The sequence below is a fragment of the Castor canadensis genome, chromosome X, assembly GCF_047511655.1.
Source record: "Castor canadensis chromosome X, mCasCan1.hap1v2, whole genome shotgun sequence".
Classification (NCBI taxonomy): Eukaryota; Metazoa; Chordata; class Mammalia; order Rodentia; family Castoridae; genus Castor; species Castor canadensis.
The window spans coordinates 124,703,609-124,847,787 of record NC_133405.1 but is presented as its reverse complement, the minus strand read 5'-3'; the positions used below and the strand labels follow the sequence as shown (position 1 = coordinate 124,847,787).

The following is a 144,179-nucleotide window of genomic DNA, read 5'->3' as shown; positions in this document are numbered from 1 at the left end:
GATAACCTGAAAGCAATCTGGTCGCCTATGGATCTGATAGCATACACTCCAGCTTTTCTAAAATGACAAATCGCCTCACGTTACTCAAGAAATCACAAAAGATTCCCACCCACCTCTTCCTCCCCCGGGCTTTGTCCTTCTGCAAGTGATTTGCAATCCCAGACAAGTATTATATAACGATGAAGCAGAAGCCTTGATGTTTGGCTTTTTATTTCTTTAGGAGAAAAGGCATTTAAAAAACTGTTATTATAGCACCATCCTAAATGCCTGTGAGAAAAACATTTCTGGCAATTGTTAGAATCGTGGGGCAATGGAATGGAAATTTGCATCAATGCTTGGGATAGTGACCATCTGCAATGGTCCCAGGAGGTAGTTTGAATGAAAAGACACAACTGGTGGGTGAATGGCAGAGCTACCCACCTGAAGCAGGGATTAGACGCTGCTGCTAACCAGCTAGCTGAGTATTCTTGAGTTGGTTACTTCTCTGGCCTCATTCTGCAAGCTGGGGATTGGATGGTCTCCAAATTGCTTCCATTCTAACAACTTATCTTTCTCTCAAGAATAAATGGACATGGCATTATTAAGTTGATTTCTTGCCCTGAATACAGCAGCATCCAACAACAAAGCCACCATTTTGCAGGACCGTGTAGTATTTCAAACAGCTCTGAAGGACTCCATAGTTCATGAAAATAGCCCCATAAAATATTTAGCCATAATTTATTTAATGCTTTTTATGGCAATTAGCCCTAGAGAAATCCTCTTCAGGGAATGCTAGATAGGTACTATGGAATGGTAAAAAACCCAAACCAAAGTAACAACAACCACAAAACCAGGCTTAGGTTGGTACTCTTTAGTACTATTGTACTCTTTAGTACTATTTGTTAAAGTTTGTCATTACTGCTAAAACAGTCAGTCTGTACAATTGATTAAGGAACAACCTCAAACAGCTATGCAATATTTAATCTCTCTTGGTTACATGTTTACTAATTTAGGACCTTCAGAATTGCAAAATCTTGAATAAATGTAAGGTTTCTCAGAGACACTATCCTGTTTTGGGAAACAATCTCATTTTGGTCCTTAAAACATGACATTTGGGAGCTGTTGGAGTATTTGAAACGCACAGGGACAGCATGAGAAACCTTTCATTGTCTGATGGTAATGGTAACAACAGTGACAAAATGAAACAGTAACAATAATAGAACAGGCTTAGGTTTGGATCCTGGATTTCCCTTTTGTTTGATGTATGACCTTGGACATATTACTTCCTCTGTCATTCCTGTGTCTCCTTCAAAGTTCGTATTGCTCAGCTGGAGAAAGAAAAGAGAGCGTTACTGAAAAAAAGATGGTGAAAGTCAATAGCAATACCATGCCTGTTTGTTAAGCTGAGCCCACAGGGTGGTGTGTAGGCAGCCTGACTGAACATGTGTGCTCAAGGGCTGGGAATGTCCTTTTCTTAGTTCTCCTGCATATGCACGTGTAAAGATGGGCTTCGTGCTCCACTTGCAGCCCTCAGTACTCACCTCACCTCACTGCAGGCTGCTTTCTGTGAATATCTGTGACTCTCTGCCTGAGGTCTTTTTCTGACTGAGGCGCATGCTCAGTCCACACTAGGAGCAAGCTATGTGTGCCACATTTAATGCCCTCCCTTGCCACAAAGCAGTTCTCAAGAACAGACTGGCATGGGAGTGGGTGGAGACATATCTTAGTTTCTTCTGTACCAGTTGGATGACTGTCTCCTAGAGTTTCTCAGAGGATGTGTTCCCTTTATTGTCTTCCTTTCATTCCCTGGACCACTTCTCTCCTCTCCTGGTATATTCACAGAACTGCCATTCTAATCCTTGTTTCTGGGTCTTCTGGGAGAAGCTGGTGTAAGATACGAGGATTATGTTTCTATTTCAAAATCAACATGTGATGTTCTGCGTACAGAACATGATTTATGGTGCCATGCAGCTCTTGGTGTGAAATTAGGCACTGCCACTTACCAGCTTTATAAATTTGGGTCAAGTTCTTTAACCTTTCCAAGTCTCAATTTGTGTATCCCCAAAGTGAGGTCTGTATTTACACCTAGTCATTGCAGTAATGTGATAACTGAATGTGGTTTATGTGTAAAGTGCCTGGCACAGTGTCTGACTTACAGTGTCAGCTTTTGAGTAAATATTGGCAATCACTGATTATTCTTGTTCTTTTCTTGTCCTCCCAAATGCACATACCAGAACTCTTTTATTGACCCTTAAAGATGTCTCCTGGGGTTATTATGGAAATCAGAAGAGAAAAATGATCAACTTTTGTCTTTTCATACCTGCAGAAGAACAGAATTTCTTCAGGAACATGAAGCTTCAGTTTTTTAAAAAAATGCTATATGAGCAGGACGAAATGGAGACACAGAAAAGAAATGCCAGTGAAAGTGATCTGTCCCGGTTGGGCTGTGAACATGATAGGTGTGCAGGTGGGATGGGAACAGTGAACAAAGCCAGCATCTGAGGTGTTATTTTTAGAAGCTGGAGAAATTGGCTGCATTTATGTAACACATTTCCAAGTAGCTCTGAAAGGAAGTTTTCTATTTAATGGGGTTAGCAATTGGGATTGAAAGCCTAAAATAGAAGCAAGAACACTTAGCCATCTTGGGAGCATTTTGTTGGGTGTCTGTAGAATATTAGGTTTGGAGAAGCTGTATGCAGGGATAGGTAATGTACATGGAAATGAACATAGCCCTGTTATTAAATTCATGTTTGATCTTGTCTCAAGATTTACTAGTGACTTTTCTCCATCCTATTGACTGAGCCACATCTCTCCCTACATGACCCTAGCCTTCTGTTATCATTACCTTAGCTCTTCCTTCTTTTTCCTTAATATAATTGTGTTTTCAATTTCAGTGCTTTTGCTCCTATTGTTTCCTGACATGGGCAGCCTTTCTGCTTACTCTCTTGGCTCAGAAGTTCTACCCTTCCAATTTCTTCTATGACTTACAGCCTCAGAGGCTTTACTTTGACTTCTGGGACTAGAAAGGGGAAATTAGTTTCCTGTTGCAAAGGGTTTTGGGTGCTGGTGTCTTCAGCCTGTAGAAATTGAAGCCACTGGAAGTACTTCAGGAGGACAGTGGGGACATGTTACCCACTATATGTGTTTGGAGGATGTAGAACTAAGTCCAGTAGCAGTGCAAGTGACAGCTTTGAAGAGGAAGATATTGGTGTTGGGTCAGGACGTATTGTGGGGGCTCTGGGGTGAGGAGGTCAGGACACAAACTAGATAAGAACAGAGCAGAAGGGATGACTTTGAGAGATCTCTGGAGTACTAATTTGGAAGAATTTTATGACCAATTGGGTGGAAGGGATGGGTGGAAGAGAGGAAAGGGTAACTGGGGGAGTAAAATTTGAGTGGTCATTCATTCACAGCTATCTGTTTGCAAATGTGGGTGTGAGACTGAACCCCAGACAAGGTCAGAGGAAGTGAGGTAGATTTGGTAGTCTTCTCCCAAAACTTCATAATGAAATTTGGGAAAGAAAGTGAGCAAGAAAAGAAGAGGTCACCGAGAAAAGCCACAGGAAAATCTGATATTTGAAAAGCTGATGAGAGAAAGGAGCAAGTGAGAAGGAAGCGTCTGGGAGGTGGAAGGAGATTCAGAGTCTGTAGCCCTCGATATTGGGAGAGGGGTTTCGAAGGCAAAGGGCAGCTGAGCAGCAAGGAAACACCGGAACAATCGGGTGAGGTGATAAGTGAGGGAAGCCTATTTGGTTTGACATATTGGTGACGCCAGCCGTTTGTGGATAGCAGGAGGTATGGAAACAGGGTTGCAGGAGGCCAAGGAGGTTATGAGATGGGAGAAGGGGAGGAAGTGGGGCTAAAAGACTTACCACAGGCCTTTGACAGTGAAGGGTCACAGCTCAAGGAAAGATAGACAGCATGAACCGGGACCATTTGTCTGTCTAGAACCGGCTTCTTTGTTGACCCCTGATGGAGGCAATTTGGGCGCTATTGTCTTAATCTGTCAAGATCAAGAGAAAGTTTAGTGTGGCAAAACAGATCAAGAACTCCCAGGGCAATGAGTCCTGTGAGACACTGTTACAATAAATTGTTTCCAAAGCAGACCAGGACTATCTAAGGTGTCTCCTATGCTATGTGAGCCAAATTTCTTTTTTCCTTCTTCACAGAGAGGAATAAAGTAGAATCACGCTCTAACTGCTCAGTTGGGTAAGCAGGGACGTAATTTGCATATACTGTCTAGGTAATGCCAATTGGAAAGTTGTACCTGAAAACTTAATGAGGAAATTGAAGCAGATGTGATGGAAGTATTAAAACTAATGTTAGCTTTTGCAGCCATCCAACTGCAGGCATGGCAATTTCTTCTTTTATGAATGTGAGGAGAATTTGATGACTAAATTAAAAAGAGTCAGGGTAGTGATGAAGCCCTTGACATTGTAAGAGCTAATGATGAAGAATAGAAAAGTACATACTTTTTTGGGTAAATTACATTTTAGAGAAAATGCTAGTTTTCTAATATAATTTGACCAACAGTCTTGGAGTGCCGGTGTCATAGGCACCATGCTTTCAGCAAGGGGACATAAAGAAGCATGAGGTATAATCGCTTTCCTAAAGTGGCTAGATCCCTGTCCTAGATGTCCAGTTTCCAATCAAGTAAAAGCTAGTTTTCCAAAAAATATTCAGCTGAACCATAGTAAAATTTTGTATTAAAATTTGAATGTAGACAATGACTGCCAATGGCTACCATCTTAAAAAGAGGCAAGCATGTATTATTTGCCTCCTAACAGAAGTACAAAACATGATCTATGAAGTTGTCAAAAAGCAAACCAGACTTGGATCAATCCTGCAGACAGGGGAATGTGTTAAACAATATTATAGGGATGAAATTAGCAAAATTCAGACTATTGAAAGTCTAAAGACAGCATCAATAAAATTGAACTGAAGAGAGGGAGGGAGGAAAGGAGGCAGGGAGAGAAAGAGAGAGAGAGAGATTAAAAGCTGAAGATTATAGGGTATGAACCCTATTTTGATTCTAAGTCAAACACATTACAGAACTATCAGGTTAGGGACTGACAGCATGGCTCCAGTGGTAGAGCATTTGCCTAGAAATACCAGATTAGGAGATTTGAAATGGTGACTAAATAATTAATGATATTAAGGAATAATTGCTATTTTTAGTAGGGATAATGATGTTATGTTTTAGCAAAAGACTCATTGTTAGAGTTGCATGGTGAAATACTTATGTATAAAATGACATGATGTCTGGGATTTGTTTAAAATAATCTAGAAGGAAGGGGAAATAGGTAAGAGTGTATAAGAAACACATTTGGTTGAGTAGATAGCTTTTAAAACTGGGTGATGGGTATATGGGAATCCTTTTTATTTTTTTGTTTCAAATTTTCCATAATAAACATTTTTAAAGCTGGCTAAAATAGGTCTAGCATATTTCAACATGATTAAATATTAAATTGAGACAGTCTCCCATCAGCATGCTGGTTGCAGTAGTGCTATGTGGCAGGTATGAGGCACTTGTGTTCACAAGGGATGGGAAGGATAACAAATTTAGCTACATTTCCCATGGCTTGAATTGAGACATCACTGGCATCCTTTTATCTGTTTTTCCTTTCATCTTGAAGATGTTATTTCAGATGTTGATGTGAATTTTGGCATTGAGTGGGCTGAGCACAGTGTTACTGTGTGGCAAAACAAACTCAGAAACAAGGAGTCTGGGGAAAAGAGGGGCATACTGGGCTCTCACATTGCCTACGCATTTCCCCCTCATTTTCCTGGGAGACCGTCAGATTCTTTCACTTCCATGGGGAGCAACCACTCCAGTCACTTAATCTTGGGCTGAAGAGGCTTATAACATAGAATGAAATAGTCATAATAACAATAAAATAAAAACGATTATCCATTTATTAAGTGATTCCCATATGCTAGCATGTACTAAATATTTTACAGGAATAGTCTAGTGTATTCTTTATGACAACCTTATGAATTAGAAATTATTATGGTTGTTATTATTATTCCTATCTTGCAGATTTGAAGAACTATCCCGTTCAATGCCATTGTCATGGTATACCCCAAAGCCTGTGCTATTTACTGCAACACCAAGTGTCTCTTAACCTTTTTTTTCTATATCTTGGGAATTCTGATGAGGACAACTGAACAGATTTAGAGGATCACTACTGCTCTAATTTTTCACTTTTGCATTATTGATAAATTCTCCAGGGACCCTGGCTTTTTGAACAGAACCCCCCCAGAAACTCTGGGTGCTTCTCAGTCATTTTGGACACATGGCTTCCATTTTGGATATTAAGCTATGCATTTTTTTAAACGTATCTTTGGCCCAGCATGAGACTCACTGTTGAGAAAACGGTTAGTTGTAGTGTGCTCAGGTATCTGGGCCTTAGAAATCTGGCTGTATCTAATTGGTGTCAGAATTACCAAGGCACTGAGGACTTCCTTTGTGGAAAATTATCCCCCATCACTTGCATTTGAATCTGTGATATGTTTTGCACACTTATATAATTAATCTAATATGTTATCATTAGAGTTTTACAGTCTAAGAGTGTGACAGAAGGACATGATATGGTACAGAATGTGAGCTTTGGAATCCAACAGGTCGGGTTAATACATACAGCTTAATAGCTCCATGGCCTTGGGTGAATTATTTAACTTCTCTGAGCTTTAATCTTTTTTATATGCAAGATGAATGTAATAACCTAGTGCATAGTTGTTGTGAGGACCAGCGGGCAGGGCCTGGTGCCTAACACAAAGTTCGAACTCAAGTGGTGGCTGCCCTGAGTGATTGTAGTATTACTCTTTACTATTATGTTTGTTATTTCCTCGACTTACAGCCAATGACTTTAAAACTGAGAATGTGCTCTACACAAAGAGCCAGACACTCAGGTGGCAGGTCTGGGGATGGAAGAAGGTTGGGGTAAGTGGAGGGGGGAGGATGAAGACGAATTTCAGTATGGGTCCATAAACATTGTGAATTCTGCTTTAGCCAGGGAGAGCAAATTCAGGGCACACCAAGAAAGCATCAAGGAAAGTTCCTTCCCTCCCTCCGTAATTATTCTTTAGGAAAGGATGAATTGCTGTCCTCCATTTGAGTTTTTATAAAGTTGGAACTACTTTAGTTTGAATGATAAAAGCACTATTTGAGGAAGTACATTATAAAAACTAAATCAATATTCATTTGAACATTTATACAGGTCTCTTGACAGATTAGATAAAATGAAAGCAAAGAAATATAACACAAATTTAGTAATTATAACTGGGATCATGACTCTGTAACAATTATTTAATATTGTAGTAAACAAATCTTTTAGCCATTGCTTTATAGAGCAATATATTAAGATGCTTCATTGAAGAAGTGATTATAAATACAGGCAGGATAAATCAATTTTTAAAAGGTGTGCAAAGGGACACTTTTAATTTGGGATAAACTCCCAACGATCTCATTATATATATGAAATCAAAAGATGCTATGGATCAATTAGCTCAGAATGAATTGATGACCATCTTGTCAAAAATAACTATAGTGACAATGTAGACACTGATGCTTAGTTATATAAACCTGTTCAAGATGAATAAATTATTTCTAGACCTCTGAGTTTGGAAAAAAGCCATATTTAACCACATTACATAACTTGTGTATTATACATGTATATGAGATTTTAAAAGTAAAATATTATAAATAACATTTGCTTACCTAGTCTACGGCTCTAAAAGTTAATATATTTAAGTTGGCTCCAATTTAGGGGGATTTTTTTCTTTGGATAACTAGGAAGTTGCTTTGGATTTGGCCTATGAAGCAAACAGACTTCTTGGTATATCAAAGGAAAAATAAATAGAAACCCAATAGATTGGTTGAGATGGGCAGTTTTTCAGGGCCTGAATATCCCAGAAAAATAAAGACAGCTTCATGTGAGGTAAGAACATGGATTATGGAGCCAGCTGGCCTGGCTTGGAATTCCTGCCTTTGTTACTTACCAGCTCTGTGCCTCAGTTTCTTCACCTGTAAAATTAGGATGATAATAATAATTCTTATCTCATATGTTGTTATAAGAATTAAGTGAGTAAATATTTGTAAGGGCTTTAGAACAGGGGTTGGCACATAGTAAGAATCTATGTGTTTCTTAGATAGATAGGTAGATAGATAGATAGACAGACAGACAAACCCTGTGTCTTTCCTTACCCAGGAAGAGTTCATGTGTCTGCTACTTGGTCTCTTCTTATGTCAAAGGTATATACTCATTTGTTGGCTTATTTATTTGACTGCTTTAGGAGATCTGAAGTGACTCTTTTTTTTTGCCAGTGAGATTTCATATGTGTGTGTGTGTGGCTGGTCTGATGACTTAATGAAAGATAAGATGGGGGCTGTGCATCTGGGGTCAGGCTGGAGATCCTACAGTCCCTGTTAGCCTCTGTTCAGTGCTATGCTCTTTTTCATCACTGTGTTATCAAAATATCTGTGGAAAATTCTGAATACTTGACAGGGATGTGGGGTAGCAAGAATGCTCATATAGGGCTGGTGGCAGGGTCAAGTAGCACAATCACTTTGGAAATCAGTTTGGCAGTTATCTGTTAAACCTGAGCTTATGTCTACCTATGACCCAGTAATCCTACCTGTGGGGTTGTTCCCAAGAGAGATGTACACACATGTTCATCACGAATCATGAACCTGAATGTTCACGGCCATGCTACTCACCACACCCAGGTGCCCATCAATCCTGAAATGGAGAAATGCATTTTGTGACATTACACACAGTTGTGAGAATTGGAACTACAGCTCTGCCCAACAATGGAGAAATCTCTCAAATAGAACATTGAGCCAAAGAAACCAGACACAAGAAAAACACATACTGCACAATTCCACTTCCTAAGAGTACAAAAACAGGCACGATGAATCTATGATGATAGAAGTCTGGAGAAGGGATGCCCTCGAACAGACTAGTGACTGGAAGGGCTAAAAGGGGGGTGCTATGGGATGCTGTTGATGCTCTTTCTTTTGCTCTGGATGTTGGTTACCTGGGTGCATTCAGTTTGTTGAGCTGTACCCTTAGGATATGCACAATTTTCAGTGTGTATATAAGACTTCAAAAATGTTTTTTTAAGGGAACGCAGGTAACTTCCCCACATTCTGCAAACTGGGCATTGAACATATTGGAGTTATTAATGCTGCTGCAATCTAAAGCTTGCATTCTAATTTTGTAAATGGTTTTGTTGTTATGTGTTTGTCTTTTTCTCTAATTAAATTTGAAGCTCTTCAACGGGGATGACTGTGTCTTGTTTTTCTTTGTATTCCCGCAGCGGAAGAACAGTGTGCACGTTTATTAAATATTTGTTCATTAATCAGGAGGAAGAGCAGCCTTGCCTCGCTGCTGCATGGAAGCGTATATAGTTTTCATGTCCAATTGGAGCAGAATCTTTTAATGATCATGTTTCTTAATTTAAGACAGTCTTGGAATAGGGTGGCTATTTTGAGATCTTAACCTTGTGTTTTAGACACTCTGATGTGCCAACTGCTCTGACTAAATTCTCCTGAGGGAAAGTGCCAGCTTTAGAATAGATTTCTTGAGAAGCCAACTTTGAGTGTCGGTAGAATGGAGTGGCCGGCTGCCAACTGGGGGCAGGGAAACTTTGCTTGACTGCCTAGTTAACTTACTGTTCTATGGATGAATTCGCTCTTGATCTCTAGGGCTTGGGGGGTGGGAGGAGGGAAGAGGGAGAGAGAGAGAGAGAGAGAGAGAGAGAGATGAGAATGACAATGGGCAGTTTATTTGAGCAACAACTCCAGGGCCTAAGCCACAGTGGGAAATGGTGTTGGTTTAAGGCACTGTTGGTTGGTGGAATGAGTCAGCATGTCAGCTCAGCCACAGGACAGTCTTCACAAGTTAGCTATAATGGAGAAAAAAATCGACATTAAATTGAGAGCAAGCACTCACCCTCCTTGTTTAAAGTCAAAACAGGACTTGGTGGAAAAATTTTATGCCATAAATAATGCACAGGAAGTTATACTTATAGACCAGGGGATCTGTAGGTAGGATTTAAAATTTTTTTTTTCCTTTTTCCTTTTTTTGAGACTTTGCCCTGGAAATAAAATGGTTAATCCTTTTCAAAGTGACATATAAAAGAACCTTTCCAGAACCTAGTTTACACATATTTATGCTGAAGAAAATTGTAAACAAATACATATATTTTCTACAACCTATAATTCTTTTAACTTATTCCAATTTGAGATGATATTATAAATCTCATTATGCTCTTTCACTTGGAACCTTGGAGCTAAGTCTGCCTCCTTTTACATTCAGCTTATAGGAGCAGCAGAGGGAAGAATAGGTTCTGAGTGATTCTGTACTGATTTCCCACTTTTATGGCCGTCACTTCTGTGCATTGAGCCTCTCACAATTTATTATTCCTTTTCCCTTTCTTGAACACACACACACACACACACACACACACACACACACACACACACATACACACCTTGAAAGCAAAAATTCAAAGTTGGACTTCTGGTACCTGTGGTCTGGGGGAATTTAGAGTACCAAAATCTAGAACAAACCTCTGGGAATCTGGAAAACTTTGGAAGCTATTAGAGAGCTCAGAAGAGCCCTGCAAGGGTGGTGAGAGTTCACTTTAAGTGTGCACGGTAATTGACACTGTGTTCCCTCCCGTTCTGTTCTTCCACACCTAGATGTAAATGGAAGGCAACTGCTCCTGCATTCAGATAAAGGGAAGCTTTAGCTGATTAGGAAACACTTATGAACTCATCTTGACTTATTCTTTTTAGGTAAAGTAAGACAGATTTTAATGGATTTTTTTTTTTTTTGGTGCTACTGGGGTTTGAACTCAGGGCCTTGTGGTTGCCAGGCAAATGCTCTACTCACTTAAGCTATGCTCTCAGCCCTTTTTGCTTAGATATTTTTCCAATAGGGCCTTATATTTATACCCAGCTGGTCTGGACCATGATCCTCCTATTTATGCTTCCTCATGTAGCTAGGATGATGGGCTTGTACCACCGTACCCAACCTTATTGGTTGAGGTTGGGGTCTCGTGAACTTATTTTTGCTCTGGCTGGCCTCCAACACTGATCCTTCTGATCTCTAATTCCCTGGTAGCTAGGGTTATAGGCACAGGCCATTGTATCTGGTACATTTTAATTGATTCTTGAACATCTATTTTCTGAAACTTCTAAATCTTCCCAGACTTGTTCCCTAACACATAGCTTTTGGTTTTGTTGTTATCCACAACCATGTGTTTAAGGAGATATAATTTTGAAAACCATCTTTCAGTATAGTCTATTGTCACCTCTGTGCTTCCAAATGTTAATGAATGGGGTAGTTGTGTGTTTTGATGTATATTTGGAAAGCATTGTATAAATAAAGCAAAAATACTACAAATTCACCAAATTACCAATTTAGGCAGCATGAATGTTTAATAATTAGCAAAGAACTTTAGGGTTCGTGGATTTTATAGTAGATGAAAAACAGAGATGAAAGGATAAATTTCAATGTGGGAGTAGTAGCAGGTTTTCGTTTTTGTTCAGGAATATTTCATATAGAGAATGGGGAGGGAGCCATTCCTATACTGATTTATTGGGATAGGGAACTTGGAGCAAGATATCTGATGTACTTTGCATGGAAGGATGGAACAGTTCAGAGTATTTATTGGTGCCAAGTTTGCTTTAAACTCCCCAGCCCCACCTCAGTTCCCTCATTCTCTCTCTCTCTCTTAGTTTCCTACATACAACCTCCTCTCTTGTTTCTCCTCATTTTCATCCCTCCTCAAAGTTACCTACTGTATTAGTCCATTTTTCATTACTATAATGAAATACCAGAGGCAGGCTACTTTATGAAGAAAAGAGTTTAGCTCAAAGTTCAGGAAGTTTGAGGGCATGTGGCTGGCATCAGCTCAGCTCTGGTGAGGGCCTCATTGCTGATGGCATCACAATGATGGGAGCGCATGTGTGCATGAGAGAAATCATATGATGAGGCAGGAAGCCAGAGAGTGATTCAGTGGTCAGGTTTAGGCTTTTAGAACAACTTGATCTTCCAAGAACTAACCCAGAGTCCAAGGAATACTGTTTTAATTTTTTCTGAGGGCAGGACCCCCAATGACTATGGACCTCCCACTAGACTTTGCCTCTTAAAAGTCCTGCACCTCTCACATAGCCACACTGAGGACCAAGCCTTGAACATATGAAACCTGGGAGAACAAGCTATATCAAAACCATAGTGCCTCCCTCACCTGCATTATCCTAACAGAATATTCAACATGAAGAGGCTCCAGAGGTATTTACATAGCTTCACGATCTAGTTTCTTTGGTTATGGAGTGAAACACCACAGAAACGTTTCCTAAATTAACTGTTGATGAAGGTGGATGAGATTTTCATGCTTCTTCAAGATGAGATTTACACTGTGCCTTCTGGATATCCAGGGTAGGTGACTGTAATGGCCCTATGGGTTTCAGGATTGCTATGGACCAAGGAATGCCACAAATTTTCCATTCTTCCTCTTTCCAAATGGGAATGTTGATTATGGTTCTCTTGTCTCCTTCCATCCATCTATGGTGCTGATTCCTGGGTATATTAAAGTACTTCTTTTATAAAAGGCAAGGTAGTATTTTAGGCTTGGTGGGTTATATTATCTCTGTCAAAACCACTCAATTTGCCATTGTAGAATGAAAGTAGCCTGGGCAACAAATGATGGTGTGACTGTATTTTAATAAAATTTTATTCACAGAACCAGGTGGGAAGCTGGATTTGTCCTGCAGGCTACAGTTGTCTTCTTTATGGCCGAATAATACTCCAGTCTATATATGTACCACATTTTCTTTATCCAATCACTAGTTCCATACCTTGGCTCTTGTGAATTGTGCTACAATACATCCGAGTGTGTGGGTGCCTGTTTTGTATGTTGTTTTGCATTCCTCACATGTATGTCCAAGCATTATACCTATTTTTTTTAAATCAAGTTCTTATTGCAAGGTTGTTTTGTGCTATTCTGACATGGGCCCTCTAGACTGTTGCCAGATTTTCTGTGTGGGGGTGGTGAGAGTATAGAGAGCATGTGGGGAAGGGTAAGAGAGGACTGAAAGTGTCTCACCCAATCTATCAAATCCCTGCTGTGTTTCCCTGTCCACTGTCCTTTGCTGCCACCATTCCCAGATGTATAAATTCATTACTGCCTCTGGCCTCCCAAGGCAGTTTGCAGAGTTTTTTGTTAATTCCTTTGTTCCATCTTTTCCTCTCACTTTGTGAGATTTCTCCAGTGTTAGTTCTCCACCTTGTCAAGAGCCAAAAGCTCTCTGAAGCTATTTTATATTTACTTCAAGACATCTCTTCGGGCTTGACATGGTGGCACCTACCTGTAATCCCAGCTATCCAGGAGGTGGAGCTAGGAGGATCATGGTCCAAGCCCAAACTACTCAAAAGTGTGAGACCCTATCTGAAAACCAAACTAAAAGCGAAAAGACTGGAGGTGTGGCTCAAATGGTAGAGTGCCTGCCTAGCAAGTGCAAGGCCCTGAGTTCAATCCCAAGTACCACCACACACACACACACACAAAGACCTATCTTGGCCAAGTAATTAATTAACTGATGTGAAATCACTATATCAGCCTCTCTTCCAAAAGAAACCTGAATTATCATAGGTAAGCAGGGAAGAAAAAAACAGGAAAGATAGATCATATGAAACATGATAGCAGGAGTAACTGCAATAATTGTAAGTGTTCTAAATTCACTATCAAAATGAAAATGAAGTAAAAATATGACAAAAATTTAATTAAAATTGCATTACAATTAAATAAAACATAAGGGTAAAGAAACAAAAAAACAAAAAGGATGAAAAGATATATGAAGTATATATGAACCAACAGAATTTGGGACAGTGATTTTAATATCTGACAAACTAGCATTAAAGCAAAATGTAGCGTAAGGGCTAAAAATGATTTTGTATACAAGCAAAAGTTAACAATAGAAGAAAATAGCAATCATGAATATGTATGTATCTAACAATATAGCCTCATAATGTATAAAGCATCTACTCACAGCATTGTGGGGGAAAATAAATTACCGAATAACAATTAATTTAATCAATCTATTTTATTGTTTATTTATGTATTTTTATTTAATTTTAATGCATTTAACTTTACTAATCATTCAACAATAATTTATGTGCACTTAAGCACTCCTTTCTAAAAGTGACAAATCAAGCATTAAAAATCATATTATTAATAAATGAATTAATTAATAATCTCCAGCTATTGGATAACAATTAAACACAACACATTCCTTCTGAGCATATTTTCAAAAATTGACAATGTAACAGGCTACAAAGGAAGCCTCAATAAATTCCAAAGAATCAATATTGAGCACCTATATTGTCCTACCATAATGTTATAAAACTAAAACATAAAATAAAAAGAATTGCTACAATTTCCTGTGGGACTGGAAATTGAATAACAACAATACTAAATACTAAAAATCTCTTTGGGGCACAGAGCAATTTCCTCACTTGTAAGTTCATAGCTGTTAGTGCTATCAAGAAACATGAATTGTTGAAATGCAATGTATTGCACTTTAAAAACGTTTAAAACTGCATATAAAATAGAGACTAAAATGATAAAAGAACATAATGAAAAACTCAAAAAAGCTGGTGTCAAAGTTTGGGCTCTTTTTGGGGGGCAGTACTGGGATTTGAACTCAGGGCTTCACACTTGCTAGGCAGGCACTGTACTACTTGAGCCATGCCTCAGGGTATTTTGGACATAGGGTCTCACTTTATGCCTAAGCCAACTTGGACTGTGATCCTCTTATTGACACTTCTCACTATAACTGGGATGACAGGCATACACTACCACACCCAGCTTTTTTCCATTGAGATGGGGTCTCTCAAACTTTTTTGCCTGGGTTGGCCTGGAACCACTATCCTCCTGATCTCAGCCTCCCATGTAAATTGGGATGATAGGCACACATCACTGCTCCCAGCTATTGGTTGAAATAGGGGTCTCCCTAACTTTTTGCCCAGGCTAGCCTCAAACCACAATCCTCCTAGTCTCAGCCTCCCAAGTAGCCAGAATTAAAAGCATGAGCCACTAGCACCCAGCCAAAATTTTGATTAACATCTCCCCATTTCTATTGCTTTCAGCTCCTTGCAATCAATATCTTATTCTCTGTTTCTATGAGTTCAACTTTCTAAGATTCCACACATAAATGAGCTCATACACTATTTGTATTTCTGTGCCCGGCTTATTTCACTTAGTATCATGTCCTCAGGGTTCATTCACATTGTTGCCAATGCCACAAAATTTTTAATGCAGGGTGAATGAATTCTGGAACTCTAATATATAGCATGGTGACTATATTTAAAATACTGTGTTGTGTACTTGAAATTTGCTGAGATTGTATGATCGGTGTTCTCACTAATAATGAAGTAAATATATGAGGTTATGGATAGTTTAGTTTGATGGGGAATCATTTCACAACATACAGGTATATCAAAGAATGATGTTGTACACTTTGAACACGTACAATGTTTGTCAGTTTTACCTCAATAAAAAAGAAGTTGGTTAAAAAGAACAGGAGGCATTAAAATTTATAGCAATTAAAAACTCCTTTTCCTTTTCTAGTACTATATATTTTTATAGGTACTTTTCATCAAACCTCGAAGTAATAGTTAATTTGTATCTTAGAGGAGTTATTCTGGAAGGTACACCATATGTCCATTTCATATTATGAGACTAGTGAACTCTGGTTTCCAAAATGACATGGGCAATACAGAAAAAGAAAAATTATTCACAGGTCTATCTTATTTATTTATGTAGACGCTAAATTCCTAATGGAGGAAAAGAATATTTTCTCTCAGTTGGTGCAGAAGACAAATTTAATAATTCAAAAGCTCTTATATGTTGTAAATCTTCACAAACTGAGGATAAAAAGAATTTTCCTTACTGTGGGAAAGGTTTTATAACATATCCCTGCAGCAAACATCATATTTAATTGCACAACCTTGGAGAAACTTTGAAGACCAGGCAGGAGGCAAGATGCCCTCATCACAGCTACTGTTGAACATGGTATGGGGACTTCCAGATGAAGTCAGAAGAAAGACAAAAACCTAAGACGATAGAAACAATGTAAATGATGACGTTATCATTATACATAGATAGTATTAATATCGCTCTGGAAAAACCAACAAAATCAAAACACAAGATTATCGAACACAAGATAAACTTATGAAATCAATAGCATTCATTTCTTTACACTAGCAACAACAACCTGCAAATTATTATCTTTTAATTTTTATGTTTATTTTATTTTAGTTAAACAATTATATGTATTATTATTATTATTTTTGTGCTGGGGGTAAATTGTGACATTTATAAAAGTTCTTACAATATATCATAGTTGAAATCACCTCCTGTATTATTCTCCTTTATCCCCCTTCCCCATTCCTGGAATAGTTTCAACAGGTATCATTTTTCCATTTACATACATGTGTACACAGTATTTGTACCATATTCACCCTCCCATACCCTTTTTCCCACTTCCTCCCCCCTCCCACTGACAGGACCTGTTCTGCCCTCCTGTTCTCCACTTTGTAAAAGAAAAAAAATGACATTTTTGTTTGTTTAAGATAGCCATATGGGGAGTTTCCCTGTGACATTTCCATGTATATATGTATTATAACCCAAATTGGTCCATCTCCTCTATTTTTCTCCTTTCTACCTTACTCCCTTTCTTATGGTGATTTCAGCAGGTTTAAAAATTCTATATTCATTCTTGTATAGGAAATGCATCAACCATATTCACCTTCTTAACTTCCTTCTTTTACCCTCCTTCTCTCATATGTGACCTTCCCTTAGCATGACCTGTTTTTCATAACATTGCTGTATTTGTATTAGGTCTATATTCCACATATGAGAGAAAGCGTGCAGCCTTTGGCTTTCTAAGCTTAACTTTACTTAAAATGATGTTCTCCAGTTCCATTCATTTACTTGCGAATGATAAGATTTGGGGAGAGGTTTTTTTTTTGTCTTTTCTTTTTTGGTGCTGGGATCCAACCCAGGGCCTCACGCATGCTAGGCAAGTGCTGTACCACCGAGCTACATCCCAGCCCTCGAATGGTAAGATTTCATTCCTCTTCATGACTGAGTAAAACTCCATTGTGTATAAATACCACATTTTCTTAATCCATTCATCAGTAGTGGGACATCTTGGCTGTTTCCATAACTTGGCTATTGTGAATAGTGCTGCAATAAACATGGGTGTGCAGGTGTCTTTATTATATACTGACTTACATTTCTTTGGGTATATCCCCAGGAGTGGAAATGCTGGATCATATGGCAGTTCTAGTTTTAGTTTTTTGAGGCATCTCCATACTGTTTTCCTTAGTGGTTGTACTAGCTTGCATTCTCACCAGCAGTGTATGAGGTTCCTTTTTTCCCACACCCTTGCCAACATTTGTTGTTGTTTGTGTTCTTGATGATAGCCATTCTAACAGGAGTGAAGTAGAATCTTAATGTGGTTTTGATCTGCATTTCCTTTATGGTCAGGGATCAGAATTTTTTTTAAAAGATACCAGTTATAATAGAAAAACCAAAAACTAAAAGTAAAAAATCAAGAAAATACAACCAACCAACAATCAAACCAAAAAAATCCCTGTAAAGCTGAGATTGACAAATTATAGCCTGTAAATGAAATCTAGCCAACCATCTGCTTTTGTAAATAAGGCTATTTGGGAGCACAGACATACTGGTTATATATTGTCTATGGTTGCTTTCATGCAACAATGGCAGAACTGAGTAGTTTTAGCAGAAACTGTATGGCCCATAAAGCCTGAAATATTTGCTTATCTGGTCATTTGCAGAAAAAGTTTGCTGATCTGCTCTAATATACAATGAACAATACCTCTATGGAAAATTTAAAGCTTTATTAAAGAACAGAAAAGACGATCCAAATAAGTGGGTAGACATTCCTTCCTCTTAAAATTTTTTCTTACCTATTATCTATGACTGCTTTTGTGGACCATGTTGGAGTTGAGTAGTTTTAATGGAAACTTTATGGTTTCTATATGATATGAAATAATTGTCTATATTTATTATTCACAAAACCTAAGAAAGCCCCAAATAAATCTGTAATTTTTGGGGACACTCAATAACTTTGCTTAAAATTAATATGGAACTGGGTGCAGTGGTGTGTGCCTGTATTTCCAAGTATTAAGGAGCCCGAGGCAGGAGGATTGCTTGGGTCCAGGCATTAGAGCAAGACCATCTCTTTAAAAATAAATGAAAATAAAACAAATTAATGTGGAAGAATAAAATTCTGAAAACAGCTAAATCAATTTTGAAAAGGAAGAACAAAGGGGAGGGTTACCCATTCAGATATTAAGGCTTACTACAAAGCCACAGTGAGAAAAATGTGCTACTTGTCCAGGAAGAAACAGACCAATGGAATGGAGCAGAGAACTCAGGGATAGACCTTGTATAACATGGGAATTTAATTTGATGAACATGGCACCAGAAGTCAATGGGGGCAAAGGCTGGACTGTGTAGCAGATAATATTGGGAACACTAGTTCACTATACAAAGAAAAATGAAACTGGAACCCTTCTTAATATCATGTTCAAATGTGGACTTTAGATGAACAAAAGAGGTAAATGTAAAGGGTAAAGCTATACAGTTAATAGAAGACAATGCCACGTGCCAAGGGTTTCTTTGCAACCAAAGAGGATCAGACATACTAAATAAAGCTCCAAAACAAAGAAATCCAAATTTGATTATGTAAAAATTAATGATTTTAGTTCAATGAAGAAAATACAAAATACACAGATGATAGAACTGGGAGAAAATAGCACTTCCTGCAAATAAATAAGAAAAAGGACACCCTGGTGCAAATACAGGCAAAAGAAAATGAAGTAACAATTCATGGTAGAGGAAAGAAAATGACTGTATCAGGTATATGAAGACATGCTTTAAATCATAAATAATCGAGCAATTCAAATTAAACCAAGGAACCATTTTTTCACCTATTATGTTTGCAAACATTAGAAAAGTGAGTAACACCAAACCCATGGGGGAAGAGGAACCATTAAATCACTGGAGAAAGTATAGGGTGTAGACTATTGTGGCCATTCTAGTGAACTATATGGCTGGTTTTAGCTAAATTGACAATCTGTATACAATATGACCCAACAATTCCACTTCTGGTGAGGTAGTTTTGAGAAATTCTCCAAGAGGTCTATAAGGTGGCCATGCTAAAAAATGCTCAGTACACTATTATTTGTGGCAGTGGGAGTAGGTGGAATCCAGGTGTGAAGCACTGGAGATGGGGTACAGAAAGGTAACAACTCTAGTATACTGTTCAGTGATTATAAGCCACACCACTATCTTGAAAACATAGTATTGAGTGGGGAAAATTGAGGAAGGGGTGAGAATGGAAGCAGGTAATGAGACTAAAGGAATAAATAAAATAAAATACTGTAAGAACTGAGCCTTGCATAGACCAACAATGACCATATACCATGTAGAGAGGAATATAATTCACTCAATCCCTACCCCCAATGTCCTTAATTGAATGTTCACTGACAGATCATGTCAGCCCCAGTGCTGCAGACTTTGTGACTATCTTGAGCTTCTACTGGGGAAAATCTCAAATGTCCTTTACTTTTGCTGGTATTGGAAAGGGTTAGGATTTCCTAGGCTGCTCAATTGTTCTGGGTGTTACTGTCAGCCTGATCTGATTGAATTTATAGCTACCAGATATTCTTTCTTTTTGAGTCTATTGATGACACCCATCACATCCTCTCAGCAGACTGTGGAATGATTGTCTTGCTATTTCTTCTTCAATAGTGTTTGTAAGAAAGAGAGGTAAATGTCTGTGTTCACTCAATTATCTTCAGTCAGAAATCTGAAAGATTTATTATTTACTTTTTAATTTTGTGCTTGAACGCTCCTCATCTAAATTTCAAACTTATGGTTGGCGATATACTTTTCTTAAATACTTTATGCTTGGCTTCTGAAAAAATGCTTTAAACTCAGAACTCTAACAAGTTTAGACAGATCTACTACTTCTGGGTTTTTAATATGCCTTTACGCTTAACAGCCTGGGTGCAAATTAGGGAACGCCAAGCTATCTTTAAATTGCTTTAGTACTTGAACTGAAATTAAATTCATAAATCAATAAAAGAAAGCAAAAATTCATAAAAGCAATGATTTATTTATGCATTAAATGATAATATTGACATACCTTACAAGTTTATTTAAATTCTAAGAACTTTCTGAAGTTGATTATTTTAATCTTATTGCTACTGTGCTTGTGAATGTAGTTTTTAAAATTAACTTCTTAATTTTAATATAACATTTTAAGAAGTACACAGCTGTATGAATTTTCAGAGTAAACACATACGCAAACACCAATTAGATCAAGAAGTCAAACTTTAATCAATACTCAAGATGAGACCCTCGTGATGACTCCCAGTCACTTCTCTTGCCAAAGTAACCAGTATCCTGAGTTTTGAAATCACAGATTAATTTTCCATGGTTTTTAACTTTACATAAATGGAATCAAATAATACATATTCCTTGGTGCCTGGTTTCTTTTAGTTAATGTATTTATGAGAGTCATTCTTGTCACTCTGTGTACATGTAGTTCATTATTTTTTATTGCTGCCTAGAAATCCGTTGTAAAGTATATGCTACCGTTTACTAACACGTATAATATTGATGAACATTTGGGTTATTTCTAATGTTTTGTTATTAAAAATTGTACTACTCCAATTGTACCCATATACAAACCACATGCTATTAAATATTATTAATATTATTTTCAAAATTTTAAATTATGTTTAATTGCAAATCTTAATTGTATACATTTATGGGTACAATGTGATCCTTTGCTATATGTATACATTTTGTAATGATTAAGACAAGTTAACATGTCTATCATCTCACTATTTTTTGTGGTAAGACGTTTGAAATTTATTTTTCAGTGTACATAATTATTGACTATAGTTACCCTGCTGTGCAATAGGTTTCAAAAACTCTTCATCTCCTGCATCTTTCTCCTTTATCCTCCCTTTCCCCTTCTTAGAATAGCCTCATTTTTCCATTTAAATACATGAGTACACAATATTTCTACCATATCCGCACCCTTTCCTTGTATTCCTCCCACTGGTGCCAACCTCCAGACAGGAGCTGTTATACTTTTCTGTCCCCTTTTTTTGAAAAAAAGACATTTTTGTTTGTTTAAGGGAGCTGTTCAGGAAGTTTCATTATGACATTTCCATGTATACATAATTCATTTTAAATTATATTTTCCTGGTGACCAATCCAATTGAGTACATTTTATGCTCATTAATTACTTGTCCATCTATTTTTTGAAAAGTCTTATTCAAGTCTTTGTCCCACTTTCCATTGTGTTGTCTTTTTAAAATGGATTTGTAGAAATATCTTTCATTCATTGTTTTCTTCTCTCTTTCCTTTTAAAATTTATTTTAAAGTTTTACTTTGAGTATTAAACTTTAACCATTTATGTGTGTTAAAAATATCCTCTCCTCATGTGGGAATTTCTTTTTACTCTTTTAATGATGTAGAATTTGTTAATTTTAATGTAGTCTAATTTGTGGTTAATGTTGTTTAGGTTCTGTTTAAGAAAATTTTGCCTACTCCGATGGCATAAAGTTATTTTGTATGTTCCCTTCTGGAAAGTTTATTGTTTTGCCTTTGGCTGTTAAAACGATAAACCACCTGAAACTGACTTGTGCTATAGTTTGTCTCCTCCACAACTTGTGCTGAACTGTAATTATAATTGCTGGGTAAATTGGGGGGTAGGGCCTTTGGGAGATGTTTGGGTCATTAGTGATGCTCTCCTGGGAATGGGTTAATTCTCCTAGGAATGAGTGAGTTCTTCTATTCATAGTACTTGTTATAAAGCAAGGCTGTTTCTTGTGTCTTGTCTCTTCTTCATGTGCCTCTTGCCTTTCTGCTTTTTTCCTTCCATTTCATAACACAGCATGGGACCTTCACCAGATAAGGCTCTATCTTGGACTTCCATCTTCTAGAACCATGAGCAAAAAATAAACCTCTGTTCTTTATAAATCAACCAATTTCAGGCATTCTATTATGGCAACAGAAAATGAACTAAGACAGCTAGTTTTGTCTGAAATAAGGGTCAAATTACTTTCTTCCTGCCTCCCTTTCTTAATTTGGCATTCTATTTACCCAGAATCATTTATAGAAGACTTTTCTGTCCCTACTGCTCTGTACATAATTTTGTCATAAATGAACATATGTGACTCTATTATATCCATTGGTTTTTGTCAATACTATGCAAATAGCACAGTTTCATTATTACTATAACTTTATTGACATCTGTTAGCATATGTTTTCCACTTTCTTCTCCTTCAACAATGTCTTGGATATTCTTAGCCCTTTGCATTTCTTTAAAATTTTGTAATTACCTTGTAAATTTATACACAAAGTCTTGATGGAAATTTGATTTGGAATTGTGTTGAACTATATTTTAATTTGGACAGAAATTAATATTTTTATAGCACCAAATTTTCTAATACTTGAGTATGATTTATTCCTCCTCTAATTTATATCTCCTTTCATTTCTCTGAGAAAAGTTATAATCCACATAGAAGTCTTACACATCTATTAAATTTATTTCTAGTCATTGGATTGACTGTGAATAATATCTCTAAAAATATTGTCTTATTGCTTGATGTTGACTGGAAAATGGCAATTATTGTATACTGGCCTTATATGTAGTGACTTGCTAAATTTAGTTATTAAATCTAATGTTTAAGCCAGGTATGGTGGTCCATACCTATAATCTTAGCAATCATATATGCTGTTTAGTTGAAATTCTCATGCAGCCTTGTAATTATTTGTTAATATACCTATTTTCCTTACTGCAATGTGAACTTTTTTGTGGCTCAAATCATGTATTACTTATCTTTTTTTCCCCAGGGGCCTGGTTTAGTATTTAGCACTAAAGAGATATCAAATAAATGTTTCTTGAACTGAAATGAGTTGAGCTACAAAAATATATACAACTTTAAGCAAAGACAGATCTCCAAGTTTGTCTTTTAAGAGCTGTAAAGGTCTTACCTAGAGATGACCAATTGAAATGTCTCAGGTTTCTCATCTTCGTTGTCTAGATAGTCATCTTATTTTTTGGTATTGCTTAATAACTATCCCTTGCTGTCTGCTGTGTAATGCTATCATGGGTCAATGCCTAAAACCAGGTCTGATACTAACTTTATTGACCTGTCAGCCTCTGTCTGAATTGTTCAAAGTTCAAACTCTTACAGTATAGCAGCCTTAATTTTATTTCTCTGCTTCAAGACATTTGTTCTTATTAGATTGTCACAGTTCTTCACAAATATTTTTAGCCTATCCTGGTTTTCAGCAGGAAATGGAGATCTTCTAGGTTGAGTGTTACCTGAAAAAGTCTTTCCTACTGTGTCGGTGTCATTTTCTCTGCCCTTATCCTCAGGATCTTGTTATTAAATGTGTGCCCTCTTCACCTCTCCAGCCTGCAACTGTCTGGGGGATTTGTTGTTCCATTGTTTCATGGCAGATCAACAGCACTGCGCTTGAAAAACTTAGATGTTCAAGAAAGTCATAAATAATAAAATAAGAATGTGGTTCAATATCTTATTTATTGACTCATTTATAGTCTTCCACACTTCACGAATGGTTTGAGGAAGGCTAGATAATATAAAATAAGAACTAAAAAGTAAAAATAAAGGGATTTTCAAAATAACAAAAGGAGAAAAAGTTTAGCAAGAATTCCTTGCTGTAAGAAAATATACATTTCACTTGCTAAATTTAGCTTGTGCCTCCTGGTGGCTAGGGAAAAAAAAAGAAAGAAACTCAGTAGGTTTTATAAGTCACATTTTCTCTAATCAAAGCCACTTTGGTTTCTCTAGAGAAACTACCAATATCTTTATGAGTAGACCTGAAAGAAACTTATTGTTGGATTCCATATGTGAAGATAATTTTTGGCAAAAGTAGAAAAATTTGTTTACATGTTTTATGAAAAAAAAGCTAGGATTTCTTGATTTAGTTCTTCTTTGGTCCCAGCCATTGTGTATTGTTAAAGTACTATTCTTGAAAGTCAGTTCCAGAGTTAGGGGAAGGTAAGCCAAGCATGTAGGTTTCTGATGATTTCACTTGACTCAAGATTGGAACCTGAAGAATTTTGAGAAAAGCCTGTTAATATCTTTCAGGCTTTCAGTTTCTAATCCTTGTGAAGTCATCTGATTTTTTTAAATTAAAGATGTGATAAATTTCCAATATTGCAAAAACTGGTAGAAAGATTTACATAGGTGATTAAAGAAAGCAACTGATTTTATACAAATCATAATAAATAATTTTTGTTCCTTTCCCATGAAAATGAGTGATGTCAGATTTGGTTTGGATTGCTGTGATTTCTGTAGAGTTTGTCTTATCTTTAACAGCTGTCATCATAATCAGTCAGGAAGATGTACGTGTGATAGACACTGAAGATGTGGAAGTGAACAGGACACTTGTTGCCCATAGCTTTTTAGTTAAAAACAAGAATGGCTGTGGATGTCAAAAGCATGTACAGTATGCAAATTCATTACTGATGCTATAACAAATTACCACAAACTTGGTGGCTTCAAACAACATAAATTTATCGTATCATAGTTCTGGGCATCAGAAACCCAAAATGGGTCTCAGTGATCTAAAATCAAGGTGTTGCCAGGGCTACATTCCTTCTAGAGGCTCTAGCAGAGACCCTACCTCCTCACCTTTTTCACTTCTAGATGCTTCCTGCATTTCTTTGCTTTGTGTCATTCCTTCCAGTATTGTATTGTTTCAACCTCTACTTCTGTCATCACATCTCTTCTGACTCTTTTGTCTATCTTTCACATTAGGACCCTTATAATGACATTGTGGTCACCTGGATAATCCAGGATAATCCTTAATTAGTCACACATCTGTAAAATCACTTTTAGCATTAAGGTAACACATGCACAGGTTCTGGGGATTAAGACATAGACATTTTGGGGAGGAGCATTATTCTGCCTGTATCGCCCATAAGCACATAGAAACGGCCATGGCCTTTATAAAACATAGTTGTTATTTAAATTTTAATTTAAAAATTTTCATCTCTAACATCGTTCAATAATATCTTGCTCATAGGATGGTTGCAAATATTAAATAAGGTAAATGTGAAAACGTGCCACTATAGCTGGCACCCAGTAGGTCCTCAGTAAATGTTAGCTGAATGGGAATATAAATCTAATATGTACAACTTGTATATTGCAGAAAGTTTGAATCCTGCTTGTTAGACTCTTTGGATAGGGAAAAATGTTTTATTCTTCTTTTAGTTGGGGTATATTTTCATAAGTAAACAGAAATTGTGGCTCTGGATAATACTAGCGTTGTGTCCTTTATTTGAGAACTATTCATATGGTGAACTATCACATGTTTGGCATTATCTTCTGCAAAACATAAGGATGAAAACTTAAAAATAGAAAAATAAAAAATCTCAACAATAGTTCTGGTAGAAATCACTTGTAACTATTTAACACCTTAATTTTATTTCTGGAGCACTTTCTGCTTGAAGAGCTCAAATTACTTAGGACATGTTAGCTAATTCTTATGGTACCAGATGTGTCTGGTGCCACGAGGGGGTAGGTAGTGACAAAGAAGGGAAAAGGGGGAAATAGGGCAGGTGTGACAAGCTAGGGGTTGTGTTTAGAAGCAGTTCTTGGCAAAGGTGAAAATATTTTTAAGTAATCTTTTCTGTTTCCTGTGAAAGTCTGTAATACTCTAAAATTTGCTCCATTCTTACAACCTAGAAATAGAACCCTGGAAATAGAATGACTGCACTTTGGTGGTTATTGTGGGCTGGAAAGTGAAAGCCAAGTGTGGTGGTTCAAAAACTTTTGCTTTGTGATTCCCTCCCTTACCCTCTCTGAGCCCCAATGGCATTTATCAATAATTTTCTGCTTCTTTCCACTTTTCCCTGACTCTCCCTCTTCTATACTCAAATAGCCCTATTTGGACTTCCATTTGGGCCACCATTGTCTGGCAACAGTTCACAGTTCTCTTTAATGAGCTCTAAGCAGATTTCAAATCCTGACCAGAAGACAATACCAGTGGAAGATTTTGGTGGCAAAGGAGACTCATTTATTGCATTCTTATTGTCTACAAATTGCTACTTTTAAAGAATCATTCATTCAACAAATATTTATTGAGGATCATCTCAATAAGCTGTTAGTGTTAGACACTGAAGATTCAGCACTGAACAACCTACATACAGCTTCTGCCTTCATGTACTTTGTAATTTAGTGGAAAGCAGAAGTAATGAATAAGGAGACTAATAAGCGAGTGGGGTAACTAAGCTTTCTATATGTACTAAGAGCCAAATAAACAGAACAATAAGATAGAATGCAACAGGAGCTAGTTTGGAAGACGTGGGGACTTTGTTTGACTGAAGAATGAAAGAAGGCTAGTGTGACTGGAGCATGTTAAGGTAGCGTAGGGTTTTATGAGCTGAGCAAAGAGAGGTAGATACTACAGTGATGCTTAAGAGGTTGGATTTAAGAACAGTGGGAAGTCATGAGAGGGTTTTAAATGAGGTAATAACATTAACTTATGGTCTAATGATTTCTCTGATTCTCTGAATGAAAAAATACTTTGGGAAGAGTAAACAGTGGAAACAGAGATGCTGATGGTGAGAGGTGACAATTGCAGTGAGAGGTGATGATGTTGCGGGTCAGGTAGAATCAGTACCAATGGGGACATGTATCCAGTTTGGGGATGTTTTTGAGGTAGAGTTATAAGGATTTGTTGTCAGATTGGTTGTGGGATGATGGAGAGAAAGGAAATTTGAGTGATCCTAGGGTGTGGCTTGACCCAACTGGCTGACTAATAGTGTCATCTACTAAGATGAGGAAGACTGATCGAGAAACAGGTTTAGTGGAGGGAGAGAAATATGAGATTTGTTTCCATTTACATCAGTAATTTAGAGGACCTTTTAGACAGCAGACTACTAAGAGGAGATGTCACATCAGCAAAAGATATAGTTTAGGAGTCATTAGAATATCAGTGGTACCAAAAACTAAGGACTTCATGAGCTAGTCAAAGTAAGACAGAGTAGAGGACTCTGGGGCTTACAGACATTTGGAGATTGGTTGGAGGAGGAACAAGCTAGGGAAAGCAGATTGAAAGTTGGTTTCAATGTCACTGAAACCAACAGAGAAAGTATTTCAAGGAGAGGGTGATCAGCTGTGTTGAGTGCAGTTGAGGGGACAAGTTTGAAGACAGAGAGATGGCCAATGTCTGTCAAGATAGAGGTTACTGGTGGTGTTGACCAGAATGTTTTCAGTGGTGTGGTGTGGTATGGAGAGAAGGCACATTGTGGAGCAGTGAATGGGAGGGGAATAAATGAGGTCAACAGATACAGAAATCAATTTTGCCCTCCTTAGCTTTAGTGCTGTTATCTTTTACAGTTTATTGGAGCACCTTAGAACATTCCTGAAAGATGGGTGATGTATAGAAGGGCAGGAAAAGTTTTTATTCCCTATTTGAGCAATATTTTTCATAAAACACTAATTTCAGTGCCCCTGTCAATCATACTTGTGTTAGGGGGCTTATTGCCTTATTTTTAAGGTTATGGTTATACCTTGCTGCTAGCCCTCTGTCATCCCCTTCTTTCCTAAGTGATAACACTTATCCATTGAATAAAATATTTTTGGGGGGGAGGCTGGGAATATAGCTCAGTGGTAGAGCATTTGCCTAGCATGTACAAGACCCTGGGTTTGATCCCCAGCACCATGAAAACAAAAGCACAGTTTTTGCATGTGTGCTCTTCTGTGCTCTATACTTATTATAAACACCTTTACAGAATTTTAATGATTTCATTTTCCTTTCCTGTCATAAATCTAAATGAAACGTTCTTTCTTGTGGTTGAGTTTCCATGTGCACATTCCCTTTCTTTTTTCTGACATTTTTCCTCTTCAGTTTCTTGTAGGGTTCCTTTGGCTAGGTAATTTTCGAATGTCTATTATATTGTTTAAGAAGTTACATTTTCCCAAATAAGAATTCAATACTGGAGGAAGGCAGACATTCATAGCACAGACTGTAGGTGGATGCTAACTCGAGGGTGAATATTATGTTTGATTACTATCTTTCCGTCAACTCTTGCCATCATGGTCAATGATAAATGTTACCTTGAGATCAAATTGTAAGAGGAGAATAACAGCTTGTTATGACATGTGGAAGCAGCTCTGGTTTGCATGCTGTAATCGAGGCAGCCATGTTTCCTTTTTCTCCCAGGCACACTGCTGGGTTACAGTTCCAAGCATTCTTTACATCATGGCTCCATAGCCATGATGTTGAGGCAAGTGGATAAAGGGTAAATCTGAAGTGATCAATGTGTTACTTATAATAACTTCTAGAATGCTTCTCCAGGATCCTTCTCTTGTCTCCCAGCAAATTGCATAGCATCCAGCAGCGTACCCCAAGACATTGTAGCTGGTAAAATTACAAGATGGTAGGCGTCTGTGTATTTATTTTATTTTATTTTTTGTTTTTTTTCTAAGTATTTGAAGGTGACCTTTTACCCAGGAACTTATGTTTTGGACTTCACATACACAAGAAATGGACTTGCTAAGGCATTAAGATTTTGCAGTCTGTTAGTTACAGTTGCTGGTGTTACTGACCTTAACTAATACACATTCCTTGTGTGATTCTCTCTGTGCTTTGTGTCATTTTCCCACACTTTCCTGCAGTGCCCTCTTCTCATTTTTTCAAAATCGACAGCTGCTTTACTGACCTGTTTTCTATTTTTTTCTAGCATGAAATATTTTCCGAGTATGCCAGCCTTAGGTGATCTCTCCCTCCACATTTCTAAAGTAACCATTAGTTTTATGGCTTACTGGGTGAATAATGAAAAGATCACAAGCTGTTAATATCTGAGTTACTTTAAGTTTACTCAACCTTTCTGAAGTTCAGTTTACTTTTTTTTTTGAAAAGTAGGCAAAATAATAGTATATACCTCCAAAAATTGACATGAGGTTTAGATGTGGACATATCTGTACAGGGCTTAGAACAATTCAGGGCATGTAACAGCTATGCTATTATTATGGTCTGCCTCCTGCTAGTTAAATCTATATATTGAACTCCTTACTGTGTCAAACATTGGGCTAGTTGATATCACACTAATAAACTGCTCTTATGGTTTCTTCGTCTGGAACATTTATTAATACATTAATGTAACTTGCCTTCGGTGGTACTTGTTGAGTATCTACTATGAACTAAAAATTGGGCAATGAATATGTCCCTAAGGATGTCAATTTTCATATCCCTGTATGTCAACAGATCCAATATATTTATACCATTTGAAGCAGAACTTAGGAATATTTTGTTTGCTTCTCCAATACTCATTTGTTAAATAAAACCCCTTACCTAAAAGGGCTACTGTGTGGATCAAATGGCAGAACATGTATTAAATGAAGTGTGGAGTAAATGCTTTTGAAGATGTCAATTTTTAACCCTTTAAAGTTCTTAAATGAAGATTTCAACTTTGTGTGATTTTATCTTTTCTCCACATTGAGTACAAGCTTGTTGAGGGTGAGGTGTGCATTATTTCACTTTTGTAAATCTTTAGTATCTACCTCAGAGCTAAGTAAAGAGCAGGTACTTAATACAATTCTATGGTTTAATTTTTTTGCACAATGTTTATTATGAAAACCCTTGACCCCTTCCCTTATCTGGTGGTGTGCTGCAAGGAGTACCCATATATGCAATATATGGTTTCAAGAGAAGTCTGTTTTAGGCATGTTGCTAAGTGGAAAATATACTTTAAAAACATATACTTAGTTCTCTGAGCAAAATTATCTTGAGTTTTAAGCACCAATTTTCAATGATGCTGACAGGCAAGGAATGATTATTGAGCTTTTGGTCTGCTCTGTGCATCTGTACACACAGTGTTGAATAAGCTGTTAATCCTTCCATATTTACAGGATATTTTGGGGATGCTCATGGTGAGGTCATGCATATCCATTTCTGTAGTGTTCTCCCACTCTACCCACTCACCATGTGTTCTACTGCTGTGATATTTTTGTTCACTCTCATAGTACTCTCTCCTTCTTACCTTATTTCCCTCCCCCAAACCCAGGCAAAAGAAAGTTGATTCTTCAATTTTTTTCCCCAAAGTGAAAATGAGACTGAGATTAGGAAGGAAGGTACTGCTATTTTTTCTTTCCCACTTCAGGTTGGTGTTGAAGTGACTCAGAGTAAACAGCTTGATATTCAGTAAAAACAATGCTTCAATTGAAGAAAAAGATTATATCAATGATAAAAAACAATGTTTTCTGGAAGAGTTTTTCTTATATTCCCAAATTTTGCTCCTAAATTCTGCTGTAATTGCCTTTCATGCAACTTAAGGTCTTCAGAAGAACTTTCTACAGGCAAAAAATGATCAAGTCATGCTTTATTCAATCATCCAAGCTGTAATTTTAAATGAAGATATTTTGTATTGGATTTAAGTGAAATCTTGTCATCGGTGCAGCACTCTGGAGACAGAAATGGTTTCTGGTCCACGTTTCTCTTCCTGCCTCCTCAGTGAGCTAGCAGTAATGCAACTTGCCTATAAAGAATTGTTTGCTGTCTGCAATAAACTGAAACTAGATCCATGTATATCACGCTATACCAAGATTAACTCAAAATGGATCAAGGATCTTAATATCAGACCACAAACTCTAAAGTTGATACAGGAAAGAGTAGGAAATACTCTGGAATTAGTAGGTATAGGTAAGAACTTTCTCAACGAAACCCCAGCAGCACAGCAACTAAGAGATAACATAGATAAGTGGGACCTCATAAAACTAAAAAGCTTCTGTTCATCAAAAGAAATGGTCTCTAGACTGAAGAGAACACCCACAGAGTGGGAGAAAATATTTGCCAGCTACACATCAGACAAAGGACTGATAACCAGAATATGTAGGGAACTTAAAAAACTAAACTCTCCCAAAACTAATGAACCAATAAAGAAATGGGCACGTGAACTAAACAGAACTTTCTCAAAAGAAGAAATTCAAATGGCCAAAAAACACATGAAAAAATGCTCACCATCTCTAGCAATAAAGGAAATGCAAATTAAAACCACACTAAGATTCCACCTCACCCCTGTTAGAATAGCCATCATCAAAAACACCACCACCAACAGGTGTTGGCGAGGATGCGGGGAAAAAGGAACCCTCTTACACTGTTGGTGGGAATGTAGACTAGTACAACCACTCTGGAAAAAAATTTGGAGGCTACTTAAAAAGCTAGACATTGATCTACCATTTGATCCAGCAATACCACTCTTGGAGATATACCCAAAAGACTGTGACACAGGTTACTCCAGAGGCACCTGCACACCCATGTTTATTGCGGCACTATTCACAATAGCCAAGTTATGGAAACAGCCAAGATGCCCCACCACTGACGAATGGATTAAGAAAATGTGGTATCTATACACAATGGAATTTTACGCAGCCATGAAGAAGAACGAAATGTTATCAATTCGCTGGTAAATGGATGGAATTGGAGAACATCATTCTGAGTGAGGTTAGCCTGGCCCAAAAGACCAAAAATCGTATGTTCTCCCTCATATGTGGACATTAGATCAAGAGCAAACACAACAAGGGGATTGGACTATGAGCACATGATAAAAGCGAGAGCACACAAGGGAGGGGTGAGGATAGGTAAGACACCTAAAAAACTAGCTAGCATTTGTTGCCCTTAACGCAGAGAAACTAAAGCAGATACCTTAAAAGCAACTGAGGCCAATAGGAAAAGGGGACCAGGAACTAGAGAAAAGGTTAGATCAGAAAGAATTAACCTAGAAGGTAACACACACTCACAGGAAATCAATGTGAGTCAATGCCCTGTATAGCTATCCTTATCTCAACCAGCAAAAACCCTTATAGCTTATACTCTCTCTACAACAAAATTAGAAATAAGGGCAAAATAGTTTCTGCTGGGTATTGAGGGGGTGGAGGGAGAGGGAGGGGGTGGAGTGGGTGGTAAGGGAGGGGGTGGGGGCAGGGGGGAGAAATGACCCAAGCCTTGTATGCACATATGAATAATAAAAGAAAAAAAAAAAGAATTGTTAGCTGTATGCACATAATAAAAAATAAAAAAATTTAAAAACAGAATTGTTTGCTAAGTCTTCAACTCATCTTGTTTTTGAATTAAATACTTTTATGCTACATCTTACCCCAGGGTTACTGCCTCTTTGTATTTGCTAGTCTTTAAAAAATATTTTATACCATTTTTCGCCCTTAGCTGTAAGTTGAGATGCCAGGGACTCCAAAAAACTATTTTGAAATGATTATACATTACTGGGAAATTGCAAAAAATGGTACAGAAAAGTCTGTGCATGCTTCACCCAGGTTCCCCCACTTATAGGCTCAGCAGGTAAAAATTAGAACAGCCAATAAAACTGGAAACTGAAAAATGGCTACTTTTTAGAATAAGTATGTCTAATACACTGTTTGGAACATACTTATCCTAAAAAGTGATTTGTTGTTTATCTGAAATTCAAATTTACCTAGGATTTTTTTTGGTATTAGGACATAGCCCAGTAGGGAGGTAGAGTCAAATTATTGTCATAAAGTCACTTGGAAGAATTCCCCTTTGTCCAGTTAGGACACCAACTGTATATGTGGTTATGTTTCTTTGTGTCATTTTACTTTAAATATTTTAGGAATTATTAAATTTGGTTTTGTGTTATAGAATATTTACATGGTTCTAAAATCAAACTTACATAAATATTTTAATGCATTTGTTCTCTAAACAAACTGAAATTAGTTTGCTCACTTTAATTTTTAAAAACAGATACAATATTTTCTCTAGGTACCACTCTTTTATGATTATTTTTCTGCAACAGAGTAATTCCAGAAAGACAGACTGTATAACACAGATGACCTTCTTTTGGGTTGCTTTAAAACAAGTCACCTTATGTTCAACCTAGAGAGAAACTAGAATTTCATGCTAATTAACTTCCTAGTTCCTTTCATTTTGTACATGACTAAAAATATTTTCACAAAGTCTTTGAATAGAAAATCAACAAGGGAGTTTTGCAAATGTGATCCTAATTAAGGTGCTTGGGTTTTATTTTTAACAACTCTATATGTAGATTTTATGTTTTGGAATTGTGAAAACAAGCAATGAACTAATACATTACTCTTACAAGCTATTTTGGGGGGGGTTAGGAACAAGTCATTATTAAATGTTAATTCAATTAAAGAAATTAAACATGAACTGTTAGTATAGTCTTTTGAATACTTATGGCTATCTGTTTTTTGTGGTACTGGGGTTGGCAAGCGCTCTACCACTTGAGCTACTCTGCCAGTTCACTCATGAATATCTCAATTTTGATAAGGGAAAGTGGACAGTTTGGGCCTAACTGATACTTGTTACTTTCATTTTGGTATTAGCTTTGTGTTTGTTTATATTCTTGACTTCTATCTTTGCTTTTCTATCTTTTCTGTCATTCTGAAAAGGTAAATCTTAAGTTTGAAAATGAAAGTATATTTTACCTTCCTGTTTACTAAAGTAATACATGCTTTTTTTTTGTTTCTGGTGCTAGGGAACAAACCCAGAGTCTGGCATATGATAGCTCTATCACTGAGCTCTGTCCCCAGTCCACAACATGTTTATTGTACAAAAGTTTGAAGGTCAGAAAAAAGGAAAACAAAACCTCTTTCAACAACTCCTTTACTCAAAAGATAATCTCAGTTATTGTAGATGTAATTCTATTTTTCTATGCTTATTTTACATAGTTGGGATTAAATTTGGCCCATATTCAATTTTACCTTCTTTTTCTAAGAAAAAAGGCACTTTTGCATATTATTAAAACTTCGTAAATGATTTATTGGTTATTTAGTATTCTACCATAAACTTGGAATGAGGATTTTAAATCATTCATTTTTTGATCCAATTACTATAAACCATATGTAAAAAATTTAAAGGCACTTTAAAATGTGATTATGCTCTTCCCAAGAAAAATATCTTTACTTATTATTCCCATCTATGAATTTTATAAGTTGTGAGAAATTTGTAGCAATTGTTAGGTCATTTTACATTTTGTATTCCATGCATATGCTTCCTACATGAAGTGGTTTTCAGTTCAGTCCTTGGATCAGAAGTGTCAGCATCACCTAGCAGCTTGTTACAAATGCAAATTTGGGGGCACTGTGGCCCACCTGCTGAATTAGAAACAAATCCTCCTGGTGATGGCTGATGCATGCTCAAGTTTGAGAACCACCTCTATAAACTTCAGAGTAACTTGTAATAAAAGGGCTCTCTTTTATCACTTCTTTAAGCAGTATTAATTAATTACTAATCAGTTAACTAATTCACCAAACCAAAATTTATGGAATATCTGTAACAACAAACATTGCTCTAAGAGATATAGCAGCAAATAAAACAGAAAGAGTCCCTGATTATAGATCTAACACTTCAGTAGTTGGGGGGGGTCAGAAGATAACTAAGCATGTAAAATATATATTTTAGTTAGATAGGATATATATTTCAGTTATATATTGTGGTAAGAAGTGCAACAGAGAAAAATAAATGGAGAAAAGGGGATGGAGAGTGCTGGAGGTGGTTTATAATTTAAGTGAATGGTCTTGATAGGCTTTACTGAGAAGGTGATGTGACGAAACCAACCATGCCAAGGTTAGGGGAAAATATTCCCAGCAAATGGAGCAGAAAGTGGAAAGCCTCCTAAGTGTGACAATGCTAGACTGTTTGAAGAATAGCAAGGAGATCAGTGCAGGCACAGGTAAGTAGGGTAATTACGGATAGGCTCAGAGGTGAGGAATGACTGGGGAAGATTATGCAGGGGTTGTCAGAGTATGGTGCTCAAAACTGTGATTATGGAGGGGTTGTTGTCAGGATGCTCTGGGTGCCCCACATAGACCTCTCTTGCCAGTGGAGCTGCAGAGAGTGCTGCCTGCTGACAGCTCACAGTTGCTACTTTCTGCAGTGAATTGAGCTTGGCTGAGCAGAGGCCACCTTTCTAGGGAATTTATTCTCCTCATCTCCTCCTGGGGTACAAAGACTCACAGATACATGGGCACAAAGAACTGCCTCCCTTGCTTCAAAGTGGGACTGACTCTATGGGTGCTTCTTTTGCTCCAGAACACACTATAGGATCAAGTTTCCAACTCAGATTACATTCTTTTTAAAAAATAAGTGTTTTGTTTTGCAATCATTAAAAATTTTTTAAATTTGCAGTGTTGGAGTTTTGAACGCAGGGCCACATGCTGGCTATGCAAATGCTCTATCACTTGAGCCACACACTTAAGCCTACATTCTCTTTTTTTCTGGTGGTACAGTGTGTGCGTGCGTGTGTGCGTGAGTGTGTGTGTGCCTGCTGAATTCAGGGCTTTGTGCTTGCCAAGCAGCACCTCCAGCCAGCCTACATTCTTGAGTATTTGTTTTCCCCCATTCTAGCCTGTTTCCCTTACTTCCTTTTTCTTGATAGTACTTCTTCAATAAATTCAGTGAACAGAAATCCTTGTCACAACTTCTGATTATGAGAATACCAACCTAAGAAAGTTGGTCCCAGGGGTGATCCTAGAAAGTAGACACTAAGGGTTGGATTGTGGCACTAGATAGCCCATGGGCTCAACAGTAATGAAGATCTCTTCTCTTGTTTAAGGTGAAGTATTGACAGTCCCTGGTGTGTTGGAGCCCTGTGGTTGCTAAGCCTTTAATCCAAAGTGAGGTGAAACAGTACACAGGTAGAGGAGATGCCCTTGCTTGTATAATGTCTCTGGCACTTAAGGGGTAAGAGAAAATAGAAACTATGAGAACTGTAGAGTTGCTAAGCACCATTGATGCATTACAGAGAGAACATGACAAGCTCAGATCCTATTAATCAACACTTTAAAGTAAAGGGTGAGAGTTGGAGGACCTCCTTGACTGCATTTAAGAAGACTCATACTTAGAGCTGGAGGGAAGATAGTCTTAAAATCAGGCATAGGACTTAATTGTAAGAGTGGCAGAACCTCAAAGAATGCTGAACATCAGCCTAGGCAAATCTCTTATGCCAAAGTCAGGGCCTTGATAGGAAAGGGTGAAACCCTGAGTGTTAGGATGGGGATAAACAACCTGAATGTTCAGAGCCTGCAGAAATGGTGCACTGCCTCCTGCTGGAAGATAGAGTTCCTCTTTGCTGGATGACTATGCAAAGGCCTTAAGTGAAGCAGGTGCCTTACAAGTCAAAGTTTTTCCCTCTTATGATGTGTTTGTTTCTACCAACCCTAATCATCACTAGACCAAGAACTAGGAGTCAAATTTCAGCACGACCTGATGGGAAGAGCTGAGTGTATTTAACTCGTACGTCAGAGGAGTTGTAATATTAACTAACCTGTGCCTGCAGTTACTGAGAGAGCATGCTTGGAAGTGATTCTTAAGGTGCCGGTCCAAGGAGGTGGGGTAAAAAGCTGTCAATTATATTAGTTTTTTATTGCTGGGTAAAAAGCTGTCAATTATATTAGTTTTTTATTGCTGTGTAACAATGGTGAGAAACTAACAACTCAAAATAATACCTATTATTCATTTATCATCTCTTTATTCAGAGGTCCAAGTGTGGCTCAACTGAGTTCCCTCTTCAATGGTACCTCACAAGACTGAAATCTAGGTGTCATCTGGCACTACAATTCCACCTGAGGTTCAGGGTCCTCGTCTTAGCTTACTATTATTGGCAGGATTAAGTCCCTTGCATATGTAGGATTGAGAACCTCAGTTCTTAGAGGCTGCCTACTGTTCCCTGATACTATCTCCATGGTGCCCCTCTCCACAACATAGCAGTTTGCTTCTGTAAGACCTATAAGAAAGTGTCTACTGCTTCTTTTTTTTTCATTTATTATTCATATGTGCATACAAGGCTTGGGTCATTTCTCCCCCCTGCCCCCACCCCCTCCCTTACCACCTACTCTGCCCCCTCCCTCTCCCCCCCCTCAATACCCAGCAGAAACTATTTTGCCCTTATCTCTAATTTTGTTGTAGAGAGAGTATAAGCAATAATAGGAAGGAACAAGGGGTTTTGCTGGTTGAGATAAGGATAGCTATACAGGGAGTTGACTCACATTAATTTCCTGTGCGTGTGTGTTGACTTCTAGGTTAATTCTTTCTGATCTAACCTTTTCTCTAGTTCCTGGTCCCCTTTTCCTATTGGCCTCAGTTGCTTTTATGGTATCTGCTTTAGTTTCTCTGCGTTAAGGGCAACAAATGCTAGCTAATTTTTTAGGTGTCTTACCTATCCTCACCCCTCCCTTGTGTGCTCTCGCTTTTATCATGTGCTCATAGTCCAATCCCCTTGTTGTGTTTGCCCTTGATCTAATGTCCACATATGAGGGAGAACATACAATTTTTGGTCTTTTGGGCCAGGCTAACCTCACTCAGAATGATGTTCTCCAATTCCATCCATTTACCAGCGAATTGATAACATTTTGTTCTTCTTCATGGCTGCGTAAAATTCCATTGTGTATAGATACCACATTTTCTTAATCCATTCGTCAGTGGTGGGGCATATTGGCTGTTTCCATAACTTGGCTATTGTGAATAGTGCCACAATAAACATGGGTGTGCAGGTGCCTCTGGAGTAACCTGTGTCACAGTCTTTTGGGTATATCCCCAAGAGTGGTATTGCTGGATCAAATGGTAGATCAATGTCTAGCTTTTTAAGTAGCCTCCAAATTTTTTTCCAGAGTGGTTGTACTAGTCTACATTCCCACCAATAGTGTAAGAGGGTTCCTTTTTCCCCGCATCCTCGCCAACACCTGTTGTTGGTGGTGTTGCTGATGATGGCTATTCTAACAGGGGTGAGGTGGAATCTTAGTGTGGTTTTAATTTGCATTTCCTTTATTGCTAGAGATGGTGAGCATTTTTTCATGTGTTTTTTGGCCATTTGAATTTCTTCTTTTGAGAAAGTTCTGTTTAGTTCACTTGCCCATTTCTTTATTGGTTCATTAGTTTTGGGAGAGTTTAGTTTTTTAAGTTCCCTACATATTCTGGTTATCAGTCCTTTGTCTGATGTATAGCTGGCAAATATTTTCTCCCACTCTGTGGGTGTTCTCTTCAGTCTAGAGACCATTTCTTTTGATGAACAGAAGCTTTTTAGTTTTATGAGGTCCCACTTATCTATGTTATCTCTTAGTTGCTGTGCTGCTGGGGTTTCGTTGAGAAAGTTCTTACCTATACCTACTAATTCCAGAGTATTTCCTACTCTTTCCTGTATCAATTTTAGAGTTTGTGGTCTGATATTAAGATCCTTGATCCATTTTGAGTTAATCTTGGTATAGCGTGATATACATGGATCTAGTTTCAGTTTTTTGCAGACTGCTAACCAGTTTTCCCAGCATCTACTGCTTCTTTTTATGGCTTACTTCTTTTAAGTGGCTTGCCTTATTTTGTCAGGCCCACCCAATATTTTGATTACTGCAAGGTCAATTGATTAGAGACCTTAGTTACATCTTCAAAAGCTTTTCACCTTGGTCATATAATATAACCTTATCAGAGGAGTGAAATCCATCATATTCACAAATCCTGCCTTCATTCAGGTCGAGGGATTATACAGGACATGTACATAAAGGTACAGGGGTCTTGGGAGCCATCTTTGAATTCTGGTCACATCATCAATATTGTAGCATTTTTTTGAGACACATTTGATGTAGTTCCTGGAGAAATTTTTTAATGGTTCCTGGGATAGTTCTTAGAAACTTGGAAAAAATAATGGTTTATATTCAAATGAAGTAGAGATGTCAGGATCACCAACACAGATGACAGAGGAAGGGTAAAAAGAATGATGCATGCTGGAATTGCTACATTGCATAAGATAAGAAAAAACAACCAATTGACTATCTTCCTTGGGAGGGACTTCTTTATCAAGGAAATAAAGAATGTACTGGCAAAGGGGGGTACCAACCTCATCAAAAAGTTTAATATTGGCTATTCTCTGTAGGATAGAGCTGATAGTGAGGAATGCTGTTAAAGAACTAGTTCCCTGGTAGCAATGGGATCACAGAATATTAGAGGTTAGATGGCCATACTAGACCATTGGAAGTAAGGTGAGCATAATGATCACAATGGGCACCAAGTTTAGAATGGCAGGCAGAGGACCTTGACTTGCAAGGATCAGTGGAATGGTTAACAGAACATAGTGTTTTTAGAGGTAATATAGATAGCTTACCTGAGCATTGCTTACCTTATATAATCAAAAGCAATAAAGAATGGAGGTCAGAAGGCTGAGGTCAATAATCCAATGGAAAGTCACATACTTATTGCCAGTTTTGAAATCCAAGCTCAGGGGGAGTGAGTGTAGCTCAGTGGTAGAGCACTTGCCTAGTATGCATAAGGCCCTGGGTTTGATCCCCAGCACCACACACACACCCACAATATTCAAGCTAGTTTTTAGATCCAGAAAAAAATGTCTGAAGACTAAGTTCCCATGAGGAAGGGCCCTATCATATCATAGTAAGTGAATACAGTAGTAATCCCCCCATAGTTCTTCCCTTTAGGGACTTGGTGGCATTCCTTTGCATAGCCATGCATGGGGGAAAAGGGAAATACTCAGATCTTTCTAAAGTTGTTGGGTCCTAGTTGGCATGATACCCTAGGACCACAAGGGCCATCATGGCTTCCACCTGTTAGTGTAGAGAGATAAGGGTCCAAGTAACCAATGGAGTCCTCCCTTGGGAGTGGCTCATCATGGGTCTACTGGATCCACAGACCTACCCAAAATTGTAACCATTACAGACATACCCAGCAGTTAGAAACCTTTGCACTGGGTCCTTGACCTGTAGCAAAGCCCTAACACTCATTTTCCTTCCAAGATAACCAATCACAGACAATATCACACACTAGATAGAGTGGATAAGGAAAAAGGGATACAGTCTTTTTTGGGATACTGAGAGGTGAAGAGGATGGAAGTATATTACATATATACATATTAAGACAGCAGAATGGAGCCAACCAAACACTGTATGAAGGGGGGAAGTGGGAGAGCAGCAATGGGAATACAATGGAGGGGGGGAATTTGTTCAAGGTACATTGTACACATGTATGGAATTATCACAATGGAATCTACTCATATTATTAATGAGGGATAAGTAAAAAATAAAATAAAATAAATTCAGGGTCTTTTTTGATCTTTCTGGCAGGTGAAATTATTTTATTTTATGAGAAAAGCACAAATACAGCACCATTTGCATTTCTTTTTTCTCTACAATCCATCTGCTTTGTACTTACTGCAACACTAAGGGTTCTGCCAATTTTAGTTTTCTGTGGTGTGTGTGTGTGTGTGTGTGTGTATGTGTGTATTTTGTGTCTTCATAGATATTTTCATGTGGATCTGGAAGATGCTACCACCAGACAGCATTAATAGCCAGATGTTATTTTAAAATAAGTGACTTAAATAGCTTTAAAAATAATTTTATTATTAAATTACATAAAAGAATGGATTCTGGCAGGTAGGTATAAATGGCTGTAAAATCAAATTGTTTTGACATGCCACAAACGAATCTTCAAGGGCCTTACTTCACCATAGAATAGTTTCAGTTGAATTCCTTGGGCCTAGATTCACCTGAAGTATTTGTTGAACTGTAACAGAATCTCTTAAAAAGTTATCTAAAAGTCTTTGATTATGTGACAACACCAAAAGGTGGGGAATAGAGGGTTATTATTTTGCTCTGCTCTTTTCGGACTTCTACTTGACAGCAGGATAGTCTTTGATTCATTCTCATATGGCCTCCTAACCTGGGCTGGGGATTTTCAGTCTTTCACAGTTAGTGTGGGCATAATCATGGCTGGAAGCCTGTAAGCATTTATTGAAATCTTAGGGCATAGTTAATATTGAGCATAGCTGGTGACCAAACTAGGAAGTTTATCCCCTTTTCAATGTGGTTATTTAACAGAATTAGAACCCCACAATTCCTGTGTGGACATGTAATAAAATATTTCCAGATTGGCTACTTCCTGTTGACTCTATTCTTGTTATTTAGTAACATCAAGAAGTTAATGTAACATAGTGGTTAGGTGTGAGGCCACCAAAATGATTGTAAATCTGTATAAGTTTTGTAGGGCTGCTATAACAAAGTACCACAAACCAGGTAGTTAAAATAACAGAAATGTATTGTTTTACAGTTTTGGAAGCTAGAAGTCTGAGACTGAGGTGTCAGCAGGGCCATGCTCCCTAGGAAGGCACTAGGGAAGGATATATTCTAGGCTTTTCTTCTAGCTTCTCTTAGTTCTTGGATTGTGGTAGTGTGACTTCAGTCTTTATATGGTGTTCTTTCTGTGTGCACGTCTGTGTTCAAATTTCCTTTTCTTAAAAGGACAGCAGTCCTATTGCAGTAGCCTTACTACAATATGACTTACTACAATATGTACCTTACTACAATATGACTTCATCCCGATCAATTACACCAGCAGCAATGTTGTTTACAAATAAGGTCACATTGTGTGGTACTGGGAGTTAGGACTTCAGTGTATAAATTTGGGGCAGGGGACACAATTCAACCCGTAAGATTCCCTTCCTTTGCATTTGGACCAGTGGTTCTGCTTCTTGATTGTACATCAGGATCTATTTGGGAGGTTTAAAAATCCTGATTCCCACACTGACCCACAGATGGAATACATAAGAATACCTGTTTGAAAATATTTTCGGTCCAGGTATTTACCATATTTTTAATCCCCTCAAGTGATTCCAATGTATAGCAGAGTGAAGAACCATTCTAGCTGGACATTCCTCATGTAGAACAGAAATTCACCCAATCCTACAGACAAAATGTTAGAAAAATAAGATTCCAGTAGCACATTCACATTTTCTCTTTATTGTTAGCAGTAGAATGATTAATTTTAGAATCAGGACAAACTTTTTAGAAGAAGTGTGATTATAGGTAGGACTTTTTTCCTTTTTCTTGCACCTATAATTAACATGAAATTCTTGCTTAAAAATTAACAAACTTTAAAAAAGTAAAAAAGTAAAAAAGCATTTCCTTTGGATTTTGTGTGATAAAGGACCTTGATAGAGTCTTGGCCCTCCTAATTATTGACAAGCTCAAGAGCAACAAGTAATTCTTTTTTAAAACTAAGTGATCATTTATAGTAACAATTCACCAATATTTAACTGATTTATGGGTAATAAAACTACATGACAAATCAGTTACCTTGGCATACACTTTTTTTTTTTGGTGATGGTACTGGAGTTTGAACTCAGGGCCTCATGCTTACTAGGCAGGTGCTCTATCACTTCAGCCACTCCACCAGCCCTAGGCATACATTTCTTCAAGGTTATGGTGGGGTTTAGTGTTGCTCATTCTTTAACATTGTAGGTTTCTCCATGGTTTGGGATTTTTGTTAAAACCAAAGTAGGATGTAGTTACATGGTTTAAAATTTTTCAGGATTTTTTTATTGTGGAACCTTTTTGTCAGTTCTTTCTACATTAGTGGTGACACAATATTATTTCTGAAGAAGAATGTTGGCCCTTTCTGTGGGTGGCCTGCTAAAGTGATCTGCTTGGACTTTTATTCATTCCTTAGCTTTCATAAAATTTCATGAATCCCTACTATCTGCTCAGACATTTCCCTACACTCAACGGCAACAAAGGATACACACTAACACCAAGAACATGTCTGGAAGAAGAATCTCAAGCTTGTTGTCATTTAGTAATTATCTGAAAGTTGTTTGGCATTCTGGGCATTCAGCCTTTACATGCAATTGCACACATGCAGAATGGCATATGTTTAGGGTTATGCACTGCAGGAATTTTTAAAAAAAGAATTACAAATTGGAAACCAATTTGTCATTTTTTCTTTTGTGGATCATATTTTTGATGTTGCATCTAAGAAATCTGCCTAAGTCACAAGGATTTTCTTCAGTTTTTCTTTTAGAAGTTTTAGATTTTACAGTTAGATCTATGATCTATCTTGAGTTAATTTTTGCATATAGGGCATATTGTGGGTTGACATTCATTGCTGTTTCATTTGGATATACAATCATTCCAGAAGTTCACAGCAGCTTTATTTTAATAGCCAGAAAACGGGAAACAAATCAAATGTCCATCAATAGGTGAATAGATCAATAAACATCAATAAACTGTGGCAGACAATGGAATGCTATTTATCAATCAAAAGAAATAACCCTCTGATAAACAGAACAGCATGGATAAATTTTGAAGTGATTATTCTGACTGCAAGAAACCATACAAAAAAGACTCCTCACTGTTTGATTACACATATGTAAAATATCTAGAAATTATGAACTTTTAGTGACAGAAAACAGATCAGTGGTTATCTGGGAATGTTGGGAGAAGAGAGGAGGGGTTACAAAGAAGGATAAAATGTTTTTACATTTTAGATGGTTGAAAACCAAAGAGAATAATATTTTGTGATATGTGAAATTTATATGAAATTCAAATTTTGATGTCCATAAATAAAGTTTTTTTAGAACACAACCCACTTGTTTATGTGTTGTCTATGGCTGCTTTTGCACTATAATCACAGAATGAAATAGTTGCCATAGAGACTGGCCTGAAAAAGTGAAACTATTTTACTATTTGGCCCTTACAAAGAAAAGGTTGGTCAACTCCAGCTCTAGATAATGCACAGTTTTCCATTGGAACACATTTTTCCCTATAAAAGAAAAAAACATTAGTATCTCTAGCTTTTCTTTTTTGTCCCTTTTTCTCTTCTCTCTTCTCTTTCACCTTTCCTTGCACAAACATTTCTGGAGTGCCCACTGTATGTCAATATTGTGAGCCCTGGCAGTACAGAAGTGAGAGAAAACATCACTTCTGTGCTAATGTAGTTTGCAGTTTGTGGGAAGACAATCAAATATTCATGTACAGATGTGTAACTACAACCTGTGAAACTCCTGGAAGGAAAAGAATGGGTGTGTTACAAGAATTTGTAAGAGAGGTCAGTCTTGGTGGAGTGGAGGTGGGTCAGGGAGAACTTTCTCCCAAACACCAGAAGATAGCACTGACTGATTAATATGTAGGGACTAAGTAAGTGAAGCGGGGAGCGGTGGCCCATGGGGAGGATGTATTTTTAGTGGGGGAGAGATCTTCAGCATTTGCTTCAAGGACTTGCTAGTAGGTCAAGAGCAAGAAGCATGAAACTAATGTAAAAAACAAAGTTCTGTGTCTGTCTGGCCATGGTGAGTGAGGTAAGAGATGAAGCTGGGGAGGACAGTAAGGATAGTTCGCACTCTTGGTCTTCATCTTGAGGACAATAGATGGCTACAGAAAGGCTTTTAGCAAAACAGTGACAGAGCAAACAAAAGATTAAAGAGGGCAGAAGTGGATGCAGGAGACCAGTTAGGAGGCATCTGCAATAATTCAAGATAGGTTAAGATTTATGTTTAAAAAAATCAAGGCAAGCTTCCTGGGATGTAACAAAAAGCTATGCTCCTAGCAGTGCCATTGGACCATGAGAATTTTTTAGAGCTAACTTGGAGAGATTTTTTTTCACAGTTTTTAGTGGGAATTCATAAGGAGGTTCTTTGTGCTAATGGTTCACCTGAAGATCTTTTGAGTTGAAAGTTTCCACTCTGTCCTATACACATTCTCCACCACCTCCTTGAGAGCTCAGGAAGTAAGCAGTACCTTTCAGATCATGATTTCATGCCAGCTCAGAGGCTTATGACTTCTTTTTCTGCAAAACTAGAAAATTTCTATATAGCTCTTTTATGCTTTACAATTTCCTAATGGTGGTGCTTCAGGCTACAGGGGATACTTTATATTGTTAACATTCTTACCTGCTAGGAATTTATAGTTTTTGAAATCTGGTGTTTGCCTTGTAGGCTGGGTCTGTGTCTGTAAAAACTAATATGGCTGATCGAATTTCTACAAGACTCCCTAACACAGCTTCCTCTTTCTAAGGGGATCTCCTGGTTTAGGAGTAAATAGAGTCTCCATTTGTACTCTTTGGATCTCAAATCATCCTGGCCATTTGGAACTCTCCTTAGGAAGACCTGCCTTGGCAACCAGGAACAATCTTATATTAGAAAAGCCCTCTTAAAAAAGTAAGAAAGAAAAGCACTCTAGGTATGTCTTAGAAATTTACATTGGTTGCTTCCTGTTTTGTCTGTTGACTGAGAGGTGCCCTGGGACTTTGAGGGCTAAAACTGAAACAGTTGGTTACCTTATTTTCTTTTGTTGTATAGTTACTTTGAGAGGCAAAAATGGTTTGTAAGATTATGTTTGAGAGAAGGCAAAGCCAAGGCTCAGAGAGGTGACTCATTCAAGGTCACACAGAGCATTTTGGATAGATCCAATAGGACACGATTTTTTGACTCCGTCAACGAGGAACAAAGGTCTATGTTACACTCATGTGGCTGTTTAAGGAAAAGCACCTTAATTTTTACCTGTGTATTTAATTAACATATTTATGATGTCCATGGTTTTCAGAGGGAAGAAGGGAAGAGGAGGAGGAGGAGGAGGAAGAGGAAGAGAGTGGGAGAGAGAGAGAGAGAGAGAGAGAGAGAGAGAGAGAGAGAGAGAGAGAGAATGGTACCCTGAAAAACAACAAAGCAGCCCTTATTTTTATCATATATATCCTTAGTCGGTAGCTTTCAAACTGTATGGCTAGCATCTGCCTAGCAAGTGTAAGGCTTTGAGTTCAAACCCCAGCACCACAATAAAGAAACATCTGGGGAGTTTTAAAACACAAGGGTGCCTAAGTCCCACACCAAAGAATGGTTTAATTAGCTTGAGGTAGTCCCGGGTATCAGTAAGGTTGAAAACCTCCCCAGGTAATTCAAATGTGTAGTCAGGATTGATGAATACTGGTCTGGATCAGCGTTTTCTTAAACTTCCATGAGCGTTTGTGTCATCCTGGTATTTTGTTAAAATGCAGATTCTGACTCAGCAGGTCTGGTGTGCCTAACAAGAGTCTGCATTGCTGACAAGTTCTCCAGTGATGAACATGCTAATATAAAATGATTGCATTATTGTTGCCTAAATATAGCAACAAAATGGGACAGGGCCCATTTTGCTTAAACATATCTTTTAAAAAACAACGATTCCACATAGTTTTGATAGCAGTTCCAGTTCCTGAACTCTGCCAGCCATTTCCAGGAAGCACAAACACCAGCAACAACCCTCCACAGTGCCTGTTTTCTCCTTGGCTGATTCATAGCCAGATGTATATCTGAAGTTGACATTTAATAATACCAGAATGTTCTTATGAGTAGGAGGAGTAGGTGACTGCTTCTGGGGACATGACTCAGAGTTCTGGGGAAACCCTCCTTTTACCAAAATGCCTCCTACCTTCTGTCCGATGCCTAAAATTCTCTGAGATAACACTATTCTTCTGGCTAAGCTTCTAGTTTTTGTTACATGCACTTGGAAGGGTAAAACTGTAAACCAGAGCTTCTCAAATTTTGATGTGCATATGAATCACCTAGGGCATCTTATTAAACTGCAGATTTCAGTAGGTCTAGGGTAGGGCCTATGAATCAATCTTGCAGGGGGTGCTGGGGTAGCTAGTGGGTAGTGCATACTTTGAGCAGCGAGGCCAGATCAGTGATTCTCAAAATGGCTGTGCATTAGGATCTCCTAGGGAGTTTTTAAACCAATCCAGAAGGGCAGGCTGTGCCCCAGGCCAGTTAAATGAGATTCTCTGGTGGTGGGTGGGGTGGGAGGAACCCAGACATAAGTAGTTTTTAAAGTTTTCTTCGTAATTCCAGTGTGTGGCCACATTTGAGAACAAGTGCTCCTAACCAGTGGTTCTTGCTTGTAGCTGCTGATCAAAATTGTCCAGGGAGCTTTTAAAAAAAATACCAAACTCTGGCTCTCCTGCAGATCAATGAAATCTTATCCCATGAGGTTCAGACATTCAGACTTTTAAAAAAGCAGCCTGAATATTTCTAACATGCAACCAGGTTTAAGAACTACAGCTTTGTGCATCAGTGTTTCTCACATCATGTAGATAAAATCTTCTCTGGGCAAGGTTTGATGGGAAGAGTTGGAGGGGAAAGAAAGGGAAGGCTCTGGGAACTGGGGGTCATAGAAAGGGCAGAGATGTAAAGAAAGCTGTAAAATGGGGAAAGCGAGGGAACTGACCACATTGTATACTGTGCAATCTTGACCAGGGCTGCCCTGGAAAGGTCTGATTACGGTAGTGTCTCATGGGCTGGTTGGCCCAAGTGGTGGGTAGCATGCAGTGTGGAAGCTGAGCCTATTAACTCTTTTTCATTATTCTCTGAATTAGGTGCCATAGTGAAGGTGACCAACTGCTCCAATTTTCCCAAGACCGTTCTGGTTTTAGCATTAAAAGTCTGGCATCCTGGGAAGCTCCTGAGTCCTGGGCAAACTGGAACAGTTGGTCACACTAGCCTCTTCTCTTCTCTGTAGCAGTGACCCAGATCTCAGCATGTGACCACCACAGAGGAGCATGCTTGTTCTTCTAGTTGCCCAGTTGGAAGAAAATGGGCTTCAGTGACATCTTAAGTGTATCTTATTCATTGTTGATGGTAAAGCCAGGTATTGTGAAGATGATCGGGAAGTTACAGAAACCTGATTCTGAATGCATGGCTTAAGGACAATTTGAATGGTTTCTCTTAATTTTTTCTTTTTCTTTCTTTTTTCTTTTTAAAGATTTTTGGTGCCAAGATTCTGCCCCACCCCAGCTCATGCCTGCACAAATATATGTGTACCATTGTTTGGTGGGCATAAGCCTTGACCTATATAGACATAGAGGCCAAATAAAACCAAGATGAGAAAAAATCATGCTCTATATTGAGCTCTGGTCTGACAGATGGATGTAACCTACTCAGAGTATTTTCAAAGCATGTGGCTTGAATGCAGATTAATGTCATGCAAAATGAATATGCAAATGTTAAGACATCAAGTCACAGAGTAAAATGCCACATCAGAGAGAGATAGGGTTAATCAGGAAACTGTTTTTGAAGACATGAATATCACTTTATGAAATGAGGATAATGTCATCTAAGGAACAAAATAGTCAAAACACTAAAACCACTCAAAATGCACATTAAAGAGATGATTCAATGGGCCATGCTCTAGTGCACAGTCTTCAAGATATAATCTCTGAGGTAGTCCACCATTAGCACAACTGAACCCTGTTTTGGAAGCCACTTCAGTTTGTATTATCAGGTTCTTGGTAGCTGGTTTCCTTGACTTAGAAGCTGTCAGGCAGTCCTCACTCAAAATGAGGACTTTGGGTTAGACTCTTGCACAGTGGTTCTCACATTGAAACATATGTAAGAATCATCTGGAAGTCTTGTTAAAGACAGACTGAGCCCCACTTAGAGTTTTTGACTCAGCAGTTCTTCAGTGGGGCCAATAATTCCCACTTTTGATAAGTTCTCAGGAGATACTGATGTTGCTAGTGCAGAGATAACATTTTGAGGAAGCTGGACTTAAGCAGTTTTATAGACACACTAATGGACCTCCTTCTAGAACAGACCTTGCCATTTAGAATATCAGTACTCAAAATGAAGGATATACAGAGATGAACATTGGAAACTGAGAAAGCTAGAAGTCATCTGGGGGAAACAAACTGAAAATATACTTATTTTGTTTGTGGCTAGGACTATAGCTATCCATTAAAACATGGTCTTTCTGGATTTTTATGTATGTGCAATCAAAGTGAATCCTCACCATTGTCACTCAAAAATAAAGAACATCTCATTCTGTGAAATGAGAAATTTTTGTTTTCTTATGAGCAATAACAGGGTCACCAAATTCTACTCTGGATGTATGTATCAGGAGGTATCATAAAGTCCATTTACTTCCATGAAAGGGTAATCTTTTGGTAAATCATTGGGACCAATGGGTTTCTTAGTAGATGAGCTATGTCAATGATGTAATTCAATGAGTTGTCCAGAAAATATTACCAAAGGTATTTCAATTAAAACTGTATTTTGAATTAGTGCAAAATAGATATCTTTATTTACTTTCTTAGATAGCTGAACCTCAATACCTAAAGCAACTGCTTCTAACTCCTACAGGAGAAATGTAAGTAAGTTGTAGTGGACTTTATCACTTGATTCATCATCCATTTTCTTGTTTCTTCCTTCCCAATGGTATCCTAGTTTTGTTCAGGTATCTATAAGTCATTTATTTGCTAGGTGATCTTAAGGAAACACTGTTTGGGACTGGAGGAATAAGTCAGAGAATGGAAGGAAGGCAGTAAAAGATACACTACCAAGGAACATACTACTGTGGGTCACTGGAGCTCAGTCTGCTTGGGAAGTGTCATGATGTCGGGCACACCGTGTGAGACAATTATCCATGGTGTTCCTATACACCTCTTCTGTCCTCTTCTGTGTTTTCAAGGGTATCTGCATTGCAAAAAGCTTTGAAATACAGAGATAGTGTTTCCATCCAGGGGTAGAGAGATGATTTGTTTCTTACCAAGATAATAATGTCTTTCTCTGGGAAAACATTAGGCAGGTTTGCTAGTAGCCCTTGTAAGATGGAAGGTCTCTAATCTTGGAGTCCTTCAGCCATGACACAGAACTACAGTGTGTATAGCATCCGCCTGAACCTCTCCACATCACGTCCATGGGACTTGGGTGTCAAGGGTAGTAAACAGAAACATGAAGTTCATGTTTTCTAGTATGCCATGTCTCTAACTCAGGCATCTCATGTCTTCTGCCACCATCCAGGAGACAGGCTAACCTGCTAGCTTGCAGGCAGCATAAAATCTCAGACCCTTCACAGTCGTTGACAGAGACTTCTTTTTCTTAGGGGATGATGAATCTAACATAGTTAACAACCTCAAGTCATTGGCTGAAGGCTACTCCCAGGAGGCATTGAACTTCAACATTTCCAGCTTTCTGCATGAACAGGCTGAGTGAACTTCTGAAGCTTTGGAGATAGCCCCCAGATAAAAGAGGTGCATATGCTGCCATTTAGAATTGTCTGGTGCATTCAGAAACTAAGGCCTGAATGATCAAGACAGGGCATCAGAAGGTTCTGCAATAACTCTGTGTGTACACATGCCTCACTTTGGAAACTACCAGGAAGAGCATGCAGAGGACATGTTGTAAGAGGAAGCCATCAGAAGTAATTTGAAGGTAATGGGAGTCTTTGAGTTTTTTAAGCAGGGTAGTTCCGGCTTATTGAACATCTATGTTTTAGTCATCATGCCAAGGACTTTAAATATATTAACAGAAATTTTAATTTTCATAGCATTATTTTCATGATTTTAGGTATAAGAAAACCATTTTAAAGAAAATTTAAGAAGCTGGTTAAAAAAAATTAAACACTAATATTAATTTCACCATTGACTTGAAAAGTGATGGACTCTTAAGCCCAATTGTGCTCGCTCTGAAGCCTGTGATGTTTCCATTATGTCATAGTTACTGCTTTTTAACATTTCCTTCAAGTGAAGAAATAAAATGTAATTCTCATGAAATGATTCATATTAGGTATTAGATTGGTTTGCATCTTTTCATTTTATTTTGATCAAGAGAAATTTTATATCTTGATTGAGCTGGTGTATAGAATGTGGTTATGAAATAGCAATTTATTTTTTAATATAAACATTATTAAGCTAATACAAAAACATTTTGTCATTGATCAATAATTTCTCTTAATTCAAATATTCAACAATCATTTTTGAGAATCATTCTAAGTTATCTTCTTACATTAGAAAAGTCTTAATGTAATATTAGAGTAGAAAAACTCCACACATATTTAAGTTTTCATGTTTAAGTGAATTCTGTGTTTTTATTGCCATACAGCCATATCCTATTTATTTAAAGTGGATGATTATGTCCTTTGAGAAATCTCCGTTTATGTTGCTAATGGTTCATAAATAAATCTCTTCTATACTCCTAAGCTCTAAAAGAACCCTTTGAGATTAAATCTTCCATGATTTATTTTAGCTCCTCTGTGAGAGTATTGAGAAATGTTGGCAAAAACTTATCTAGTTATTCTGAGCTAAGTATAGAGATGAAAGTAAAGAATGTCTACGTTTTGAAAGCTAGCTAGGTGTTGAATATTTTTTTCCTCTAAACATTTTCCCAAGATGTTTAAAAACAATGTGGAAATTCAAATGGAAAAATTCTCTACATAAATATGCTTAGTGCAGGGATTTGGGAGTTTTAAATGAAAGCCTTTCTGGATTACAAAGCATTTCTTGGAATATTTTCCCACTATGCTTTTCTTAGACTGACTAAATGTCAGTGTTACATTGAAAAGAAACATTAAGGATAAAATACAAGCTTTGCAATTAAGCAATAGCTGAAGTTATCTATTTGGTCACCTATAAACTTTTGCAAACTCACAGGTTTAACATTATATCTGACAAATGATAATATGCATGGAGTCTATTAAAGAAAACTGATTTAGTTCATACTTAAATATAATAACACACACTCTGGTAGGTTCCAGGTTTTCTTTGATGATCCCATTTACACTAGGCAGGCATTAAAGTTTGTCTTAAAAATTCATTCTCAAAATGTGTGCACTTGGTTTGCCTTTTCTAACTCTGTTGAGGAGGGGCCTGGAGGTGATAAAGCTGTAAGAATTAAGCAACTCTGCTACCTCACTTTATTTAAAGGTTACTTAGAAATGCCTATAGAATTTTGTTGATGTCTACATCTCAAGCAAAGATTAGTAATTCATGTTGTGAAGGAATGCAGGGAAAATCAGAGCTTCTTCATGCAGCTAAGAGGTCATAGTCTGTCTCTAACAATATCATTTTCCTTAGATTCCCTAGGTTCTGGAAAGGAAATAGGATGGGTAATTGGGATCCTGAGGTTAATCCTACAGACATTGGGATTATTACCTCCCTCACTGAAGGAAGGAAGCTAAAGCTGCCCTTCTCCTTATTAGGCTAGCTGTTCTGGATGGCTGGGAAGTCACCTGAGGGAAGGGAGATTTAAAGGATAAATGTGTGATTTTGTGGCTCAGAGTCATGTTCAGGGAAGGAGGACCATTAACTAACGATACAAAGTGTGACCTCATGAAGAACATTCTAGGTGATATTCTGGGACTCTTAGCTTAAATACCTGAGAGAAAACTAAATCCAGGAGAAGTAGAATTACTTGCAGCCTGGGCCTGCTAAGGCTGGCCAGAGTAGCCCTGCCTTCAGAGGAGGTATCCTCCTACTGGAGGCCTACAGAGCTATGAGTACAAGCAGAATCTGCTAGAATAGGTGGTCAACCACAAAGACTCCCACATCATGGAGGAGAGAATGGGTTTGACCAGCAGTGCTTGGCTAGGACTCACCCTGTTTCTTCTCTTAAGTGACGGGAGCTATGGTGATTGCCATCCTTACATACAACTGCTCAGTCCCTTGGAATTCTGAAATCCAATGTTTCCTAAGGTACACTTGTCACTCAAATTGACTTCTCCTTTTGTATTTTCATTTGTGCTTTTTTTCTTTTGTATTTTCAGCTCTGTTGATGGCTGGCTAAGCCATTATCTTATTGATATGTCCATCAAGCCTACATCCAATCAGACAGACTCCTCAATTTTCTACCCCCTACCTCCCATGTCTGCTTTGGTTGTCTTGGTTCAGGCTCCTACCTTTCTCCACATAGCTATCAAGTAGTTGGATATAAAATACAAATCTGGCTATATAACTCCACTGCTATAAGCAGTCAATGGCCTCCCATTGTTGCCTATGGGGTGAAAAGCAAACTTCTTTGCATTGTAAATGGTGTGCTGGTAAATGAGTTCTAGATACAGAAAGGTTTTATTTTTAATGTTGGCAATTCCCATGATGGGAAAACACCCACCATTGTTAATTGCAAGCTACCACAGCTTAACAATCAGCTCACACAATTTCTGAATAATTGACACTTGGCTTCTAGCTGGTTGCACACCAAGTATACCAAACTCTAGAATAGGTGTTGTCTGCTTACTTCTGTTATCATTAGACAACCCTTTCCTCATTGTTTATGCTCTGGAATATGATTGAAGATCCCTTTGTGTTCCAGATTTGTCACCAGTATGCTTTTGTTCATGCTGTCTGAAATGTCTGTCCAGGGGGCCCTCTTTTCACTCTCCCCCCTTGGGATAAAACTCTTATCTCCTCTAGTGTGCTAGATGTTTCTGTTCTCTCAAGATCTGGCTTAGACAACTCTTAGGGAAGATTTCTTTACTCTCCCTGTCTTAATTTTGGTAGCCCAGAAGCTGGCCTTAAAATGAGGATTCATGTACAAGTGATTTGTTAGTAGATGTTTTAGGTGCGTGAGGAAGAGAGACTGGAAAGGAAGGTAAGAAAGGATATAGTATTATCATGGAGTGTAACTTTAGTTCCAAGCATAGGAGACTTTGGGAGATAGTGTAGATTACATATCAGTTTTGTTGATCAGGGGTAAAGAGGCTGAACACCTTTCAGTCATAAGAGCTTCCTTCCCCTGGGGAAGCAAATTCTCATGTATTTCTGCTCTCTGTAATAAGTGCACAAAATGAGCCCCTGCCTCCTGAGAGCTATTCTCCTACAAAGGGACCAAGTGCTGGATGCATGGAATGAAAGCAACCTGAAAATGATGTGAATGAAGTTACAAAGAGATTCCAGGAGATTAGGGTTGGGAGCCAATAGTGCCTGCCATATCTCCTGCTCTCAAAAACATACATGCATGTGTGTATGTGTGTGTGTGTATGTGTGTATGTGCCTGTGCAAGCATGTACCAAGCCCTCAGGCTGCCTTGGGTTCCCCTCCTCAGTACTTCTGTGGTATACATCATTGCAGTTACCTCATGGTTTAGAATAATTTCCCCCTGCATTGGTGTTCTCCATCTTACTGAGACTGCCTTGAAGACAGGAATGATCCATCTTTTCAGTACAGTGTCAGGTTCACAATAGATGTTCAATAAAGTTGTAATGATTAAATACATACATGGTGTCAGTACAAATAGCCAGGGTTAGAGAACGAGCATGTGTGGAGCAGAGTCTCAGAAAGACTGGATGGGAAGTTGAGGCATATGAATCTTTGAGGACAGCCCCAGTCTCAGCTTTCGTGTTTGGTGTGGTTTGGAAGGATAACATAAATACAACATAAAAACTGGTAAAACTGGAACATAGCTCTCCAGGACCCTGGAATTATCTTTCTGCTATTTTTCTTTTGAAGAAGACTTCTGAATTATAAGGGGTCACTTAGAAATTAAGTGACAAAAGACAAAAGAACCTATGCCTGGCCTCCAAACCAGCGGTGCTCGGAGGCTGGAGTGCTTTGCTCATAGGGATTTTCCCGAAGTCTGATTAGCATCTAGTATACTTCACACTGTAGCTCCCCTGCTTGCAACATGTAATTACAGATATCACTAGCATGTCTAATTTGACAAGCAATGTAGAGGGCGAACATTAAATGAGACTGTAACATTCAGCAATATATGCTGCAGAGCTCAATTTTGCATTGCCACCAGGATTATCTGCGTGTGCCAAACAAATGTTATGAGAATGACAGACATTAGGAAAGCAGTGCGAGAGAAGTGTTTCTACCTCCCTCCCCCTTCTCCAAATTAATGATTCAGTGCCATTGGTTACACCATACAATTCACCAGGAAAATCCAATTCTAATTACCATTGATAAAAACTCATTTGCGCTCTGCACTTGAGTATTGGAACATTTGTTTCTTGCCAGTTCTGTTCTTTGGAATTTAAGGCATTTGACTCAATTGGGGATAATCTTTAGGGATTTGAATGGCATGAAATCCAAGGAGAACAAAAAGAATTGTGATAATTATCTAGGAAAGTTCTAAGTATTCTAAACAAGAATAGATTAAAAACATGAAGGCAAAATTTGAGATTAGGCCTAAAACAAATTAATCTCCTAAAGAAATTTTGTTATAATAAAAACCCTGCATTTAGTAAAAATCCATTATCTCCCTTCTCCCTGTCTGTTAGTGGCCTTATTAATATCTCAAGAGTTCTGGTTTGAAAATTTGAGGTCATCTACATTTTAAAAGCCCTTCTATATAGATACAAATGTCCTCTTTCTTATACCTTCAGAACGTCATGTATATAAATCTGACCTTGGGATAGATGGGGCTGCATCTATTCATACGAATTTGAGTGGTTTCAGGGGCATCATTATTTTGGGTGAGGAAAGTGGTTTGATTTTTAAAGAGTACACAGTCAAAGTCAATCTACTTCAAATAGGGTGACCAGTTGGCTGCTACCTATAGGTTTAAAGAAAGTGGTTGTAGACCAGGGATTTGAATATGGATTGGACGAGGAGGTAGAAAGAAGGAAAGAAAGGCAGGGTACCGATAGGGTACTAGCAGAAAAATATCTATTTCGCTGTTTAGATGAGGTCTGGTTCTAGTGTAGCACCCTGCCCTGGATTATGCTCTTCAAGACTGGGCTTTTAACCTTTAAGACCCACCAGAGACACTGGAGTCATTTATCTCTATACTTTTTTAATTGCTTTCATCATTTTGTTCTCATATTGAATTTACTGACTCTTTCTGTGGTTCTTTAGCTGGGCCCACTCACCAGGCACTGGCTACTAAAAAAATAAAAATGGTGGCTTTAATCTAGAGTGGCCACTCACTCTACCGCAAGACCATTCCATAGTCTCACCCTTAGTTGCTTATTGAGACTCCATTCCGGGACAGCCTTTATGAAAATTACTATGGAGGTTTCTCAAAAGCTTAAAAATAGAACCACCATATGATCCAGCCATTCCACTTCTGGGTATGCATATAAAATAATGAAATTAGTATGTCAAAGAGACATCCTTCACTTCCATGTTCTTTTCAACAACATTCACAATAGCTAAGATATGGAAACAGCTTAACCTTCCATTACTAGATGAATAAAAATGTATTATCACACACACATAGAATACTATTCAGTCTTAAAAAAGAGGGAAATCCCGTCATCTGAAACAAATATGGATAAACCTGGAGGACATTAGACATTATGTTAAGTAATATAAGCTAGGCACAGAAAGACAAATACTAAAGATGTCAATTATAGGTAGAATCTAAAAAAGTCATATTACAGGTGGAATCTGAGAAAGTCATACTCCTGGAGGCTGTGAGTGAAATGGTGGTTGCCAGGGACTTGGGAAGGAATGAGGGAGATGCCAGAACATACAATTACACACCATGATGAGTATAGTTAATAACAATGTACTATATATTTGAAAACTGCTAAGACAGTTGATTTTAAATTTTTCACCATAAAAATCATAAGAATATGAGGCAATGCATTTGTTAATTGGCTTGATTTAGCCATTCCATAATGTATAACAATTTCAGAAAATCATATTGTACACCATAAATATATACAATTTTTATTTGTCAATTAGAAATAAATTTAAAAACTACCCTACTGCTTTGTGCCTGTCTGGTGCCAGGCACCTGGCAGTGCCTCACCCTTCTGTCCCTCCTCCTTGTAGTTTTGTGCCCTTATGTTCCCTTTGGCATTCATATTTTGGCACCTCTTTTCTGATTTGTTTTGCTTACTCCTGGCCTCAGAAGTGCTCCCTGCTGCTTGCTCCAGCCCCCATCCATGCATCTAGAAAGAAAGGAAGGAGAAGATGTTCTTGTCTAATTCCCACTGCAAATCTGGGAGCTAATTCTGCCAAAAGAGCCATGTGGCATTTTAGGGAAATAGTGTTCGGTGAGTTGTGTTGAAATACCCAACTTCATAGCGCCGCTCTCTTTGTAGTGCCTGCCTTTGGACCTTAGTAGAGGGCATACGCTTCTAAACAGTTGTTTTTAATATTCACTAAAAGTTCACAGTTTTGGGTTAGTATTTGTTGAACTTCTTCCTTTGCAGCCTGTTTCTTGACATAAATGATCTTGAGAGAGGATATAGAGTAGTACTTCTCAAACTCAGATGCACACTCCCATCACCTGTGGTTCTTGTTCAAGTGAGATTCTGGTCTGGGCTGGAGCCTGAGATTCTGGATTTCCAACAAGTCCTTAGATGCTGCTGGACCAGGAACCACACTTTGAGTAGCTAGGATCTCACTGCCTCCTGATGTGAGACTTTTCAGCCATGATTAAAGAACAATAATTGGGTATTGGGTAGTGGAGGTTGGTTTTAAGACCATAAGCATGTATACTATATGCATTGCATTCTGGTAGAACTTCGAACCTTCAGAAAGGAAATAGGCAACTTACCAATTGTCTTGTGCATCTTCTCAGAGATCTCATCTGATGGGTCCAAAAAAGAGAGAAAGATCAGAATCTTGATCCAGAATGATTTCTGTTCATAGCAATATTTTAGGTTGATGGTGCCGGCACAGTTAGCTGAAACTTCGCACTGAGAGAGGTTCAGGTGTTTTAGATCTGAGATCCTGAGAGATGCAGAAGAAATAATTAGTACCAGTCAAAGCTTCCTAATTGTAGTATCCATTCAAACCAAAATGGCACTCATGTGTAATTAACATTGGAACCAAATAAGTCAGTGACTATTTCTCATCTCTTATTTTTTGATCACTCATCTCCTCCCTTGAGATGCTTCTTTTGATTTCAGCTGTTGATGCTTTATCAAACAGTTTCAAAGTCACTACAAAGGATCTAGCATATCCTAACTTTTTTTAGTATGGTAACTCCTCTGCCCGCTGAATATCAAGGTGAAGACAATGGAAATACCAGGAGGAGACAGGGCATGATCTGGCCACAGGACCACTTGCCATGACATTATATTACAATGACTTGTCTCCACTCACTCTCCCCTTCTCTTTTCTCCCTCTTTCTCAGTCTCATTCCCATCTTTCAGATACATTTCTCTTTTTATCTCCTTTTTCAGTAGATAGCACAGTCTTACTGAATGTGCCTGAGATTGCCTGAGGTCAAGGTGTATTCTGAATCTCCAAAGCAGAGATTTCTCCCTTTTTTTCTGCTCTTTATCTGTCACTATTAAGGAGAGTCCTTATAATGTTCTAAGCACTTGTGTTTTGGTGTTTAGGTTCATATTTGTCATGTAATGAAGTAGTGTTCCCTGCTGAAGCTTGAGATATAGAAAGGGGTAAATATAGGAAATTAAAAAAATCTCCATGTTGTGGGTGGCAGAAGTACACATTTGGAAACTTAGAGTTTACAGAAGTTTTGCTGACCTGGCTTATGCACCTCCTTCCCTCCAGGTGGCTTTATTTGGGTTTCTCTACCCACGACATGCTTTAAGCAGGAGACTGATGCATATGTTTGTGGAAACATTTAGTTTATTATTTTGCATGACCACAGCTAAAGTCAGCTGGAGATACCACATGTCTGCAGAATCCAAGACATTCCTAACTAAGCACGCTTGACTCCAGGTTCTTCTTCTGAGCTCTTTGTACATCTTATGTACAAAGCCCTTCAAAACTTCTACAGAGATCATTGTGACATTACCATTTAATTCATTTGTAGGTAGCAATTCTGTTATAGTTTCTGTACCATGAGGAGCGAGTCCCCAGGGCAACCAGGAGTGGGTCCACCTTTGGTGAGGTCTCAGCTTTACTTGCCCAATCTCCTGACAAGTTATGATTCATCTCATTGCTATAGCTGCAAGAATTCTGTTTTTGTAGCATTACAGTTGTTTTTTCTAGATACCTCTGTCCCATATATTTCTCTCCAAATCCACTTTATTCATTCTAATTAATCTTGAGAAGTTTCCCTCCTTCAGTACACTAAACTCTTCAAATCTACACTCAGTAGCATAGATTTGGATCCTTCTTGGACTTTTGGACCAAATACCACTCCCTGCAGGTGAGCCCAGCCTGGACATCTGTTGCAGGGCCACCTAGCTGCATATCTCTGCAATTCAAAAATCATCCATGATTCTGACTACCAAGTTTGTGAACTCCTGGAAGGAAGGGGTTGTATCTTTCCTAATCTGTCTCCTATAGGATTTTAGCACTGTGGCTTCTTGTCTTGGTTTTCCCAAATATAATATATAATATATAAAAATAGCCTTATGACTTAATTTCTGATTATAAAACCAGTTTATGCCTGGTGTGAAACTTCCCAACAATACAGACTAGTCTAAAGTAAAGGAAAGCATTGCCTTAAATTCCACCACTTGGGGATTAAGACAATTCACAGCTTTTCGGACCCTTTTGTCCACATAGATGCAATTTTATTCAATTGGAATGCACTCATTTGGCTGAATAATATATTGTTATCTCAGCAAGTACAGAGACTAAAATAGGCATTTATTTCCATTGGATTGAACTACGATATAGACAGAAGCCTATGACTGTTCACGATTCCATTAGGTTCAGTTTATTTTTCTTCCTCCCTCAATTTCTTTCTTTTTGCCTCTTTCTTTGACTAAGGGCCCTAACAGCCCCTGAAGGGCAGCTTTGGCTGCCACAGTTGCTAGGGAGAGGAAGGAAGGAAGGAGGTACAGGTGGTCAGGCAGAGGGAGGCACACTCCATGCTGTCACTTCCAGGAGAATTGGCCCTCTCTATTTCTGCCAGGTGGGAGTTAAAGTGACGTCAGTCTCCCATTTTATTCTGTCTTCTTTTTTCTAGTCTCTCCAGGCAGTAGAAGGCAAGTGTCTGCAGAGAGGTATCTGCATGGTCATTGGGGTCCTCAGGCGATTCTGAGTTAGGGGGTGAACAGCTATTTTCTGAGACATGCTGCTCTACTCATTGCAGACAGGTGCATCTCATGGCTGAACAGGAATTGCCTGGGGAGATGGTTAATAATACAAATTCCTGCATCTCATTCCTGGAGATTCTGATTCTGTAGGGCTGGGATACTGCCCAAGACTTAAAAAAAAAAACCCTAAATGATCCCGATGAACAGCCCAGTTGGCCCATGCTCCACTCTCTGGCTACTCAAAGTGTGGCTCATAGACCACCTTCACCACCATCACCAGGAAACTTATTAGAAATGCAAGACTTCAGGTGTCTCCCGCTAAATCAATCCTGTTGTTTAATAAGATGTCCAGATGATTTTTCATGCACATTAAAGTTTGAGAAGCTTTGTTCTACCCAAGTTGCATTGAGTAGATAAATTCTTCTTTATGGTATTTAAGGAAAACATTGTGGCTAATCTGACCCCACCTACTTTTTCGTTGGTGAGATTTTACAAAGTATATATTTGACTTATGGCAACATTTTCCTTAAAGAGAGGTGACAAGTAGTACAGATCATTCTAGTTGACCTACCCTTGATTTCATGCATGAACTTTTCATGAAAGAAATTAAGATTTATATAAATATTTTAAATTAAAAGTTAAAATTGGACCATATTTTTCTCTTAGAGTGATTTGACATCTCAGCTCTTTGATAAAAAAGCTCTTGATAAAAAACATTCAAGTGGTTCTAGATAAAGTTTGTGTCAACTTATTACTGCAGATGTCCAGCAGATAACAACTGCATTTTGAGACAATAAAAACATCAATTCAGTGTTCATTTTAATCAGTGAACTCATGCCCCCCACCAGGTTCTGTGGAGCCATTATTCAGGGAAGCCTTTGGCCTTCTTTGCTGTTTATAAAAGTTTCTTGACTAGAATCGTGACTCACCCAGATTTGTCCCAGAAAAATCATCCTTAAGCACCAGCACGTTGAACATTCAAGTTATTATTTCATAAAGATACTGTAAAGAAATACTTTATTTTCTCCCATTTAAGGGAAGTCTCCTCTGTGTTTATTTAGTTTGGATACAGGGTAAAATCTAAGAAAAGTTGTTTATGATAAGTTGGTGTCCAGGGGGCCATACCTTTCACTTCTATGATATTTATCTTTCAGGGACTCTCTTCTTTTGTATAGTTCTTAGAGCCCATAACTTCTTTGTGCCCTTTGCTCATTTCAAAATTCAGTCCTTGGATTATTTCCCAAACTTTTGTAATACTGCATCCAATATATTTCTTTTGGTCCCCCTTAGCAGACACTTCTAAATGGTTTGGCATAACCCAATAGGGCGTCTGTCCCCCATCTGGAAGAAGGATGACTGACTATAGCCCCAGCGTAGTGGCTTTGTGAGAAATTTGGCTACTTGTATCTTCTTGATCTGTTATTCATGGTACAGAGTTCTTGACCTTGGATTTGCAAGATAGCTGCTGTGCCTCCACAAATTGAGTCCATCTTCCACAAAGTAACAATGGAAAAGTGAAAAAGTCATTGTTTTTAGAAGTCTGTGCCATTTAAAAGCTTTCTGGGCAGCCTTCCCAGTGATTTCCAGTTGTATATCCTAAGCTGGAGCTGAGTCACATGACCACCCTTAGATGAAATGGAATCTGGGCATATTGCTATCCCCATCCCCTAAACTTGGGTTCTATAATCAGAAAGCAAAGGGAAAATGGGGGGTAGGTATGACATGTATGTAATTAATTATAGTAAGGACTTAACAAAACCAAATTCTTACAAAAGCTTCAGTTTTTGTTGAGGATACTCTGCTTTTCCTGTCTGGACAGGCCCTTGATCTGGCACTTTCACTGTCTCTGGGCTACAGGACTCTAGAGCAGAGAAGGATGGCTGCCTTCCTGGTGTCACACTTAGTGTTGAGAGAGTGGAAGTCAACTCCCTGTGTTGGGTGAGCTCAGACATTGTGGAAAATAGTGACTTCAGCTGGAAAAGGGTTGGTGGTCAGGTCTAGAGACTGGGAGAAAGAGGACCTTAGTTCTTTCCTGCTTTCCCAGAATAGAGGGAGAAGGATGAAAAATGAAAGTGCCGAATTTTAACCACCAAAGCACTAGGGAACTTAGCACTGGGCACAATGATCACAGAAACTTCAGCGGTTCTCAGAAGAGCCAGAGGGACCAAGACAAAGTACTGCATTGCCTTTTATGACCAAACCTCAGAAAGCCGAGCCAGGCATGGTGGTGTGTGCCTATAATCCAAGCACTCAGGAGGCAGGAGGAGCTCCAGTTCAAGGCCAGCCTGAGATAGATAGTGAAACCTTAAAGAAGGAAAGTCCATAGTATGATTTTTACCTTTCTTTTATGGTCAAAGCAGCTAGAAGCTTGCCTAGATTTAAAGAGAGGAGTAATAGAGCAGCCCCTTCTTGATGGGAGGAATTGTCAAAGAATTTGAGGCGTTTAAACACATGAACAAGCAGATACCTTAAACTTGTGATTGGAATCTTGGCTGTGCCATCTTGGACAAAAGTCCTAACTTCACTGACATGTACTTACTTCATTCTCTTAACAGTAGGTGCCCATCTCATAGGATTTGGGTGAGGACTAAATGAGATAAGCACACGTTGAAGTATCTAGCACATTGCCTGACACATAATTAAGTGTTCAATGCTGCTTTAAGCTAAATCTGAAGAATGTTTGGAGGACATTAAACCTCAGTTGGCAGTTATTTTCTCAGGTGCAGAATCAGGGATTAAGTTGAAAGAGGTATTGTGCTTTTAACAAATATACAACTATTGGAGATATACTGTAGCCCATGTTCTCTTGCCTAGAGACATTCTTAATTCAAGACAGACTTATTTCTCATGTTAGTTATGACAAAATACCTGACACAAACAACTTAAGAGGAGCAGGGATATATTTTGGCTTGTGTTTCCAGGGGTTTCACTCCATTTTGCCTTGGCCCTATGTACTTGGGCAGAACATTGTGGTGGTTGAAGTGCTTGGTGGAGGAGGTCCTTGACCTCGTCAAAGCCAGAAAGCAGACAGCAAGCAAGGGACTGGGGACCAAGTATAGTCTTCAGAGGTGCACCCCCAGTGACCTACTTCCTCCAATTATGCACACCTCCTAAAGCTTCTGGAACCTCCTAAAAGAGCACTACCAGTAGGGACCAAGCATTCAGCACACGAACCTGCAGGGAACATTTCATATCCACACATTAGCACATCCTAAACTATTAGGCATGCTATTTCAGATAGTTATGGACACAAGTATTTTCTAAGTGTCTTCTCTTTCTCCCACTATAACTAATGTCCAGAACTGAACCTCTGAAAATCCCTTTGTACATGTTTGGGTTCTTCATCTTTCTAAAGGTTTTACAGGTATTTTATTTTTCCATTTTTGAATCTATTAAGCTTCTTGCATCCTTAAAATATGGGATTGGTTTAGTTGTGATTTTTCTGGATAAAGTATGAGTACTTCCAATATTTCCTTAGAGCAATCCTCATTTGGAGATGTTTTTCTTTGAATAAATCTTTGTGGTTACTGGATACTGTATCATTTTAGCCAACTTGGTATGACAGTTTTTTTAATCAATCAGTGAGAAGGATGAACCTTCTGAGGAGGCTCTCAGGGGAGTCTGATATGACAGACAGTAGTTCTTGCTGAAATATCACGCCCATCTTACCCCAAAGAGGAGCAGTGATTATGGCTAATATTTTACCTACACACTAAAAATTGTTGGAAAGGGAGAAAGAGCTACAGTAGATAAGGGTGAATTCTCACAATCCAACGAGTGACCTTGCTGATGAAAGTAATGCTGAATTAAGAACTGTAAGTTAGACCTGGAGGTGTGGGTCAAGTGGTAGAGCACCTGCCTAGCAAGCTCAGGGCCCTGAGTTCAAACCCCAGTACCTCCACAAAACAAAACCAAAAACGAAAAAGAACTGTTAAGCTAACTTTCTGCCCATGGAGTGGTTATTTTCAGTTTGAGGGTTTAGCATGCCATATTATAGATCATATCCTTTTAGCAAAATCCATTTAAATACACAAAAAATGAAGGTTTAGTAAATAGGATATGGAAATACTTTGATCATGAGATTCTAAAGTGATTCTTGAAATGTAATTTGTAGTAACCGAACATAGCTGATGTTTTTGTGCCCCAAGCTGCATTCCTCCACCTTCCTGTGATTTCACCCATAGCTGTTGTGGCCATTTCCTGTGCTGAAGGAACTGAAGGGTTTTCTCAAGTTCCTGCTGCATCTTGCCCAGCCTGTGTACACAATAGCCTGGGAGCAAAGGTGAGGAGTGGGGTGTGAGAATTAACACCTCTGCAGGAGAGGACCCGTCAATGTTTCCTCTTCTATGGAGGAATAATTCTAAGGCATATTCTTCACCATTTTACAGTAAGCCCTCAGCAGGACTGCTCTCCAGTTGGTCACAGCAGTAATCAGTTCAAGACATACCTTCCCTTGACTTTCTTCCTTCTCTGCCTACTCCTTCACGCCTGATCCCTGGCACCACCTGCACCCACATCTTTGCTTCATGCTCTGATTTGAGAAAAGCCCCAATTAAAACATCAAATATCCTGGACAAACTGGACTTGACATTCAGATATGCCTAGGGAAAGAAGTCCCTCATTTCCACTTTACTATCTGCTGCATTGCACAGCTAGTTACAGGAGCTGAGGATCTAGTTGAACAAAGGACTCAAATAGTGTCCTCAAGGATGGACAGGCTTATGAAGATGTCATCTGGTAGACTGGAGCCAGGAACAGAGCTGCCAATAGAGAATTCCCTAAAGAAAGAAGGAGCTGGCTGTGGTTCATTCGTGTAGTCCATATATATTTCTTGAGAATCTGCTGTTCTAGGTACAGTTCTATATGCTGGAGTCAATGAATGCAACAGGAATACTTGCACTTGTGGAGCTAATATTTTAGTCGACAAAGACAGACAATACAAAGTAAAATGACAAAAAGTAAATTTTGTATTTTTAGAAGAGCTTAAGGGTAAGGACAAAATAAAGTAAGGTTGATTGGAAGTATAGGCAGAGACGGGAATGGTGGTAACCTATGGACGGGGTGGCATGTTAATCTGTTCAGGCTGCCATAGCAAAATGTCACAGACTGGATGGTTAAACAACAGGCTTCTATTTTCTCACATATCTGGAGGCTAAAAGTCCATGATTAAAGTTCCAGCAAACTTAGTTTCCAGGGAAGGCTCTCTTCCTGGTTTGAAGATGACTGCCTTTTCCCTGTGACCTCTGGTGAAATCTGTAGTGTATATTCCTGTTCTTACAAGCATACCAGTCCTATTGGATTAAGGCCCCACACTTACAACCTCACGTAGCCTTCTTTTTCCTCCTTATGACCTTGTGTCCAAATACACATTGGCTGGCATCGGGGTTTAGAGTTTGTGTATATGCATTTTTTGGGGCGGGGCATAATTCAATCCACAGCAAATTGTTTGGATAGCCATCTCCACAAAGTGACATTTCAGCAAGAACATAAAGGAAGTAAGCAAGTTATCTATGTGGATATCTGAGGGAAGAGACTTGTAGGAAGAGAGAATGGTCAGTACAAATGCCTTTGAAGAGAAACCTGTCTGCCATACCAGGATATTCAAGAAAGAGTGAGAATGTCACTGTGGCTGAAGTGGAGGTTGTCAAGAGAGTGGCAGGGAATGGGACTAAGCAGGTAAAGGTGGGCAAGCACATATCAGGCCTTCACAGCATTGTGAGAACTTTGCCTTCTACAATGGGAGACACGGAAGCCTGGCTTGGTAAGAAGGTCTAAAAGTGAGACGAAGGGCAGTGATTGTAGGTTTAGATGGCATGGTGACCCTTACTTGACAAGGTTCTGATCCAGTCGCCCTTGTGGCCTGCTGTTGAGTAAATGAATGATGTACATGCTAGGAAGAATAAAGGATTATGATTATCGGTTAAAAGGAGAGTCATTACATTATGTAACCTGTTAGGATCAAAGTCACCTGTCTGGGAGTCCATGTAGCGGCACAAACCAGAGGAAGACAGAAAGTGACAGCCAGGACTATAGTCATCACTTAGACTGCTCATAAGGCCAGGACCCAGTGGATCCAGATGACCAGTCCAGTGAATAAGAAGGGCATTCTTGAAGAAAGAATGGGACAGACCAGGGGAGAAAGATAGGGAGTTGAGAGACAGACCCTCATGCATATTAAGAGTTAAAATCTCAGGACAGTGGCGTCTCAAATTAGTAAAGAAGAAATGATTTGTCAAGTGATGCTGAGACACTTGGCTAGCAATGTGGCAGAAATTAATTTGGAGCTCTATTTAAATCCACATGGATTAAATAGTTGAAGTAAAAAAAGTTGTTGGAGAAACTATGTGAAAGTATATGTCTTGGGAAGGGCTTTCTAAGCATTACCTCAGTGGCAAAAATCAGGATAAGACTGAAATTTTTTGTAGGGATACTTTTTCCGTTTGGTTATTTGGGAAGTTCTATCCAAAGTTTTACTAATTTTATAGTACACACATTGAAGTTCTTGTATAGAAAACAAGGTCAGCTGTAAAACCTACTTTAAAATAGCTTAAGCTAATTCTAATCAATTCTACTTCCAAGATATGATTTAACTAAGGACTTACATTAGCAATTTAATAGATTTACTGCTGTATTTTAGCATGTATTAATTGTATGTGGCTAATTGTTCATGATGGATAAATAATGGACTTTGTCATATATATATATAAAACACATTTTGATCACATTCACCCTCTGTTAACCTCTCTTGTCCCCCCACTTTCCTCTACTGGTTCCTGCCCTCTTCTAAGATAGTCTCCCTTCTAATTTCATGTCTTTTAACATGATTCTGCATGTGAGAGAAAATGTGAATTTGTCTGTGTGACTCTGGCTTATTTTGCTTAGCATCCATCCATTTCACTGAAAATGACATGGTTTTGTTCTTCTTTTTGGTTGAATAATACTCCATTGTGTACACATGCTACATTTTCTTTTTCCATTCATCTGTTGATGGACACCTAGGCTAATTTTATAACTTGACTATTGTGGATAGTGCCACAATAAACATGGTTATGCAGGTATTTCTATTATATTCTGTCTTTGATTCTTTTGAGGTATATGGCCAGGAGTGGTATAGGAAGATTGTATGGTAGTTATATTTTTAGTTTTTTGAGGAATTTCTATGCTGATTTCTATAGAGGTTGCACTAATTTATATTCCGACCAGCAGTGTATAAGGGTTCTTTTTTTTCTCCCCCAACCTTGCCAGCATTTGTTGTGTTTTTTGGATGATAGCCATTTAGACTGGGATGAGATGCAATCTCAATGTCACTTTAATTTGCACTTTCCTGATGGCTAAATATATTGAACATTTTTTCATGTATTTATTGTCTACTTAAGATAGAAATATATGGTGAGAAAGATGTAAGGGATCAGCTAGGTGTGGTGGTGCATGCCTATAATCCTAGCACTAGGGAAGCTAAGGCAGGTGGATCATTTGTTCATGGCCAGACTGGGCTACACAGTGAGACCATGTCTCAAAAAACTAAACAAAATAAAGCAAACAAATATGTGAGGTTTCATATGGCAAAAGCACCACTTCTATAAAACTGGAAAATATATTTGTGATGTTCACAACAGAGATGAGATTGATGCCCTTAACATTTAAAGGGCCAATATAAATCAATAAGAAAAAGAAAAGCTAATAAAAATGGATTAAGTCTGTGAATGGAAACTTACAAATGAAGAGACACATGAAACATTAAAAATGTGAAACAAATGCACAGTAATGAGATACCTTCTTTCAGAATAGCAAGTTTGAAGATATTGCTGAGGCATGGTTTTGACTAAGCTGCAAGAAAGCAGGCTCTTCTTCATATATTCCTGGCTGTTACTCACCAATTACTCTGCTGAAAAAGATGGCAATATACATCATATCAAGGCATATATTATTTAGCTAAATATTCCACTTCTAATCATTTATTTCAAAGCAATAATTCAATGTATGTGTAATGAGGCCTAAACAAGAATGTTTATTTTTATGCTATTTATGAAAAATAAAAAGAATAATCTAAATGTCAAAATAAGAGATGGTTTAAATTATTAAGATGTGTCTAAAATGAATATGATATAGCACTTAAGATTAATGGGAAGTCTGTGTGTTTGTTAATATGAAAAATTTTCTTTATATAATGGTGAGTAGAAAACATAATGAACAAACCTGGGGTTACTCTGCAATTTCTTGTGCTTGTGTGTACACACTAGCATAGAGAAAGTGACAAAACAATAGAACTGTTATCTCTGGGTGGTATTATTAAGTGTGAATAAAAATATTTTCTTTTTGCTTATCTATATTAACTATTTAATATACGATGAAGTTATATGATTTGAATAATAATTTTTTAAATTTGAAGGAATATAAAGTCAGGAAACAATAAAGGCACCTGCACAGCCATGTTTATTGCCACATTATTCACAAAAGCCAAGCTATGGAAATACCCAAGATGCCCCACTACTGACCAATGCATTAAGAAAATGTGATATATATCTATATCTATATATCTATATCTATCTAGCTATATATATATATATATGAATATTACTCAGTCATAAAGAAGAATGAAATTTTATCATTCACAGGTAAATGAATGAAACTGGAGAACATCATCTTAAGTGAAGTAAGCTAGGTTCAGAAAAACAAAAGTCACATGTTTTCTCTCATATGTGGAAGACAGATCCAAATACAAATACAAGCATTATCAGATGTAGATATAAATATATACAGAACATGTTTCCAAAAGTAGGACTGTTGGAGGAGATTAAGGGAGGAGGAAAAGAAGGAAAGAATTCTACAGAGTGAATAATATTGAGATACATCACATCTGTGTAGGAATGAGACACAATGAAACACACTGAAAACTGTTGACAATACAGGGGAGGGGGAAGAGGTGAGGAAGAGTAATAGAGGGGGTTAGATGGATTAAAGTACAATATACATACAGGTAAAATACCAAGGCAAAATCTCACTGAACAAAGAACATACACTTAAACAATGAAGGACAGGAATAGAAAACAGGTCATGTTAAGGGGGAAGTAATAGTGGGAAGAGCGGGAAAATGAAGAGGTAAAGGAGGGTGAGTAGGGGTGATGTACTTTTTATACTTGTATAAATATGGAACATTGAAATCTGTTGAAGCCATTTTAGAAGGGGGAGGGGTGAACCAAACCTGCATACATTGTAAGCGTATATGGAAATGTCACAATGAAATCCCCTGTACAACTACTATATACTAATAAAAATGTTAAAAAGGAAGTATAAAAATAAAAAATATTTAGTTTGTATATGTAAATTGCTAATTATTATATATCTGATAGTGAAAGGTTTCTGATATTCCTCAAATTAAGGTTTCTCAAACCTAGCTGATTTAATTTTAAAACAATATCTATCTCAAGGAAGTCTTGTGGTTTACAGAAATTTAGGGTTTTTTTTGGCTGTCACTTTCATCATGTATATAGTTTTGTATATGCATGATGATGAGGTGGATTACTCTATTAGTGTGCTTTGATTCCTTAGTAAAGTTTGGTTTGTCTATTACAGATTTTTGCTTTGTGATTGCCATAAGGCTTGCAAAAACATCTTTTGATATTATACAAAGATATTTTGAAATGATAGCAACTTAACATGATCATAAACTTAACATGATCATAAGGATAAGAATAGAAACAAATGAACAAAAGAAGAGAAAATATACTCCTAAGAAAAGTCTCCAGCTGTGTTCAATTCCTCCCCAAATTTTGAATTTCTTCTTCATTTCTTTTTTCTTTTTTGAGATAGGGTCTCCCTGTGCAGCCCAGGCTGGCCTTGAACTCATGATTCTCCTGCTTCTGCCTTCAGAGTGCTGGAATTATAGGTGTGTGCCACCACACCTGGCCATTTTGGATTTTTGAAAACTCATTACATCTTTCTATATTGCTTGTTGCTTAACATACTAATGTAGCTATTACTATTTTTAGTTATTTTGTTTTTTAGTCCTCGTACTAATGATATGGATAGTTTATTCAGGATGCTTGCAATATTAGCGCATTATAAATTTGTTTATATAATTCTTTTTATCAGTAAGATTTTTACCTTCCTGTGCTTTCTTTTTACTTACCAATGTCTTTGTCTTTCAATTTTAGCATTTCTTATACAGCATGTCTGGTGGAGATATATTCTTTCAGCTTTCCTTTGTCTTGGAAAGTCTCCCTTCCTCTTATATTTCTAAAGGATAGCTTCTCTGGATATGGTATTTTTGATTGACAGTTTTTTCCCTTCAGTGCTGTGAAAGTCTCATGTCACTCTCACCTGACCTGTGGAGTATCTGCTGAGAAATCAGAATCAGGTGAATTGGGGCACCCTATGTGTTATTTGCTTCTTCTCTTGTACCATCGAGAGTCTTTTCTTTATCTTTAACCTATGAGGGCTAATTACAAGATGTTATATATTTGGTTGTCTTAAATTTGGATGGTGACCTTTGAACTTCCTGTACCTGGACATTTATATCATCCTATTGGTTTGGGAAGTTTTCTGTTATGTCTTTGAGTAAACTTTCTATGCCTTTAGCATTCTCAAGTTCTCAAACCTCAAAGGCCTGAATATTTGTTCTTTTAATATTGTTCCAAAGTTTCCATAAGTTTTCTTCATTCTGTGTGCGTGTGTGTGTGTGTGTGTGTGTGTGTGTGTGTGTGAGTGATTGAGCTTAGGGCCTCCTGCTCGCAAGGCAAGTGCTCTACCACTTGAGTAATATCCCCATCCTTCCTCTTTATTATTGTTCTCCTCCAACCATATATTTTCAAATAGACTGGTTTTGAACTCGGTAATCCTTTCTTCTGTTTGATCTATCCTGCTGTTGATGCTTTCTATCACATTTTTAACTTCTCTGAGTATATTTTTTAGCTCAATCTTTTCTGTTTGATTCTTTAATTGCTTCCCTCTCTTTGTTAAACTTCTGCTTGAATATTTCCCTATGTTTTCTTCAAGATCACTGATTTTCCTTAAAACATCTGTTTTAGATTCTCTAAAATTCTCCCATACTGACTACTACCTAGTCAGTTTCTAGCACAAAATTTTGAGTATTAGGTGAGTTCATGGTTTCCTGAAAGTTCTTGATCCTTATTGGCTTTTGACATCATCTGGGTATTGAAGAATCAGATATTTATTCCAGACTTCCTAATGTGGCTGTTTTTGTGCTTATTTTTCCAGATTTGGCCTGCATATGGGTCCTTCACTTTCTACTAAGGCAGGCCTGGCACTGCTCAGGGCCAAAGCCCTGCGCTAGCTTTGTGTGTCCTGCCCCTTCCAGAGGGTGGAATCCTTCTCCCCACTTTGCTGTGTGACTTTGAATTCGGGGTGGTGAAGAAGTCCGTTTGCCCAACAGGCGTAGTGTGCTCCTTCAGCTCAGTCTATGGGTATTAGCATGGTAGTAGGAGTCTTGGGGCTTTGCCCACGACTGGGTTTTACCTTCCTGGGCTTGGTAATGGGACTCAAGTCTAAGGCCTGGACTTCATTCTCTCTACCTCTCCCAAGCAGGAGTCTCCTCTAGGTGCTGAGCTGGTTGAGGTTGGGGGAGGGTGATGCTTGCAACTCTTTCCTTCCTTCTTTAATGCTCCCTTTTTATTTATTTATGTATTTATTTTTGTTTCTTTTTCTTTTTATTTATTTATTTTTATTCACACATGCATGCATTGTTTGGGTCATTTCTCCCCCCTGCCCCCGTCCCCCACCTTCTTCCCCCGTCTCCCCCTCAGTTCCAGGCAGGTCCTGTTCTGCCTTTATCACTAGTTTTGTTGAAGAAAAGAGACAAGCATAATAAGGAAGACAAAGCGTTTTTGCTAGTTGAGTTGAGGACAGCTATACAGAGAGTTTCCTAACATTGCTTTCGTGTACACGTGTTATGACCCATGTTGATTCGTCTCTAACTGATTTTTACCCTGGTTACTGATCCCCTTCTCATGATAACCTCTGTTGCTTTAAGGTTTCTGTATTAGTTCCTCTGGAGTGGGGACATCAAATGCTTTCATGTTTTGGGTTTTCTGCCTATTTCTATATCACCCAAATGTGCTCTCCCCTTGTCATGTGATCCAAGTCCAATCTGCCACCTGATTTGCTTAGCTCTTGTGCTGGTAGTTTGGTGTGTGAAAAGCTCTTCATCTTGGTGTATCTGTGAGGAGAGGATATTATTCCACCCTCATCTTGCTCTGTCTCTTTCATTCGGAGTGATTATTATTATTCACCACACTTGTTACTTAATGTGATGTTTTTCAGTTCTAAGTGTGGTTGTTTTCTAGTCAGTTGTATTTCTTTTGAAAATTCTCCTTTGACTATTTTTCCATCATGTCTTAAGTTATCTTACCAATTTTTAAAAACACAATATATTGTGGATATTAGCTTTTATCTATCATTTATGTTGCAAATATTTTTCTCATTTTGTCAATTTCCTTTTTACATTGTATCTTTTTCTTTGTTGTTTAAAAATTGCTTTTAAACTTGAGAAATCTTTCTCCAATTACAAATCAGATACCTGTTCTAACTTTTATATGGTTTGACTAGGTTTAATTTTTTAATCTAATAGAAATTTATTTTGCTATAGGATCTGATGATAATTTAATATAATTTTTATATAGCTGTCTATTTCTACTGTTACTCCTTATAGGAAAATCCATCCTTTCACAACTTTCTCCATATCTATGTGATCATTTGGTGTCTAGTTGTGCATTCCACTTTCTTTCTACATCTTTTCTTCTGTTTTATCTCTCTATATAAATCTTTTACCACTGTCTTGTTATTTCAATTATTTGAGATTTATAAATTGTTTTAATATCTGGCAGAGCAAGCCCACTCTTATTTCTCTTCAACAGTTTTTTGGTTATTTTTGTGTATTTATTTTCTGATGAACTTCAGAAATATATCATTAAATTAAATGATGACATTATGATTGGGACTTCTTTACCTCTCATTTGGTTTTTCTAATTAAGAGTTATATTTATTTCATTTGCTTAAGTTTCCCATTGCTTCTTTTTCTTTTTTTTTTAAATTATCATATTATTGTTGAACTGGGGGTACATTTGTGGCATTTACAAAAGTTCCTACAATATATCATAGTTGAATTTACTCCCTCCATCATTCTCCTTTATCCCCTCCCTCCCCCATTCCTGGAATAGTTTCATCAGGTCTCATTTTTCCATTTTCATACATGTGTACATAATATTCTACCATATTCACCCTCCTACCTCCTTTTCTTATATCCTTCCCCTCCCACTGATATCCAGCCCTCCAGACAGGACCTGTTCTGCCCTCCTGTTCTTCATTTTTGTTTGTTTAAGAGAGCTATACAGGGAGTTTCCTTGTGACATTTTCGTGTATATATATATATTATAACCAAAATTGGTTCATCCCCTCTGTTTTTCTTCTTTCTACCTAGTTCCTTTCTTATTTTACTTCTCATTTGGGAAGAATGGATATCTTAACAAGATTAGTCTGTCCAGACAGGAGCATGGTATTCATGTCTTCTTTTATTCCTCTTAATAAAAGAATATATATATATGTATATGTATGTATATATCCCCAAATTTTCTTGTTGTAAATTGTTTCTAGGAATTTTGAAGGCATGCTATTCTGTTTTCATTATTTTTCTAGCTACTATTGATTTCTTGATAATTACCTTGCATCTATCCATTTTTTGAATGTGCTTATTTTTTATGTATTTGTTCAATACCAGTAAACATATACAGCAGTTTCAGAATTGTCAAACCATACTCAGTAGAAATAACTTTATTGATTTGAATACAGTGTTTATGTTCAACTCCTTACATCTTTTGTCTTACAGCTTCCAGTTAAAGCACCATTTTGAAAAGGTACTTAGGACAGCATCTTTTCTCCCACACCTTTTCGTGAAGTTGTGTCATACATTTGTAACACCATCATTTGAATGTGCTTATTAATTGTAATGGTTTGCCTATGATTTTCTTGCCTTAACTACAATGCATAATCTTAATGTATACAAATAATGAAAAAATCTTTTTTCTCCCTACTAATTATCATACCTCTTATTTTGGTTTAATGTCTTATTGTATTGACAAGACATTCCAGAACAATATTAAATAGAAGTTGTCTGGTTTTTCAGGTAACAGCAAAGAGGTTTTGTAACCAAAAACCCATTCCAATGGTCCAAATTTCATGCCATAATATGTACTACATATGCATAGGCTCTGTTTGGTCTTTCTTAAAACTGTGTTGCTGTTTGTGCCATTTTACTAGACTTTTATTACTCTACTGAGTATATGGTGAATAATTTACACAAATTCTCTGTGGAAAAGCCCTGTGGTCACATGAAAAGAATTGTTAAATATTTCCTTAGTTTTTTTTCTTTCTCCTTTCATTTGTCTATATTTTTTATATTTTGATTTTTAATGGACACTCAGCAATTTATATGGTTACTGGGGTACAGTGTGATATTTCAGTACACTTATATCATGTCTAATAGTCAGATCATGGTAATTGACATATACATCACAAAGGGTTTTTATATTTGTGATTTTCCCTGAGTCATTTTCAAATTTTCCAACTGTCTGTTTAACTATGGAATGAGGAAATGGGCCTGTCTTTTGGAAAGAGTTTGAATACTGTGACTAATTTGAAGAACTAGTTCACAGTGTTTATATTATTTCATTGTTTGATTTGCTCAGCTTTTTATTTGTTGTGGACATTAGGTCTCTATTTGACATAAAATCACATCTCTTAGTTCAACTGGAATTTACTTCTCAAAGGCAGACAGACACTTTACCCAAAAGCCCTCTCAGAGCTACCTTCCCACCATCTCATTTCTCTAATACTCTTTATAGCAAAACTTCAAAAGGTTAGTTTATATTTCTTGTCTCCACTTCCTCAGCAAATATTCTCTCTTAACCCATTTCAGTCTGGGTTAAATCCTTAGTCCCCACCACGTCACCCAAACTGCTCTTATCCAGGATGCCTCCATATTGCTCAATCTCCGATTCCCAGCCTTCATCTTACCCACTATTTCAGTAGCACTTACAGCTGTGGTCATTCTTTCTTTCTTAATTGTTTCAGGGGCTCTGTACTCCTTGATTTTGTCCTTCCCTGGCTCCTGAACTTCCTGAGTAAAAAAGAAAAATGAAACAAAAGAAAACATGGCAAATGATACCTATACTTAAGAATGTCTATTTTAACTACTGTTGAGTGTACAATTCAGTGGCAGTAAGTATATTTGTGGTGTTGTCCAGCTATCACCACTATCAGTTTCCAGAATAAATTCATCACCCCAAATTGAAACTTTGTAGCTACAAAACACTGACTATTCTTCCTCTCCAGTCACTGGCAACCACCATTCTACTTTCTCTATGAATTTGCCTATTCTTGGTATTCTGTGTAAGTATAACCATATAACATTTGCCCTTTTGTGTCTGCCTTATTTCACTTAGCATAATGTTTTGATGGTTCATTGATGTGTAACATGTATCAGGATTCCATTCCTTTTTATGGGTGAATAATATTTCTTATTTTATTTTTACACATCTATCTATCTACCTATCTATCTGTATTTATCTGTCTATGTATATATCATCTATCATCTACCTATCTAATGTGTGTTTATCACATTTTGTGAACATTTTGGTCATTTTTACCTTTTGGGCATTGTGAAAAATGCTGCTATGAATATCAGTGTGCAAGTATTTCTTTGAGTCTTTGCTTTCAATTCATTTGAGTATATGTGTAGGAGTTGAATTTCTGGATAGTGTAGTCACTCTAAGTTTAACTTTTTAAGAAATCATCAAACTGTCTGGCTTTTTGGAAGGCTGGGCTCAGCTGGAACCTTGACTAGAGCACCTACATGTGAACTCTCCAGCATGGCAGCATCAAGGTAGTTGCATTCTTCATATTGCAGCTGGCTTCCTTTAGAGTAAGCACTCCCCCAAACGGAAGGGAGCTGCATGGACTTTTATGATCTTGATGAAAAGACACCTATTGTTACTTTCACAGTACTTCGATCTGAAGGTCACCAGATCCAAAGAGGGGGAAACTAGGCTCCACTTTTTGAGGGCAGGAGTATCAAAAAATTTGTGTCCATTTAAGAAAAAAAATTCTAGCACGGTTGTGCATGGCTCCTGTGGTCCCTACTTTCTCCTGCAGTTTCTCTCCGCCTTGTTTACCCTGAGCCACACTGGAACACCCCCGGGTATCTCATGCCTCAGGGCCTTTGCTCTTGCTTTGCTACCTTGAATGCTTTTCCTTCAGATCCCTGCATAGCTCACTTCAATTTATTCCAGTCTCTGCTCAAATTTTCCCTCTTACAGAGCATTACCTGAGCACCCTGTCTGAAATAATGCCCTCCCCTCAATAGCTTTATCTCTTTATCTCCCATTATTCTGTTTATATTTCTCCATTTCTTTCTTTACATTATTTTCTTTATATCCTTTATTATATTTGTTTATTTTTAGTTGCCTTTTAGTGTGTCACTCACCAGTACATAGGCTCTGTGAGGACAAGGATGTAGACTGATATGTTCCCTTGTGTCCCTGGCATCCTGAGCAGCACAGACTTGCTCCGTCATATTTGTTAAGTGAATGATTGAATTGACTCGCATGCTTTTCATCTTATCATTTCATTCTGAGGACAAAATGGATTTTTCATTCCCTTTTGTTTGAGGGCAGTTTTCTACCACTGACCACTCTTTATAAACTGCTCAGAAATAGATTCTGAAAGACATTTAATGCATCCATTTAACATTTAGACATATACTAGATTTGAATTGCAGACTCTGTTTCTTTGGTCTTTGATTTGCTCTTTAGTTTTGCTTTTGTTTGGTTTTATTTGTGATTCTTTATATTAGATTCAGACTAGATAATGGTTTCATGTTTTCTATGTACCAAAGTGAAAAACTGAAGGTGATTTCAAATTTTCCACTAGAAATATATTTACAAAAATAAAACCTTACAGAAATTGCTTACAGAAGACTGTGTTAATCTTAGCTATGTTGCTTCCAGTCATGGCAGAATATGTGCCTTTTTTTTTTAACCTGAAAAATAAAGCAAAGAATTTGTATATTCGCAGCTTACCTCATTCCAGAAAGGAATTTGAGGCAGGGTATACACACAGTAGGAGAAAATAAGTAAATTGGGGCTAGATGAAAATAGTTTCGAAAAGTGAAGTAAATATTATTTTCCAGTATAAATATGCCAGCTCTTACATTAATATGTGAAAAAAGGGAGGCTTACAATAGAATGTTGCTTTTTTTTTTTGTCGGTACTGGAGTTTGAACTCAAACCCCTTAAGCTTGCTAGGCAGGTTCTCTTACTGCTTGAGCCACTTTGCCAGCCTTGAAATAGAATTTTGGGGGAAATTACAGAAGTGAAATGCTCAAGCGTTTCATTCACAGAAGAGGGACAATAAAGATGAGTCTCTCTTGGCTGGTGGAGCAGCTCAAATGGTAAGAGTGCCTGCCCAGCAAGCAGGAGGCCCTGAGTTCAAACTCCAGTGTCACCAAAACAAAACAAAATAAAAAAATCATGAGTCTCTCTACCTGTACCTTTTTTATATTAGGCCAGGATTTGGAATCAACTGATTTAAATCAACACTGGAGAAAGTGGGCTTTTCAATGGATTTTTTGGTTATTTTTAAGTACTTATTTGATGCAGATTGATGGACAACTTTTAAATTAGGCTTCTGAGAATTAGCCTTCTGAATATTCTGAGTGCTATCTCTGGATGTAATATTATTTTATTTTCCTGTACCAACATTTGAAATTATGTTTTATATGTCTTCATGAAGTGTTTGCTTTATACCTAATGTTTTTCTGTTTCTCTCTTTCTGGATTGAGGTATCAGAAATCAAATGAAAATTTAGTGACTAAAGCAGACCTTCAGGAGTGTTTGCAATGCATTCAGCTCAACCACCAAACGTTGGATTTTTACGGTATGAGTCATAAGCTCAAGTGCAGCCACAGACCAAGCAGATAAATTAGTGAAGCAGGGCAGGTATATGGATAATCAATTTCCAGAAAAGAAATCAGGTTTTCTTCGTTTTTACTGAATTATGAGGTAAATAGATAACATGACAACACAGTTATGCTAATGAGGATTATATTTTACCCTACATATGAAGGCATGCAAATTGAAAATAGGTATAGTTAATTCTTAATTACTTTATTTTATATTTCGTTTGGTTTGGAACTGGAAAACAGATACTTTAGCTTCTGCAAAAAACATGAAGTGTCATGTTTTATATTTTACACTGTGAGGTAGAGGGTAAATTCAGCCTTGAATCTTCTAACCAATTTTGATATTAACTTAATTTTAGTTTCATAATAGAAAGAAGCTCTTCATAAATTGATAGTTCTTTTTGAACATGGATAGGATTGTTGCACAGTTTTTTTTATACTTAGAAAAGTCTATTTTATTTAAGAAATGAGCTTCTTTTTTATAAAAAGTGTCATTATTTCACTTTTAATATCATATTGCTCTACAGTTCAGTAACTTCTATTTGGAGCTCCCAATCCACACTGTCAGGAGTACTGGAGGAAGATGAACTGTCAGATGCCACCTGGTTTTCCTAATGCTTCAGATCAAGAAAACATAGTTGGAATTTGGGATTTAATTTCACACTTTTTGGGAATGTAAATACAGCTATGGCTTTCACTTTTTTTTTTTTTTTACTCGTGGGACTGGGGTTTGAATTCTGGGCTTTGAGCTTGCAAAGCAGGAGCTCTACTGCTTGAGGCACACCTCCAGTCCATTTGCTCTGGTAATTTCTGGGGAAGGGGTTCTCGCGAACTATTAGCCTGAACTGCAGTCCTTCCAATCAGCTAGGATTACAGGTGTGAGCCACCAGCACAGTAAAGCTTTTACTTCTTTTTTTTTTTTTAAATATATGTTCTTTTATTATCGTTGTGCTGGGGGTACATTGTGACATTTACAAAAGTTCTTACAATATATCATAGTTGAATTCACCCCCTAGACCATTCTCCTTTATCTCTCCTTCCCCCATGCCTGGAGTAGTTTCAACAGGCCTCATTTTTCCATTTACATACATGTATGTACAATATTTGCACTGTATTCACTCTCTTACGCCCTTTTCCTGCATCCTCCCCCCCACTTCCACTGGTACCAACCTTCCAGACAGGAAAGAAAGTAGCTGAGATTATTTTCTGAAAAAATGAAAATTTTTTGGCGGAGGTGGGGGGGAAGCGATTAATTATAAAAAGATTTCTCTGTTTGTTTGAAGTCCCAATGAGAAATCAAATATTTAGAAGGGTCATAATGTCAAGCCTTCCGTCCAATATATTCTGCTAAGTTGAGATGAGAAAATTTCCTTGGGCAGCACAAATCAACAGATACCATCAGTTAAAATAAAAACATTCAATAACTATTAATGATTTAAAAATACTACCTCTCATCATTCTAGGACACTGTACTAAAGCAATACAGGTCTTCTTGCCCCTGCGGTTCCCTAATAAAATGTGTATAATGCTGGTGATATCATTACATATTAGCATCTCACTTTTGGGTTTTTCTTTCACTTTTGGGTTTTTCTTTCTTCTCTCCTTTTTTCTTCTCCTTCCCCTTCTCCTTCTCCTTTACTTCTTCTCTTTTGGTGGTACTCGGGTTTGAACTCAGGGTCTCGTGCTTGCTAGGCAGACACTCTATCACCTGAGCCATAACTGTGCTTTGTTGATGAACTCAAATGTAAGATCCTATTCAGAGTATGCAGGAACATGTGAATAAGTCATTTTTTGGTTTTCTTAAATGTACTACCCAGATTTTTATAGTACAAAGGTAGACCATCAACCAAGTGCATCTTCTCTTGAGCTTAGTAGGCCATCATATTCCATTCTTAGAACACGGTATCTCTTAATGTTGGGTAAGTTCCTCCTGTGCACACCACCAGCATCACAGAAAAGTTTGGAGGCTAGGCTTGGGGTGTATGTACTGAGTGAGAAGAGCCACCCACTTACATAGGGAGAGTCTATTCTTCTTTCCACATGACTTGAGACTGACGTGGGAGCACACAATGTTATTACATTGATCACAGCAAGGGAAGACATGACTGCTGTCATAGACTGATGGCTCATAGAGACACAGACAAGGTCTCTTTTTGATTACCACTGACATATTGGCCTTTAGAGCCTGTGACAGAAGGATACTGAGGTACCACCTTGGGTCACAGCAGGAGGACACACAGGTAAGGAATGAATGTGGCAACCATCTGTTCTCAGGCATTGTAGGCTGAAAATAGCACTGCTCAAAGGTCAGTAGTGGGTCTTTAGTAGCTCAGAGCTTCTTGTCCTGTGTCTGATATGAGTCAGAGCTACCTCAAATCAGCAAGTCTGCACCAGTCTTGTGCAATTTGATGAAAGAAATACCACTGTCTCTGGGGAGAAATGCACTTCCCATACTACCTCCTTGCAACTGGGCCTTCCAGACCTAGTATGATTCCTGGAGTCCTAGCCTCATGAAAAGGGTAGGACTTTTGAGGGAAAAATGGCAACTAGTGACCAAGTCGCCACCTGAGAAGCAGTGCCTGTTGGGCCAGTACTGACACCTGAGAGGAATTTAGAAAACCTTCAGGAGTGCAGCCCTGAAGCCAGGGCCTCTTATCCTAAATACACATTCTTTTATAAAATTCTTTTCTAAAACTCCCAAATGTAAATAGTTTAGTGTCAGATAATTAAATCAATATGTAATTTTATCTCATAGCAGCATTGCTGATTTTATTCACTTTCAAAATAAGCCTATGGAAATTATACTCATTTTCTGGTTCCCTAAATGGTTCTTCACGCAGAATGTTAAGAGCTCAGATTCTGAAACTAGAATGCCAGCTCTTCTGTCTACTGGCTCTGTGACTTTGAGGAAGTTACTTAACCTCTCTGTGCTCCAACTACCTCATCTACTCAATAAGGAAAATACTAGTACTTGCCTTCTAAGGTTGTACTAAGGATTAAATGTGCAAACATGGATAAGTACCTAGATCCCTGTGAGTGCACGATAATCGTTCTCTATGTGTACTGTTATTGTAGCCAGTGATTCTCAATGGGAATAAGTCTGCAACAGGATTAATGTCCCAAGAGGCAGTTGGCCACCTCTGGAGTGGTTGTTACAACTTGTGGCTCTGGAAGGTGTGGGGAGCATTCCTGGCATCTAGTTGGTAGTGCCCAGGACAAAGAATTACTCAGCCACAAAGGTTAATAGTGTCAAGTTTGAGAAATCTTTTTGTTTTGACAGTTCTTACTATAGTCTGTTTCATGGTGGTGTCTTCAGTGCTATACTTTTGACATAGGTACACTTTCTTTGCAAAATAAACAAGTCTTTATTTCCACGTGGAAATATTCTCTTTCCTATTTATCTTGAAATTGGCTACCCTTTTAACCAATTGTAGACAGAGCGGGCATAAGAAATATTTCCTGATCCTCCTTACTTTATTGTAAGTGCAACAGTAACAACCAAAAGCCAACAACTGGCTTCAATGAGAGGGAAAAACAGAGAATGATAGAGAGATACAGTGGTAGAGAACTGGCCTGTGGTCTTTGAAACCCTGAAATCTAGAAAAAAGCCACTCTTTCTGTCCCCTCCCTCTGATGTGCCAAAGAGCACAGCATCAGTTATTGTTTGAATAAGGGTTAGTGGAGGAAGGAAAAGGTAAACTAATGGACAGTACTTCCACCAGTTGACATTTCAAATATACTGACTGTGTTTCACGCAATTGAAAAAAATCTTGAGAGTGGATCACAAACAACCAAAAAATTGTATGTGAGTCAAAAAGTCAGGCAAATTTCCAGTAGGAGCCTCCTTATAGGATTGAGGGTTCTTGACATTCTCTACATAGAGTGCACAGACCACAAGCCTCATCTGGAGCTTGTTAGAAAAGCAGAATTGCAGGCGCCACCCTTGACTTGCTGAGGCAGAATCTGCATTTTAACTAAATTTCTAGGTGATTTACATGCATGATGAAATTCGAGAAGTGCTGGAATGTTCTTTCAGGTGTGCTGGTCAGATTTTAATTCAGGAATGGGCCTGTTAATAGGCTAAAGGCAATGGAAGAAAGCATTTTTAATCAATGAGAAAACAATTTCTCCCTTCCATTAAGTAATTTATATGTCATTCAGTTTATTGGTACATTCACGAACGATCTGATTTTATAAGATATGATTGTTTTGTTAAGCTGATGTAATGGTTAATGATTTGTGTTATATTTGCAAATTACAAGTGAAGAATGAAGAGTACCATTGCTTTGAAAAGGTAAGAAAGTGTATTTTGCTATCTTTATAATTTACAAACAAAGAACCACATATGCTATCCAATGATGGCATTTTATATTTCTTATCTCTATAGGGTATATTTATTTGCATAAATCTAAATATGGTAACTCTAATCTCCTACATACTTAGCTGACTGCCACAGGCTGAGACGGAAAGAGGAAATTACAGTAAAATTGAACAGTGTTAGAAGAGAAGGACATATTACTTTAATTAAGTACATTTCCCTATTAAATAAATTGGACTGGAAGACTGGGATACTGAAACACAAGTGAGAGCAGCCATGGGGGTGCTGCTTCTACATGTCTCAGGAGAGTTGCTGCCTGCCTTCGACTTTGCCTTCACTTTTTTATTCTGACCCCAGCCCAAGGAATGAGGAAAGGGTGAGTACCTCATTCTCTGACAAGGGGATCAAAGAGAGTGTCCTGTGTAAATGATGCAAAGCTACACGAGATGCATATTCCCAGTTCCCTGCCAAGTATACCCTCACTGTTGATTTCTGTCCCCAAACCCTTGCTAACTCCCCCTCCCCCACTCCCCGGCTCTTTTTCAGTGTCGTCTACTGAAACTGCAGTTGATACCATGGAGATTGATCCAATTGGAAGACTTCAGGCAGATATAGAACTTTGGTTTTCTAACCAGAAAACAAAAACATTCTTGTGCCCTTCTGAATTGGGTGATTTCCAAAGCACTGTAATCTGTGTGCCCTGGAAATGGTCGGGTGTTTTGGACCATAAGCCACCAGTAGGAATAAATTTTAACTTTATCTGCTGCTGGTGAAGGGTAATGAGCATTTTCTTATGAAATTTGGGGCCTCTCTCTCCCCAGCAGCTTATGAACTTCCATTGTGCCAGCTTCCATATATTGTCATTATCATTATTAGACACAACAACATCTAAAATGCCATCGAAATAAATCTCATCTCAAATTGCCTTCCTGAAGTGAATTGAGGAGATTCTGGCATCCATAAGTGCCGAAATGCACACTGCAATGGGCTGTGTGTTGTATCAGACCAAAAAATGAAATGAGGAACATATCAAGCTTGAAGGTTCATCAGGAGCTTGTAGATAATTCTGTCACTGTTTCAATGTAAGTAGTCTCTTATGAAACATTGGATCTCATTAGGCTTTCAGCTTTTGAGCCCCAGGATGCATTGGATTTAATTAACTCTTCCTGGCATAAAACTTCTCAGAAGCTCTAAGCACTGGTAGCCAAATAAAGTACTCTCAAAGGTAATCTCAGAAATCCATATATATATATATATATATATACATATACACACATACATATATATAAAATCCTTATATATATATGCATATATATATATGTATACATATATGCATATATATGTATACATATATATACATAATGCATATATGTCATTTTTCTTTCACTATGCAAACAGACTTTGGGAGGCAGTGTGGGTGCAGGTATCTAAGAGCCAGTATGAAATTTGGCTTAGAGCAAAATTTGTTTTGTTGCTGTTTAAGTGGCTGTGAGTAAGGTGCATGCTCACCTTTTGATCAGATTGATGGCATGGGTATACCTTATAGAAACATAAGTCTGCGATGAATATGCCCAAGTTGTGGTCATGACTATCCCTATAATTTAACATTGCCTCTGTGCAATGGTGATTGCAATTCTTTCTTGATTTGTCCATTTGACATTGTCCCAGACTGAGCTATCATTTCAATATGGGCTTTTATAAGTAATATTCATAAACACTAACAATAAATAGTAAAAATAAGCAGTGGTCATTTCCAACTGCTTCTGGACCTAGTTCACAGGATGCAAGAGATGAGAAAACACTCCCTTTTCAATCAGAGTTTCAAAAGTAGAAGGTTCAAAGAATAGTTTAAAACTCTCTCCGAATCCTCTTGGCTGACCATTTTAATCATTAGGAGATTAAAGAGAAGACAGGGAGGGAGAATGAAGGTGCTGGTGACTTTGAGGGTTAGTGATGGAGAAGAGCAAGTCAACAGCTTTCAGATGTTGGTAATGTTCCTTTTCTTGGTCTAGTTGCAGACATGGGTGTGGTCGGTTTGTGAAAACTGATCATGCTTATACACTTATCATCAGTAATTGTTTCTTTCTGTGTGCTTCAATAAAAAGTTAAAACAAGCAAACACACAGTTCACCCCTCTCCAAGTGCAGTTTGGGAGCATTGTCCAGGTCAAACAAGGTATCCAAAAGGGAAAGTCATGGTGAAGGCCAGGATGGGATAATGTCATTTGACATGGAGAGAAGATATACTAAAAGGGCCTGGCTAGGTCAGTAGTCAGAATCGCGGCATGAAATTTCAAGAGGGATGGAGGGGAGATGGTGATGGTAGCTGATGGTGAGAAGAGGAATAATGAACCAGGGTGCTAGAATTAAAAAAAAATCAAAACAGGAAGTTGACCTGGGAGGAAAGTGTGTGGATCACAGAACATTGCTAAACAGGAGTTCAGCAGGAATTAGAATAGCTCTGGGGAGAAGAGAAAATAGGCGTGGGACCCTTTTCCCCAGTTCCTAAAGTGGCAAAGATCACAGGCAGGCTATTTAGATGGGACCTAATACTTAGGGAGTGGAATTGTCAATTACACAGAAAACATTGGTTCTCTAGATAGTGTGTCTTCTGAGGCTTGGTTTTATGTTGGTATTTTACCAAACACTTTGGGTACTATTTGAGTCACCATCCAGTCAAGGGTTGGATTTTTTGGCCATCCTAGGCACCCAGATGGTTGGATGAATCCACCAAGTGTTCATTCAACAAACACTTGTTGAACACCTACTATGTGCCTGGAGCAGTTCTATATTAGGAAAGCAATGAACAAGCAGAGAAAATCTATGCCCCTTAAAGCTCACACCATATTGCTTATGTTTAATATACCAGAAGGGCTTTTTAAATTTAAAGTTTTATAAGCAAAGAAAAAATCCACTGAGAACCAACAAAAATTACAACGGCTAAATATATACATATTCAATGGTTAACCTAGGCAGATAGACACATGAAAAGGATATTGGACATGATTCTTTGTTAACTCCCAGCCCAAGCATGGTACACTTCATGGAGCCCAAAAGACCCAGGTTTAAGGTGTAAGGTATCTTTTTCTTGCTGGCTGAGTGTGAGCAGTTTGCTCCATTGAAGTCCTTGATCCCCATTCATTAAGCCACAATCAGGCCTCCTGCAGCTGGGCCCAAGCCCAGGCACACAAGAAATGTCTAGCAGTACAGCTCCCATATGATCCAGCAATCCCACTCCTAGGGACATACCTGAAGGAATGCGACTCAGGTTACTCCAGAGGGACCTGCACACCCATGTTTATTGCAGCGCTATTCACAAGAGCCAAGTTATGGAAACAGCCAAGATGCCCCACTATTGATGAATGGATTAAGAAAATGTGGTACTTGTACACAACGGAGTTTTACTCAGTCACAAAAAAGAATGAAATTTTGTCATTCGCAGGTAAATAGATGGAACTGGAGAACATCATCTTAAGTGAAGTTAGTCTGGCTTGGAAGGTCAAAAATCACATGTTCTCCCACATATATGGATTATAGACCTAAAACAAATGCAGTAATGTTATGGGACACGTGTCACACTAAGGGGAGGCCATACATGCGAGGAGTAGGGCAAGGGAAGAAACCAAAAACTTGAATGTGGTTGATGTGCTTACAGTACAGGAATGAATATAGAAATCTTAAACTGGCCTGGGCCACCATGGGAAGGGGACTAGGGAGGAGTGAAGAGGACTGGAAGAGATGAACCAGTTGGGGTTGTAATACATATATGCATGGAAACAACACAAGGAAACTTCCTGTGTAGCTATCTTTATCTCAAACTAGCAAAAAGACCATGTTTCTCATTTAGCTTTTATGTTTTATCTTCTACAAAATCAGAGAACAGAGGGCGGAACAGGATCTGCAGGGTGGGAGGAAGGAGGTGGTGGGGAAAGGGGTAAGAGGATGAATACAGTGCAAATAACATATAAACATGTATGTAAATGCAAAAATGATACCTATTGAAACTGTTCCAGGAATCGGGGGGAGGGGGGATGAAAGAGAGCAGAGGAGAGGATGAATTCAAGTATGATGTATTTGATACATTGTAAGAACCTTTGTAAATGCTACAATGTACGCCCACCCAGCACACTTAGTAAGTTTTACTACAGGTATTTCATTGTGTATCTCCAATAGATAAGGAACTTCAAAAACAAATCACAACTTTATTACTGTATCCAATAATAACAACAATTCCTCATTAGTATCTAATTTTCTGTAATTATCTCAAATATTTTGATTCATTTTAAGCAGTTGGTCCAAATCACTATCCAAAGTCTACATATTATAATTAATAGATACATCTTTTAAGACAAATATTTAAGAGCATCCACCACTTCCACCCTTATAAATGATGTTATTTATTAAAAAAATTGGATTGTTTGGCAAATTCAGGAATATTATGGGACACGGTCACACTAAGGGGAGGCCATGCACGGGAGGGCTAGGGCAATGGAAGGAAACCAAAAACTTGAATGTGGTTGATGTGCTTACATACAGGAATGAATATAGAAATTTTAAACTGGCCTGGGCCACCACTGGAAGGGGACTAGGGAGAAGTGAAGAGGACTGGAAGAGGTGAATAAACTGGAGCTGTAATACACATGTACATGGAAATAACATAAGGAAACTCCCTGTGTAGCTATCTTTATCTCAAACTAGCAAAAATGCCATGTTTCTTTTTTTCTCTTTCATGTTTTTTCTTTTACAAAATCGGAGAACAGGAGGGCAGAGGAACAGGTTCTGTGGGGGTGGGAGGTTGGCACCGGTGTGTGTGGGGAGGTTGGGGAAAGGGGTAGGAGGATGAATACAGTGCAAATAATGTATACAAACGTATGTAGATGCAAAAATGATACTTGTTGAAACTGTTCCAGGAATGGGGAAGGCAGGATGAAGAAGAGCAGCGGAGGGGGTGAATTCAAGTATGATGTATTTGATACATTATAAGAACCTTTGCAAATGCTACAATGCACCCCCACCCAGCACAATAAAAACAATTATTTTTGAGTAAGTGAATGAAAATGTGGTCATAACAGTCCCTGTCATGTATAAAGAGCATAAAAATTTATACTTTTATTAATATGATTCTTCATGATCTCTAATCTAGCTTTTCAAGTGGTTATTGTAAGGAGTAAATTTTTTTCTGTTCACAACAGTGCACTAGCCAGATCTTGCTTCCCCAGGACTGATTGTCTTGAGAGTTTGGTAAAATCAGTTTCAAATTTCAAAACCTGCAGGGGAGAAAGTAAGCCCTGAATAACAGCAGGTCATTGTGAGGATCAGCTTGAAACTGGGTAAAAGGTTTCTTTTCTTTTTTTTTTTTTTCAGTACTTGGGCTTGAACTCAGGGCCTGATGCTTGCTAGGCAGGTGCTCTATTCCCTAAATCATGTTCTCAGCCCTTTTTGCTTTAGTTATTTGTTGGATAGGGTCTCACATTTTTGCCTGGGCCAGCCTGGATGGTGATTCTCCTACCTATAGCTTCCTGCTTAGGAGGGACCACAGACATATGCCACTATGCCCAGCTTATTGATTGAGATGGGGTCTCACTAAGTTTTTGCCCAGCCTGACATTGAACTACAATTGTCCTGATCTCCATTTCCTGGGTAGCTAGGATAACAGGCATGAGCCTCGGAGCTTGGCTTTGAAAAGCCTTCTTTTTAAAAAATTTCTTTTGGTGGGACTGGGTTTTTTTCCCCCTTTGGTGTTTTTTTTGTTTGTCTGTTTGTTTTGGTGGCACTGGGGTTTGAACTCAGGATCTCATGCTTACTGGGCAGGTGCTTGAGCCACTCCACCAGCCCAAAAAGCCTCTTTCTTAACCATGAACGTCATGCTACTATATTTAAACAGCATCAGGTTGATTGTGGAAAGGAAACCATCTGAACTGTCAGGTGTTTGCAATTAAAAATAAAATTGCAACAGCCAAGAAGCCATTATCACAAGTCCTGCACGTGTTAGACATTTCAGTTTCTACCAAGTACACAGCAAAGGATATCAAGAACATAAGAAATGCGCACATTTGAATTTTAGTTCAGTGAGACATCTTTTCTTATTGCTGCCTCAATGAAAAGACAGCTTTCAGACACATATTAGCAGATCTCTTATGATTCCTCATAAAATATATGAAACAAGCTCGCTTAATCTAACACTCTGGATGCCATTTCCATTACAGAGGTGGAAAACAGTTTGCTCACGAGACCCCCAGCTGTATTTTTAGTCCTTCCAGCCCCTCCATTAGGAGGATGAGTCTGAATTTTGTGTCAGTGTTCTCCACCGAGCATTCCAACCAGTTGTTACTGATTAATTCTTTGCCTTCCTGTAGGCTACTCTTATTGTTGTAGGCAGAATGAGCCTTTAACATGAAAAGCAGATTACTGTCCTCCTCTGTCCAATCCTTCACCCCACGAAAGGATCTGGCTCCCCTGCCCTCTGACTTTATTTATCAGCTGGTACTTTTCCTGATTCAGTATGCCCACCATGCTGATTTCCCTGTTTCTTAAACACTAGGAACCCTTCAGTCTCAGGGCCTTTGTACTGGCTGTCATTTATTTCCAGAACATTCTTCATAAGTGTATTTTCATAGGTCACTGCTTAAATTCTTGCTCAAATTATACATTTTTTAAAAAACGAGGCTTACCATAATTTCCAGTTCAAAATTGCAACCTACCCGTAGTAGATAAAATAATGATCACCCAAAGATGTCCATGTCCTAATTCCTAGAGCCTGTGAATATGTTCCCTTACATGTCAAAAGAGACTTGAAATGTGTGGTTCAGCTAAGGATCTCGTGATGGGGACATTATATGAGACTAAGTGGGCCTCATATAATGACAAAGGTTTTGTAAGAGGGAAGCAGGTGGGTCGGAGTCAGAAGAGATGTGTCAGAGAAGAGAGAGGTTTGAAGACGCTACCTTACTAGTTTTGAAGATGGAGAGAAGGCCCTGAGCAAAGGAATGCAGGAATTCTCTAGATGCTGGGAAAGGCAAGAACCTCTAGAAGAAATGTAGTCCTCTTGATATATTAATTTCAGGACCTCTGTCCTCCAAACTGTAAGGAAACAAATTTGGCTTGCTTTAAGTCACTGTGTGTGGTGATTTGTTTTAGAAAAGAAGAAACCAATATACCCTCAGTCTACTTTTTTCTTCTTCCATTTCATTTACCAATCTTTGTCCATATGTTTATCATGTCTACTATTTATTGTCTTTTTCCTGCCTTCTCTCTGCCCCTCACTAAAATATAGCCCCACAAGGGAAGACACCTTTGTCTATTTAGCTCACTGCTTATAAGCTTGCACTTAGAACCTGTACATTAGAGGCAATTAATGAATATTTGTTGAATTAAGTAACTAGTTACTTTTAATTTATTTTTATCCACTAAAATTACCTCCCACCATTTCAAGAACAAATCATTCAATCTGTCTCATCTCCAGCTCCCTTTTTTCTGTCTTTCTGAATCTCTGTGTGTGTATGTCTCTTTCTGTCTCTATCCCTGTGTCTCTCCCACATACAAAGACATGTACACCCTGAACTCTGAATTTAGAATTTAGAATTCTCTTCCCCCATCAGAGTGGGTCTAGTTCAGCTTATAGCTCTTCCATGCAGCCCTGTCTTGACTCAACAGTTCATACAGAACTCACATTTTCTGACTTCCTAAAGCATCTTTTATCATTATCCTCTGGTTTTACACTTAATGTTCTTTTACTTTTTATATCAGTCAGGCTTTAGTCAAGGGACAGAGCTACACAGTAATGAGAACAGAGAGAGTTTAATATAAAGAATTATTAACCAATAATTGGGAATTAACTACTAATGGGTAAAGGGTAATTCTAAAGAATTTAAGGCTAGATGATGCCTGTAGGGCTGAAGCAGAGTACCTGAAGTACTGGAAGAGCTTCCCTCAGCCCCCACCAGGCTGACTTCTCACCTCAGTGGAAAGGTGTGACCCTGGCCCACTGGAAAGTGGAAAACCTCACAGAGGTGTTGCAGATGGGCTGGCCAACAAACAGTTGCTGGCTGGGGTGCCAATTAAACTCACTAGGAAGCTCCCTGCTGGGGTGCTGGTGAAACTCATCAAGAAGTTGAACTCAAGTGGTGCTAAAACACTCTGGGAAGCTGTCCTGTGGGCAGCTAATGAAGCTTGTAGAGAATCTGCCTAGGAAGATGTTGCTGAAACAAGGAGGGGAGCTGTCTGGTGCTGCCAAAACTCAGTGAGGGGTGAGCACCTCTGAATGATCGCATGCCACTGGCCACCAGGTGCTGCAGAAGCAAGCAAGAAACAACAAAACACATTAGGAAGAGGAGTCCCTTTGCCCTGCCATGTACTGCCAATGCCTTCTATTGCCAAATCCTAGATCTGAACCAGCTGGCAAGGGAGAAATGTTTACAGGGTCCCGCTCTCTTTTCACAAAGCAAGGCGAAAAAAGATGGATTTGGAACTGAAAGGCAATACACTGAGAGCTGACACACCTTTGTAATTTCTCTTGAATGCTATCAGTACTGTAAGCCCCTTGAGGGCAAGGACAATGGTACACTTTTCCCTTCCTGTCACTCCACCACGGTATATATGGCATTTAACATAATGCTGACCACATGTAATAAATACTTAGTTGACTGTAAATAAGATTTCCCTGAGCTCTTACTTGCTCAATAGCCTAGGAAGCTGATGGCATCATCTTCTGCCCTTGTGTTATCGTATTCTGAAATCTAATGACAGAGCAGTTCAACCATGAGTGAACAACAGCTGCCACCAACCTAGCAACTTCCAACTGCAAACCAGGCTGTGATTTTCTCCTCAGTGATTATGCCATCTTGGATGTCATTCTCAGAAACAGTGAAGCCAAGCTGGGGCCAATTGTGATTTTGTTTATTAAACTCTCACTTGGTGGGAAACAGCCTTGTCAGCTGCTGGTTCTCCCAAAGTCAATTTTCACTCAGGCTTCCAAGGCCAATCCATCAAGGAAGTACGTCCCAGTGTGTTCCACCTTCCCCTTTTCTCATTAAGATTTAGACGCTACACAGACTAATCCTTTCAGAATCAGAATGATATAAGCTGTATAACCCTGCTTTGTGACCAAAAGGCCTCCAAAAAATTGAAATCCTCTATTCTAGAGGCTCTCACTATTAAGTAGCCCATTCTAAAAATAAGATTGCTTACTCCTAATTTGAATACTACTCCTAGTCCTTTATACTCCTCCTTGCCTGTGATTAACATATGATATTCTTTTCTTACCCCGAATATAATGACTTTGCCTCAAATATTAGCCAAACACCAGTTATTATGGCCCACATATTTTCTTGGGAAAATAAATGGCAAAATGGTTCTGAGTCTTGAGTTAGATAATTTGTATGAGCTCAGGGTCGGTTATTTGTTACTTGTATGACCATATGCTACTTACCCCCTTTAAATTTCAGATTTGTCCTCACTAAATAGGGGTGATATGATTTGGCTAAGTAGTGTCCTCCCCAAAATGCTCATGTATTGAAAGTTTGGTCCCCAGGTGGTGACACTATTTTGGGAGGTGCTGGAAAAATTAGGAAAAATTAGCTGGAGGAAGTAGGTGACTGGGAGTGTGTCCTTGGGTTCTGTATCTTGTTTCAGAGCTCTTTTTCTCTCTCTTTCTGCTTCCTGTTCATCATGAGATGAACCACTTTGCTCTACCGGGCTCTTAGAACCATGGTATTCTGCCTTGCTTCAAGCATCCAAAGTAATAGAGCCAGATGATCACGGACTGAAACCTCTGAAATCATGAGACAAAATAAATCTTCCCTCCTTTTAAGTTGTTTATTTCAGGTATTTGTCACATTGATGAAAGTCGACTAATACAAGGGGACAATAATGATGACTACTTCACAGCGTGGTTATGAATAAAATGTGAAATTTTTAGCCAGCAAGTGTTCAATAAAATGTCAACTGTTATTATATTATAAACCAGACAATGTCAACCTTTCTAGTTTAAGCCACCATCATTTCTTTTCTGAACGTTTGTGGTAGCCTCCTAACTGGTGTTTCTGCATGTACTCTTACCTAGGTAGAGTCTGTTCACCACATGGCACCATGAAAAATCTTTTCTAAAATCAGAGCCTGACACTCTATTTTATTCAAAGTCCTACATTGGCTTCCCATTATATTTTGAACCAAATCCAATGCCCCTATTTACCATGGCCTATATGGCCCTGTGTCATTTCGTTTTAGCCTATGTCTTTGATCTCTTTTACTGATTTCTTCCATAGCTCACTTCCATCTAGTTATGATTTTCTTGTGAATACTTGCCCACACAGCATGTTCTAGCTCAGGGACTTCTTATACGCTGATCTTTCTGACTCCAGTGCTCCTTACCCCAGATATTCGTGCTGCACATGAGTTACACCCACATTTTGTTTGGCCTACCCTCAAATAATTTCTCCTCAGAAAGAGCCTTCTTCAACTACTCTAAATTGGCTCCTATCTCTCACCCATTGGTCTCTAGTACCTTAATTTATCTTATTTTATTTGCTTTTGTGTTATTAAAATGTTAGTTTTGTGAAGGCAGGTGTCTCGTTTTGTTTAGCATGGTCCAGTCTTGGCATCTGTTAGGTACTCAATAAATGTTGGTTGCAATAATCAGTATTATTTTATTGTCATCCGTGATTTTGAGTCTAGTGGGACTTTGAGTTTTTTGTGAAGCTCTTGTTAGAATGCTAATGCTTCTAACAGTGACCAACTTAGCTCATTCCTGGTGACTGGTATAAATTTTAGCTGTGATTCCCAGAAATGAGATTCCTAGCTTAATTCCAAGTCATTAGAAAAAACATAAAGTGAAAAAAGAGGAAGGAAGGGAAAGAGAAGCCTATAGGAGATATGGGAATATTTCAAAGAAAAATCATCACCCAACTTATTCTTTTATCTGTGGCTATCCCTGGATACTTGTTCAAACTAGGATTTTATATGAGAGGAAAAACTCCTTTTTTTTTCTGGCTCCCTTTTCTAAATCTACTTATATTCTGCCTACATAACATAAATGCAATGTCAATTGCTGAAGATAAGCCAGGTCTAACATTTTTCACACTATGTGAAAACCAAATGGAAGCATTCAGTTTTTGTTGTTGCTTTAGCAATGGAAACTGTGCCTATTTTATTGTCAGATAAAACAAACACTAAGTCGTAATGAAAGTATACACTGCATGTCCACTCCTAGGAATACTATGGTTGCAAATCAAAAACACTTTGGCTTTACACCTGCTAAGACCTTTGGAGCTTCTATTTCAATGTTTAATAGTGACTATTTGTACTAAGTTGGTTCTAGGGCTACTAAGGACTATTGAAGTCTACGGCCATACCACCCTGAAGGCCCCCCCATCTTGTCTAATAACTACTGAAAATGACTGGGAATAAAATAACAGTAAACTTCATGATATTAAGACTTATAATTACTCACCTTTGATTAGTGACTGACATTTGGTCTTCTCACAGTCTTGTTTCTCCCCCAGGAGTGAATTAAATTCTTGTTCTCTTGAGAGTGAGAATGGATGGACAGTATTATTGAAAGGAAGGATGGGTACTGGTGGAGAAATGGTAGGATATGGTAGGATACCATGTTTGGGGCAACTATGAGATGGGAGGCCTGTCTGGATTCCTACTATTCTCCTAGCCCCATGTATGCGTATTGGGTTGACAAGAATTTATTCGAAATGGACAGAGAAATGATTAGGAATGCCATTGTCCTATGTACTCATAGGATCCAGAATCACTCCCATGAGTTATTAAGTCTACAATGAAATTAGGAGAAGCCAAAATACCTGAATAGGATGAATTCAGATCATACACCCTGTACCTTTGGAACTTCTGGCAGGCCAGTGGTATAATCTCACTCCAAAGTTTTCACTAATCTTGAAACAATATGGATCTTTCTTTTACATAATGGACATAATTATCCTATTTGTTTATTTTGTTACTTATTTAATGCCAGTTTCCACTCACTTAAGAATGCAAATTCTGTTGTGGTAGAAACTGTTTTTCTTATAACTTGAATACAGTGGGCACTCAATCTATATTTGTTGAGTGAAAAAATGAATGAATATGGGTAAATGAATATCAGATAATACTGTGGGGTATGAAGGCAAGTGGAACAGTCTTTCTCTGCACAAAAGGAGTACACAGACCAGAATGAGGTACATATTAGGTAGTAAATAACCTTAAGTATTGACATTCTGGGACTGAAAGAAACCAGTAGGGCTAAGGAGGGGCTGTCTTTTTTTATATGGTGTCTGAATTCTCTAGGTTGTCACAGTCTATTGCATAGATGCCTGCCTGGAGTTTGGGACCATTTAAGATTGTAACTGTTGCTCTTGTAAAATAAGATTAAGTTTCAGAGTTAGTCTGGTGCTCTCAAGCATTGTCCAAGAGTGGTGGAGATAGTGGTAGATGGCTAAGGTCTTAGCTATGACCCATATGGAACATTACCAAGGACAAAATGGCATGATGAGTGTCTTAGACAAGCAGATTGTTAGTCCCTCTGCCTTGGAGTGTGTCATTTTGACTTGCTGGAAGAGTCATCAAAACATTGATATAATCTTGAAGAAAGGGAAGGGAACCCAAATTACATAAGATTAAGGTTTTAGTGTAAGGGAGACTCAAGATAGAAATTAATTTGAATTAGAGAAGAATAAAGTTCCATTTCTGACATGCCTGAGTTTGGGGTCTGACACTCAAATTTACTACATTTGTATGAAACATGCACTACAAGACTGAAGAACAAGACACATTTTGGTAACAGTTGACCGTATTTCAACTAACTATTGAAAACAGCAAATCCACTGACAAAAATAACAGTCAATCTTTTGGCTAATATTTATTTTTCTATTTATTTCCATTATATTTTATTTTTAGGAATCTTTGTGTTATGTATCACTTCTTCATCTTAATGGAGTCACTTTTATTTCTTTAGATGATATCTAACGTCTAAGAGGTTGACAAGTTATTTACTCTCTCTGGATCTCAATGGCTTCATGTGCAAAATAAAGGAAGTCAACCTGACTAGCACTTTTTATACCTCCGTGTACATTATCTGAGGGATCTTATTAAAATGAATATTGGTCAGTGGAATTAGAGTGGGCCTGATAACAAGCTTCCAGGTGACGTCAGTTCTGCTGGTCTAGGGACCACACTTTGAGTAGGAAGGGCCTAGTTGACCTCCAATGTTCTTTTTCTTTGCACCTCTAGGTAATTTATGGACTATCATTCAACTGGCTATTATATGTATCTACGTGTACATATTCACACATATTCATGTATTAAACTGAATTTTTGTGTCAAGAGTTAAGCCAACTTGAAGGCACCACTTTAGTTTGTGGCACTTGAACTTAATCATATAATGCCTTATTTTAACATTCTGTGGGGATAGCCTTGTACAAAATAAAGTCATTAAAATATATTAGAACCTTTTAATATTTTTTACCATCCTATGCAAAAGAAAGGACTATGTTTGTAGTGTTGAGGTTAACTGGATAAAAGGGTGAGCAGTTGCAATTTAGACACTAAGTGAACAATGTAAGGTTGAGATAAAGAATGATGCACGTATTATTGCTGTGACTACCTGAGTTTTGGTGCCCCAGGGAAAAAAGGCCAAGTCATGTCACATTATCCATTGGCAAATGAGGTCATGGCCTTTGGGAATCATTTTTGTACAGCACAGGTTTTTATTGCTTTTGGACTAGGATACAGATGAAAGCCTATGTCAGCAAGATTAAGCAGCTATACCTGCATGTATACATACTTTATAGTCCACAGATAAGATTAATGCCACCTTTATAGTTCTCATATTTTCTTGGTTCCTGCTAAGGCTATTCAGATTTATCCTAAAGTTCTCTGGGAGTCCTCCGAGTGTCTCAAGGTTGTACTGAGCACTAAACCTCTAGAGGTATTTTTTGTTTCACTTTCTTATCATTAAGCTTCTTCCTAAATATCTCTAAAGCTGATTTCTTTCTTTTTTTCTTTTTTTTTTTTTACTGGTTTAGAAAATGTGGAGGCACTTGCCTTTTCAAATGATCAATGATAAAATTCTTCTGGACCTCAGTTTCTTCACCTCTAAACCAAGAGTAGGATTGGCTGGTCTTTCAAAGGCTCTTTCTACCTCTGTATATATTTCACTTAAGCATAACCAAAATTTTTTGATACTTTTGTAAAGATACTTTCAGGCTCATAATGTTTGAAAAATATAGAGTATATTCATTGTTTAATCAGAATGTGTTGTCCGTTGCTGGGAAATTCAAAGAATTCTGTCACCTTTGAGAAGTAAATCACAGTCATTAGAAACTTCTGTAATTAAGCTTATTACAGAGAGTACAATATAATTTACATCAGCAAACTCTAAATGAACTAAAGTAATGGGATGTCAATGTTCACAAAGTGCCCAGCAAAATTACTTTCGTTGAGACAGCAATAATACAAATGAGGGCTTGTAAGGAATGCATGTCAGACTAAAAGAGTTGTAGAGAAGCTACCAACATCATAGAGCTAGATAATCAAGGATGCAAAGCTAGCCAACCAAGTCAGTATTCTCAATTCAAGAAATGGTTGAGGAATCCAACTTGAAATGAGCCAAGCAAATTTCTGGACGATAGAGCATTTATTCTTACTCTACCCTTATACCTGCCACCTCTCAACTAATGCCATAGTGAAGAAAATTCAGATATGCCTCTAGGTTTTCTTATTGTACTATGGAGGTACAATAAAGTTAAAAAATAAAGGATTTCTGAAAATTATTTTCATTATATCAACTAAGAACTCAAATAATCTATAGCCTTCCTTCGTTATCTGCAGAATCGTTCCAGTACTTCCAATGGTACTAAAATTCGTGGGTGCTTAACTCCCTTAAATGAAATGTGTAGTATTTACACATAACTTGTGTACATCCTCTTTCATGCTTTAAATTACAACTATATTACTTACAATACCTAATACAATGTAAATGCTATGCAAATATTTGTTATACTGTATCATATAGGGAATGACAAGAAAAAAAATCTGTAAATACATTTTCCCAAATAGTTGCAATGCATGGTTGGTTGAATGGTTGGATACATAATCCACAAATAAGAAAAATTGATGCTATCTTCACATTTCATTTTTTTACTGTTACTTTCGATATCTGTTAGGAATGCTTTTAGCTGTAGGTAGTAGAACATTTGTTTAATTTTATTAATATCTAATATCATAAAGACTTCCATTGGCTAGCTAACCAGAAGCCCAGAACCAGGCCAGTTATGTGGCTCTATGATGTTGTTGAGGATTTACATCTTCCTTGGATTTATTTGCTCTGTCACCTTCAATGCACTCAGTGATGTCTGCTGTTATGGTTACAACCTACTTGCCTTAGCTTTGTATGACATTATCTTAAGTAAGAAACACAGAGGACAGTAGAAAAAAGGGCTTTCTTTTCATCATCTTTCAGCAAAAACTGGTTTTTCCTAGAAGTCCTCAGTAGACTTTTCATTGTTTTATTGATCATCACTGGTCCATATGCTTACTTCTAAGATAATTACTGACTGAGGGAATAGAAGAATGCCATAAATGTCTGAGATTAATCAGAATTCATTCTCTGGGACTGAATACTGTCAAAGTCTAAATTTCAAGCGGTTAAAAACATGACTCTCATAAATGTGTAGAGTGAGCACATGTCAAAGGTAATTCCTTAATGAGAGAGCCACCACCAACACAGTAAAGCTAGTCCTAGGTGGTTACAAGAGAATGACAGATTGATAGGATTAAGGAAAGAAAGAATGTTGAAATGCAATTGCCAAATTGGTTACAAAACTGATTAATAACCTGTGAGACTATAAAACTGTATTCATGCTCTGGAAGTTACTACCTATCTTTATGGAATAAAGACTAAATTATAAATCAAAAAGACACATTTCCTAAATAATTAGATACTCTCGGTCAGGCTCATTAGACACTGAAAGACAGGCAGTCATTATTTTGCCTTATTTCCAAGTTTGAGATACTAATTTTTTAACAGCACCTAGCTAAGGAATCTGAGATTTTCTTAGCAACGACAAGGAGGAAATGTGGAAATGTTTGTAGAAAATCAATAATGTCTGCCACAAACCTCTATTTAAAATGACAAAAAATCATCAGGTGCTTAAATATTTTTTCTGGCGTATCATCTTAAACATGGAGAACAATGTCAAGCCTTTTCAAATTGTGCACAAATCTTATATATTTTTTAAATATTTTTAATTATTATTAAAATGTGTACTTTAAGCAGTGTTTAAGTATCATCAGGAGTAATTTTTATTGATATTTCCATCTAGGTTCTAATTTTGGATGGACATAAGGATTTCTTCTTTCAACTTCCTTGAATGTGAAGCATTGTCACTGATGAAATGATTATGCCAATAGGAGGCATTTTCTTGATTTTCTTCGGTACATGTTTTCTATTTGTGATTTATTTTCTTGAAGATAACCCATGAAATTTATCTTCAAGAAGAAATTACTTCTTTCTTTCCACAAGCTCATCTTTAGGTAATAAATCCCAATGACACTAAAAGTTCCATGTAGCCTGCTCTGTGCAGACTTGTTTTGTTTTTCTATAGTTATTATTATTTTCCTATTAACTGACTAAAGCCAAATCTAGAGCTGTGTATCCTAAGTATCTGTGAGTTCCACAGAGAACATTTTGATCTTAGGGAAAAGCAAAACTTGCCTTCAATTCCAAATGTTCCAAGCAGAACTGGGATACCACCTATAAGAACATAACACTATAATGCACTCAATTTGGAATAAAATTCACTGCTAAAAATTTGTCTTATAATTTCTCTTATGGCAAAGCATGGAAAGAGCAGTTATAGTTAAACAGGTGACACCCTCTCTAGTAATTACACTTGCATGTGAGTCATACCACAAAGGTACATGGAGTAACTCTGTGCTCAAGGTTCACTCTATGGCACTTCTTGGATCTGTCATTCTCTTTTGATGGCTTACACATTTGTAATGAGCCGAAATTTCAATCTCGTTTTAAATGTCAAAAACTAGTTAAATAGCACTTTTGGATGGGGAACAGGGACAGAGACTCTATCCTAAAGTCACATTTCTATAGGGCATTCCACCTTCCCAGTAATAGGAAGAGCTGGAAAAAAATTCATTTAATTAATTAAAATTTTCCTAAGGCTGTTTACTGTGTCATTTATGGTTGAGACTTTCTTATTAGATCAAGTGACTACATGGTTGAGGAGAAATTTAAAGAACAAAATTGTAAAGGATTTAGGTTTATCTCACTAAGGAAGCAGTTAACCTGGAGAAAGAGTTTCTCAATTAGTGAACTGAAGAACAACGAATGTTTAATTTGTCAGATTCCAATTTTTTTATTATGTTTGACTATGTTAGCACAGATATTATGAGCTTTACTTTAACTCTTCTATTTTGGTTTTTTAATTTTTGCATTAAGAAATATGTTATTTAAAGGAAAGTATTAATTTGATATGTAGGAGAAAAGTATCAATTTTAATAAAATTAAAATTTTATCAAAAATTTTATAAAAGAATAAACAGTATCATAAAACAATAAGGTCTTCACTGACTTCTTATTCTGTAATTTATCAAAACACTGGTTTAACTTTTTTCCAGGTATCTTTATAGTCCTGTATGTGTAGGTACTCTGCTTTAGATAATATGTCAAGGAAGATACAGTTTGTAGTCTGGTTTCTCCATTTTATAGTACACTATAAGTATCACAATTATTTTACTTGGCAGCCTCACTATCTATTAAGTTGCATGATGGTTTATTAGGCTATTTTTCTGTTAGAGATTTATGATCTTAACTCTTTATTTTTTGATAGTACTGGGACATTTCGCTTGCTAGGCAAGTTCTCTACCACTTGAACCACGTCCCCAGAGTGGTCTTTTAAATGTAGTAATAAAGATTCTTTATACATAAAGGTGGGTTTTTTCTTTCAAAATTGTTTGTTATTGGCAGGTGAAGGTTAGCTTATGTTTCAGTAATAAATTGACCTCCAAAATATTAGTGGCAAAATGCAATAATGCTTTGTTGCTCATTCATGTTATGTGTTTATCCTAAGTTAATGGGGGACGTGCATTCACAATATTGCAATTGTCATCTGCAACATTTGTCTAGGCCAACTATGACAAAAGAAGGGGGACTGGAAAACTATGCACAAGCATTCTTTTGCAGAGTATTTTATAAAAGGCTGTGCCTTCCTCTTGGTGGTATAGTGTAGCAGCAAAGAATTATGGACTTGGGTCACAGGCATATTTGTATTTATATCCTGACACTTACTGGCTACATGCTCATGGGAAAGCTACCAAGTCTTTTTAAACCTCACTTTCCTAATTTGCAATATGGGCACATCTGCTGTGTTTGAGTAAGATTAAGTTAAAGAGTATGTGTAAAGTAATTGCTCAGGAAATGGCAAATATTATTGCTTACCACATTTCCTTATGCTTTTCACTATGAACACATCCTTTCTAATTTCACAGACAGCAAATATTAAATAATTTAATTTTGAGTATCTAGTGGGTTTTAGCAGTGTGAAGGTTTCTTAAAAATTAAAAATGGAAATACCATACAATCTGGTAATCTCACTTCTGGTTATATAAACAAGGGAAAGAAAACCAATATCTTTTTTAAGATATATATTTTAAAATTTTTGTTGGCATATAATACATGTACAGGGGGATGCATTATGATATTTACATATGTGCTTACAATATATCTTATAAAACCAGAACCTTGAAGAATAATGGACATCCTTATGTGCAGTACCGCTGTGTTACTTAGCTTTCTCCTTGCTCTGATAAATACCTGAGAGAGAAAAATTTAAGAGGAGGAAAGATTTATCTTAGTTCATGGTTGCAGAGGTCTTAGTTCATAATTTTATGAACATGGTGAGGCATAACATCATGGTGGTGGGAACATGTGGCAGAAATATTCACCTCATGGTGGACAGGAAGCATAGAGGATGAGAATGGGGACCAGGTACAATCTTCAAAGGTACAATCCCTGGGACTTACTTCCTCCAGAGAGACCCCACCTCCTAAAGTTTCCACCACCTCCCAAAATAGCACCACCAGCTGAGGACCAAATGTTCAACACATGAACCTGAGGGGGCATTTCATATTCAAACCATAACAACAGCTTTATTCACAATAGCTAAAATGTAGAGACAAACTAAGTGTTCATCAATTGATGAATGAGTAAAGAATTGGTGTATGCAATGGAATATTATTCAGGCTTTCAAAAGAAGGAAATCCTGCTGTTTGCAACAACCTGAACCTGGGTGAAGCTGGTGGAAGTTGTGACAAGTGAAAAAAATCAGGCACAGAAAGAAGTAGTCATAGAAGCACAGAATAGAAACATTGTTTCCAGGGGCTGAGGATGGGGAGCAAAAAGCAGATGCTAGTCAAAGAGCTCAAACTTTCAGTTATAAGAAACATTGGTTTGGGGAATATAATGTACAGCATGGCAATTTTAATTAATAATATTGTAATATATACTTGGAATTTGCTAAGAGAACAGATATCTTAAGTGTTCTTGCCATACAGATAACACACACACAAAAGGTAATCATATGAGGTAATGGATTTGTTAATCAACTTGATTACAGCAATCATTTCACAATTATATACATATCAAATCATCTTGGGCACCTTAAATGTATACAGTTTTTATTGATTGATTATTTCTCAATAAGCCTGGAAAAAGCAATGTGTTTTATGTGGTAATTACCTGCTTCTCAAAAAAATCAAACAAGGGATTGTATTCATTCTCTAATCGTATGGGATCTGACTAGGAGGTTCTCTTGATTTCCCACCACCAAACTCCAAATCGTCTCTTTTATCTCGTTTAGAATTGCAATTTCAGAGTGTAAAGTGCTCAAGTACCTTTGGAGGCCAATTTAATAAGTATGTATTGAAATTTACCCAGTGCATTCAATTTGATGCTGAAGTTCTTCTCTGAATTTGTCATGTAGACATGATTCCACATATGTGCAGAAATGATTGTGTGAGGTTATTCAGTGAAGAATTGTTTAAAACAAAAACCAAATTGGAAATAATGTAAATGCCTATCCAATAGGCAATTAGTTGAAAATTTGCAGTATGTTCGCACAATAGGATCTTATTTAAATGGAGGTCTGGCTTAGATGGTGGTGTAGATATGTATTGATGTGAAGTTGTAAAGTACAAAGATTAAGTTGGAGAATAATGTGCATGAAATGTCTTTTTGAAAAAAAGGATCAATTACCAAAACTGTGTGCTTATGTGGGTGTATTTATGGTTTTAAAGATTTTTATCTGTGTAGGATGTGTTTGTCTTCTGAGAATTGGTCTGGTATCATCAGCTGGTCCTTGGTGAGCTATGAGCTGGCCAGGCACTCACAGGTGAGGCTGTCCTATTGCACATAATGGATCAAAACAAAAACAAGACCGCCTTATAACCACATCTGAGCACAGACAAAATATAAACAGTGTGTAAACCACAAACAGGATCGAACATATCTCTCTTCCAACTAATATTAATAGCTTTTGCTATTAATTAATAGCAATCACAGATTTAGTTTTATTCCAGTCTTCTCTTCTTCTAGATAAGACTTACTAAAAGTTCCAATCACTGAATTACCCCTGCTTCCTGACAGCATTCAATCTAGACAAAACCTGCTTTATTAAACTCTCCCCAAAGCATCTAGAACAACCCACATTCTAAGATAAGTCTGCTAGCATCCTCTTTACTGCGATGACTCATGGTTCATTAGGGGTGTGCATTTTCTCTCCTTATGATGAGACAGAAACTCAGCATGTTCAACTGCAAGTGTGTTTCTGGTGTTCTTTGGAATTTTAAACACACCCCCGGCCCACTTCATTCTGATCTTGGTGTTTCGACTACAGTTCTCACGTGTACCTCAGCACTGATAACCTTGGGCTGCCTTGAGGAAACACTGCTCTGAATTATAGGCCTAAATTTATCCTGTCACTCTGCTTGCCAGGACCCCAGGAATGCATTAATCAAATAGAAAGCCAAGTAAAGCCAGGACACATTAAACAAAATGGAAACATGGGGAGAGCCAAGAGCATAGGAGTCTTCTTTTTTTTTTTGTCTGTGGTACCCAGGGCCTTATGCTTGCTAGGCAAAAACTCTACCACTTGAGCCACATTCCCAGCCCTTTTGTTTTTATTTTGGTTTTGAAATAGGGTCACGGTAACATTGCAGAGGCCTTGAACACTCTGTCTTCCTGCCTCTGCCTCTGAAGTAGCCTGGCTAGGAGCATGAAATTCTTGAATTAATACAGATAATGACTTAGAATGGTGTCTAGCACATAGTAAGCGCTCAATTGACCATATTCTTTATTATTATACTTATTATTACCACTATGGTGATAATAGCAAAATGCTGATTGAGTTTTCTTTAAGGAGTGTGAGAAATTGAAAGACAGATGGTTATGGCCACAAATGGAGGTTTATAGATGTAGTAGGTATCCCAGTTCCAGGTGATGAAATAAGGGTGTTTTCTATGCCTGTGGGGTTGCTAAACTGGAGTTGAATAATGGATCAAGAAACCACTTGAGTGTCTAGGTTTGGTTTCCCTCAGAAGCAGACCCTGAAAAGAATATTAGCAGCTAGAGGCATGCTTCAGCAGTAGAGCACCTGCCTAGCAAGCATGAAGCCCTGAGTTCAAACTCCAATACTGCCAAAAAAAAAAAAAAAAGGAAATGGGATCTATTTAAAACAAAATACTGGCTAGGGGTGTGGTTCAAGTGGTAGAGTACCTGTCTAGCAAGCACAAGACCTTGAGTTCAAACCCCAGTACCACCATGCAAAAAAAAAAAGAATATTAGTTCATTTGTTCATGTGGGAGATAATCTCAGGAAACAGTGATAAGGAAATGAGAGAGAAAACGAAGTCAATAAATGATGCACTAATAAACAGGTTACTGCTATGAGAAATCTGACTCAATCCTACTGGGGACCTCTGGGAGACTGCACAGAACATGCCTTAAAATTATTCCACCCAAGGGAAAGGAAAGCTGAGATATTTACCTACTAGCTTTCATTTTCCCTTGGTTGGGAATTGTCCCCCACTCTTCTAAATGTAGGCATGCTTGTGAATCCAGAAAATCTCTGCAGACAGAATCACATACTTGGTGCTTACAGTAGGGGTTGGTGGAGTATGAGTAGATGACTGACAATCTCTACTCCAGCATCTCTGTAACTGCATGAGTCATTACTAGCTTTTGAAGTGGCCCACGATTATAGAAGAGAATAGTTTCTGCTTATCTTACTATTGAGAGGCACTGCATTTTAAATAATGACCCTAAAGGGGTCCTGATGAGTTCCTTCAGTAACTCATTTACATATTTTTGAGGGTCAATTATGTGCCAGAGATTGTGCTAGGCACTACAGATAGAATGATGAATAAAACATAGTACTTAATCTCATTAAGTCTATGGTGTAGTAGAGATGTTGGTAAGATAGTAGTTAGATTACTGGGTGAGAGTTGCTAGGATATGGTAAGTACAGGTTTTTTGAGGAAACATGAAAGATGGTCAAGAAAGGCTTTCTGGAAGAAGAAACAACTGAGATAAAAAAAATGATGGTTATCCAGGTGAAGAGAGAAAAGGAAAGAGAAAGTATGTAAGGCAGATGGAGCAACAGAGAGAGAGAGAGAGAGAGAGAGAGACAGACAGACACAGAGACAGAGGCAGAGACAGAGAGAATATATCCATAGTTTCTTGTGGTTTAACCTGGCAGCTGATCATATGTTCAGTGGGGAGAAGGTGGTTAGACAGGAAAAGATAGGAACTGGGAGGACTGCATATTTGGTGGGCTCCTGGACTCTGAGGTGATATCAGACAGACAGAAAAACCCTGACCAGGAGATGAGGCCTAAAAGAAATGAGGAATGGGTTCAAAGAATTGAGCAAGTTAGTAGGTAAATGCAACAGAGGAGTAAGAAAGTGTTCTAGACAGGTAGATTGGGACATGCCACTCGTGATTTCTGCCATTTTTTATAAGAAGGTGGAGGAAGAGCAGTGCCAAGGGAAGAGCAGTAGGGGTGGGGAGGCTTCTGTGCACAGAATGAAGGAGATGGTCAGTCTCCAATGATGTGGGCGTGTCCTGTGGGACAAGGTCTGAGCAGAGAAGATGGAGGATGAAGGGGAATTCATTTACTATGGGAAAGATGGTTCTAGAAGACACAAGGAAGATTTGGGAAGGGAAGGAGCAGTGGGTGGCAGTACTAGAGATGGGAGCACCCAGAATAGGGGGTTGAAAATGCTGAGTTTAAATGATCAGAAGAGCTCAGTTGGGTGGAGCTTTGGATAGCAGGATTATGAAGCAAGCAGAGCAGTATTCTCAAAATGGGGGTGGCTAAGGACATTGAACTTGTCCCTAGGAGCCACAGGCCTGGATGGGGTCCTTCTCAGAGAGGCCTGGTGCAAGTGAGCATCTTGCAACCTTGTACATTGCACATTAATTACTTCATTGATTCAGTCAATGTCATTCAACATTTTGAGACTGTGGGTTGTGTGCAAAACTGGGTTAAGGACTACTATTTTGTCAGCAATAAGTGTGTGACCTGCCTCAAGGAAAGCAAGTGCTAGCGGAAGGAAAAGAAATTTGACATTGTGTCACCAATAGAATTCTTTATTTGGGAAATGGATTCAAAATTTTCAACTTGAACTGTGTGTTTAATATGGTTTGATTTACCATGAACATGTTTTGGGTAGCTTTTTTTTTTTATTGTGAAGAGATACCTTTACATGAAAAAAGCTCAACATTGTCCCCTTTTTCCTCACAATCCTGTTATGGACACTTATCACACAACAAAATTGGTAAGGAAGCATCATATGGCAGTTGATAGCACAAAGTGGAGCAGGGGCAGTCAGAATCTGGCTTTACCATTGCTAAGCTGTTTGCCTTGGGCAGGTTACTTTACGTTTCTTTGCCTTAGTTTCTTCATCTGTAAAATTAACATAACAACGTTGCCTGTATCTCAAAAATTAGTTGATTTTTGTAAAATATTGAGAGTAGTATGTGATGAATATATGTTAAACAAAAGTAGGGCTTACTATTTGTAAGCAAGGGTAGAAATTATGCCTTCTGTTCTAATTTGTTCTGACAAATTAAGAAAGGAGGTTTTTACATTTATTTATTTGTCAACTGTTCATACACTCCTCTGTGGTAGATAGTGAGTAGTTAGTGGTGAGTGCAATAAGAATGGAGGCAAGGAAACTGAATATGGTGGTGAGGAGGGGATGGTGGGAGAGGTAATGGCTACTCTGCTTTTGGTAGTAGGGCGGGTCCCCTACAGCCTCAGTGCTGTTTAAGAGCAAGAGCAGGCACTGTGCTGTGGGGAGGCACACAGGAGTGTTTTGATTTCAGGGGTGATGTGAGACAGCAGGCAGGTCTGAGTGCGTTCAGCGGGAGCTTTCCCTGGGGCCTGCTGTGTCTCCATTCCCTGACACTGATGTATAGTGATTGCTCTCCCTTCTTCTCCCTAACCACTGGTAACTGTTTTGGGCTGAGTGTTTTTGGAACCTGTGAAGGCCTTGATGTCCACATATCTTCACAATGAATTCAAGTATCACAAGAAAAAGGAAAGAAAAAGCAACTCAACAATAAAAAGACAAATAACCCAATGTAGAAATGATGTCTCTCCAGAGAAAAATATACGAATGGCCAATACGTACATGACAAAATGCTCAACACCACTAGTCATCAGGGAAATGAAAACTGAAGACACGAGAAAACATTTCATACCCACTGGGATGGCTGCATTCAAAAAGATAGACAGGAGCAAGTGTTGGTGAGGATGTGGGGAAATTGGAACCCTCATGCACTTTTGGTAGGGATGTGAAATGGTGCAGCCACTTTAGAAAGGAGTTTGACATTTCTTCAAAATTTCAGTCATAGTTACCATATGACTCAGCAATTCCACGTCTAGTTATATTTCCAAAAGAAATGAAAACATCTTTTTACACAAAAACTTGTGAATCAATGTTCATGACAGTGTTATTCATAGTAGTCAAAAAGTGGAAACACTCCAAATGTCCGTCAATGGAGAATGGGATTAATACAGTGTGCCATATAAGTACAATGGAATACCATGTGGAATGAAGTACTGATACGTGCTACAGTGTGGATGAACTTTGAACACATTATGCTAAGGGCAGGAAGCTAGACACAGAGGACCACATATTGTATGGTTCCATCTATATGAAGTTTACAAATTAGGCAGTTCACCTGAGATAGAAAATAGACTGGCAGTTGTTTGGCTGGGAGGTTATTGAGGAGAAATACAGAGTGACTGGCTAATGGGTCCAGGGTTCCTTTTTGAGGTGATGAATATTCTGAAGTTGATTGTGGTGACAGTGGCACAACTCTGTAAATATACTAAAATCCACTGAATTGTATACAATAAAAGGGGGAGTTTTATAGAATGTTAATGATATCACTAGATCTAAACAAGAAAATTATTAATAAAAGAGGAAACATTGCATCTGAGTAGAGTCATGTCAAGCTACCATCCATAAATTTCATAAATCAAATCTCCTACCATTTTCCTTCCTTGTTTTCTAATCTGGGGGACTATTAGAGACTAGAAGAAATCTAGAAAAGTCCTGCACTCTATTCCTCTGCTTCCAGACAGAGGCAAACCTCCAGGGATGTGGATTTTAAAACAAAGCCCTCTACATTTTAATATTCCCACATGATAAGATAATGAAATTCTCCCAAATCAGTGGGATATGAGGACAAGGTACTAAGGGTATGAGGTGCACGTAAGGTAGTGAGTTTCTCAGGAGACTCAAGAGACAGAGATACTTCATAGGTTGCTGCTACTGGGGATTTCACTGCAGAAAAGTTAGCCTGTTGCTAGGCAACACTGCAGCTTGAATTGAATTCATGGTGATCAGAATGCTTCACATCAACTCACGATTCATATTCCTATCTCCAATAAGAACAGTGAAGACTAAAATATTCTGTAAATTAAAAAAGGATAGAATGGCAGCATTAAGAAAAAAACTCCCACAGACTTACTCATATTCCCCTCTTTTAAACAGCATTAATTACAATTTCTATATATTTTATTAGATTCCAATTGTTTACATGCATACATTTTATAGGATTATAATTACAATGCATATGCCACCTAACAACCTTCTTTTTTTAAAAATATATTACAAGATGATCCTACATGTTCCTAAAGGCTTCATAATGATTATTTTAAGTAACCATATAACATTCCTTTTGGTTGATGTCTCATAGTTTCCTAAACCTTTGTTTCATCTCTGGACACTTACACTCTTTTTTCATTTCCACCCTTTGGAGAAAATTCCAGAGCACATGGCTTCTTTGAGAAGAATGCATAATATAGGAGCTTGACGAGTTAAGTACTGCTCTTCAATGGCTATATTTAATTAGCCTCTGTTTTTTTTTTTTTATAGCTGCTTGGAAATCACTTCGGAAGCACATTTAATCCATCCAATCAGTCATTTCTCCAAAGTGGGAACAGTGTCTCAATGCTTGGTTGAATCTTAAAGCTGCCTGTGTGCCTGGCAAAGGTTCTGATGGAAGCTTTGCATTTTTGAGATTGCCAATTGCTTGGAACGTGGCTAGGGGAATTAGCAAAATTATTTGAAAGGCATTCCATAGGAGTGAAAGGGGAATTCTCTCTACTAAAAGAAATGGGGCTCCCTTAATGCACGAATTAACATGCAAAAAACTAGTCAAATGCAGATCCTATGTATTTTTAAGAGATCAAAAAAAGGATTAAGGAAGTAATAGGAATTTTGTCTTTTCAAGATTTTATAGTTGCTAACTAGAGGGTTCAAGGGTCTAAGATTGGGGATTTCCTTTTAAATATTATAAGATCTAACTGCATCATTTCCTTGCTACATTGAAAAACAGGCATAGATTAGAATGTGATGGTAGAGGATTTCAAATTAATGGATTCAATTATTGCCATTGTCAAGACTTTAAAAAAGTAAATATTTGCAAACCACATAGAAAAAATTAAAATAGTTTTCCCAAGTTCAAAAAACAGTAGCAAAGAATGGAAACCCTCAATCAGAATGTGTGAGTTCGTTTTCTTTTTATAAATCTACTTTAGATCAGAAAGGTAACGTAGCTCTGTTGTGAAAAAAACCAAGCTCTTATCCCTTCGGCCTTTACCTTTCAAAACTGAAATGGTGCAAATTGATTTTGAGATGGGAAGCCCTGTTAATGTCAGTCGAATGCTTACCCTGGATTTTTTTTTTTACCATTTCAAATAGAAAAGCCTCTATAGGCTTTCTTCTGATTCAGCACCAGCCTGCTTAGCATTAGGAAAGGGCAAGCCAGACTCCAGAGTCGGTAATTATGGCTGAGCTCTTGGATATACTTTTTGCGAGATAACAAGGTCGGGTCTTCCTGTATTATAAGGAGCCAGGAGGTGCTGGAAGGCTGACTGCATCCTGCATTTAGAAAGTGGTTCAGCTCGGAACACTTTCGAAGCGTCAAGTAAAGGTACAACCCTTGCCAAACGGAGATTGCTTTAAAAGGAAGCTGACCGGGAATATCGCTTTCAGCAATGCATCTGCAGAGATCTTGGAGCAGGAGGCCATATTAATCATTCATGACGGCGAAGACGCTGTCTAACCTAGAGCAAACATTTGTTCCAAAAGAACTAAAACATCTTGGGTATCAGGATGCAAATGGCTCCTCAAAGTGATAGAATAGAATCAGAATTTCATAACTAGTTAGAATTAAGTGTCTGACACCCATTTTTTATTCTTGTTTTCCTTCTGGTTGATTGAGGTTTGAGTCACCTGTTTTAAGAGTACAATTCTGTGTATTTTGACAAACACATTTAGTCATGTAACCACAACTGCAATTGAGACAGAGAATATTTCTATCATTCCCCCAAATTCCCTCATGCCTCTTTATATTCAACTGTTTCCCTACCTCCTTGTCCCTGGCAACCACTGGTCTGTGTTCTGTCTTGACAGTTTTGTTTTTTCCAGAATGTCATGTAAATGGAACCATACAGGATGTAGCCTTTTGAGTTTAGCTTCTTTCACTTAGCACAACGCATTTGGATTCATCCTTACTGTTTAGGCGTCAGTAGTTTGTCCCTGTAGTTGTTTGACACCATCATTGTGCGGCTATATCACAGTCTCTTTATACACTCGCCAGCTGATGGACACTTGGGTTGTTGCCCTTCATTTACTTTCACTATTACTTTCCTTTTGGATGATAGTGTGTACATTTTGCAAAGTTCTTTACCTTCACTTGTGTCCTCTTGTGAAAATATTGTTATTTTAATTTTTCTGATATTAGTCAAAGACACAGAATGCTTCAGTGACTTTTGAGATTTACCAGCTGAGGCCACAGCTTTGAATTTCCCTCTCCCAGGCTAACCTTGTTTCTACCATACGATGCCACTTCTCTGGTGTGAAATGAGTATTATTAATTAAATAGCTTTATTGGAACTAAGTAATGTATTGTATTTTAACAGAGTTCTGGGAAAACAGGGAGTCTAAGTTTTTTTAAATGAGGCTCTTCATGGTGTCAGTGCGTTAAGGTAGGAAGAAAATCCGTTTTGGAGTTTGATAGTCTTGGCTAGATATTCTAGCTCTGCCAATGATTAGTTCTGGGACTTGGGGGAAGTTCTTAACCTCTCATAGCTTCATCTAGACAGTATTTTCCAGCACGCTGACCTCTGAGCCATGTGATGATGAAGTTATCCCTGGCACATGTACTTCACACACACACACACACACACACTCACACGTACATCACTTGTCCACTAGTATAAAAACAAAGTGCTGGCAGAGTGGAGCAAAGAGGATAAAGACTAGGGGAGGGACCAAGCCTACTGTTACAAAGAAGGAAGGAATGAGCTCAGGAAATCAGACATACCAGTCTTAGAGCTGCAGTACTGATTGACATGAAAGCCTTCTCCACCAGGGACAGCTTCAGTCTCCTCTTACTGGTTGAACCCTCCTGTGAGGAAGCCTGTATGGCTGCCATTTTTGGCTCCTTCCCATTATCTCTTACCCATGGTCTTTGTTTTCTGCTGAATGAGACTCGGGGCTGATCTTAGGTGAAAGGCTCACTTACTGTCTCTGTTTCCATTCTTACCATGACTTCTCCTCCTCCATCTGGGAAAGCATTTAGAATTCCCTGATTCAGGTCTGGAGGTGTAGGTCAATGGTTGAGCACTTGCCTAGAATGTAGGAGGACCAGGGTTCAATCTTCAGTACTGCCTCACCAGGGTTGTTTTCTTCTTTGAGTCTTAACCTTGGGGGATCTCTAGTTCTGTTCCTAGACTTACTATCAAAACTGCCCAATTCATTCACTAGAAAAAGCTTGATAATGTAATTTACAGAAAATTTCTTAACATTCTGTCTATGACTTCATACAATAAATAATACTCAGATTAAGTTACATCCTTTTCAGTAATGCCTGTATTTTGCTAGCAGACACTTTTGCAGAATGCTAATGATAGGATTTTTTGCAGCATGTTGTAGTGCTAAGAGTGCTGGAATAGAGATCAGGAGATCTGGGCTCTTTGTGTTTTGACCAACTCATTCATTCTAGGACCTGAGACAAGTGCCACTTCCTATCTAAAATGGTCACATAGTATCTGTCTTGCCTTTTTTTTTCCTGACTCTTTCTGGAGCATTTGACATCATTCCATGTGTCAGTCACTGTTCAATTCATTCTCAAGACCAACTCCATATATTCCAGTACCCAAATACTTATAGACTCTGCTATTTTTATTCATGATTGCCCATTTCTATTGTTTTCTTTTCTTTTTTCTTAGTGGTACTGGGGATTGAATTCAGGGCCTCACACTAGTTAGGCAAGCGCTCTGCCACTTAAACAATGTCCTCCCAGTCCTTTTGGGTTTTCAGATGGGGTTTTCTGCTTTTTTTCCCTGGCTCAGCCTTGGGCCAGGATGCCTCTGTTTCTACTTCCCGAGTAGCTAGAATGCTGGCACTCACTTCAGCTTCTTTGTTCTGTATGGGCAGCTTGATGATAAGGACCACATTTATCAGAGATTTTAGCCTCTCTTCTGTGGAGCAATTATGGTGGCTACTCTACAATGCCATTGGGCTACTATGAGGGAACACTGGTCTTTCTGTTGTGATTTTTCAGCTGGGACCAAATGTCCCAAATATCATCTTAATGGGGCTTGAGGCATTTCTACCCCTCACCCTGCCAAAGAAGTGCCACAAAGAGTAGTGACTCATTGAAAAGAGAAAATAAAAATTAAAAGTTGACATACTGGAGGAACTTTGATTTTTTATAAATGGAGGATTAGAGGAGTAATTTTTTTCATAAATCTTTGATAATAGTTTTAAGATTCATGTTAGAAAAATAAAGACTTTGGGAAGAAAGATTAGTGTGCTTTTAGTACATTTCTCTGTATAATAAATCCTGTCCTTTTGAATAGAATATAATCTAATACACTGAAAAAGTCCTGAGGCTTTTATTTTAAAGGCAGTGATATTGCTACAGGCAAAGTAATTGTAACCATTAACTACTCAAAATGTCAGTGAAGCTTTGGCATCAAAATCCCAGAGGAATCCCAAATTGCCTAACCAGTTTGAAAATTTTAAGAAATGTATTCTTGGAGGGGGGAAAATACTTAAAAGAGAAAGAACTCAGAAGTCTATATTATGCAAAAGGTCACAATAATTCATACTTCCTTTTCAAAATTCATTCTTGTGTTGTGTTGGGGCTTTGTCTTTACAATATGCTTTTAAATAGCTTGCAAACAATTAACATAATCTTTGAATTTCAGGAGCAAACCAGCATTTGAGCTGTATGATTGAGAGAACCACTTTTTGTTAACCATCTGTCATCACAAAGATTGCCCTTTGAGCAACATAAAGCATAAACATATCTATGTTATGAAAAAACTGTCTCTTTAACAGGAAATAGCTATAATTTGATTATTAATATTACTAATTACTGTTTCCTTTGATTTGTTGCCCGATTTAAGTAATGATAAATTGCAATGAAGCCAGTGATTAAAATTGAGGTGAGGAATAAAAATTTATTCATTCACTTTACATTTACTAGGCATTTAATTAAATATAAAGGAAGACATGAAGGTAGGGTGAATAAAATATTTAGCTTAGCCAGACTTTACTGGTCTTAGCATTGAAAGTCCCACAGTTCAATGCCCCAGGCAAACTGAGATGGTTGGTTACCCTAAATAAAGTAAATATGCCTCATAAAATCTTACTCTCAAGGAATCTAGTCTACTAGGGGAGATGAGATAGATATGTACAATGAAAAGTTTAATAAGAAAATAAGAATTAAGTAGTACTACTGGATAACATACTGTCAAATTTAGTGCAAATAATTGTTCTATAAAGTAGTAGTTTTTAAGAATATTGAATCTTGGGGAGGCAGTTCAAGAAGTGGACACAAGCCATGTACTAAGGTAGTTATTATCTTCCCAGAAAACTGTACTTCAGAGGAGCTTAGTAACTTGTATAAGGTTACAGTATCAGGAGAGGGTTAATCTGGAATTTGAACTCAAATCTTTTGAATTTTGAAATTTCTGGGACAGTCTTCTCACTGTCCCAGAAGAATTTGGAAATCACAATCTGAATTCCTCTTTTCAGATAGGAATCAGCTGGAGCTTGGACAAGAGGCCTGCACAGCATCCAAGAGTTCTGTACTGGTAGAGTTTTGATGAACAGCCACATTTTTGGGCTTCCAGTCCAGGGTGGATGACACAATGGCATGACAGATCATATGGTCTGGAGCAGGTGGTGAAGTCTTGAGTAAAAGAGTAACACTTGTGCTGTGGTTCCTTGTTTTTCTTTTTACTCTAAGCCTCTTGATTGATATCCTCATCCATGTAGTGTGCAGCACCATTAGAGGGCTGGGTTTGCCCACCTGCTGGGTATGTTGAGGCTGCTCTTAGGATATGCCAGTTTGGGCTTCTTTGGTTCTAACTTGTCATCTTGTTTAGTAGTCTGTTCCTGTCTTTAGGCTATTGTTCACCAAATATAAAATCTGTGACATCCTGAATCAGTATCACCTGTATACATTAAAAATACCGATTCTCAGACCCTCATCCTAGACTCTGTAAATAGGCTAGGAATCTATATTGTGATCATTTTTCACTCTGAAGCTTAAGGTACTCTGCTCTTTGGCCAAATACCCTTTGTTTGATTCATGTCCTAAATTCTAGAAACATAGTTGCTTTATTGAAGTCCCTAATCTTACCCTGACTCAACAGCTGGGAGCCTGCCATGTATGACCAGGTTCATTCATTCATTCATTTAGCCATTCAGCCATTCATACTTGTTTGAAGTCTCCTGTGAGACAGTCACTGTGCTCCTCAGATATGTGTATTAGTCTCTTGATTATAGCTTTAACCATTGCTTTCTGTTTGGATTCCTTGATACAGTGCCTCTCTCACCTGATTCAACTTGTAAGGTTTCCTGTTCCTACATCCTGAACTTGAACTTGAATGAATGGCACCTGTGGACCTTGATTTGCTTATCTGGACATAAAGTCAGCTCTTAATGAAGTTCTGGTCATAAAATGAGTGGATTTGTCTCAGGTGCTTTCTTGCACTTCCTCTCCAAAAACTGTATTTTCAGAAGTTAAGGGACCTAAGTTGTTTTTAAAATAACTATGGTACTATAGTGGGACAGATGTGTGTGTGTGTGGAAGGGGTGTGTGTGTGTGTGTGTGTGACAGAGAGAGACAGAGAGAGAGAGAGAGCAAATAACTCCTTAGAGCCAGAGAGTCAGTCCCTAAAATTAATACTGACAAAACATGTAATCATAATGAAGGTATATTATAATAGTTACAAACCTTAATGCACTGAAATATAGCCCCAACACACCAAAAAAAAAAAAAAAACTACTGTAAAAATCAAGGTAATTTGGCAGGAGCACAATCAATACTCTATTATCAGTATATGGTAAAGTACTCCAAAATGATATAAAATTTCAATAACATAACTAAGAAGAAGGCATTATTAAAGACTTTTAAATTTTATATCTTATAAAAATAACAGATATTGTCTATCAAGATGCCTTCCCCCTTATTAAATTTCCATGGGACATTTACAAAAATTGACTAGATGATTGTCACAAAATAAATTTCCACAAAGTAGAAATTGCATAGGTGACATTCCCTAAGTATGGTCCCATAGAAGTATAACACCCCTGGTAAATATAATGGAGGAAAAGCTGTGAAGAAAATTAAAAATGAGAACTCGAAGAGCAGGTATGAAAAACATTATCTGAATTAAAGTCAGAATACGTGTATATAGTCAATAGTATATGAGAAAATTCGGAAACACTGGCGAATGACATTACTAGTATCAGACCCCATTCCTCCAGTAGCTGGGCCTTCTTTGCTTCAGAAGCAGTCTGAATGTTTTGTCTTGAAAAGTCGTCAAAATTTTACAGGCCACATCATGGCCACCAGAGTTAGCTCATGCCGGGTCTAAAGCTGCCTCGGAAAGTGGATATAAATTTTATTCACAAAAGGACATCATATTCAATCTTCTTTCAATTCCTCTCCATCCCATCACCTTGACAATCCTCCTAGTGAAAGTGGCCAAAAAAGAAAAATGTTAACATTGTAGCCATCTCCATAGCCTCTAGTCATCTGCCAGCTTCCACTCCTCTAGGAGCCCCTACTCTCTTGTTGCTGCGGTTATCCAGCAGTACTTCACAAGGCCTCAGTTGTTCAGAGTCACATGCAGTCACCTGCTGCTGCGATTGCCATCCTGGGAACCCAACATGCTATTGCAGGAATCAATGACTGCTTGTTGTCTGCTGCTGCTGCTGCTGGACACTCCCCTAGCAGCACCATGGTTTTCACCTTCTTCCTATTTTCTAATCTGGTATGAGTGCCTCCTATTGTCAGCATCTAAACAGAGCGCAAATGTCAAGCATGCTTATGGTCCTTTCCCTTTCTATTTTGTTTTTCTTTTCCTAACTTCCTCCCTCTCTCCCTCCCTCCCTTCCTCTGTCCTTCCCTTCCTCCCTTCCTGCCTTTCTTCCTCCCTTCCTTCCTTCTCTGCCTAATAAATACTGGCATAGGTTTATTATATTTATTAATCTTTACAAAGGATCAGTTTTTGACTTTATCAATCTCTCTTCTTTTTTCATTGATTTTATCTCTTTTTAATGTGTTATTTAACTTTTAAATTGAATTCTTCATTTCTAATTTTCCTTGTATATATTCTATAATCCACATCTATAATTCTCTTTAGCTGTATATCACATATTTTGTTGTGTAGTGACTTTAATGTTGCCACATCTTGGTATTTCTGAATTTTGAGAGAAATAATTTCTGATTACATGGGGTTACCATAACATCTAATAAGCACAATATCTTTAATATAAATTTGGTATATAATTTGAATTTATATTTAATTTGTTCCCATTAAAATATAGGTCAGATACTGGCATTAAGTTGGAAGAAAAAAATCTCCTTATGCATTTTATATAGTAAAAATTCTAACGGTTGAGATACAATTTTATATTTATTAGTGAGAAACTCAATGCTGTGACAATAATGGATAATTGTGAAATCTATTAATTTTATGTACAAAATTTTTGGAAGTAGTTAATACAAATATAAGAGGGAGAATTAATAAGAATGTTAGGAAAAACATTATATCCTTTTGAGTTAAACTTTATAAAATTTAAATAAAAATATAAGGCAGAATAAAAGTTAAAAAATAGGACAATTCTTTGTCTAATTCAGTTGCTCTTATAGAGGAAGGAAATCTTAAGACCTTGGGGTGACATCACCAACAATGTTCTCTACACGATAAGCTAGCTAAAAATCATCTTGCCTCTCTACCAGAATTATAACTAAATCTAGAAAGCTCAATTATGCTCTCCTAAGATTCATATCCATCTGGAACCTCAAAATGTACTTTATTTGGAAATAGGGTTTTTGCAGATGCAATTTGTTAAGAGAAGGTCATATTGTGTTAGTGTGGCCTAACAACTTGTGCGCTTATAAGACCGCAATGTGAAAACATGCAAACACCCATGGAGGGAAGATGGCCACACGGAGATGGAGGCAGAAGTTGTAGTGACACAGCCAGAAGCAAAGGAATGACAAGGATTGCTGGCAACTGCCAGAAGCCGAGAAGCAAGAAAGGATCTTTCCCAGAGGCCTTCAGAAGGAGCATGGCTCTCTAGACACCTTGATTTCAGACTTCCAGCCTCCCAGCACTGGGAAAGAATAAACTTCTGTTGCTTTTAAGTCACGCAGTCTGTAATACTTTGTTACAGCAGCTCTAGGGAACCAGTACATAGAGTATGTATTTCATCTCACAGATGTGCGTAGTGTGACTAAAGGAGAGCTCAAGCCATTAATAAGGTTAAGAAATTATTATTTCAAACATTCAATATTAGATTATGATTTTTTAATAATAAAAGTAGAATGCCAATTACATTTTATTTAAAACATTTACAATATAATTATTGTGTTTCAGAAGTTCACTCTATAATAACTGATTTCAGGTTTTGGCAAAATTTTGGTTTAAATTCTAGGTCATGTAGCCTTGTCACACTGTGTGTATATGCACGCATGTGTAGTCTTTGAGTTTATATATTGGATTATCCATTCACTCACTTTTTAGTTGCTTTAGCTATGGGTTTTAGAGGGAGATTTGTTAAAATTTTTAAGTACAGGGCTGGGGACATGGATGATTTGTTTAGTATACAGGAGACCCTGGCTTTCTATACAGAAAACATTCTGAGTAGAATTATTGATTTAATTCTGCTAGTTATTGACATATAAGAGTCTATGTTTAGGTGTATATATATATATATATATAGAGAGAGAGAGATGATAATTTAATCTTCTTGATATCTTTTCTTTTGGGGGGGCATATGTGCTTTATGGCATTTTTCTGATAATTTTATTTTGCATGATATTTGCATATCTGCTGCCAACCATACCACCACTGCTACCATGACCTTCTGGAAGTTCCTTATTAGGAGGTAAATACCATTGGGGCAAACTTTAAATGATTCCAGACATTTATCTGAAAAGGATGATGGAAATTGGGGAGGTAGATGGAGACCAGAAAGAAAGGAAGAAGTAAATAAGTAGAATGGAAATGGTTTGGCATCTTTTGTTATTTTTGCCTACTGGTTTTATGGGATGCTTGTGCATATTTTTCTATCCCTGTGTTTTAGGACTGGCTTTGGTCTTGAGTCTAGAATGATTGGCTGTGATATGAGCAATGAGTGTGTATAGCGCTACTGAGGAGAGATGGCAGTTGCAATGGCTATGGAAGGAATGCTGAAGCAAGGCATCTCCATGGTGTTTGCTGTCTGCAGCAGTGGCTGCTGGTAAGGATGACAAAGGGTTATAGGTTGTAGTTATTTAAGCCTCAGAAGTCCAGTGGTGTAGAAGTAATGGTTTTCGATGGGTGAAGTTTATTTACTCTTTCCCCCATACTTTTAAACAGAAACAAAGAAAAAAAACTAAGGCTGAAAACTAGTGGCTGGGGAAATGTTGAAAGGACTTCAAGACTGATATTTATTTTGTTTTTTTATCCTTGAGTAACTCAAACACAAGCTCCTTTTCTTAAAAAAAATGTGCCAATGAGAATTCTATCATTGAATCCAGGCATGGTGGTTCATGTCTTTAATCCCAGCACTTGGGAGGCAAAGGCATGAGGATCACGTGTTTAAGACCAGCCTGGGCTACATAATGAGACCCTGTCTCAAACCTCTTCCCCTCACAAAAAGAATTTTACCACTGTCTGTGAGAAGTGAATCAAGCTATATCTTTCTATTCTTCTTATTGACATTTATTGATTTACCACCCCAACGGCTAAATCTTAGTGTTCACTAATTAGTATATGTGCTCTATTTTATAGCCTCCCTTGCAGTTAAGTTGGGATCATGCAACTATTTCTGACCAGTTATCTGTGAATGTAATTTCCATTCTGAAGCATTTAAAAATCAGTGTGTCACCGTCAGATTCACTCTTCTCTCATTTTAGGGTCCACAGAGTCTGTGTGTTAAAATGCCAGAATCTTCAGATGGAGGAAGCCTTGGCCTCAAAGGCACATGGAGGAATTGCCCTCGAAAGTCTTTGACCTGCATCAGACTATGTGACAGTGAGAACTGAACCTTTGCTCTATTAAGTCACTGAAATTTGGGGATTTATTTTACACTACAGCACAACTTGTGTTACCCTGACTAAACCAGGTACTTTGGTAAGTAATGGGAATAGGTTAATAAAACATAATCCTTCCTGTAAAGCATTCAGTCTGTTGTAACAGAAAATTACCTAGATTTGCAATTGCCATACAATGAAATAAACACTACGATACAGATAAATAAAGAGTTCATTGGGTTCTTTCACCTAACCCTGACTGGCTTGGGGATTGGAAAGCCACCCAGGCAGTGTAACATCTGAGCTAGGTAAAAAAGCAAGGGAAGGGTTCCTAAGGCAGAAGCAGTATGTGAAGTGAGAAAACAAGGCACATTTGAAGAACTATAAGCAATTCTGCCAATTGTAGATAAAGTTGCTGAGTGTGGGGTGTGGAGTGATGAGAGATGATGCTGGAGAGATAAGTGGGGCTGCATGATAAACACCCTTGAACTCCATGCTAAGTTGTTTGGAATTCATCCTACTGAAAGACTGAAGGATTTTAAGTAAAGAAGGGATATGGTGAGATCTCTGATTGCGAAATATCTCTCCAGCACAAAGAAAGCCATGGGCCATGTGGTTTCTAGAAACCACACGGAATATCAATATTTGAGGCTCCAGCAGCAGAAGAGAAATCTGTGCTGGAGATTATGAAACAGAAATCAAAGGCAGGGACAAAAATCCAGAAAGAATATGGGCATGGTATGCAAAGGAGTGGAAGTGACAAAAGAGCTTTCAAAAGAATGAAATGCTTCTATAATTGAAAACAAGTTGAGGACAGAAAAGTGTTCACTGGATTAGGAATTAAAGCCCTTTGATGGCTTAGAGAAATTACAGTGAAATGGAGAGGGGTGGTTAAAGTTAAATTCAATATGTTGAGGAGTGAATTGTAGGAGAGAGAATGAAGTCAATAAATACTAAAAGTCCTGGATGAAAAGAAGGAAAGCCCCGAGGCTATCACTTGAGGGAGACATAGGGAAGAGGAGTTTATTTTTATGCTTTAGTGTCCTTCAACTCGTCTGCCATAGGGAATTGTGTACTCTTCTATACACACACCCACAAGCACCAATAAAGAAGAGAAAAACCCTTGTCATAGCACTGTGGCAGCACAAACACTTTAAAATAAGTATTAGTTCTCCCTGCTCCTAAGAGCTCTTCAGCTAGCCACCACCAGGGACTTTGACCACAGGCATGGAAAGAAATAGTTGAATGGCTAACTTAGCCCAACTGAGTTGGAGACTGTAAGTCTTTACTGATATGGGCACGTGATTTCTATGACATTCTTAATAAACATTCAAGTCCCTAAATAAAAGAATAGCCAAAGAGGGAGAATTGGAATCCAGGTTCATACTTTTCTGGAGCAGCAAAGGTAAAGAATAAAAAATCAGTTGAGAGATTGAAGTGTGTGTGTGTGTGTGTGTGTGTGTGTGTGTGTGTGTGAGAGAGAGAGAGAGAGAGAGAGAGAGAGAAACAGAGACAGAGACAGAGACAGAGAGGGAGAGAACAATTTTCTTATGGAGGATTGGTTGAAGGACATTAAAACAAGAATAAAAATAAACTCTACTCACACATGTGAGTACCCTTCTGCTTATTATGTTCCTTGGATGCTAAAGCTTATTATGTTTTATCTATACCATCATGCTTCCTAAATTACTCTTCCAGTCTCAATTTCCTCATCTGAAAAAAGAAACACTACGGAAACTCCAAAGAGGCTCCTTTCATTTCGAACATTCAGTGTCTCCATATGCCAGCAAATTTCTCTGACTGCCCTTTGCTGAAGGAGCTGATTACTCTCTCTATTGGATAGAAAGCTTCAAATGAACCCTTATTTTGATATCTCATTTCTTTTGACATTCTTTCCTTTTCACCTTTAGACAAAATTAATGAAAGTATAATTGTAATCACCAAAACTTTACCTCTTTAAGACTTGCTTAGATATTCACTGCATTAGGCTATGAACTAGCAGAATCATTTTAAATTCTGGTTGCTTGAAATCCCAGGAAAGTGCCAGATACAGAATCCACTTCCATCATTCCTTGGAACAGAAACTGTGCTACTGCTTGTTTCAAAAAGTCTGGTTCTCAGGCCACTGCTTTGGTTCCAGAGTGTACCTTGGTAGGGTCACAAGGTTGTTGCTGCTTCTGGGGTAAAGCAATCATCAGAGAAAGCCTGGGAGACGGCTCACATAGCAGCACCTACACTTTCTTGCCTCGCCTGAGAAGTGATGGTGTCTACATTGTTTCCCTAATTTCTCAGTTCACAATGCATTTAGCTTCTCAGTGACTTTTTACAGACTCAAATATATACCCAACAGTTCAATTTATTAAGTAGTTAGGTTCAAATTACTTCATTTTTATTCTGATAACTTCATGCTTTTTGGGTACTGAACAGCTTCTCCACCTTCACCTTTGAAATCAGACTGGACATCTGGGGGTGGAGGGAGGGAGAGAGAGAGAGAGAGAGAGAGAGAGAGAGAGAGAGAGAGAGAGAGAGATTATTTATTTTAAGGAATTGGCTCATGTGGCTGTGGAGGATGACAGATCCAAAATCAGCAGGGCAAACTGCAAACTGACAGGTTAGACAGACAGGTTGGTGACATGGAGGAATTGATGTTGCAGCAGAATTTCCTCTTCCATGGGGGAACATTAGGTGGGTAATACACTTTGCACAATGTTTACTGATTTAAATGTTACTCTCAGCTAAGAAATATCTCTGTGACAGTATCCTGAGTAGTGTTTGACCAAATAGCTGGATACCATGACCTAGCCGAGTTGACACATAAAATTAGCCACCACACAGGGCAACCTTACCTGTTGATTAAGGACAGCTCTTTTAGAACATAGATTTTTGAAAATGATTTCTATAGCATTTGAGCAAATATACTTATTCTTGTCACCAACAGCTAGCATTTCCTTAATGAACAGACTACAAAAAATGTACCAATTACTTTTTGTAATCGTAATTTATTTATTTGTAAATGCTTTCAGCTTTGCACTGGCTCCCTGATGTGGAGGGCTAGGAGAGGGACAATTTTATAAATTTAATAAATAACAATGATGATGATTTGTTGGATCCTACCCTGAAAATGTACTAAACACTTCAGGGATGGCATTATCTCCTGTGGATCACCAGTAAGCACAAAGAGGCAATCTGTAACTAATTGGTAGCCTAGTGGTTCAAAGAAGTTAATGCATCTTCTAAAGTGATTTACTCCTATAGAGTAATTGATTTATTGGCATTCCATGTGTGCACATTTGTGAAGCCCTTGGTGCTAATCAGAATTAATGAGCTGAAATAATCTTTACTAAAGTGCCAACGACATTTTACATGCCCCTCTTTTACATGGAAGGTCTCTAAATTCAGTAATTTACAGCATGTTTTACTATGGATTAAAGCATTTAGTTTTCTGATGTAGGCTGTTGTAAAAGGGTGATATTTTCCACAGGAAGGTGATGAGATACATAACAAAAAATCAGTCATCAAATGGTTCGTTATTTAAGGAGAACTGCGGGAGCATAAGAGTAGGGCTAAGGGCTAAGATGGGGATATTTGTAAGGTTGTGATGTTTTCTATTGTCTGCTTTGTGCAGGCTGACATGATTACATCATTTAAATTAAGATGTCAAATTAACTCAGACATAGGCTTCCTCAGTGCACTGTTAAGATTGTCTGGGGATTTCCATTGTGACATGGTAACCACTACTTGCCCACCATTGAACTTGTGTGAACTCACGTTAATCTTGAGATAATTTCTTTCTTTCTTTTTTTTCTTGGTCTGTTGGGTAAAGGCCTATTCCTGGGCCTAGCAGTTGCATGGGTTTTATAAGGAGCAATGAAGAAATCAATGGCAATTGGAGATAGAGCCCTTTTTCCTAGGTGAAAATCACTTAAGTCATAGGTTGATTCAAAAGAACTTCTGTTCACTGGTGTTCATAGAGGCAGAAATAGGAAAGCCAAATCCACATTCTTTTTCTAGCCAAAAAAGACAATAGCCAAAGCACTTTGATTAAAACTCATGATGCATTAAAATTTTGTTTTATTTCCCCAAATTGTTGACCTCAAAAATAGGAATTATAGGGTAGGACGTGGTTCTCAAAGTGTGGTTCCTGAACCAGCAGCATTACCGTTGCTTCAGAACTGATTTGAAATGCAAGTTCTTGGGCCCATCCTGGATCTACCGAATTTGATTCTCTGGGTGTGGAAGTCAGAAATCTGTGTTTTAACAAGCTGAAAAGGGATTCTGATACATATTCACATTTGAGAACCCGAATTTGCACTTAGATGAATCTGAGTTGGAATGAGGCTCTATCACTTACTGTATCTATGATCTTAAGCAAGTTACTCCCTCTTTCCACCCATTTCATCTTTATCTTTCGTATGTTATTTAAGATATTAACTGCACACAGTAAAAATAAACCACCTGAAGGATCTTCAAATGAAAAATAAAACTCTCCTTTTTCTCTGCTCCAATTTCCAGCCCTTCTCCTCAGAGGTAACACTTGGAATCAATTTCTTTTTAAAAATGTTTTTCTGGTGTTTAATAGAATTATTTTAGATAATAAGCATATAATTGCATTCCTTGGTTTATTGGCCTTATATATAATTTGTTGATGATTTAGTCTGAAAGATGAGGAATTTGGCTCATTTATACCACCTGATATCACTTGATTTTGTTATATTATTGTTTGCACATAATCTAGATTTATATGGTTTTATTTTGTAACTATAATTATCTTTGGATTTGCCTTCATATTGATTCTAAAATATTAAAATTAAATAGCACTTGCCATGTTAGATTTATGGAAATAAATTTTACTTCAGGAGCTTCCTCCAATAGAAACTTGAGAGAGAGGATTTTACAAGCATCAAATTTTAATGCTTCTTTCAGATTGTAGTCAATCACCATTGTTTCTTCTATCTCAGGCTTTCCTGTATAATATTCTTTTTTGGGGACTAGAATAAATTTTGTAAGGCATTTTTCATACATTTGTATGAAAATTATCTGCATTTGTGCATGTCTAAAAATATATTTTATTCTTACACTTGTAGTATGGTTAAGCATAAATTATAGGTTCCTAGTCACTTTCCCTCAAGTTTTAAAAGCATCAATCCACTGTTTTTCAAAGTTATTTTCTTTTTTATACTTGAAATTCTGAAGTTAGGATAATTCGCCTCTCTCATCACTGTTTCTGCCACCCAATTCTTCTCCCAGGAGCAATGGTTATCTCTGTCATATATATCCTTCCCTTCCAAAATTATTTTATGAATATATTAAATACACATGTACTAGCAAACACTATCTTCTATATTCTTCCCCCTTTTTATTTTTAAAAATGGTAGTATTTTTTTCTATTTAACATTACATCTTGACAATCTTTCTAGATCATTCCCCGAAAGATTGCCACATTTTATAAAATAAATGTGTATGGTAGTGCTTTGTATGGATACCTCAATTTATTTAATCCATGCCTCTTTGAACATTTCAAGTGTTTACCATCTTGTATAATCACAAACAATGTCACAATAAATCAGCATATACATGTCTTTAGGATAAATTCCCCAACATCACACTGTTGGTTTAGCAGGCATGCAAATTTGTAATTTTGATAAATATTTTCAGATTATCTCCATGAAAGTTTACCAGTTCATACTCTCAGTTGCCACTTATAGGAGAGTGTCTTTCTTTCCATCAGTTCAACAGAGCATGTTACCAAACTATCTTCAATCTGATAGAATAGTTGTATATTAGCATAGCAATTTGAATATGCTCTACTTTTTTCATTATAAGTAAAGCTGAGTCTTTAAAATATGTTTAAGAACCATTTGCATTTTCTTTTCTGTGAACTGTGTGTTCATACTCATTCTACTTTCTATTAGTTTACTAGTGCTTTTCTTGTTTTGTAGGAGCTGTTTACATATTAGGGAAATTAGCACTTTGTGGTATGAATTGTAAATAGTTTTCCAAGTTGGTGTTTGTCTTTTGGTTTTGCTTGTGATGGTTTGACAAGCAAAGTTTAAAACAAAATTTTAGGTTATAATTTTTCAGTATTTCCTTTTTGTGGTACTGGGGTTGAACTCAGGGCCTCATCTAGGCAGGTGCTCTACCACTTGAGCCACTCTACCAGCCCTGCTTCTGTGTTTTTTTTTCAAGATAGAGTCTCCTGAACTATTTTCCTGGGCTGGCTTCAAGCCACAGTCCTCATGATCTTTGCCTCCTGAGTGGCTAGGATTACAGGTGTGAGCCACTGGTGCTGGGCAGAATTTCCTTGTATGCCTTCAGAATTTTTATGGCAAGGCTGTCCTTTTTCTAAGATTGTGAAAGTATTTTTTCTATATATGTTCAGTTTTATTTAATTTTAAGATAAAACTAATTTTAAAGTTGGAATTGATCTTGGAATAAGATGTGACATGTGGAACAAATTTTGTTTTAGTTTTTAGATGGCTACCCAACTGTCTAATTAAAATTTAGAACAACCCATGTCTTCCCCATGGAAATAAACTATTACCTTTATCCCAAAGAAATTTCCACATGTAGTTTGCACACTTCAATTATACTCCATTGATCTTTGAAGTCATTTTATCTCTATATTTTATAACTGCTAGTGCTAGCTCCTTCCGATTTGTATCTATTTTCTAAATTTATATATACATATATAATCTTTTTCCTTTACTGTTGTGCTGGGTGGGAGTACCGTGTGGCATTTGTTCTTATAATATATCAAATATATCATACTTGAATTCACCACCTCCATCCATTCTCCTTTATCCCCTCTCTCCCATTCCTGGGATAGTTTCAACAGGTATCATTTTTCCACTTACATACATGTGTACACAGTATTTGTACCATATTCATCCTCCCACACCCTTTCCCCACTACCTCCTCCTCCCCCAGGCAGGACCTGTTTTGCCCTCTTGTTCTCTGACTTTGTAGAAGAAAAAAGATAAAGGAAAGAAAGAAAAAATGATATTTTTGCTTGTTTGAGATAAAGATAGCTACCCAGGGAGTTTCCCATAATCTTGCTTTATTTTTTCCAAGTGAAGTTTATAAACTACTTGTGAGATACAAACAAAATTCTATCATTATTTTTAATGAGATTGCATTACTGAAACATTTTTATAACTGACTAATCATAGGATGTGATGTTTTTCAATTTTTCACACTCTTTAGAAATTAATTTTAGATTGACACATGTTTGTATTATGATGTTTACAGGTAAATGGATGGAACTGGAGAACATGTTAATTGAAGTAAGTCAGCCTCAAAGAGTCAAAGGTCACATGTATTTATGTGTACATTTAACTTATAGGTCTAGCTTCTGCATATGAGGAAAAACATATACATATATATATAGTGAGAGTGAGAACAAAATTGTATTGGTGGGTCTGTCTGAGGGGTTTACAGAAGGTGGGAGAGGGAAAGAAAATGTTAGAGAATGAAAAACATTGAAACAACCCATCTGTATAAGAATATAATGTAATGCATCATAAGCTGATGAGTAATAGGGGAGCATGGTGATAGAGAATGAGTAAGTAATGGGGGCTTAATCTGATTAAAGCACGATATGTCCATGCCTGAAGTGCCAAGGTAAAACTCCTTGGACTATCAATATACACTTTTTAAAAAATGAAGGACAGGAGGGTAAAACAGGTCTTTTTCGATAGTGAGCATCAGTGGGAGGAGGGAGGGCATAAGGAAAAGGTGAATGAGTGTGGATATGGTGATGTATTTGTTGAAATTTTTGTAAGAAGGGAGCAGGGAAATGAGAGAGGATGATAGAGGGGTAAATCTAACTAAGATATATTGTAAGCACTTATGTAAAAATCACAATGTATCCCCTTGTACAACTACTATATGCTAATAACAAAAAATAAATAAAATATAAAAAAAATCTTAAAAAATAATTTTAGTCTTTTGATTGACACATTTGTATATTTTTAAGTAAAATGTGATGCTTTGATTCATGTACACATTGGGTAATGGCCATCTCAGGTTAATTAGCATATCTATTACCCTAACCTTTCATCATTTCTTTATGTTGAGTGTATTAAAAATATTCTCTTCTAGGGTTGGTGCAGTGACTCAGTGGTAGAGCACCTGCCTAGCAAGTATAAGGTTCTGAGTTCAAACTCCAGTATTGTCAAAAAATATTCTCCTCTAACTACTTATGGTATAAATGTATTATTGTTAACTATATTCATGGTACTTTGTCATACAGCACTAGAACTTATTCCTCCCATCTAATTGCAACATTGTACCCATTGGCTGACTCTGACCTTTTCCTGATCTTTTATTATCCCCATTCTCTGGTAACCAATATTCTACTCTCAACTTCTATGATCAATTTTTTTTTTAGATTTCACATGAGTGAGTTCACACAGTGTTTGTCTTTCTGTGTCTAGACTTATTTCCTTTACATTTTCTACATTTGAATGTTTTCTATTTCATCTCTTGGTATGTTTTAGGTATTTTGCATATAAATTGAAATGTTTTCTTCCATTTCTTATAATTGGTTATGGTTTATAAATGTGATGATTATTTGTGTACATTACCTTTATACCCAGGCACATTATTATATTGTATTATTATTCATGAGCATTTTTTCAGTTGACTCTTTTATAGTTCACAAGTATATCCTGAAACCAACTATAAGTAAGTAATAATATAAGGCACTTTATATTTTTTGTGCTTTTAACTCTGTTGTCTATGTTTAAGTTGCCAGTGCTTCCAGAGCAGTGGTTAATATTTGTGGCAATAGTGGACACACTTGCTTTGTTTCTGACATTAATGACAATTCTTCTAGTGTTCTTCATTGATTGTGTCTTTCAAATATCCTTATGAAAACTCTGGAAATGGATGGTGGTGATGACTGCACAACAATGTGAAGGTACTTTTGTCACTGAACTATACACTTAAAATGGCAAATCTTATTTTATCTTTTCTTTTTTTTTCTTTTATTTATATGTGCATACAATGTTTGGGTCATTTCTCCCCCCTTCCTCCTGCCCCCTCCCTTACCCCCCAAAATGGCAAATTTTATATTATGTATATTTTACCACGACAAAAGGAGCCAAAAATTAAAAATTAGCACAAATTAATTATACAAAATTAATTGTACATTGTGATATTTATACACATGCATGTAATTTACTTTGACCAAATGAACCCTGTCTATATTACTCTTTTTTAATCCCCTCTACCTCCTCCCCACCCTTTTTAAACAGTTTTAGTGGGTTTCATTATACTATTTTCACACAATATATATGATATACTTCAATCATATGCACTCCCATCACCCTCTCTTTTCTATATCCTCTATCCCCTAACTATCTTTATCTGCATGTACCTTCTCTCCAAGCCCTGATATTCTGTTTCAGTTTGATACATTCTATTGAAGAGACTTTCAACTTGAGTTGTTTATTTGACTCATTGAGCTTTTCATTTCCAGAACTTTAATTTGATTTTTTTTCAGAATTACTATATCTTTGTTTAATTCCTCTTTCATGTCCTGCATTGTCTTATTTATTTTATTCAGCTTTTTATTTGAATTTTCTTAAAATTCATTCAGATATTTATTCATGTCCTCCTTATTTCACTGAACATTCTTATAATCATTTTTTAAAAATTCTTTTCTGACTGTCATTGGAGTCTGTTAGTGTAGAATTGTTGACTTCTGGAGGAGTCATGTTACCTTGTTTTTTTCATATTTCTTGTGTTTCTATGTTGGGGTTTGCACATATGAGACCAAGTCATTGGTTGCATATTTAGACCACCTGTGGTCCTCATGTTGAAGTATTCTCAATGTTAAGGCAGGACTAGATAGTGGCAGGATTATTGTACAATTTCTCAGCACTAGACTTGGGGTACAGCTTAATATCCAAACATTTCACTCATGCTCAGGCCACTAGGCCTGATCCCCAGTACCACTCAGATGGAAGAAAACTAGCTGGAGTCTCTTATAGTTCCTAGTGTACAGGTTGGCACTGTATGTGGGCTGAGGGCAGAGTCAGTTTGTCCAGGTTCAGTTGTCCACTTCAGGGCTGCTTTCACTTTAGAACCTTCCCTTATTTGTGTACTGGAAGCAGCTGCTGGCCACAAGGAGCTTTATAGCTTGTTGTCTGGGCAGGTTCCCTTTTGCTCTATGTGCCCCTCAGTTTGTGTCTCCAGGGCAGCAAGTGTCCAAACCTTCCAGTGGTCCATGAATGCGTCAGAGTGTGTGTGTGGGGGGGGGGGTGGCAGGAAGCACAGCACTGAGTGCTGTACTTTCTGGGAGAGAGCTAAGGGACTTAGCTGTTCTGCCTGATATTCTCAATGCACAGCAACAGTTTACCTCCTAGTGGGGAGGAGGCTGTGCAAATCTCATGATGCACACAGTTTGGACTTGGGACCCTCAGTCCTGCCTGGCAGTAAACATATGCTGGGATACAGTTCCCAGAGGCACATCTCAGTGCTTTCAGGCTTCACCCAGCAACTCACTTCCCTGTGTGGTGGGGGCAGGTTCTAGAAGTCATGTGATTCAGATATCCTGGTCTCATGCTCAGATCAGTCTGGGAGGTAATACACTGTACTGCAGTTCCCAGAGGCAGGCCTCAGCTATTTACCTTCCCATGGAAGGAAGAAGACTGCTGAAATCATGAAATTTAGAGTCTGGGCTTGGAATCATCAGAGAGGCCTGACAGCTAACACAGCTGGGGTGCAGTTCCTGGCAGCAGGCTTCAGTATTTTCAGACCCTGCCTAGCAGTTCACCTTCCTGGTGTGGGGAGGAAACTGAGTAAATTATATGATTTGGCAGACCCACTTGGAAGCAAACATACACAGCCAAGAGGCAATATAGTATTGGCTATAGAGGCCAATACTACACAAGTCACAGGCTCTATGCTTTGTAACTGCCATGAGCCTCATGTGATGGGATGTCACCAGAGGCAGGGTCTCTGAGCACTACACCCATTGCTGCTGGAGCTCACTGTTGTTTAAACTTTTATGCAGAACCATGTCAGGCCCTCTCCCTCTCCATGACCACCTCTCATGGCCATCTGCCACCCAGAATCTGTGGAAGGGCGTCCTAAGACTCCCTGAGCCATGATCATTCCTTGTTTTCAACCCCCTAGAGTATCTCAGTCTCAAAACAATAGGCCCTCTCTCAAGATGACATCTTGCTATAACCCTCTGAGAAAAGAGGAGAAATAGAATATCTTTCTTCATTAAGGCTAGCCTTCTACACTGGAGCACTCACTGCCTCACCCAATCCCCACACCAGGGATAAAGCTTGTGGAAGGTGTGGACTTATCTTGCATTTAGAATTGCCAATCTTTTACCGGGGCCATCTGGCTTACCTTGTGATTGCATCTTCAGCTTCCCCTCACATTCCCTGGATGCCCAAGGATGGGGGCTTGGAACTACTTGCTGTTTTTCTCTGCTGTCTCAGTTTTTCTGTGTTCTTCTGCTGTCGTCCATCTCTTTTGTAGTTCCCAGTGCTCTTCCTTTCTTTCTCTCTTCAGAATATAGTCTCTCCTCTGTTACCTGGCTTTTCTTATTCATTGACTCATTGTCTCCCCTCCTTTTCTTTAAGTCAGGAAGAAACCTTTCTGGATTAAATATCTTAATTTAAAACTTGAAACTTTGAAACTACTATGGGAAAACATGTGAAGATATAGGCATGGGCCATAACTTTCTGAACAGGACTCCAATTTCTCAGGAAATAAGAGCAAGAATTGACAAATGGGATTGCATCAAATTTAAAAGTTTCTGTACATCAAAGGAAACAATTAAAAGAATGAAGAGACAACCTACAGAATAGAAAGAAATCTTTGCAAGCTATTTATTTAAAAAGGATTAATATCCAGGATATATAAAGAACTCAAAAATTAAACACCAAAAGAACACATTATCCAATTAATAAATGGGTAAATGAATTGAACAATCACTTCTAAAATGAAGAATTGCAAAAGATTGTTAAATACCTGAAGAAGTGTTCAATATGCTTAGCCATAAAAGAAATGCAAATCAAAACAACATTGAGATTCCATCTCACCACAGTCAGAATGGCTATCATCAAGAAAACTAACAACAACAAATGCTGGTGAGGATATGGGGAGAAAGGAACCTTTATACCCTGTTGGTGGTAATGTAAATTAGTGTAGCCACTATGGAGGTTCCTCAAGAAACTAAAACTAAACCTATTATATGATGCTACTGCAACACTCCTGGGCATATATCTAAAGGAATATAAATCAGCCTACAATAGAGATAACTATCATATGTTACAGCAGCACTTTTCACAATAACAAAGCTATGGAATCACCCTAGGTGCCCAAAAACAGGTGGATAGAAAAAGAAAATTTATGCATATAGACAAATGGAGTATTATTAAGTAATAAAGAAGAATGAAATTATGTCATTTGCAGTAAAGTGGATGGAACTGGAGATCATCATGTTGAATGACACAAGTGAAGTTCAGAAAGACAAATGTTACATGTTTTTACTCATATGCAGAATTTAGACAATAATAATAATATGACATGATTGTAAAAGGGAGACTGTTTTAGGGGAACTATTTGTTGCCCACAAGAAACAAAGGCAAACATAAGCTTGAAGTGAAAGAATATAAAAAGATTTTCTGAGCAAATTGATCCTGAAAACAAGTAGAAATAATCATATTTGACAAAGCAGATTTCAAAACTAGTCAGAAGAGATGAGGAAGGCAACTTGATAAAGGGAATAATTTAGTAGGAGGAGATAACAATTATAAACATATATGTACAGAGCATTGGTGCATAAAAACACAGACTCCAACACAATAATCGTAGGTGATTTTAATATCCCACTCTTACCAGTAGACAGGTCATCCAGACAAAAAAAATCAGTAAGGAACCTTCAGAATTAAGCAACAGTTTAGAGCAAATGAACTTAAACAGACATCTACATAATATTCCTTCTAACAGACATAGAATACACATTCTTCTCAGCAGCCCACAAAATTTTCTTCAACATGATCATGTCTTAGGACATAAAGCAAGTCTTAACAAATATAAGAAAATTGAAATAATTTCCTGTATTTTACCAAAACACAATGTAATAAAACTAGAAATCAATAAGAGAAACCATAAGAAATATTCAAACACATGGAGACAGAAAATTACCCTTCCAAATTATCAATGATCATTGAAGAAACAAGCAGGTGAGGACCAAAACAAGTCCTAGGATCAAATGAAAATGAAAAGACAACTTACAGAAACATTTGGGATACAGAAAAGCAGTGATAAGAGGAAAGTTTATGGCTGTGAGTGCCTGAATTAAAAAGCAGAGAGACTGCAAAAAATAACCTGACAATGCACCTCAAAACAAAACAGCAACAAGCCAAACCCAAATACAGTAGATGGAAAGAAATAATGAAGGTCAGGGCAGAGATTAATGAACTGGAAAGCAAAAGAACAATAGAAAGAATCAATTAAACAGAAAGTTGGTTCTTTGAAAAGATAAGTAAGATTGACAATTTCAGCCAAATTAACCAAAAGAGGGAGAAGACCCAAATAAAATTAGAGATAATAATAAAATAATAAAATTAGATATGAGAAAGTGGATGTCACAACAAACAGTAATGAAAGTCACAGGATCATTAAGGAATACTTCACAAAGTAATATTCCATTAAAATCTAGAAGAAATGGATAAATTCCTAGATGCTTATAACCTGCCAAAATTGAACTGATAGTATACAAACCTCCTAAACCTCTGAGCCATCTTGCTCATGTTCAGATCCAAGCTCTCTTCTCTCTAGCTAGCTGCGCCATATTGAGGAAGTCACTTAAGTCCCTATGCTTCTGTTTTTTTCTCTGCAATTTTCAATAATAATAATAACCTACCTCATATGACTTCATTAAGGATTAAATGAATTGATATATGTAATACATTTAAAACAATAACTAGCACAGAAAGTATTACACAAATTAATAGGGTAGATTGTTTTCTATATTCCAAGGGTAAAAACCTAATTAGTGATAGAGAATTGTTCTGCTGAAATCCATATACTAATTTTTCATTTAGAATTTCTCATTACTACATCACTTATGACACTGGTCTCTAATTTTTTTGTGCAATCTTTGTGGGGTTATGATAGTAATATTGGCTTAGTTTATAAAGAGGATATAGGAAATTTTCTTGTTTTTCTGTGTCGTGTGGCATTTATATAGCATTTGAATGATTCATTCTTTGAACCTGTTATTCCTCTGTAAAACCAACTAAGCCTAGTGTTTAGTTTACAATTTTCTCAATTCCTTCTACTTACATTTTTTTATAACTTCTAGTGTCAGTTTGTGGTGAATGATATTTTCTTTGAAAACCATCCCCAACAACCAGTTTTCACACGTATTTATGGGCATTGGTCAGTGGGGAACCCTCCCTCTTTTCAAATGAAGGAGTATTTACTTGGGCAGTGGATTGATATAGTTACTTCCCTTCTGGGAGGCAATGCTTTGGATCACTTTATTGACTTCTGTTTGGGAAATCCAGACTTTCCTCACATTCTGTTTTGCTTTTCTCTCAGGCTGTCTCCCATTCAAGTGCTAACCAGGCCTGACTCTGCTTAGTTTCTGAGATCAGATGAAATCAGACACATTCAGGTCATAGATTATTTTGTTTTTCTCTTGGCCCTTGGATCCAGACTAGGGTCCCAGGACAGATAGAGAGTACCACCATTGACCAGCCATATTCTTATTTCAGTCCCATGCCTGCTCTTTGTAGATGCACTTGGCTTTGAGTTCCTCTGATTTTGCAAAGAGCTGGTCCTATCGTTGGTGTTTTAGGCTATTGGCTACTGCTGCTTGTTTTTTTCCATTGGTCTGGTTTTAGCTTATTTCAATTTTCTAGCATTTTCTCAGTTTCCAGGTCACTGTTTGTTTTGTTTTGAGACAGGGTCTATATAGCCTGAAACTCACTATGCAACCTAGGCTAGCCTTGAACTTGCAATGCCTCAACTTCCCTAGTATTGCCATTACAGGTCTACACCACCATGCCTGGCTCTGGTTCACTCTTCATACATTTCGTGTTTATAGCATATCTCTGCCTCTCTCCTGGAGAAATATTCATTTCCCTGCTATCTTCAGTACAAAAGGACATAATAATTATAGCTAATGCTTATAATATGCTGCTCCCCTTTCTAAGCCTTAACTTTCTAACTGGTTCACACACATTAATTAATTTATTCCTCACAAAACTCTATGAAGGAGAAACTATTGTGGGAAAGAATAAGCAAATAGCTGAGAAACTGAACTTTGAACTTGTACATTTCTACTCTCAAATCCCTACTTTTACCCGAATTCTATACTGTGTCTCAGTATCAAAAAGCAACAAGTTTTGGTCCCTTTACTTAAATTCATAGGACCTCAGTTTACTTATCTGCAACACTGGATTAGTAATATCCACTTCCTAGTTCTGCTGTAGGAATAAAATATTTTGCACAGTGCTTTGCACACATAGTACACTATAAATTTTAGTTCTTATACTTTGATTTGGCTTTGGCTCAAAGTCACTCTAGCCTTAGAATTTCAGGGTTATTTATCCCCATAATGAATCCTTCTCATCACTAATATCATGCGGTCGCTTGCATCATCTCTCAATTTCACCACTCTTGCTGATTTCAAGACTATATATAGCTCCAACATTCTCACTTTGTCATAATGTGGTTACATATTTCCTTATTCAATTTTAGTACTTTACCTTTATGTATGCTATCATTACATTGTATCGTCAATGATTTTTTTCTTCCAAAAGTCAATGAAGTAATTTCAAGACAAAGCAACTCACTTTATTAGACTTATAATGTGTAGTAAGAAGAACACTGAGATCTCTTCTGGTGTTTGGAAATGTGTCCATTTCACTTCCTATTTGGAGAAAATTACACATGCTGTGTCTGTCACTTTAATTTATATCTAGGGCACCCATGGAGCTTGGAAGAAGGTCATATGGATAAATTGAAGTGATTCAGAGATAATTCCAGTCTTCTTGCTATTTGACTTTGCAAAAGGTGGGAACTGCCCTCCACTTAAGGCTCTATAGGATTTGGGGGGAATGGAAAAGAGGATATTTACTGCTGTTTTCAACTCCAGAGCCATTTTGGTCCATGTTTCACTCTGCAATTCACAACTTCAGCTACACAGCAAAATCACCCAGGAATTTAAAAAAACCTTGATGTTTAAAGCCCTAGATCAAATCAATCTGAATCTCTGGGGTTGAGCAACAGGCATCAAGGTTTTATTTTTTCTTTTCTTTCCTCTTTCCTCCTTCCCTCCCCCATTCTTCCCTTCTTTCCTTCTTTCTTTTCTCCCTCCCTTCTTCTTTCCTTCCTCCCTTCCTCCTCCTCCTACTCCTTCTTCTTCTTCATTTTTTTAGCTATCAGTGATTCTTCTATGTAGTAAAGATTGAGAATTGCTGCTCTTACTCCTTTAGTCCTGTCAAATTTAGTATGATGTTGAGATGCTACTGGAAAATATTAGTGCTGATGACTAATATGTGGCGGGAAATCGATTTACAAATCTCCTGCAGAATGTTGCTCAGTACCCACCTGCTAAGGATGAAGGGAGAGGAAATGAGGTCTCATCATGATGCCTGCTAGTTAGAGGGCAATCTAGCAGCTGTAAAAAAAAAACTCTTCATTTTAAATAAGGTCATTCAGCGTGCAAATGAATTAGCAGTAATCTTGGGAAAAAATAATCTTTTATTTCAACACATCATTTTCTGATTTTCTTGACACTTGTTCACTTCCTATTATTTCAGCTCTTTTGACCTTATTTCTTGTTTGCTGTGCCTTATTCTAGACCTCTTTTCTATCACTAGGGAGTAGGAGCCTGCTCACAAAGCTGGCTCTAGATGTCTCTTATGCTCTAAGACCTGCTTTGGGCTGTTCTTCTAGGATCATCTACCAATGCAAGTCTAGAAGACTTTCTAAGTCTTGAAAAAATTCCATGTAGGACTTCTATCATTTAGGATGAGAGCTCAGTGCCAATGTTTATGGACCATTGTGAATGCTAATGTTTCCCATATATCACATATGTAGAGGCAAATCATACTTCTTTTCAGATGTAATGGCTTACTTTCTAAAGATTTCTCAAATCTTCCTGATCTCCAAGGCAGGACTTTATGATCTCAAATCCAGATCGGTATCAGTCTCCTGACTGGTATCTCTTAAATTCAGTCATGTACACTGTTGGCAGGGAGTTTGGTCTCAGGGTCCCTTTGTCTACATTTCTACCCTCATTTCTTCCCACTCCTTACCATGTGCTTCATGCTTGGATCACAGGGAAATTTACCTCATTTGGCCTTTCTTTTATCCATTTTGTCTGTAGTGCTTTTACCTGGCAAACACCTACAGATTCACTCAAGCATTGCTACTGCTTTCTGACACTCTCAGAGGAGAAACCAATTCTCTGTGTTCATAAAATACACTGGAAAGATTTTGACAACTGCATTCACCACATTGTTTTTTTTTTTTTATTCATATGTGCATACAAGTCTTGGGTCATTTCTCTCCCCTGCCCCCACCCCCTCCCCACCACATTGTTTTAAACTAATTTCTTATGGATCTGACTTTTCCTCTCTTAGTGAGTTATCTCCAGGATTGTGTCTTATTCATTTCCACAATGCCGGAAGGTAGGTACTCTAAGAAACTATTGTTAATGACTAAAAGTATGAATTTTTAAAAATTGCATCTATCTATATACTGTTTTCTGTTTGAAGCCCTAGGGAAGCCATTTTCTTGGGTCTTAATAGGAAGAAGAATTGAGCATCTCCTGTGAAAAGTATTTGTCTTTATATTGTTAATAATAATGTCATATAATTGGGTATAGCCACCATTCGACTTTAAAGTTTCTCTGCTCAGATGTGAGTTCCTCGAGGACAGGGACCATATCTGTCCTGATCACTCTATTTCTACCCCTAGTTCTGTGTCTAGTACAGAGAGGGTATTCAATAAATACAGAGAAATGATAAATTATAAACCACAGTATACCACAGTAGAGGCTAATAAAGTGACTGTCTTAGGTTGCATCCTTCAGAAGCACAGCCTCAGAAAAGGATCCAGGTGACAGTGATATAGTAGATATTGTTCCTTGGAAAAGCCACCATGGAAAGTGGAACAGAGAAGGGAAGGAGATCAAGCAAGTCAAGGCTATTAAATAATGTACCATGGGGAGAGTTCTGGAAACAATATAGGTATACTTCAGAGTTGTCTTATCAGTGGCCAAAGGAGCTGGAATCTGTTCTCTTCACCAGTCAGGGGCTGTAGATGGGGATATAAATTCTCGGATACTTCTAGCTTTCTATATACATACAGACCAAGCAAGTTCTAACAGATGAAGGCAGTTGGCCAACAAGGACTCAAAGGTGCTTTTTGATGAAAAGGAAAGCACACCTACCGGGAGCAGGTGGGAATAAAAATGGTATGGGAACAGCACTGTGAACACATGCAATAATGACTATTGTCTAAATCTAGACATGGAAATTTCTTCTAAGACTCTAGATTATTTGTGTTATCCAGCCATCGCTCCTAGACCATTCCTGCAAAATCAAATGTCCTTGAATCAACCTGAAGTAGGAAAAGTAGAAGGGACAGGGCCAAAATTCAGTCAAGGGTAAGTTGCCACATTTCTCTCAGTTATGAAGCCAGGCACCTTTAGTTGGGTCATGGGATCATGAGTTCTCCAAGATGATTAAATTTGTTTTAAGGCAAAGGATTCACCTCTTCTCCTACAGAGTAAAACTGCCTGGCTTAGAGCAAGGAGATCATGTGGCATAAATAGTCTCTTAGGAAGCCCTTGGGTATATGGAAATCCAATACCTTCACTTATTGTAGTCAATTTAACTTCCTAGGGGTTTATGGATCACTTAGTCATCATGCTAAAATGTAGATTTTGATTTAACAGGTCTGGGGTGGGCACTGAGACTATGTATTGCTACATGCTTCCAGGTGATAATTGATATTTCTGATCAAGGACCATACTTAAAGTAGCAAGGTCCCATAGCACACTTAAATACAAAAACACAGCACAACAAAAATCAACACAAAAAGAAACCTAAATATGTGACTTGAGGTTTAGAAGGCAAGGACTCAAAGTCAGGCTGCTATTACCTCTTAGCTTTATTCAATGTCCCAGGCAAATCTGATAGTCTTGTTTCCCAGAAGAGGACTTTAAGAAAGGATGTTCTCAGAGAACCACTAATATATGAAGTTAAAAGCCACTTAGTGGACCATCTGCTAATCTGTCCCTTACCAGAATGGGCAAACTGAGTTATGAAAGGTATAATTCAGCAAATTATGTTTTGTAGTCTCCATGTTACCCATCTGCAAGGTCTCAAAGATGGAAGTGATGCAAAAGAAGCCTTGGGGTTTGTGTTCTTCTACATGGGTAAAAGGTCATGTGAATGAAGGCTCGTCTGGATTGGACTGCAGGCTATTTTCATAGGACCTACTTTGCTTTCTGACTCTGGTTTAAGAGAATAAATTCTGCATTATGACTGTGACATTTGTATACTGTGACTGGGTTAATAAGTGTTCATTATCTTGAGAAACTAAGACTGAAGGAAGGAAAGGAGACCATATGCTGCATAGTATTCCCGTTTCCTCTAAATTCTCCCAACTCCTAAGCCCTCATGGTTTCTGTTTCTTTTTCAGCAAAATTGATCAAAGTGATAGAGTCAAATCTATCCTACTAAGAAACAATGACTTATGGAGAAAACAAAAGGGCATTGAAGCCACATGAGGTGGGGAGAGATAAAAGGACAGGCCATGACTCATGGATTTGGGAGGATGAACTTAAGTATTTGGTTGGGGAATTTTCTGGATTGTCTCTGTCAACTGGCCACATCAGTACTTGTAAGGCTGAGAGCTGTATTTTCTAGAATCTTCTTTCTTTTTTTTTCCTATTAGAGTTTTCCAGTGAGAAGTATTCCCATGAAATTTGGAAGGTGGAAATAAAACGGAAGCTATAACTCTTGGGATGTGGTAGAGCTCTGATACATCAGCTTTTTAAAAATGCAGTGGGTTTTTTCACCCAATACCTTCACAAATCTCCCTAAGCTTCTACTTTGGCTAGAATAGTGGCTTCTTGGATTTTCTCATGACTCCTGCTTTTCTGCCTACCTCAATGTTTTTGGTGAAGTCCATAAACTATTCATCCTCTGGTGATAGCCTTTTCCGTAACTTCACTCTCCAACTCCTCCCACATTCACATAAATCCTGATTTCTAAGTTAAATTCCTTATTGTTGCAATAAACGTGGTTCTTCTGCTTCCCTGACTAAACCAAGATGGGCACAGTAGTTTTTGCATTCATTGACTTTCTAGTGGATTACATAGCTATTTAAATGTCTTGATGGATGTGTGAGTGCTGTCCTCTTCAGTTTTGTCACTTCCTCTCTTTTCTGCTGGGCTGAAGTGTTACAGATTGGGGTCCTGAGAAAGCAGACCCTGAGATAGCATTTATTGGGCAGAATGCTTATTAAAGAGTGACTGTGGGACCAACACCTGTGGAAGGGATGAGATGAAAGCAAGCCCAAGGGAAGCTGAAGCCAACTCCATGGGAGGATGGGAGGGTTGGAGGATATAGACTCCTTCATAGTTATCCCAATTTGAACCAATATGGTTAGGCCTTAGTATCCTGGTTTTGATCAGTCACTGGATATAGGCCATGGTGGAAAAGAGCATGTACCCAGTCAAAGAGTTTTTTTTTATGCAAACAGGCCCTAAAGGGCTTGCCATCCAGAGGACGGTATGACAACACCCATATATGCTGGGCCAATGAATATTTCTTGAAGGGGACCTGGGAGTTCATCCCAGGAAGTAAGTTGGGTTGCATTCTAAATCGTGTTATTGCTGGAGTTGGGAGTGAGGAAAAGAGAATGAGATTTATGATATAGGCTTTAAAGGTTTGACGTTTCCAGAAAGATAGCCCTGTCTGAATAAAGCATGAGGTGAAAGAGATTTGTTCACATTCTAGAAAGGCAAGAAATGATTCTTGGAAACATGGTCTAGATCTAGATGTCTGTGGTCAATTTCTTCCTGGGGATACTGAACTAGAAGTTAAGTCTTTCTGGAGACCAGCTCAGACCATCATGCCAATTTTTGTCAACTTCATATTTCCAAGTTCTCTCTGCCAAGGAATGCAGTAGGCACAGGACCACTATACTTGGTGAATTCCTCCAAATTCAACTTGTTTCTTTAGCTAATTGATTGGCTGCCTGTCTCTTATCTGTGTTTCTCAATGGATACCAAAATGGGATGTGGTTCTGCTGAGTCACCCATTGTTTTTTGTTGTGTGTGTGTGTCATAGACAAACTCCTTTTCTCTCTCACAAACTTCTCTTCAGCTTTTGTTGACAACTGCCTTTACTTTGAATTAAGGATGTGTTTCTTTGATAAAATGCAAGGGCTCTTGCCCTCTTGCTTGCTCTGAGCCTTTTCTTTTACTTTATCTCACTTCCTTAGACACAAAGATTATGTAATGTGATAGCAAGAACATGGGTTTTGGATTCAGTCTGACATAGACCAGAATCCCAAGGGTTCTCACTTTTTATTGATATGAGCTTGAATACTTCCCTAACTTCTTTAAGTCTTAGCTTACTTATTTGTAAAATAGAGAGGGATGTTAAAAGATGGAATAAAATAAGATAGGTTAATCTCTATTTCCTTTTTCAATACAGAGTTTTAGAAACTTGAGGTAGGTGAAGAGGGGCTCTTCTTTTTTGAGTGTTATTGGCCATGCTGCTTTTGTCTTGTTTATTTTCTTTTTCCCAATGGCTTTTGCCAGAGCTCAGTTCTTTTTCCCCCTGGAGTTCATATTACCACTTCTCTGACATTAATCCTAGCTGCATCATTGAGCTGGCTTTATTTCCCAGTCTAGTTCTGCTAACAGGATTACTTTAGGCATTTCCTAATCCTGATGTGTGATCAGTACCTCTATACACAAGCAGAGATAACCCTCCAAATGAGATAGGCACTACCCAAGTAGCACTTCAAGTCTTGTGGAAGGAGAGAGAACATGTTTGTATTTCATGGCCAGATAGGCCATGATGGTTCTAATTGGCCCTCCTGAGTGTTCTTGCAAGCTAATGTTCTCCAGAGTACTGCAGAATTACAGTCTAATTTAATTTCCCCTCTGATCGGTTTACAGATCTTTATAAATGCAGTCTGGACAGATCAATGTTAATAGCCGCTGGTGTTTTAAAGCTAGACAAGTGGGAAAAAGAAACTGGAGCTTTACTTTTTGTGGGCATGATTTGGATTTTCTGAGTGCCTTTCAGAGGCTGCTGAAGCTGTAAATGAACCTTATCCCTTGCCACTTGTATGAGTCAGGGATCTCCAGAGAAAAAGAAGCAATAGATGATTGATGGGTTGTTTATTAGGAATTGACTCATGTAATTATGGAGATGGACATGTACCAAGATCTGTAGTCGGCAAGCTGAAGATCCGAGAGAGCTAATGGTATAAATTGTTAGTCTAAAAGGTGGCAGGATCAAGACCCAAGAAGAGCTTTTTTTTTCAGTTTGAGTTCAAAGGCAGAAAAGACCAATGTTCCATCTCAAATAGTCAAAGAGGAGGGGTTTCCTGTTATTCCACCTTTTTGTTCAATTCAGTTCTTCAATTGATTGAATGAGGCTCACCCACATTGTCAGAACAACCCGCTTTACCAAGTCTAGTGATTCAGACATTAATCTCATCTAGAAACATTCTCATAGACATACTCAGAATAATATTTGATCAAATGCCTGGGCACTTTTTGGCCCAGTTTAATTGACATAAAATTAATCATCACACTCTATCATCTCCATCCCAGTAGAGGCAATTGCTTATGGAAACTTTGGTTTCATGAGAGAAAGCTTTTCCTTTAAGTTGTGGGTGGTTAAAAGTAAGCCTGCATTTCAAATGTCCTTTTCTAATTAGGATTGAACAAGCAACATCATTTATATTAGCAGGAATGACTAATGCTTGCCAATAGATAGGCAGCTTTGACTCCGCACCAGTCAATGTTGTTTTCCTGTTTGCATGTCTGCTGTGGTGACTGCACATTGGGGGTGATTAGATGTAAATTAATTCATTCTCATCAGAAATATAGGCATCAATGCTTACTTTGAGATAATATCTGTTGGCATAGCTTCACTTGGAATTAAGACACCTGATAGATTATATTGATGGCCCCATTCTTTACTTATTTTTTATCCATGCCCTTTTGCTATTTTTCCCATTAAAAATGCAGACTCTATTTACCCACTACTAGAATCTCAGCTTATGCAGGATGAGTTGCTTTGGCCTATGGAATAAGGTGCCAGTACACTAGTTCAGAGCCTGAGTCTCAAGAGGCTTTGTGTCTCTTGCACTTCTGCCATCACTGTCAAAATGACATACTCAGGCCATCTCACTGGTCCCAGGAGGTGGGACAGAGGCATGTAGAATAGGGCTGCCTCCTATGGTGCTTAGCCTAGTGTATCGTAGAGCAGAATCATTAATGGTCTGCAGACCTATAAGCAAATCATCCAACCTGCAGATGCATGAGCAAGCCTAGCTGAAGTCACATGATGCTTGGGCTACCCAGTATCATGTGAGCTGTAATAATAAATGAATGTTGTGTTAAGCCAACTTTGAGGTAATATGTTGGATAGCAATAGTTAGCTAATAGAGGAATGCTATATTAGACTCTGTACTTTAGAAGTAGAGATTTTCAATCAGTGTGCCATGGTTCATTTTCTTTCCATGGGGCTTTCCTGGACCAGATACATGTCTATCATCCTACAATGTTTTGGCAGTTGTGATACTAACTACTGCTTAGTTGATAGCTTTGTTTTCTTCTTTCTTTTTTCTCTCTCTCCTTCCTCCCTCTATTCTGTTTCTCCCTTTTCTTTGTTTTTATTTTTGTTCACAAAGGCTAATTTCCTATCCTCCTTTGGAGTTTGGTGTTGCCATGTAATGATTTTAAGCTAATAGAATGTATGTTTCTCTACCAGACCTGACTGTTGGCGGGATGCTGATGTTAAAAGCCATATGTAAAATATATCAGGGTCTATGTTAGCTTAACTGCTGAATGACTGCAAGGAGTAGTTCCCCCTATGCCTGTGAGAAGCAACCATGTTGAACTTCTACGTCAGTGTGAGCCAAATTTTAGAATGTTAACCAATTAAAATGTTAGGATTCATTTGTGAGGTTATTATCTTTACTAATAAGCCGGTTAAATAAGTACACTCTGGAGATTTTAGATTTTTGCTTTTGTTTCCTTCCATTACTTCCTTGTTAATATATGTAAAATTTGGATATTAATCAATATATTGATATCCAATATACTGATGGAAAAGGATGGGTACGAAATCTTTAGTGTCAAAATCCTGAATTTACTCAGATCCTACCCACTTATGTGTTTGATATGTTTGAGGCCCTAAATATTGTAGGATGCCTACGAACTCATGAGCAGAAGATAAGAAGCTGAATTGTGGGATGGTCAGTAAGCTGACACTTCTGATAATTCTGTTGCTTTGTGGTTGGAAAGAGGATGAGGATAAGGGATTTTGGAACATGGCACTATAAGAAATGATTTCTGTAATTTATATACATTTTGTTGAAGCTATACTCCTAATTTCGATCCCATGATAAGTCCAATTAAGGCCATATCAATACACTTTCCAAAATTAATGCAAACCAGCCTGGATTCTCCTTTTTTCTACACTTACGCAAGATCTCAAAGTGCTTCTTAAAGAGGATTCTGTTTCTAGTTCAGTAACAGCAGACATTAACTAGATTGTCACAAGCAGGTGCATTTGGAAGATAAGCCCAGTACTAGTTCATTTTTCTCTCTCCTGTTTAGATGTTTCCCTTCAATGAAAATGGAAAACTTCCTCTGTCTTTATTAACAAAAGGCCTGTTTTCCTTGCATCCCCCGGTCTTAGAAAACACTAGACTTTTGTGAGGCAGTGGGAGGACTAATTCAGTTTTAGGCTGGCTAGCCATTGGAAAACAGTGAAAAGGAGTTTGAAAACCCAGCTTCCCAGAGAATCCCAAACAAAGCCTTTGTTTTCTTAACTACAAAGCTGGGTTAATTTCTTAGGAAATATAGTAGCAGTGATTTCCAATAAGAATGAGCTTTCTTGGGCCCTCAAAGCCAGGTTTTGTGTATATATGCTGGAGATGGTAGTGGTGGGTCTACCATGACTTTGTAATTAAAATTCTACCCCACTGGAA

The 144,179-nt window shown here is 37.8% G+C and overlaps 1 non-coding gene across 1 annotated transcript; it reads left to right on the top strand.

Annotated features, from left to right (window-relative positions):
- The first annotated feature begins 39,351 nt into the window (after nt 1-39,351).
- Trnat-agu (transfer RNA threonine (anticodon AGU)) lies at nt 39,352-39,424 on the top strand. Its single transcript has one exon. It is a non-coding gene; the product is annotated as a tRNA-Thr (tRNA).
- Nucleotides 39,425-144,179: the final 104,755 nt, after the last annotated feature.